Source organism: Odocoileus virginianus, chromosome 6 (genome assembly GCF_023699985.2).
Source record: "Odocoileus virginianus isolate 20LAN1187 ecotype Illinois chromosome 6, Ovbor_1.2, whole genome shotgun sequence".
Lineage (NCBI taxonomy): Eukaryota > Metazoa > Chordata > Mammalia > Artiodactyla > Cervidae > Odocoileus > Odocoileus virginianus.
Genome location: NC_069679.1, coordinates 17107988 through 17252166, shown reverse-complemented (window position 1 = coordinate 17252166; position 144179 = coordinate 17107988). Strand labels below are relative to the sequence as shown.

General features: G+C 38.0%; 10 protein-coding genes and 1 long non-coding RNA gene across 11 annotated transcripts in view; 7 read left to right on the top strand and 4 right to left on the bottom strand.

Moving 5' to 3' along the window:
• The window catches only part of LOC139035502 (olfactory receptor 11H6-like), a 12405-nt gene extending 3597 nt beyond the window's left edge, over nucleotides 1–8808 (top strand). Inside the window, exons 3-4 of the mRNA XM_070468533.1 lie at nucleotides 5529–6443; nucleotides 8715–8808. Of these exons, the coding sequence (XP_070324634.1) occupies nucleotides 5529–6443; nucleotides 8715–8808 (1009 nt within the window). The remainder of the gene's footprint in view (nucleotides 1–5528; nucleotides 6444–8714) is intronic.
• A 5789-nt stretch (nucleotides 8809–14597) lies between these two features.
• LOC110141709 (olfactory receptor 4K14-like) lies at nucleotides 14598–15545 on the bottom strand. The gene has a single exon (XM_020900671.2). It carries the CDS (start codon nucleotides 15540–15542, stop codon nucleotides 14598–14600), a length of 945 nt encoding a protein of 314 aa, XP_020756330.2. The 5' UTR covers nucleotides 15543–15545.
• An 11151-nt stretch (nucleotides 15546–26696) lies between these two features.
• On the top strand, nucleotides 26697–27668 carry LOC110141710 (olfactory receptor 11H12-like). The gene has a single exon (XM_020900672.2). The coding sequence runs from the start codon at nucleotides 26721–26723 to the stop codon at nucleotides 27666–27668; it is 948 nt and encodes a 315-aa protein (XP_020756331.2). The 5' UTR covers nucleotides 26697–26720.
• A 15400-nt stretch (nucleotides 27669–43068) lies between these two features.
• LOC139035500 (olfactory receptor 11H6-like) lies at nucleotides 43069–44079 on the top strand. Its single transcript, XM_070468531.1, has one exon. It carries the CDS (start codon nucleotides 43069–43071, stop codon nucleotides 44077–44079), a length of 1011 nt encoding a protein of 336 aa, XP_070324632.1.
• Nucleotides 44080–56067: 11988 nt separating this feature from the next.
• Nucleotides 56068–57024, top strand: LOC110141711 (olfactory receptor 11G2-like). Its single transcript, XM_020900673.2, has one exon. The coding sequence runs from the start codon at nucleotides 56068–56070 to the stop codon at nucleotides 57022–57024; it is 957 nt and encodes a 318-aa protein (XP_020756332.2).
• A 4866-nt stretch (nucleotides 57025–61890) lies between these two features.
• Nucleotides 61891–100756, bottom strand: LOC139035483 (uncharacterized). Its single transcript, XR_011488072.1, has 5 exons — nucleotides 100664–100756; nucleotides 80631–80743; nucleotides 80151–80528; nucleotides 62861–63023; nucleotides 61891–62029 (listed from the first exon to the last, which is right to left on the bottom strand). It is a non-coding gene; the product is annotated as an uncharacterized lncRNA (long non-coding RNA).
• On the top strand, nucleotides 75383–76999 carry LOC110133423 (olfactory receptor 11G2-like). Its single transcript, XM_020887315.2, has 2 exons — nucleotides 75383–76300; nucleotides 76940–76999. The coding sequence occupies exons 1-2, from the start codon at nucleotides 75383–75385 to the stop codon at nucleotides 76997–76999; spliced, it is 978 nt and encodes a 325-aa protein (XP_020742974.2).
• Nucleotides 86400–87365, top strand: LOC110133411 (olfactory receptor 11H6-like). The gene has a single exon (XM_020887303.2). The coding sequence runs from the start codon at nucleotides 86403–86405 to the stop codon at nucleotides 87363–87365; it is 963 nt and encodes a 320-aa protein (XP_020742962.1). The 5' UTR covers nucleotides 86400–86402.
• On the bottom strand, nucleotides 98344–99315 carry LOC110133413 (olfactory receptor 11G2-like). Its single transcript, XM_020887304.2, has one exon. The coding sequence runs from the start codon at nucleotides 99313–99315 to the stop codon at nucleotides 98344–98346; it is 972 nt and encodes a 323-aa protein (XP_020742963.2).
• A 16691-nt stretch (nucleotides 100757–117447) lies between the features above and the next one.
• LOC110133414 (olfactory receptor 11G2-like) lies at nucleotides 117448–118386 on the bottom strand. Its single transcript, XM_020887305.2, has one exon. The coding sequence runs from the start codon at nucleotides 118384–118386 to the stop codon at nucleotides 117448–117450; it is 939 nt and encodes a 312-aa protein (XP_020742964.2).
• Nucleotides 118387–131498: 13112 nt separating this feature from the next.
• Nucleotides 131499–132443, top strand: LOC110133390 (olfactory receptor 11H6-like). The gene has a single exon (XM_020887269.2). The coding sequence runs from the start codon at nucleotides 131499–131501 to the stop codon at nucleotides 132441–132443; it is 945 nt and encodes a 314-aa protein (XP_020742928.2).
• The last annotated feature ends 11736 nt before the right edge of the window (nucleotides 132444–144179 follow it).

The following is a 144179-nucleotide window of genomic DNA, read 5'->3' as shown; positions in this document are numbered from 1 at the left end:
TGTCAACAAAGGTCCATCTAATCAAGACTATGGTTTTTCCAGTGGTCATGTATGGATGTGAGAATTGGACTATAAAGAATTGATGCTTTTGAACTGTGGTGTTGGAAAAGACTCTTGAGAGTCCCTTGGACTGAAAGGAGATCCAACCAGTCTATCCTAAAGGAAACAAACCCTGAATATTCATTGGAAGGACTGATGCTGAAGCTGAAACTCCAATATTTTGGCCACCTGATGCGAAGAACTGACTCATCTGAAAAGACCCTGATGCTGGGAAAGACTGAGGGCAGGAGGTGAAAGGGACGACAGAGGATGAGATGGTTGGATGGCATCACTGACTCAATGCATGGGTTTGGGTGGACTCTGGGAGTTGGTGACGGACAGGGAGGCCTGGCATGCTGTAGTTCATGGGGTCACAAACAATCGGATACAGCTGAGAGACTGAACTGAACAAATGGGACACTTGTTGTGTGCATGCTAAGTCACTACAGTCCAACTCTTTGTGATCCTATGGACTATAGTCCACCAGGTTCCTCTGTCCATGTGATTCTCCAGGCAAGAATACTGGAGTGAGTTGCCAGGTCCTCCTCCAGGGGATCTTCCCCACCCAGGGGTCAAACCCACATCTCCTATGTCTTCTGCATTGGCAGGTGTGTTCTTTACCACTAATGCCCCCTGGGAAGCCTGGAACACTTGTTACTGATCCCAAAATCTAAACATTACCATAGAATACTTGGGGTTGGTTCAGGTGTAGAATTGTGTTAAGAAGGGAACAGATGGAGCAAGATATTGAAGTGTTTTGTAAATTTTTTGCAATAATTAACTTCTGTCTTTATATCCTTGACTTCGTAGAACTCTTGCCTTTACATTCTCATTCATAATGCCAATATCACCTCTATTGTGGAGAAAAATAGCTATACTACTATAAAAATATATACATTTAATGCTCTGATTCAAGGCTTAAAGCCAAGTTATTCTTCAACTTGAACCTCAGGCTTGCCTCATCATCTTTCCCTTTTCCCCTAAAGGCTGAACCAACATTTTCTGAGATCTGGCCAAAATATTCTCATTGTTATCCCTAGGTGAAGCCACTGGGAGAAGCTTGGTAATCTAGGAGAGTCAGACACAATCTTCATATATTTATTAAAAAGCATGCTATGAACAGGAGCTCAGTAGTAAGGTCTGACTGCACCCATGGAGTACATTGGACCATCTCCTCCCAGGGTAGAGTGTTGAGAACAAAATAGCCATGTCTCAGAATGTGCCTGCTACTAATGCATACCCTTCTTTAGAGACAGGGGTGTGATTGGTTCTTCTTAAATCAGGAAAGACCACATTGACATTTATAACCACATGGGATCACGTTTTCAAATTGTTTAAATAATATGGTCATTCTGTGGGTTTCAGATAATTACTATACTTCATAATATTACCTTCCAACACTCACCGCCCCCCCCCACCCCACTCCACTAAGAAGCCATCTAAGATACTCGGATGCCAGTTCGAATTCGTTGTGCATTTCCTTCTGCTGAAATGAAAGAACAAGGAGACTGAGGCTGACTGCATACTCCAGGAGAGAAAAATATAAATTTGGAGTCTGCCTCTACCAGATACTATAATTCTCACATGAAAACTTCAGGTAAGATACAACTCAAATTTTCCATAATGTCTTTTTCACTTTTCTCTAATTCCATATTGTAGTTTCTTCATATAAAAATGTAAACTAGAATAGTTTGCATATGATTGGTTAGATTCTCAACTGTATGAGAGAGCATCTAGTATCAAAACTGATTTAATTAAATGTTAGGTTATATGTGTGTTATTTATAAATATATAAGTAAGTATATTTAAGAAAAATAATATCTCACTTAAGTTGATATGTTAACTGAACCGCAAAACCACATAGGCCAGGAATTGATTGTAGAATGACCACTTTATTCTCTATCTTATTACTTATTCAAGTAACATATACCAGATTTCTTGACCCTGAATATGGGACAGAGGAAAATATCAGACAGTAAGAAAAGTACATTTTTCTATTAAAGTACTTTGGCTAACCACATGGGAAAAAAATCAGTTATAAACTATAAACACATTTTCTTTAAGAGGGAGAAATATAAAACAGTTCACTTACCCATTTAAAAAGCCACTCAATTAAAATGTTTATAATTAGATACAGAAAAATAGTGAAAGCATAGACAGCAAAACCAGAGTGTGTGTTCACACACACACACACACACACACACACACAAACATATACAAACAAACACCCTTAAAGCATGATTATAACTTAGCAACAATAAGAACGCACAGAGCATGAAGATGAGTGGATAGAGGGGACGTAAAGAAAGACACAGTGATTCAAAGAGAGATAGCTTGGAGGAGGTTGTCTTGAGTAGACTCCCTTCATACATCTGTTTTCATGGATTGAGACTTTCTCCCGTACAAGTGTGTTGCCTTGTTTTGTTGTAATTGTGTTCAAAGATTGAGAGGTGGCTTCCCTGATGACTCAGTGGTAAAGAATTTGCCTGCCAATGCAGGAAACACAGGTTCCATCCCTCATCCAGAAAGATCCCACCTGCCACAGAGCAACTGAGCCCTTGCTCCATGACTGCTGAGCCTGTGCTCTAGGACCCGGGTGCCACAACGACTGAAGCCCACACACCCTTGAGCCAGCAAGAAGAGAAGCCACGGCAATGAGAAGCCCATGCATTGCAACTTAGAGCATAGCCTCTGCTCAATGCAACTAGAGAAAAGCTTGCCCAGCAATGAAGACCTAGCACAGCTAAAACTAAATAAATACTTTTTAAAAAATAAAAAAAGATTGACAGCAAGTAGTTGAAATGATCAGATTTTTTTTACCTATGTTTTGAACAGCAGGCGTAGAGATTTTGTTGATGATTTGGATGTGGACTATTGAGAGGTGTGGTGAGGATGTGGCCAAAGTTTGTGGCCTGAGCAACTGATAAATGGAGGTGCCATAACTAATAAATGGAGGCGCCATTGGATGATATGGCAAAGAAGCAAGGACCCACCAGTTCAGGGTGAGAAGAACCAAGAGATTTGTCATGGGCTTCTTGCCTTTGGGGCTTCCTTTGTGGCTCAGCTGGTAAAGAATCCGCCTGCAATGTGGGAGACCTGGGTTTGATCCCTGGGTTGGAAAGATCCCCTGGAGAAGGGAAAGGCTACCCACTCCAGTAGTCTGGCCTGGAGAAATCCATGGACTGTATAGTCCATAGGGTCGCAAAGAGTCAGACACAACTGAATGACTTTCAATTTCTTGCATTTTTGTTACATTCAGTAGCAAATGGAGACATTGAATACAAAATTGGGTAGATAAATCTAGGTTGTATAAGAGACTCCACAGTTAGGGAGAGAAAATGTGACTTCATCTCACATGGGTGGTTTTTATATCATGTGGCTAGTTGACAGATCACTAACAGAGAGAGCATAATTGGAAAAGGAAAATATCAAGGACTAAGTCCTGAAAAAAAAATGTATAGGTCAAGGGAACCTGAAGGAACTCTAACATAGAAGTCTCGAATAAAGAAGACAGAGAGAGAAAAATGAGAATGAATAGTCCATGAACAGAACTTCAGTTAATGTAATTAAAAACTCAGAGTGCTTTAATGATATATATATCACAGTAGCTATTTCTGCTCTATGTGGCAAAATATATATAGAGAGAGAAAGTACCACCACGAAGTACTTTTCCATCATGTGATAAATTTCAACTGAGGACTGAGCCTGTGTCCTCAACTTGGGATAAATTTTCAATTAAATGTCACGTTATAGTCTGAACTTCATTCATGTGTACCAGTTTCATTTAAAATGTTATTCAAGGTGACTGTGCATGAAGCTTACTCCTCTTAAGCAAGAAATTCTTGCCTACAAAGAAGTGAAGTGACATGAAATTCTCTCAGTCATGTCCAACTCTTTGCGACCCCATAGACTAAAGCCCACCAGGTTCTTCTGTCCATGGGATTTTCCAGGCAAGAATACTGGAGGGGATTATCTACCCAATCCAGAGATCAAACCCAGGTCTCCTGCATTGCAGGCAGATTCTTCACCATTTGAGCCAGAGAACGTCTTTGCATGTCCTCTGCCTACAAAGAGGACCAAGTTAAAAATGAAGAGTACGTTGGAGAATTGTACAAACACTGAGAGAAATTAACAATGAAAATTGTGGAATCTTTTTATAGAGATCTTAAAAATAAGAGGGTACATGAACTTCATAATTGGCCTTGCTATAAGGAACCACTGGTAAATATTGTGTTCTTTATCTCTTTTCCAACACTTCCAATAGTACATAAAAAAAAACCCCATCTAAAACTATGTATGTGTTATTACTAAAGCTTACAGTAATAAACAAAGTCTTGCTTTATGGCTATATATTCTCACAACATTTTCTTCTATTTACACAGAGAATGAACTGTACAGTTGTTTAAACGTCTATGTGTCTTTATGTAAGTTTGGCTCAGGTGGACATTTCTGAACCACAAAACTAACAATATTGTAAAGCAACTATACTCATATTAAAATAATTCTAAAAATAATAGAAATTTTTAAGAGGAATGAATAAGGAAACTACTGATTGAAAGATGCATCAGACATAGGAACCAGTGACAAAATGTGAACTTTATTTGGCTCCTACTTCAAACAAGCTGAAGAATTCCTTTCCTTCCAGTGGTTAGGACTCGATGCTTTCACTGCCGAGGGCCTGGGTTCAATCCTTGGTTGGGGAACTAAGATCCCACAAGCTAAGTGGGCATGACCAAAAAACAAATAAACAAACAAGTAAATTGTAAGACAAAACAAAACAAGTCTGACATAAAGCAATTGGAAATTTTAACTGTTTATAAAATTAAGGAATTATTAATTTTTAGATTACATAGAGATATTTTGATTATTGCTTTTAAATTTTTCCAGGGTTGTATGCTGAAATATTTTGTAATGAAATCATACATTTGGTATCTGCTTTGAAATAATATGGGAGGTATGGAAGTAGGTGGAGTTACAGCAAGTTTGCCCGCCCATGAATAATTGTTAAAGCTACATGATAAATGTGTAAGGATTCATTATACTCTTCTGTTTGCTTTTGTATATCCTCCATAATTGAAAGTAAAAAAATATATATTCTTATTAAACTTTGCTTTCCATTCTCTGGAGGCGGTGGGGAGAAGCCTTAGAATGGCAAGGAGTATCTACCTTGGTTTGTGTATTGCTGAGGACACAGACAAAGGGAGACCTTACATGGACCATGACAGGCATGATGATCATGAAGATGAGGCCATAATAAGCCCCCACACTCCAAGTTCCTTGTTTCCTCCCAGTGTCACACGGGGTCAAAGAATGCTAAAAATCTTTAAGTAATCTAAAATCATGCTGCTCATTGAATTAATGTAAAGCAGTTCAGAAATACCTTAGTAAGAAAACTTCTGTAGAGTCAGCTGAAAGATAATAATGTCTTCCTATTACAGTTTTAGGAGGAAAAAAATGAAAAACCCAAGAGGAAATAATCGCTCTGACCCTGTGAGTGAATTCATTCTTCTTGGATTCCCTTGCACCTGGGAGGTTCAGATCTTGCTCTTCTCACTCTTCTCTGTGATCTATGTGTTAACACTAACTGGAAATTTGTGCATTATCTGTGCAGTGTGGTGGGACCACCATCTCCACACCCCCATGTACGTCCTGCTGGCCAATTTCTCCTTCCTGGAGATGTGGTATATCACTTCTACAGTCCCCAATATGCTAGCCAACTTTCTCTCTGAGACCAAGACCATCTCCTTCTCTGGCTGCTTCCTCCAGTTCTACCTCTTCTTCTCCACAGGTGGTACCGAGACCCTCTTCTTGTCTGCCATGGCCTTTGACAGGTACCTTGCCATCTGCAGGCCCCTTCACTACCCCACTGTCATGACGGTGCAACGCTGCATCAGAATGGGAGCCTGCTGCTGGCTGTGTGGCTTTTTGTACTTCCTCTTGCCTATTCACCTAATCTCTCAGCTCCCATTTCATTGTCTCAATAAGATTGATCATTTCCTATGTGACTCAGGACCCCTTATAAAGCTGTCCTGTGTGCCAGCCCCTGCCACTGAAATCATTTGTGCCACTTTTAACTCAGTCCTCATTTTCTCCACCTTACTCTTCATTATCAACTCCTACACCCTGGTTATCAGGGCTGTGCTTAGGGTCCCCTCAGCAGAAGGCCGACATAAGGCTTTCTCTACATGTGGATCCCATCTGGCTGTGGTGTCCCTGTTTTATGGCTCCATCATGATTGTATATGTGAGCCCAACAGCAGGCAATTCAGCAGAGATTCAAAAATACGTGACTTTGTCCTATATTGTGTTAACTCCGCTATTCAACCCTTTGATCTATAGTCTCCGAAATAAGGAGATGAAGGAGGCACTGAGAAAATTATTTAAGACAGTAAGATTTAGTCAAAAGCATGAAAGAAATCTCTGAAGAACTGTGTTCATAACTGAAATAATGTATGGGAAATAGATAATTAAAAGATTGATATTCAATTGTACTAATTAAATTAGGAAAATGTGTTTTGGAGGAGGAGGAACATACTCAAGTGTAATTAGATGTTCAATTAAATTAACTGTATCCATTTTTATTGTTAGAGAAAATTTTATATTAATAATAAAACTTTTCAAATTCAAATAAAAATAATCAAAAGCCAGATGATCAGTCATCTTTCTGGCATTCAGATTGAATACTAGTTAATATTTGCTGCCAGTATCACATACATACATATTGGTACATGTGATCTGTCCAATATTTTAAATTTATTACCAGTATTTAGCTGGTGAGTCAAAAGTTTTGTATGCTAAACTTATAAAACAACATTTAAATTTTACTATGTCATATTAAAAATATAGCAAAATGCATTCACATTCTTATGAAACATTGATTTATCATAATTTCATTTCTTTACATTTTCTCACCAAAATTTATTTAAAATAATTTTACTATTTGGATCCAGGTGGTATTAATACTTTTTCCATTGTATATTTACTTTTAAGAATTATTTTTGGAAGAGCTCTCTTTAAGAAAAAAAAGCCAAGCCTTTTCTTAATACATCATTTGTGTCTTCTGTAGCTTAAGGTTAGAAGATAATGACTAGTGACTCTTAGGTATATTTTAAATTACAAAATTGTTAGATTTGCCTCTGCCAACTATCTCAAGAACACTAGTACCTCATGCTCTCAACCAGAATTTTCCTCATACCATAAAGAGAACCTGGACCTATCACTCCCTAATTTCCCCTCTCTGCAGTCCCTGTAAACAATTAATCTACTTTCTGTTTCTATGGATTTTTGTATTCTGGAAATTTCACATAAATGGAATCATACAATATGTGACCTTTTGTGACTGGCTTCTTTCACTTAACATAATGTTTACAAGGTTCATTTATGTTGTAGCATGTGTTCAGTTTAGTTCAGTTCAATTGCTCAATCATGTCCGACTCTTTGAGACCCCACGGACTGCAGCACGCAAGGTCTCCTGTCCATCACCAACTCCTGGAGCTTGCTCAAACTCATATCCACTCTCAAGAATCTTCAACACCACAGTTCAAAAGCATCAATTCTTCAGCTCACAGCTTTCTTTATAGTCCAACTCTCACATCCAAACATGACTACTGGAAAATTAGTTTATTACTTTTTGTGGCTGAATAAAATTCCACAGTATGGATATACCATATTTTGTTTATCTAGTTAACCATTGATGGCATATGCTTGCATTATTGGTCTGTATGAGCTATACATAGACAAGTTTATTTTGTGAATACATATTTTCACTCTTTTAGGGTATATCCTTGGGAGAGGAATTGCTGGGTCACATGCTATTTCTATGGATTTCCCAGGTGGCATTAGTGGTAAAGAACCCACCTGATAATGCAGCAGACTCGAGAGACATGAGGTCCATCCCTGGGTCAGGAAAATCCCTGGAGGAGGGCATGGCAACCCACTCCAGTGTTCTTGCCTGGAGAAGTCCATGGACAGAAGAGCCTGGTGAACTATAGTCCATAGAGTTGCAAAGAGCTGGGCACGACTGAAGTGACTTAGCCCAGTACAGCACACAATCTTGATATTACTGAATAGACTGTCTCATATCACATATTTTCAAGAGGAATCCATTTGATTATGTCCTTGAATCTATCATTTCTTGATCTAACCTTTAAAAATAAATTGTTGACATAATTAATGATTAAATGGGACTTCACAAAGATATTTAAAACATTGATTTAGGATAGGTAAAAAACAAATGAGAAATAAATTGTGGTAAAAGGAAACAATAGAATAGGCAAATTGTGGAATATGGAGTAAGTGGAAAAATGTAATTAATGAAAATACTATAATGATTGTAGTAAATAATATATAATAATAAAGTTCTTTTCCTTAAATACATTATAAAGAAAGCAAGTGTATAGAAAAAGGCTTAGTATGTCTAAACTATTGGTATTGTCAAAACTTTTGTTCACAATCTTTTCTTTGTTTCTATAGGTTGAATAATTTCCATATTGTCAAATATCACTGTGTGAACATCATTTTATTTAATTGTCTTAATTGGCCATTTTTTCACATTACTGTACTTACAATTTTTTTTTACATGGAATATATTTGTTGGTCCAGTTAAAAAGTCATAATTGGGGCAATTTTGATGGTGGCCAAATTGTGGCAAATAATGTGCTTGTAAATGTATGAGAGGAAGGAATTAAAGCAGCTGGTGTGTTATCCATTCACTCCCTTCACCGTGAGGAAATTCCTGAGTAAAGGAAAGAAGACAGGGGAACCACACTAAATTTCTTATCAACTAGACTCCAAGTAAATCAACTAGACTCCAAGTAAATCAACTGGACTCCAAGTAAATCAACTAAAGGTATTTTCTAGGAAAAAACAAAAATGAACTTTAATTTCTTAAATTCCCTTATCAAAATGTTACTGATAAAGGATCACCTACTATAATAAGAATCCAATATCCATCTAGAGGCATGGATCTCTAGTAAATGTTATGTAAGTTATACAGCTCTTAGGGGTGTAAAAAGGAAAATTTCCAAGTGACCTGGACTCATCAGATTACATCTTACTAAATAAATAATGCCATCTTGCTTATTTAACTTATATGCAGAGTGTGAACTAAGTCATTCAGTCATGTCCAACTCTTTGTGACCCCATGGACTGTAGCTCACCAGTCTGTCCATGAGATTTCCCAGGCAGGAATACTGGAGTGGGTTGCCATTTCCTTCTCCAGGGGATCAGCAGAGTATATCACAGTAAGTGTCAGACTGGGTGAATCACAAGCTGGATTCAAGATTGCCAGGAAAAGTATCAACAACCTCAGACTTGCAGACAATAACAGTATAATGGCATGAAGTCTAGAGAAACTAAAAGGCTCTTCATGAGAGTGAAAGAGGAGAGTGAAAAAGCTGGCTTGAAACTCAACATTCAAAACCTAAGATCATGGCATCCAGTCCCATCACTTCATGGCAAATAGAAGGGGAAATGTGGAAGCAGTGATAGATTTTATTTTCTTGGGCTCCAAAATCACTGCAGACAGTGATTGCACCCATCAAATTAAAAGACACTTGCTCCTTGGAAGGAAAGCTATCACAAAACTAGACAGCGTATTAAAAAGCAGAGACATCATTTTGCCAACAAAGGTCGATATAGTCAAAGCTATAGTTTTTCCAGTAGTCATGTATGGATGTGAGAGTTGGACCATAAAGAAGGCTGAGCACCAAAGAATTGATGCTATTGAATTGTGGTGCTGAAGAAGACTCTTGAGAATCTCTTGGACAGCAAGGAGATCAAACTAGTCAATCCTAAAGGAAATCAACCCTGAATATACCTTGGAAGGACTGATGCTGAAGCTGAAGTTCCATACTTTGACCACTGATGCAAAGAGCCAACTCACTGGAAAAGACCCTGATGCAGGAGAAAGATTAGAGGCAAAAGGAAAAGGGGGCAGCAGAAGATGAGATGGTTGGATAGCATCACCAACTCAATGGACATGACTTTGAGCAAATTCTGGGAGATGGTGGAAGACAGGAGACTGGCATGCTACACTCCATGGGGTCACCAAGAGTCAGACAGGACTTAGCAACTGAACAAAGACAAATAAATATTACTGTGAAATGGACAGTCTTATCTGCTAGTGAAACTGTACCCAGTTCCATAGGAACACAAAAGACCAGATTTACTAGTCTATCTATATGTGGAGTCTTAACAAAACAAAAAGCACAGAATTCCTAGAAAAAGGGATCAGACTTGTGGTTACCATAAATAGAGTGTTAGCAGGAGGGGGATTTGGAGGCAGGTGGTCAAAGGGTACAAAGTTCCAGTTAAAGATAAATAAGTACTAGGGTGAGTCTTTTGATGAGGGTGAAAGAGGAGCATGAAAAAATTTGGCTTAAAACTCAGCATTCAAAAAATGAAGATCATGGCATCCAGTTCCATCACCTCATGGCAAATAGATGGGGAAACAAAGGAAACAGTGAGAGACTTTATTTTGGGGGGCTCGAAAATCACTGCAGATGGTGACTGAGCCATGAAATCAAAAGACGCTTGCTCCTTGGAAGAAAAGCTATGACAAACCTAGACAGCACATTAAAAAGCAGGGACATTACTTTGCCAACAAAATTCCATCTAGTCAAAGCTATGGTTTTTCCAGTAGTCACGTATGGATGTGAGAGTTGGACCATAAAGAAATCTGAGCACCAAAGAATGATGCTTTTGAACTGTGGTGCTGCAGAAGACTCTTGAGAGTCCCTTGGACGGCAAGGAGATCCAATCAGTCCATCCTAAAGGAAATCAGTCCTGAATATTCATTGGAAGGACTGATGCTGAAGCTGAAACTCCAATCTTTCGGCCACCTGATGCAAAGAATTAACTCATTGGAAAAGACCCTGATGCTGGGAAAGATTGGAAACAGTGACAAACTACTCTCTTGGACTTCAAAATCACTGCAGATAGTGACTGCAGCCATGAAATTAAAAGACGCTTGCTTCTTGGAAGAAAAGCTATGATAAATGTAGACAGAGTGTTAAAAAAAAAAACAGAGACATTGATTTGCCAGCAAAGGTCTGGATAGTCAAAGCTATGTTTTTTCCAGTAGTCTTGTATGTATGTAAGAGTTGGACCATAAAGAAGGTTGAGCACCAAAGAATCAATGCTTTTGAACTGTAGTGTTGGAGGAGACTCTTGAGAGTCCCTTGGACTGCAAGGAGATCAAACCAGTCAATCCTAAAGGAAATCAATCCTGAATATTCTTTGGAAGGACTGATATTGAAACTGAAGTTCCACTACTTTGGCCACTTGATGCAAAGAGCCAATTCATTGGAAAAGACTCTGATGCTAGGAAAGGCAGAAGGCAGGAGGAAAAGAGGACGACAGGATGAGATGGTTGGGTGGCATCACTGACTCGATGGACATGCGTTTTAGCAAGCACCAGAAGTGGGTGATGGACAGGGAAGCCTGGCATGCTGCAGTCCATGTGGTTGCAAAGAGTTGGACATGACTGAGCAACTGAACAACAACAAGTACTAGGGATGTAATGTAAAACATGATGACTATAGTAAACAATAGAAAGAAAAAGAAAGTGAAGTCGCTGAGCGTAGAAATGATGCTTTTGAACTGTGGTGTTGGATAAGACTCTTGAGAGTCCATCCTAAAGGAAATCAGCCCTGGGTGTTCACTGGAAGGACTGATGTTGAAGCTGAAACTCCAATATTTTGGCCACTTCAGGCAAAGAGTTGACTCGTTGGAAAAGACTCTAATGCTGGGAAGGATTGGGGGCAAGAGGAGGAGGGGATGACAGAGGATGAGATGGATGGATGGCATCACTGACTCAATGGACATGGGTTTGTGTAGACTCCGGGAGTTGGTAATGGTCAGAGAGGCCTAGCGTGCTGCAATTCACGGGGTCACAAAGAGTTGGACGTGACTGAGCGACTGAACTGAACTGAACTTCCCATTCAAAGTAATCCCAATCAAAATTCCAGCAATAATTTTTGTGCGAATTGAAAAGTGGATCATAAATTTATGTGGAAATGTATTAAGCTAAGACTGCCAAAAAAAGTTGAAAGAGAAATAAATTGAGAAGACTTACCCTACTAGATATCAAGACTAATTAAATAGTTATGATAATTAGAGAATGTGAAACTGGTCAACAGGTACAAAAAATAGATGGCATTAAATAGAGAATCCATAAAGCAATCCATGTATATACTAACACTTAAAATAAAAATATATATACACTATGAAAACAGTGTTTAAATATTTAGTAGTGCTATTGTAAATTCTGCGTTAATCCTAAAGGAGGGAAGGGTCACTTTCCTATGGAGAAGATGATAAAAAAAAGACTACATACAGGGATAAGACTACATACATAACAGGGATGGACTTAAAGATGTCTTTATTTGTTTGTTTTTCTACCAAAATGAAAAAATCTAGGTCAAATGGATTTTCTAGGTCAAATGTTGAAAATTAAATTTGACTTCTATTTCTTACAGAGAAGTTAAGCTCAAAATGATTGTAGATCTTAAATGTGAAAGTTAAGATAGTAAATCTTCTAAAAAACAAAGTAGAATGTTTTCATAACTTTGAAATAAGCAAAAAAATAATTAACTCTTAAAAAATTAGACACATTAAAATTTAAAATTCTGTTCAGTAAAAAAATGAGACTGGAAAAATAAGCCACACAATTAGGAGAAAATCCTAGGAATGCATGTAACTCATAAAATGTGTTTTTTAAATCTTTAAAGTGACAAATTCCAAGTAGAAAAATGGCCAGACTCTTAAAAAGTCATTTTGCTTTCTTTGCAGTGAGCAGTTTTCTATTGTACAGTGTAGTATCATTTAATAAGTGAACAATCTTGGAAATCAAATTAATCTTTGAATCCTTAACTGAAGAAAAATAAAGCTGTGTTATCTTGAGGAACTTTAACTCATGTTTCTGAATCTAATTTTCTCACTTGCAATTTGGGACTAATTAATGCTTTAAAATAATACATATAATGGCATAGAGTAGGCATTCAAGGATGATAAGTACATTATTTTTTTTTAATTTTTGAATCAGTGTTTCTTTTATTTTCTACAGATTAAATACCAGAAAGTGGAATTACTGAATCATATGGTAGTTCTAATTTTAATTTTTTTGAGGAAACATCATATTGCTTTCCATAGTGGCTATCTATTACTTTTTTTTTTTATTTATTTTTATTAGTTGGAGGCTAATTACTTTACATCATTGCAGTGGTTTTTGTCATACATTGACATGAATTAGCCATGGATTTACATGTATTCCCCATCCCGGTCCCCCCTCCCACCTCCCTCTCCACCCGATCCCTCTGGGTCTTCCCAGTGCACCAGGCCCGAGCACTTGTCTCATGCACCCAACCTGGGCTGGTGATCTGTTTCACCCTAGATAATATACATGTTTCAATGCTCTTCTCTTGAAACATCCCACCTCGCCTTCATTCTGCCTTATTTTTTTGTATTTTGGTCCCATATTAAGAAAAATGAAAACCGCATATGTGTCATATTTTTATTTTAGGGTTTATATTGTTGATTCTGACAACTGAATTTCAATTCACTTAATTTATAATTCTGTAAGAAAAAGGGTAAATTTTGTTTATAATTTGAAATTTTTAGGAATTTGTTTTTAAGGACTGAAGACTGTATTAAATACACCATGATCCATAAATGTTACGGGTATTTGAACGGAAAAATTGGCCTGTATATTTACATTAAAATAGATTTGTTAAGTGCTGATTTTATATTAACTAATGTACTAAATTTCAAGAATAACCAGGTAAGACATAGCCCCTGACCTTAGAGAGCTTGCAATTGAGGAGTTTTATGGAAATGTTTAATAATAATTTAAAACATAAATATTAGTCCCTGCAACTAAGATAACCAAAAAAATATCATTAGGCTTTACATTTTTTTGTCACTTTTATGGAGTTAATGGAAGCCAAATACAGAATAACCCCCATTATTATTCTAACCTCCACTGATATTCCTTATGTATTGTATTGCTGTTATTTCATTCTCTTTCTATTCTCTCCCATATAGCTTTTCTTTAGTATTTGGGTAAAAAGCTCTGTTAAATATTAATTCAGTTGCCTCTTGACAAGAGGTTAAGTGAAAGGCTTGAGGGAAAGAGTGAATATTACAGAAACATTTTCCAAATGGAGTTAGGAGAAAATTCAAGAGAAGTTTATTCAGATGCTATTTATCAGGATGAAGGTATGACTTGGCTGAATGAATTTAAGCTTCTCATTTAAAGAGTTAAACTTTAAATGAGAGTTTAAACTCTCACTTAAAAAATTAAAGCTCAGTTAAAGGCATAGGAAGACTGATTAGATAATCCCCTCACAAAGAGGGATTATTAGTGTTTGAATTTTAGATAAATATTTCACGGTGTTCTACTGGTTGACTAACAAGTTGTTGAAATTCCATGAATTATATTAACCCTATTTCTGGACTTGGAGACAGACATAACATGTAGATATAAATTGAATGCCTAGAATTTTCAACCTCTTTTATAAGGTCTATATGTTGTCAATTTGAAGTGCTTCCAGTGAGATTTTAGGCATTAATATGCCTCTTGGAATGTAGGTAGTAGCTACTGAATCTCTTCAGAGCAATTTTTATCTCTTTATTTCTCAGGGTATAAATGGCTGGATTTAGAAGAGGTGTAAAAACAGAGTAAAACACGGCAAGAAATTTGTCCACCCAGGTGATGCTGGGTGGCCACACATAGATGAAGATGCAGGGTCCAAAGAAGAGCAGCACCACTGTGATGTGGGCAGTGCAGGTAGAGAGTGCCCTCGAGGTGCCAGCTTTAGAGCTTCGGCGAACAGTAAGAAGAATATATGTGTAGGATATCAGCAGCAGTATAAAGCAGGTCATGGCCAGAACCCCACTGTCAGCATTCATTAATATTCCCAAGTTATAGGAATCCATGCAGGCAAGCTTGATTACCAGCGGTATGTCACAGAAGAAACTGTCGATTTCCCTGGGGCCACAGAAGGGCAATCGCACAATCACAACCATTTGACTCACGGCATGCACAAAGCCAATGGTCCAGGAAGTTGCCACAAGCCCAATGCACCTTTGCAGGTTCATTATGGTTGAATAGTGCAGTGGCTTGCAGATGGCCACATAGCGGTCAAAGGCCATTACCACCAATAGCACCATCTCACCCCCTCCAACAAAATGCACAAAGAGGACCTGGCACATGCAGCCTCCAAAGGAAATAGTCTTGTTCTCTCTGACAAAGTCTGTGATCATCTTAGGAGTGGTCACTGAGCAAAGCCACATATCAACAAAGGACAGGTTGGCCAATAGGAAGTACATGGGAGAATGCAGATGGGGGTCAGTGATGATTAAGATCATGATGACAATGTTTCCAGATACTATGATCAAATATAGCATAAAAAATATCAGTAAGAATAAGACTTGCTTATCCCATGACTGGCAAAGTCCCAGAAGCATGAATTCTGACACTACAGACAGATTTCTTTTATCCATTTTACTCAGCATGTCCTCTAAAATAACCTAGAGAGAAAGATAGATTGTCAGTTAGTAGGATGGGAAAGGGTACCTATTTTCTAGACTTTGGTTAAAATTTATCTCACTGAAATTTAAATTTCATTGAAATTTAGCATCTACATCTGAAGGTGAAAAGTATAATTGGCAAGATAAATATTGGTAAAATACTCAGGGTAGTGTGCCCACAGGAGAAGTAAAATGCCTAAAACTGTCTTTCCTAGATTGGATTCTTATGAGTGATTGAGAGGGTTCTTTCACAATGAGGAAGTGAGAAAGGTGGACAGCAAAATGAAAGGCTGAGAAAAGATTGTTGGGCCACCTAGAATCTAGCTTCAGTCTGCTTCTCCAGTGGAAAGAATCTGGATGGGTGACCAACAACAACTGTTATAAGTTAATAACTAAAATTTAAGTAGTCTACTTAGGAAGATGATGGTGAACAGTTACTGAAATCCAGAACAAATGACGTGGCACAAAATTACAGTTTCTCTGTGTTAAGCACAATGATTTCTTCAAGCCTCAGTAGAACTTAAAAATAGGGCTGGTGCACTGGGAAGACCCAGAGGCATGGGGAACACATGTAAATCCATGGCTAATTCATTTCAATGTATGACAAAAACCACTGCAATGTTGTAAAGTAATTAGCCTCCAACTAATAAAAATAAATGGAAAAAAAAAAAAGTAAATCCATGGCTGATTCATGTCAATGTATGGCAAAAACCATTACAATATTGTAAAGTAATTAGCCTCCAACTAATAAAAATAAATGAAAAATAAATAAATAAAGCTGCTAAGAGAGTAGATCTGAAAAATTCTCATCACAAGAAAAAAAGTAACTATGTGAGGTGATAGCTAATAACTAAACTTATTGTGGTAATTATTTCACTATATATGTGTGTGTGTGTGTGTGTATATATATATATATATATATATATATATATAATCTCAAACCATTATGTTATACACTTTAAACTTATATAATGTTATATGTCAATTATATGTTAATGAAGCTAGAGAAAAACAAACAAAAAAAAGTTTTTAGCTTATTACTCTAAAATATGGGCTTCCCAGGTGGCTCAGTAAAGAATCTGCCTGCAATGCAGGAGACTCAGTTTCCATCACTGAGTCGGGAAGATGCTGGGGAAGGGAGTGGAAACCCACTCCAGCATTCTTGCCTGGAGAATTCCATGGACAGAGGAGCCTAGCAGGCTATAGTCCATGGGGTCGCCCAGAGTGAGACGTGACAGAACAACTAACAATTCCACCTCACTTTTCAAGTGTATGTTGGGACAAGCTTTTTTAGGAGAGAAGCTATACAGAAGGCCATATAAAAAAATACCATGGCATGATAATTCAAATGCAAAATAAACACATAATTCACCATTAGTTAGGATCACAATTAAATGCAAGTCATTTAGTAAACTGAATCAATAAGGAAAAAAATGTCAGGGGAATGTTATGTGAGAAAGGGATTGACCAAAGTTTCCACTTTGGTGGAACCCAGACTCACGATCTGATTTAATGACCTCTGAACAGAGTGGGAGTCCCTTGGACTGCAAGGAGATCCAACGAGTCCATCCTAAAGGAGATCAGCTCTGGGTGTTGGAAGGACTGATGCTGAAGCTGAAACTCCAGTACTTTGGCCACCTCATGCGAAGAGTTGACTCATTGGAAAAGACCCTGATGCTGGGAAGGATTGGGGGCAGGAGGAGAAGGGGACGACAGAGGATGAGATGGATGGGTGGCATCACCGACTCGATGGACATGAGTTCGAGTAAACTCCAGGAGTTGGTGATGGACAGGGAGGCCTGGTGTCCTGCGATTCATGGGGTCGCAAAGAGTCAGACAAGACTGAGCGACTGAACTGAACTGAACTGAACTGAACAGAGGTTTTTTATAACTCAAGTTTATCAATAGAAAATATTTACCTTCAATGATGCCAATGGATTATTTGAAATATTGCCATAAAAATTTTAAATGTATATTTTCTAAAGTGAAAATAAGCTATAGACATGTGTAAGTAAAGTACGTCTTTGTTAGTACTGACTGATGTGAAGTTAAAACTTTAGAGATCACCTCTAAATGGAATAATGATATTGCTTATATTCATCCTGAAGTAAATTGAGAATTCCTCTCAAGCTGGCTGGTGGAAAGGTAGTTATATCTCTCTCTTTCCATTTTATTTATTTCCCTAGACCTCATTTTACTTTTAGGCTGTTGCATCTCCTTTTTTTAAATTTTATTTTTTATTGAAATATAACCAATAACTAATATAATAACTAACGTTGTGTTAGTTTTAGGGGTACAGGCAAGTGATTCAGTTATACACACACATGCACACACACACACACACATATTTTTCAGATTCTTTCCTTTATAGGTAATTTCAAATATTTAGTATAGGTCCCTGTGCTATACAGTAGGTCATTATTAGCTATCTATTTATATATAATAATGCATATATGTTAATCCCAAACTCCTAATTTATCCCATCCCACTCCTTTCCCCTTTTATAACCATAAATTTGTTTTCTATGTCTGTGGGTCTATTTCTCTTTTATATATAAGTTTATTTGTACATATGTTGCATCTTCTTTTATCCTTTGAAATCTCAAGGGTGGTACCAAGGACAGCAGGTGAGCAAAAATGAAAACCATTAGTTCATCATGAGCACAGGTTTTCCCTTCCCTTATACTGAGAACTAAGAAGCATAGATAAAGGATGGAAAGAAAGAATTTCTTAAAGGAATTAGGTAAGTCACATATTTGCTGTGAGAATGGGAACATGTGATAATAGTTTCACAACTAACAAATAAACATAACCTCCATAATATTTATTTAATTTCTAAAGAAAAATATTCTGATATTATATCCAAAAGGCCTATGTCTCCTTAGAAATTTGAATAATTTGAACTTTACCTTGAACTTAACTTTTGTCAAGGTAAGTCTTTCCAAAACTAATTTTCAATAATTAGTTTTGTACCAGCTGGAATAAGAGACATGGAAGATAGATAATAGCAAAAGTAGAATTTCAACTGCATGTGAGAGAGAAATTTGCTAAAACATGAACATGTACATTGCAAGGGAACAATTTATCAATAATAAATCATATTTTTTCATCAGTTTTAAAATTTTTTAATATTTCACAATGTTAGTAGAGATATTATTTGATCAATATCAGTGCAACATTTGGGATAATTCATAGAATAACCATGGACTTTTTAAAATAGTCAGATCTAGTCTGAACCCTGTTACTTATTGACCTTATGCCTTTGAGCTAAATTTATTTCTGTTTCCATTTCCTCATCTGTAAAAAAGAGAACACTCAATCTAATAGACTTGTAGTCAAGTCAGAAAATATACTGAAAGCAATTAAAATTTTGATAGTGCATGTTTAATAAATATTAGTTATTTCCCTTCTTAAATGCAACCTAAAGCTCTACAGTTTCCAAAACTTACTGGCAAAAATCTTAGTGAATGGCCAACCACCTTCTATAACCAAAATACATGGGATAACCTTTCTCTGTGGGCTCCCCTGGTAGCTCAGCTGGTAAAGAGTCTGCCTGCAATGCAGGAGACCCCAGTTTGATCCTAAAATACCTACTGCTTATATTTTCTCTAAAATAATAAGTTGATGCTTAGCAAACCCTATAGGATGTAGATGCAAGTGAATTATCAGACTTGCTTCTTGCTTTCCACAAGCTTAACAACATTTTTACCTTTCAATTCTGCTTTTATCCAGGAGGCATTTAATATTTTAAAAAGACTGACAAGAAGTAGTTACACATTCCTTTAAGGCACCCTTGGAATTCTGTAACTTAAGGTGTATTTTCACAAAAGGAGGTGGTGAAATTGAAAATTTTGAATTTTTCAGTTAGGATTAGTGAAATTGAAAAAAATAGGGAAAGGAAATAAACTGAGTCACTCTTTTTGAGTATTAAAATATAGCAACATGTTTTTCATCGTAGTCTGGATGCAATGTCCTTCCACTAATTTCTTTCATGATAGTAATCCTAAAGCTGTGAGATTCTCAACATTTATAATATTACAAAGAGAATCTTGGACTCAGAGAATTTAATAGATTGCCTGATATAAACACTGGAAGAGGTACACAGGGAGATACTCCAAGTTCCTTCTACCTAAAGTTGCCTTCCTTTTTTCTCAAGTTATTCATCTTAATCCTGTTAATCCCATAATAAATGATTTTTATATCACTTCTCACGGGATACATAACTTTTTTCACTTCTACCTCTATGCTAAAATTTGTCTTAGTATGCAATACTCTCTCTGATATAAAACACTTATTTTCTTAAATGGTAAAGGCCATTTAGCCAGGATAGCTGGAAGTTGTTCATAATCAAGTAGCTGTCAAAGCCCTGTGATCTCCCAGAGCAGACTTGAGAGCATCTCTGAGACACAGCATCATGATGGTACATATATTTGTTAAAGAAACCACAGAAATTCCAGTAGGAATAGAATACGAGGAGAAAACCCATGAATAATCTCTTTAAAGTTCAGAAGTTAAATGAGCCATACGCAGTTTCAAGCATAACAGGCATATATGAGACAGAAACAGATATATTTTTTAAAAAAATTTTAATAAGAGAGTCCCAGAGAATATGAGATAACTTACCATACACAATTTTCTGTAAGATCAGATTGCTTTTTACTCTTCTCTTCTAATATATGCTTGAGATAATCTCCATTATTGGGTAGAGTCAGTATCTCTGCAAGAACTTCCCCTCAGCCTGACACATATTTACCACTGGAAGGAATCCCTTGAGTGAAATTTTCCTATTCTCCATTTTGGACAGAACAAGAATCATGAAAATAATTTTCATTGGACACCTCTTGGGAACTTTCTTATTAAGAGCAATAAATTTTGCATATTCTGAGAATCAAAACAGGGAGACAAGAAAGCGAAGTTTTAGATTATTTTTCATTTAATGTATAAGTACTAGGCAGATGTCTTCTGCAATCTTAGTCTCTAACTAAATCTAAATCATCAGATACAATTAAGCTTTTATTAATAGTTCCAGTTCCAAGAGAAATCATATCTTGACCACTATGATATATGACCACCAACAGAAAACCTTGATATGGGTGGCATGCTCTAATGCATGCCTAATGTTTTCTAAATAGACAGGTAATGTTGGTCACCTGACTAATTTGTTTCAACATTATCTATGATTACTTCAGGTCCTGATAGTTATGCACTGGATGTCAAATTATTAAAATATCTTCAAAAAAACAGTGATATTAGCATAAAATATATTTAATTTGATCTTTTAGTTCTTTTAAATAATTTTATTGTGGTATAATTAATATATAACAAACAGCACATACTTTTTTTTTTCCATTTATTTTTATTAGTTGGAGGCTAATTACTTTACATCATTACAGTAGTTTTTGTCATACATTGAAATGAATTAGCCATGGATTTACATGTATTCCCCATCCCGGTCCCCCCTCCCACCTCCCTCTCCACCGCATCCCTCTGGGTCTTCACAGTGCACCAGGCCCGAGCACTTGTCTCATGCACCCAACCTGGGCTGGTGATCTGTTTCACCCTAGATAATATACATGTTTCAATGCTGTTCTCTTGAAACATCCCACCCTCGCCGTCTCCCAGAGTCCACAAGTCTGTTCTATACATCTGAGTCTCTTTTTCTGTTTTGCATATAAGGTTATCATTACCATCTTTCTAAAGTCCATATATATGTGTTAGTATACTGTAATGGTCTTTATCTTTCTGGCTTACTTCGCTCTGTATAATGGGCTCCAGTTTCATCCATCTCATTAGAACTGATTCAAATGAATTCTTTTTAATGGCTGAGTAATATTCCATGGTGTATATGTACCACAGCTTCTTCATCCATTCGTCTGCTGATGGGCATCTGGGTTGCTTCCATGTCCTGGCTATTATAAACAGTGCTGCGATAAACATTGGGGTGCACGTGTCTCTTTCAGATCTGGTTTCCTTGGTGTGTATGCCCAGAAGTGGGATTGCTGGGTCATATGGCAGTTCTATTTCCAGCTTTTTAAGAAATCTCCACACTGTTTTCCATAGTGGCTGTACTAATTTGCATTCCCACCAACAGTGTAAGAGGGTTCCCTTTTCTCCACACCCTCTCCAGCATTTATTGCTTGTAGACTTTTGGATAGCAGCCATCCTGACTGGCGTGTAATGGTACCTCATTGTGGTTTTGATTTGCATTTCTCTGATAATGAGAGATGTTGAGCATCTTTTCATGTGTTTGTTAGCCATCTGTATGTCTTCCTTGGAGAAATGTCTGTTTAGTTCTTTGGCCCATTTTTTGATTGGATCATTTATTTTTCTGGAGTTGAGCTGGAGGAATTGCTTGTATATTTTTGAGATTAATCCTTTGTCTGTTGCTTCATTTGCTATTATTTTCTCCCAATCTGAGGGCTGTCTTTTCACCTTGCTTATAGTTTCCTTTGTTGTGCAAAAGCTTTTAAGTTTCATTAGGTCCCATTTGTTTATTTTTGCTTTTATTTCTAAAATTCTGGGATGTGGGTCATAGAGGATCCTGCTGTGATTTATGTCAGAGAGTGTTTTGCCTATGTTCTCTTCCAGGAGTTTTATAGTTTCTGGTCTTACATTTAGATCTTCAATCCATTTTGAGTTTATTTTTGTGTATGGTGTTAGAAAGTGTTCTAGTTTCATTCTTTTACAGGTGGTTGACCAGTTTTCCCAGCACCACTTGTTAAAGAGGTTATCTTTTTTCCGTTGTATATCCTTGCCTCCTTTGTCGAAGATAAGGTGACCATAGGTTCGTGGATTCATCTCTGGGCTTTCTATTCTGTTCCATTGATCTATATTTCTGTCTTTGTGCCAGTACCATACTGTCTTGATGACTGTGGCTTTGTAGTAGAGTCTGAAGTCAGACAGATTGATTCCTCCAGTTCCATTCTTCTTTCTCAGGATTACTTTGGCTATTCGAGGTTTTTTGTATTTCCATACAAATTGTGAAATTATTTGTTCTAGTTCTGTGAAAAATACTGTTGGTAGTTTGATAGGGATTGCATTGAATCTATAGGTTGCTTTGGGTAGTATAGCCATTTTGACAATATTGATTCTTCCAATCCATGAACACGGTATATTTCTCCATCTGTTTGTGTCCTCTTTGATTTCTTTCATCAGTGTTTTATAGTTTTCTATGTATAGGTCTTTTGTTTCTTTAGGTAGATATACTCCTAAGTATTTTATTCTTTTTGTTGCAATGGTGAATGGTATTGTTTCCTTAATTTCTCTTTCTGTTTTCTCATTGTTAGTGTATAGGAATGCAAGAGATTTCTGTGTGTTAATTTTATATCCTGCAACTTTACTGTATTCATTGATAAGCTCTAGTAATTTTCTGGTAGAGTCTTTAGGGTTTTCTATTTAGAGGATCACGTCATCTGCAAACAGAGAGAGTTTCACTTCTTCTTTTCCTATCTGGATTCCTTTTACTTCTTTTTCTGCCCTGATTGCTGTGGCCAAAACTTCCAAAACTATGTTGAATAGTAGTGGTGAGAGTGGGCACCCTTGTCTTGTTCCTGATTTCAGGGAAAATGCTTTCAATTTTTCACCATTGAGGGTGATGCTTGAAACAGCACATACTTAAAGTGTTCAATTTGATAAAGTTTGACATATGTGTTCAGCAATGAACATCATCACAATCAAGATAGTGAACTTATCCATCAGCCTTTATGTTCCTTGATAGTCTCTCTTTAATAGAAAAGATACATGCACCCTGATGTTCATTGCACAATTATTTCAGTAGCCAAGATACAGAAACAATTTAAGTATGTGTCAGTATAAGAATTGATAAAGATGTGACCTAGATATATATAAATATAGATATATACACAATATTACTCAGTCAATGAAATAATTAAATTCTGCCATTTGTAACAACATGGATGAACTGAAATGTATCATTACATATAATAATATGTAATGAAATAAATCATACAGAGAAAGGCAAATACTGTGTGTTATCATGTATATGTGATCTCAAGCCATTTTTTCAATGAGCTTCCTAAGAAATCTGTCATAATGAGTTGTAACCTACATACATCTCTCTTTCCCTCTGAGTTTCTTTCCCATCTGTGAGTATAATATTGTCAGGCACCTTGAAGTTGTCTTCTTTTTTTACTTTGGTGCACCAGATGTTGATTTTACAAATAATTGTGCTTGTTGTTTAGTCGCTAAGTCATGTCCTACTGTAGCCTGCCAGGCTCCTCTGTCTGTGGGATTTCCCAGGTAACAATACTGGAGGGGGTTTCCTTCTCCAAAGGATCTTCCTGACCCAGGGATCAAATCTATGTTACCTGCATTGGCAGGCAGATTCTTTACTACTGAGCCACCAGGGAAGCCAATACAAATAATAAAACTCAGATGACAAAAAATAAGAATTCCATATATTCAGCAAATAATTAATGTGGATAAATAAACGCAATGTATTTTTATCATCTTGATTTAGTTCAAACTTGAATAATACCTCTTCTCTACGATCTTAAAATCTGGGAGGGGGGAAAAGATATGTACACAAACAAGTAAACATAAAGCAGCTTATAAAGCGTAAAAAGAAAGATATGCAAAAGGTGAAATAAAAACTCAGAGGTGGAAAGGGTGCTTCCATTAAGGGAATAAGGAGAATTATTATGGGGAAATGTCGTTTGTACTAGACCTTGAAGGATAGATGGGATTTTGCAGGTACTGCTGTTTAGTCGCTCAGTTATATCCAACTCTTTGCAATCCCATTCCAGGCTTCCTTGTCCTTCACCATCTCCTGGAGTTTGCTCAAACTCATGTCCATTGAATCAGTGATACCATCCAACCATCTTGTCCTCTGTTATCCACTTCTCCTGCCATCAATCTTTCCCAGCCAGCAGCAGGGTCTTTTCTAATGAGTCGGCTCTTTGCATCAGGTGGCCAAAGTATTGGAATTTCAGCTTCAACATCAATCCTTCTAATGAATATTCAGGATTGATTTCCTTTAGGATTGACTGGTTTGATCTCCTTGCAGTCCAAGGGACTCTCAAGAGTCTTCTCCAACACCACAGCTCAAAAGCATCAATTCGCAGGTATAGAGGGAGGTAATGAGAATTCCATATAGAGAAAGTGTCCACAAAGAATCAAATATGAAAAACTGAAAGCTACTCAGAGAATGAAATGCTGTCCAAAATTACTCTGAAAGAAAGATAGGAAAAGGTAAGAAAGAAAGTCATTTGAAGTCTATTTGTGGAGAACTGGGAAAATTTTGAATAAGGAAACCACTGGTGGATTTTAAGCAGGCAAAAGATAAAATCAAGACTGCTTGAGGGGTTTCTTAGTATCACCAAGAGGTAATAAAGTCTAAGTAATCTTTTTCCTCTTTAGTCTTTCAGTGCAAAGAGTTTGCTTTTATATGTTAATTGGGAAGTCACACATTCCTCTGAAGTATTTTAGTCAATAAGCTTAAATATTGATACTTCTGACTCTTTTCTCTCATATCTGAAGACTTCTATCATACTGCCCTTCTAAAAGATACTCCTAAATTCTCCAAATTTTTATCACCAGTGTCCTACAGTTATTATATCTCAACATTTGTCTCATTGGGATCTCTGCACATCCCCTCTCTATTCTCCAAAATATGCACATGATATTTGAAATATTCCTATCAGAACTTTGGCTGACATATTGTGTCTTTTTTTGCTTCACAAACAGTTTTCTGGAAACTTTTGGAATCTATATTTCAGGTGGGCAAGTTATTTGTAAACAATGGGGCCTCAGAGAAGTTGCTACTTCTCTTTACTAATCCCTCAGAGAATGTGGACTAATTTAGCTTTATAAAGAAACTTTGACTTGGAAGAGAACTTCCTTAAAGCTACAGAGGCCACGTCTCAGGAGAACCTATGATAAAGAAAGTGAAATTTTAATTTTGTGAAGCAATAAACTCTTTATCCAGCTAGAGACAGAAGGATATGACTTATTAAACAGGTCCTTAGAGATCTGGTCAACATCAAAACTACAGGTCTTTCTTTCGAGTGTAGCAGAGAGTCCTGACACCGTTACGCCAATCCCCTTTTATCCCCATCTCCTTATATTGATTTCTTAATGCTCTTGATTTGGAGCGATTTTAAAAGGATTTAGATTACTAAAAGATGCACAAACTTCTACCAAATCATTATGAAAGATTTCTCAGAACCCTGGTGTGGAAAATAAGTGGGAGAAAATTACTTTTGAAAATTTTGTGTTTGTGCTGAAAATATAAGCCTTCATAACTTTTAGGAGTCACAGACCCGCATATTGCCACAAAAAAAAAAAAATTTCCAAAAAACTCAGATACCTGGCATCCTTTCCATGAGAATATAGAGTAAAAAGAAATTTGCTTATGACAAAAGAAAGCATTTGCCTTCTCTTGAATCATGGAAATGTTTTACTTACACTAGCATATAAGTAAAATTAACCCCAAAAACTTGCGGAAAAAAAAATACTACAAAATATAGCCCCATACCTAGCTTTTTTTCCTACAAAAATTTAAGTAAAAGACTAAGTGCAAACTTAAAGCTACTGATTTCTAGAGAATCACTGTAACATTACAAAAGCCAGTGTCGGTAAGTAACATTATGCTCTTATATTTTTATGTTGCAGAAAAACAGAGGTATTGCATTTAAAATGGTTACTACCAACTTACTGTAAAATATGTCCATTTATTTTTCACATTTTAATGATATGATGAGAAATATATTCAACTGAGATGTAAATTGTAAAACCTTCTCTGCTGAGTATTTCACCATAAGATGGATTTAGCAAAATAAAAACAAAAAAACTAGTACATTTATGGTGTTTACTTTGTGTTACATGCTATATAGAAACTGTCATAGATCATCTCTGTCCCCAAAATAGCAAGCTTACAAAATGTGTTTACAGTTCTCTAGTTCTATCAAAGTAAGGGAGAGATTCAGAAGCAGGCAAAAGTTTGTTTCTGTGCCACCAGCTACCTACTATGCCCAGAACTCAGAGTATATAGCCAGGAACAGGCAGATATATTCTCTTCCTAACTGATGAATTTTTGGAAAAATATCTTCTCCTCATTCTCAAACAAGAACACATTTGAAACTAATTCTAAATGATAAATACATGTCTTTTGAACTTGCAGGTTACTGACCCAATGAACATCTCTGAGCCAGATTCCAGCTTTGCTTTTGTAAGAGAATTTATTCTCCTAGGTTTTTCTTGTGAGTGGAAGATTCAGAGCCTCCTCTTCTCACTCTTCCTTACAATATATGCTCTGACCTTAACAGGGAATGGGGCTATTATTTGTGCTTTATGGTGTGACCAGCGACTCCACATCCCCATGTACATATTTCTGGGGAGTTTCTCCTTCCTAGAGATCTGGTATGTCTCTTCTACAGTCCCCAAGATGTTGGTCAACTTCCTCTCACATAAAAAGACCATCTCCTTTGTTGGATGTTTCCTACAATTTTATTTCTTTTTTTCCTTGGGAACGACTGAATGCTTACTTTTGGCTGTCATGGCCTTTGATCGGTACCTTGCTATCTGCCATCCCTTGCACTACCCCAATATCATGACTGGGCATCTCTGTACCAAACTGGTCCTTATCTGCTGGGTCTGTGGATTTCTGTGGTTCCTGATCCCCATTGTTCTCATTTCTCAGATGCCCTTCTGTGGACCAAACATCATTGACCATGTTGTGTGTGACCCAGGGCCACTGTTTGCGTTGGCATGTGTCTCTGCCCCCAAAACCCAACTGCTTTGCTACAGTCTAAGCTCAATAGTTATCTTTGGGAACTTCCTCTTCATCCTTGGGTCCTATACTCTTGTGCTAACAGCTGTGTTGCGTATGCCTTCAGCTACTGGGAGACAGAAAGCCTTCTCCACCTGTGGGTCTCATTTGGCTGTGGTATCCCTGTTCTATGGCTCTCTCATGGTCATGTATGTGAGCCCAGGGCTCAGACATTCTGCTGGGATGCAGAAAGTTGCAACTTTATTCTATGCTATGGTGACCCCACTCTTCAATCCCTTTATCTATAGCTTCCGGAATAAGGAGATAAAAGCAGCCTTGAGGAAACTTCTTGGGAATTTCAACATAATGTAAGACATATTAGATGATCCATCCATTGTCAGGTCAGTATAGTCTAACATAAAACAACCAGAATTATATTGTTATCTAAGCTTCAAATATGGGTCTAGTGATGTTAACTTATATCAGCCTGTGAAATAAAACATTTATGAGGCCACTTATAATCATAAAATGCTGAGATTTTATAGATAAATGGTAGTGTTGGGTTCCTCCTTGGCATTTAGCCTGCATGTTAACTAAGAAATGTACCCCACATTTAGGTGTTTTTTGAATAGTTAATATGACTCACTTGTGATCAAAATTCCTATCTTCTATTGACAATTTAGGTTAATAATTCTGGGATCAATAAAATTATAATTATGTCATTTTGCTTTAGTTGGTTAGGTGTAGAGTGAAAAAGGAATCATTAATATATTATTTTCCACTTGTAGTTCTTATCATATTTGACTTTATTATTTTTATGACATGATCATTCTTAGTAAATAAACCCTTAAAAACAATTATCCAAAATTTCTGTAGAGAACTTATGGTCGCCTATATGTACTTCTTTGTTTAAAATGGATAATCAACAAGGACCCACTATATGGCACATGGAACTCTGCTCAATGTTATGTGGCAGCCTGAATGGGAGGGGAGTTTGGGGGAGAATGAATATATGTATATATATGGCTGTGTCCTTTCTCTGTCCACCTAAAACTATCACAACTTTGTTAATTAGCTATGTGTGCACGTGTGCTAAGTCACTTCAGTCATGTCAGATTCTGTGACCCTGTGGACTGTAGCCCACCAGGTTCCTCTCTCCTTGGGATTCTCCAGGCAAGAATACTGGAGTGGGTTGCCAATGCCCTCCTCCAGCAGTTCTTCCCAAGCCAGAGACTAAACCCACATCTCTTACATCTCCTGCATTGGCAGGCAGTTTCCTTACCACTAGCAATATACTCCAGTACAAATTTTTTAAAAAAATTGTTTTAATTCTGTCGAAGTAATGGTCAATGCTAGTCTAATGACAAGACATACATTGTTTCCTTTACCCATTACCCCTTTCTAAAGCCTTAGAGCTCAGGTTCTAATGCCTACATAGCAGCATCAATCAAAGTATTCAGAAATGCAGTATTCTGAATTTTCTAATATTTTCATCAAAGTATCACCAAAAATTTGATTGATCCTGTAATGGGGTTTTAGGTAACAGAACATCTCCACCTAGAAACTGGAGGGGGAAACGGTCTTGGGGATATACTACTTAAGATCAAAGAAATGAATGTCAGTTCAAGGTTATTTGTTGCTAAAACAGTGTTTAAATAACACTGAGGGACAATTTTAAAGAAAAGCATCCAGAATTCAATCCCTGCAATATAGCTATTTTCATTTGTATGTATGCTTCATTTAATATAATGTCAACTAATGGACATGAGTTTGAGCAAACTCCAGGAAATGAAGGACAGTGAAGCCTGGCATGCTGCAGTCCATGGGTTCACAAAGAGCCAGACACAACTGAGTGACTGAACAACAAAGTGACGTCAATTATATAATATCATGTATAATATGCTATTCTGACTAGCTTCATTTTATTCGTTAATATATGTAAAGAACTTAAAATGGCGCCTGACACAAAACAAGTGGCTCAAAATGTTAATTACTATTCTTTTCAAAGTAGTCAACAACAACAAGCCCTGTAGTGGTGAATTTGCACATCTAAAACCTGTTAAACTCATAAATTCACTTTCTTTCTTCTTGTAATATTATTTTCCCATGTCCTCGATGCCCTTATTTTTCCTGGAATCTTGAACATTAATAATGTATGATTTTATAAATAAATTTAACTTTGTAAACGAGTTATCAGCATTGAGGGAGACTCAGTATTTGGTCAGTTTATCAAGGGTTTAAAGGCAGCCAAAATCACTGCAAATGGCGATTGCAACCATGAAATTAAAAGACACTTAGTCCTTGGAAGGAAAGTTATGACCAACCTAGATAGCATATTAAAAAGCAGAGACATTTCTTTGCCAACAAAGGTCCATCTAGTCAAGGCTATGGTTTTTCCAGTAGTCATGTATGGATGTGATAGTTGGACTATAAAGAAAGCTGAGTGCTGAAGAATTGATGCTTTTGAACTGTGGTGTTGGAGAAGATTCTTGAGAGTCCCTTGGACTGCAAGGAGATCCAACCAGTCCATCCTAAAGATCAGTCCTGGGTGTTCATTGGAAGGACTGATGCTGAAGCTGAAACTCCAGTACTTTGGCCACCTCATGCGAAGAGTTGACTCATTGGAAAAGGCCCTGACGCTGGGAGGGATTGGGGGCAGGAGGAGAAGGGGACGACAGAGGATGAGATGGCTGGATGGATCACCGACACGATGGACATGAGTTTGGATGGACTCTGGGAGTTGATGATGGACAGGGAGGCCTGGCGTGCTGCAGTTCATGGAGCCACAAAGAGTCAGACATGACTGAGTGACTGAACTGAACTGAAGTGAAAGGCAGCTAATAAACATGATGAGTCGAATTAAAGGTAAAAAATAAAGTTTTTTTTTTCTTTTTATTTCCCCTGAGGAAACCACTAACCACCAAAATTATTTTTAAACATCACCTTTCTGTGTTCTTTCGAAAGCTTAAGTACTCAGAAACAGACAAACTATCTTCTGTTTGTTCTGTTCAAACAGAACACTATCATCTTACTCTTATTCCTAGTGCTCTTTCTCTCTCCATCTCTCTCTCTCTCTTTCTCTGTCTTTGGGATACAGTTTGGCCTTGAAAAAGTGTCATATACAAATTATAATGTTATACTGTGCGAGGGTTGTAAAGCAGTCAAAACTCATGTATGTATGTGGAAAAAATAAACTTTTATTTCCCTGACCCTCAGCAAACAAAATCACCTGATATAGTACTTGAAAAAAAAATGAATTATTGATACAAGTGGTAAAAGAAATATTTCAAGATATCCATATTCAAATTTATGAAATTATTACTCCAAAAACAAGCAAAAAAAAAAATCCAAAAAGAATTTCATTCAAGTCAAGCATGATATGAATAGAGGGAGCCTTCTCTCTGGTGCACTAAGTTATCAAAACTCAACCATGGCTCTGATTTCATGACTTCCTCACAGAAGTATCTCAATAGCCCATCTCCTCTGGATAAGGAGATAGTATCATTCAGGTAGAAATCTACCATTCTATTTCTTCTTTCTTCCTCCTCTACACTCCCAATCTACAGTTTGACAGTCAAGTTCTCTCCAGAAAAATCATGGGCCCATCTTTAATTTTCCTAATACAAAGAGACTTAATATTAAGACTAGTGGGAGGACTAAGTGGAAAGAGATACAAATGGTGAACATAGTGGATTATACTTAAAATAAGGAAGAACACAAACTCTCCTGGAAAACAGAGAAGCATCTTGTTGTTTTAGACATCAGGAGGTATGACACAAAAGTAATGAGGACTGAAACCCCCAAACCAGATTGGGAAAGAGAAATCATGAAATAGAAAAGCTATTAAGAGGGAAAAGAGAAAGAAAACCTTGTAAGTTGGAGACATTAAGAGGTTAACAAAGCACTCTACTCTTTGCCCTGACACTTCCCACCTTCAGTTGAAAAGGGTGTCATACTTATGGCTGAGAGGAAGGAAAGATCACAGAGGAAATGAAGATGAGAAAGAGGGACTTCTCTGGTGGTCCAGTGGTTAAGAATCCACTTTCCAAGGCAGGGGATGTAGGTTTGATCCCTGGTCAAGAAACTAAGATCCCATATGCCACGGGGCAACTAAGCTCATGCTCTGCAACTACTGAGTGGGCATGCTCTAGAGCCTGGGTGCCACAAGAAGAGAGAAGCCCACACACTACAACTAGCACATGCACCATAACAAAGATCCAATGGCAGAAAGTGAAGAACTAAAAAACCTCTTGATGAAAGTGGAAGAGGAGAGTGAAAAAGTTGGCTTAAAGCTCAACAGTCAGAAAACGAAGGTCATGGCATCTGGTCCCATCACTTCACGGCAAATAGATGGGGAAACAGTGGAAACAGTAGCTGACTTTATTTTGGGGGGCTCCAAAATCACTGCAGATGGTGATTGCAGCCATGAAGTTAAAGACACTTACTCCTTGGAAGGAAAGTTATGACCAACCTAGACAGCATATTAAAAAGCAGAGACATTACTTTGTCAACAAAGGTCCATCTAGTCAAGGCTATGGTTTTTCAAGTAGTCATGTATGGATGTGAGAGTTCAATTACAAAGAAAGCTGAGCACAGAAAATTGATGCTTTTGAACAGTGGTGTTGAAGAAGACTCTTGAGAGTCCCTTGGACTGCAAGGAGATCCAACCAGTCTGTCCTAAAGGAGATCAGTCCTGGGTGTTCACTGGAAGGACTGATGTTGAAGCTGAAACTCCAATACTTTGGCCACCTGATGCAAAGAGCTGACTCATTTGAAAAGACCCTGATGCTGGGAAGGATTGAAGGCAGAAGGAGAAGGGGACAATAGAGGATGAGATGGTTGGATGGCATCACCAACTCAATGGACATGAGATTGGGTAAACTCCGGGAGTTGGTGATGGACAGGGAGGCCTGACATGCTGTGGTTCATGGGGTTGCAAAGAGTTGGACACAACTGAGTGACTGAACTGAACTGAACTAAATGAGGCCCAAAAATATAGAGAAGAATATGAGAAAAAAATCATTCCTGAGAAATGTCAACTCTGTCTCCAATGATCTTCATTTCTTCTGTTTAAAGGTAAAAAATTGCTCCAGTGCCAGGTAAGCTTTGTGGACACTGTGGAAGAGCAAGTAGTGAAAACAAACGAGTATGAAAGCAAAAATGGAGAATCTCTCCTACATAAAAACCCTGACCTCTCCAGGGGAGTCCAGGAGCTTCAAGTTAGGCAGGGGCTGAGCAGAGCTTAAGGGGAACATTTGAGTTAAAACTTGCCACATTTAACTGACCAAATGAGGAACCATCATTTGTGGACAATATAAGTGATTCCAACAAAGCTAATTTCCCAAGGACAAAGGACATCCACATCCCAGAACTCCGCTGTATTCCTTGAATCTCTATTCCAAGTTCACTGTGTGTCCCTAGTCTGAGATCTCTCCCAGACTCTGAAATCTCCTAGGTACTAGAAAAGAGAGAGAAGTCCAAGAATAAAAGGGCATGCAACTGGGCATAGAAGCAATCTTTCTAAAATGCAAGGAGTAGCCATGGAGACAGAAGGATTCAGCATGAAGTATGTTGAGTGACACAATGAGGCTGGTGGTTTTGCAAGGTCAAGTTACGTGGACGAGTATCCCCAGGTCCTTCTCTTCATGCCTGCTCTGAACTTTCCATTGAAGTCTGAGACGCATACAACTGTGTCGCTTGAGGAAATGTAGTCTAATGCTTCCAGGGTCAGCCTTTTTGTGATGTTGTCTTTGGTGCATGTTGTGTTCATGGGGAACCGAAGGGAAGGTGGAAAAGTCTGTTTCTTTCAATACCAAATCCTCCTTTGCCCAAAGTCATGAGTTACTGAAAAAGCTAAATCCCTCTCAGGAGGGTGTCTTCACTGTGGTAACTGACATCGGGTCTCTCAGGGCACCAGTCTGGTCGCCTGCCTCTTTCCATCTTTCTTGGACTGGGATGAGCGACATGCGATTATGACTTATTTCTACTGCTTCCAGCTTTGCATACTTGACCTTGGAAGAACCAAATTCAAATTGTAGATGGTAGGGATTTCCTGAGCTATCACTCCCTGAAACACCTCAGCCTTCATGCCAATGGCCACTTCCTTCCAGGGTCCTGAGTGTCCTGCCCCAGCTTCAGAGGTTCACTCTGTCAAAGAATAAACTGGGCCCAGGGGGCCCCAGTGAGCCAGTTCAGCTCAGCCTGAGGGTGATAAATCTGTCCCACAACAAGCTCTGGGGTCCACTCCTTTCTCCTTCAACTCCAGGAGCTCTGGCTGAGTGATAACTATAATTCCAACTTACCCAACAAGAACCTGGAGGGACTGAGTGGCTGAAGAGACCCTAAACCTGAGGTGGAACTAAACTATAGGTACTGAAGCCAGGCTGACTCTCCTCCCTTCCTGCCCTCACCTCACTAAACCTCCTGAGTGGGTCTTAGGCAGCTCCAGGGTCCCCAGAAGCTGAGCCGTCTGCAGCTGTGTTCTCCTGAGATGTTAGAGACCTATCCTCCCTGGCATCCTAGCGCTGTTCAGCTTGGAGATCTGGACAGAAGGTTGCAGTGAGTTTACAGAGACCCCTTCTTATTCTTGGAGAATCTTACATGGCAACCTTCACATATATTGCTGCATCCAGCTGACACCGTCTACCCTCCATCACCTCACTTTGAGAGGCTGCACCCCCTCTATCTTCTCTAGCCATTAATCTAGAGATTCCTCCCATAGCTTCCACTCCTGGAGCACTTGAACTTCTGGTCTGATCATGAGGGTACAGAAGGTCTATATCTGTTTGTGATGCCCAGCCTGGAAGTGTTGGAGTTGGGGGACCAGGATGTGCTATGCACCAAGTTCAGTGAAGCTGGAGATGCTACAGGAGGAGCTGCCTCTAAAGTTACCAGTGCTGGCACTGAGAAAACTGAACCTCAGGAACACTCCATCTCCTGCTTCAGAGGCTTGGGCCTCTTTCAGAGGCTGCTGCTTAGCTCTACTCTACTGCCTTCCAGTGATCTCTAACCTACAACAACTTGGCCTCCTACAAAGTTAAAATAGGCAAACATGGATAATATCTTAAAAATATGCAAATATAGGATCAAGTCCCCAAAATTTTTTAAAGAAAGAAAAATTTAAAAGATTACCAGAAAATTGCATAATGTTATAAGTGTTCCCAAAGAGGAAGATAGTTAAGTACATTGATTAAAATGGAATATCATGCACGCATTAAAAATCACTCTTGAAGGATACGTACTTTTATGGGGAAAGACTTGTAACATAATATTAACACATATGCGCTACTCTATACAAAATAGATAACTAATAAAGATCTACTATATAGCACAGGGGGGCTTCTCCAATGGTTCAGCAGTAGAGTCTGCTTGAAATGCAGGAAACACAGGAGATGTGGGTTTGACCCCTGGGTCAGGAAGATCCCCTGGAGGAGGGCATGGCAACCCATTCCAGTATCCTTGCCTGGAAAATCCCATGGACAAAGGAGCCTAGTGGGCTACAGTCCATGGGGCCTCAGAATTGGACACGCCTGAAACAGCTGAGCACAGCATAGCATATAGCACAGGGAACTCTACTCAATATTCTGCATTAACCTATATGAGAAAAGAATCTAAAAAATAATGGATATACGTATATATATAACTGGCTCATGTTGCTGTACAGCTGAATCCAACATTCTACTCTAATTTTAAAATGTTTAAAAAATGTACCAACTGCATGTACTATAATCCAATTTTGAAATAGTTGCTTATGTACCTGACATAGGAAATATATAGAAGCGAGAAGATTGGACTTCCCAAGTGGCTCAGGTGGTAAAGAATCCCCCTGCAATACAGGAGACCCAGGTTCAATCCCTGAGTCAGAAAGATTCCCTGGAGAAGGAAATAGCAACTCACTCCGGTATTCTTGGCTGGAAAATCCCATGGCAGAGGAGCCTGCTGGGCTACAATCCATGGGGTCACAAGAGTCAGACATGAGCTAGTGACTAAACCACCACCAGAAGAGAGACGATTAGAAATGTAAATTAGAAATGGCCCCAGAAATGGAATTGTGGATAATTTAAACTTCTTATATATTTCTGTTTTATTCATTTTTTCTTAAAACAAGCAGGTATTACTTCCTAATAATAAAAATAAAATCTCTTTCAAAAGTGAAACCATTCAATACAGACTAAGTAATCTCTACTTTATGGTGGCACAATGGGAGCTTTAGAGAAAGCATGAATGCTGAAATCTAGGTAAATGGAAGGAACAGAATGAAAAGCCATTACAAACAACCTATTTCAAGGATCATTGTTATATAAAGGAGCCAAAGACGGCTTCTACATATTGACCTATAGGTTATTTACTTCTTCACAGCAAACTGTATTTTACCAGTTCAAAGACTCACATAGGCCAAAATTGTTACTCATCCAGCAGTTTCATTCGTGGTCCAGATATTCAGGTTTTTAGTCATTTAGAGCCTGCCTACTTTGCACATTCCAGAAAACTGTGCCCAACACCTGCTGGCCACAGGTAAATGTTCCAAATTACTGCCTTTCAGAAATCTTTGGCACAGAGTCCTCACCCTCACCAGGCTGACATCACCTAGACAAGTGAGCCTTCTCTCTGTTCTCCCTCTTTCTCCTGGGAGTTCCTTAGCTCTCCTTGCCTTCTCAGTCAGTGGCCCCCAAGTCTATAAGCCTCCAGAAGGTCTCCTGCTCTGAGGGATTTCCTGCAAGCTCATCTGTAAAAGCAGTGTCACCAGACAAAACTATTTGTACTACTGCCACCTTGAGCCCATATCTCTTTCCTTGTCCAGCCCTGAAGTCCCTTGCGCACCCTACACCCGCCTTGCAGAACTCTCTTTGGCCAAACCAAGGAGCCACTCAATTTTAGGCTCAAAGAGTGAAAGAGTTCCACACACATTTTTTCAGTGTGTATGAAAAATTGGCATTGTAAAAAAATTCCAGTTTCTTCAATTAATAGGATTAGACTATTTGTAGTCCCAGTATATAACTCCGGGACTTTGCTGACCAAGCTGCAGTTCAGAATTCCCTTTTTGCCCCCATTGTCTGCTGTCAACTAATGACCATTAGAATATGCCATTCATTTTTATCAATGTTAATGTGAAAAGCTCAAGTTCTCATTAATCTTAATATTTCACGTTATTTCTTTTTTCCTTTTTTGATACATCTTAAATGCATATAACCAAATTTCAGTAGTAAGAGAAATTTGCTTCTGGTGCTTAAACCTGCTCTACTACTTTCCCAGCCTGTATCTGGTGAAATCAATGATAGAAAATAGTCTTCTGAAACAGCTTATCATCACTAGCTAGGAATCCATTTCAAAGTTATTCTCCATATTTAATTACAATGTGTCTCCCTACATGCTGTGCTTAGTCGCTCAGGCATGTCCAACTCTTTCTGACCCCATGGACTGTAGCCCACCAGGCTCATTCTCCAGGAAAGAATACTGGAGTGGGTTGCCATGCCCTCCTCCAGGGGAGCTTCCCAACCCAGGGATCTAACCCAGGTCTTCTGCATTGCAGGCAGATTCTTTACCAGCTGAGACACCAGGGAAGCCTTAGAATACTGGAGTGGGTAGCCTGTCCTTTCTCCAGGGGATCTTCCCAGCCCAGGAATCAAACCAGGGTGTCCTGCATTGCAGATGGATTCTTTACTGGCTGAGCTACCAGGAAAGCCTGTATCTCCCTATAACTTCTATTAAAAACTATTATTTTAAATTCTGTATTGGGGGGATTAAATGAGACAAATGCAATTGCTCTGTTAAACAATCATCCTTCCTTTGTTCTGAGGTTTTTTTGTTCTTTTTACTCCAATTTAAAATTCTAATTCCTTCCACTGTTACTTCCTTTAAATACTTGTAAGGCCCTTTCCAAATTCACCGATCTTTGCCCATGTTCTTCTTAAACTGTGAGATCCAGGACTTATGAAGTGTTCTATCTCTGATATCTACAGATAGAATCAAACAGGATTCGATCTTTACCTTCATTTAAATATCTAGTCACATTAGTAATTATGGCAATCATAATGTTGATTGATTTTTTTAAGTTGTGTTTGTATTAGTTTTTAAAGACTGAGGGCTAGAAATAGCTATAACATGGACTGTAGCTTAAAAAGACCTGTGCTAATCATAGTTCTTTTGAAGTATTTTTGAAAATCATACATCCTTAATATTTATTTAATTGATCATATAGTAGTGAAAACTGGATGAAAATAAAGAGATTAACAAACTGAAACATCTTTCTTTACTTTTTTTTGCTCTCCTTATTTTCCATCAAAAGCTGTGGACTTTCTCTTATGCAAAATGATCCTGCAGTGGGACTTCCCTGGTGGTCCAGTGGTTGAGGCTTTGCCTTCCAGTGCAGGAGTTGTGAGTTCAATCCCTGATCTAGGAGCTAAGATCCCACATTCCTTGCAGACAAAAATATTAACAACAGCAACAACAACAGCAACAACAACAAAAAAAACAGAGGCAATATTGTAACAAATTCAATTAGGCTTTAAAAATGGTCCACACCAAAAAAAATCTTTCAAATCAGAATGATCCCACCCATCTGCCAACCTCTCTTTCTGTACCCTGATGCCAGGTGTTCTTTTGACCAAGCACTTCCTTTTGAAATTTCAATATTTTCTTTTTTATATGCTATTTAATCTCAGAGAGGAAAGTTGTTTAGATCACATCCAAACTTGAAGACAGTCCTTAACCCTAATAATCTTGCAAATTATTTGTCGCATTTTTATTTAAAAAAGAAATTGTGAAACACCAGCTGCCTCCCTCTGTCATCATGCACTTATTCATTTGGAAAGTTCACACACCGGTTTTCACTGGTGCTATTCTGACACTGAAGTCTCAAAGGTTAGTAATAATGTCTTACTTAATTAACACAGACATATTTTCCAGTTCTTCTCCAAGTTTATATTACTTGTATTTTGCATTTCATACCACTTTACATTATTAATTCTTTTTCCCTTCTTGAAAACCTCTTTTCTATCGACTTATTTGACTAGGAAAATATAATATTTAAGAAAATAAATTAATGACTTTGCACATTTGCAACACAATTGTCATGACACACTCCCAAGTTCCCTAGTTCATTTGAATTTCATCATTCAAAGAACAGTTGTAAAGTCAGTCTTTTTTGAGAAAGAAGAGATGTTTATAAATTATTTTGTCATAATTGCAGGCATTGGAGTTTTTACTTTGATTTAAATGTTTACCTTTCTCTGGCTGAAGTGAGATTGAAAGGACAAATTCACAAAACAAGTGGAGCTACAGATTATAGTCGAGAATGAATGGAGCAGTTGTTAACAGATGCAAAATCCCCCATAGTATATGTGGGACTGGTACATGTGTAGATTTGTGGAAAGAAAAAAACAAATAGATAAAGGCTCTGAAGGTTTTTTTTAATTCTTTGCAACAACTAACCTGTCTGCATATTTTTTGGCTTCATAGGAGTCTTTGCTCTTACATTTTCTCTCCTAAACCTGGTATCATCTCTAACATGGGAAAACAAAGTTGCGTTACTATAAAAATGCATACAGATGCTTCTGGTTATAGTTAATATTCTCATCCAAGGCTTAAGGACAAATTATTTTTCACCTTAGATCCAGGCTTCATCATCCTTTCCTTTTCCCCTAGAGGTTGGACCAATTTAGACCTCAGTTGAAATGCTTTCTGAGGTCTGGCCAAAACTTTCTCATTGTTATCCCCAGATGAGGCCACAGGGAGAAGTTCAGTAATCCAGGATGGTCAGAGACAATCTTGGCATATTATTAAAAACTATGTGGGGCACAGGAGCTCATTGTTAAGAGCTGACTACACACACAGAGTGCCCTGGATCACCTTCCCTCCAAGATGGGCTGCCTGAAACAGATCAGCCATAACTCAGAATGTTTGTTAGCATACTCTCCTTTAGAGGCAGGAATGGAATTGGCTCTTCCCAAACCAGAAAAGACCACAGTGTAGTTTACAACTGCATATAACCACCTTTTCAAGTTACTTAAGCAATATGGTCGTTGTATGGTCTTCAAGTAATTGCTGTGTTTGATAATATTACCTTTCAATACTTACCCCCTTTTAGAAGCCATCAGATACTCGGATGCCAGCCCCACTGTTTGGCTTTGCTGCACATTTTCTTCTGCTGAAATGAGAGAACAGGAGACTGAGGTTGACTGCATATTCCAGGAGAGAGAAACCTAAATTTGAACCCTGCTCTCTACCAGATTCTGAAATTCTCACACAAGATCTTCAGGTAATATACAGTTCAAATTTCTTTGTAATGCCTTTTTCACTTTCCTCTAACCCTATGTTGTAGTTTCTCCATATGAAAGTGTAAATTAGAATAGCTTCCTGATAATGGAAACTGGTTAGATTCTCAGTTATATAACATTGCCTCTGGTATTAGAACTGGTCTGATTAAACGCTAGATTTTGTGTGTTTCATTTATAAAATATAGGTAAACATATTTAAACAAAATTTTTTTCTTAAATGAATATGTTATCTATACCACAAAATCACAAGGGCCAAGAATAAACTGTGGATGACAACTTTATTTTGTATCTTATTACATCTTCAAGTCAGATATACCAGATTTCCTGACCCTGAATATGATACAGAAGAAAAATCAGGTAGTAGGAACATTTTTCTATTAAAGTAACTTGAACAGTCACTTTTTCTTTAGGCTGCTCTTTTGATTTTAGGCAGGAGAAGTCAAAAACAGTTCACTTACCTATTTAAAAATAAGAAAAAAGAATTTTAAAAAATCATTCATTAAAATATGGACAATTAGATACAGAAACAGATTGAGAGACTAGATAAAGAAAACTGTGCATGCATGCGCAGCCATGCACACACACACACACACACACACACACATACACACTTAGAGCATGATTTTCACTTAGCAACAAGAAGAAAGCACAGCGCACAAAGCAACGTGGATGAAAGGAACATAAAGACAGTGTGAGTCACAGAGAGAGGAGGAGTGGGCTCCTCTCATGGATCTCCTGCTTATGAAAACTGAGGTTGTTTCCCCATACAAAAGGTGTCGCCTTGCTTTTGTGTTTTTAACAAACTGGAGAAAGCAGTCTTTACATTTTCTTAAACTTTTTTCCCTGTCTAAAGGAATGGTTTTCCTGTTTAGTTACTATTAGGGCAAGGCATTGATTGAGATGACAAATATTTAATGAGCATCCCTAATATGCCTTGCCTGGTGGGCTATAGTCCATGGGGTTGCAAAGAGTCGGACACGACTGAGAGACTAAACAACAAAAAATATGTCTTGAACACCATCCTAGATTCTGGGAATACATCAGTGAGCAAAATGATGTCCTCTTATATTCAAGAGATTGAGATAGAAAATATATGCTAAGTATATAATACAGTGCCAGGTAGTAATATGTGCTTTGTAGAAAACCCAAGCAGAATTGGGAAGCAGAATAGTAAAGATAGGCTAAATCAAGAAAGGTTTTCCAGGTGGTAAAGAATCTGCCTGCCAAGGCAGGAGACGCAAGTGACACGGTTTGATCCCTGGGTCAGCAATAGCCCTTGCAGTGGGACATGGCAACCCACTCTAGTAATCTTGCCTGGAAAATTCCATGGACAGAGGAGCCTGGTGGGCTACAGTCCATGGGGGTCACAAAGAGTCAGATGTGATTGAGCCTTCACACGTGTACATTTTAGAAAGGCCTCTCTGAATCTCTAATTTTTCCAGATACCTGAGCAAAGGAACAAGTTAAAGCATATGAATATTGCAAAGAGGAATAAAGGACATTCCAGACCTTGAGAGTGGCCACCTTGGCATGGGCAAGTATCAGTATGTCTGGAGTGGGGTCAGCAGACAGAAAGGTGCCAGGAAATGAGGGCCTGGAGTTAGGGCTCATTGGCCTTTGTGGGAAGAGCTTTAGACTCTCTTGTAAGTATGTTTGAAAGATTGACAGCAAGTAGTTGACATAATCAGACTTTTTTAAAACTATATTTTGAACAGGAGGCCTAGAGGATTTGTTGATGGTTTGGATGTGGACTATTGAAAGGGGTGGTGAGGATGTGGCCAAAGTTTGTGACCTGAGCAACTGAGTAAATGAAGGTGCTATTGGGTGCTATGGCAAAGAAGCAAGGATCAGCCAGTTTGTGGTGAGAAAAATCGAGAATTTTGTCATGGGCTCCTTGTTTTAGTTACCTTCAATAGCAAATGGAGATGTTGAGTAAGAAATTGGGTAGATATATCCAGGTTGCAGAAGAGACTTCACAGTTAGGTAGAGAAAATGTGGCTTCATTTTACATAAGTAGTTTTTATGTCAAAGGGCTAGCTGTCATATCACTTACAGAGAGAGCATAATTAGAAAAGGAAAAATATCAAGGACTAGGTCCTAAAAAACATTTATAGGTCAAGGCAACCAGAAGGAACTCTAACATAGAATTCTTGAATAAAAGAGACAGAGATAATAATGACAGTAGTCCATGAACAGATCTCCAATTAATGTAATTCAAAACTCAAAAGTGTTTTAATGACATATACCACTATAGTTATTTCTGTTCTATGTGGCAAAATATATATTGAGAGTACCATCATAAGTTACTTTACCAGCATATGATAAATTTTGACTGGGCACTGAAGTTTGTGTCCTCTACTTTAGGTAAATTTCAGTTAAAAGAGAATTACATTAGTTTGCAGTGTGAACCTCCTTCATGCATACCAGTTTCATTTTTAAATGCTTATTGTAGGTGAAAATACATGAAGCTTACTCTTCTTCTGCGAATTTTTTTTATTACAAAGAGAACCAAGTTAAAAGTAAAGACTATTTGAGAATTGTACATATGTCACTAAACCCTGAGAGAAATTAACAATGCCAATTGTGGAATTTTTTTTCATGGAGATTTTTAGAAATAAGAGAGAATGCAAATACCACAATTGGGCTTGCTATAAGCAATCATTGATAAAAACATCATCTTCCTTACTTCTGTATACAAAATTTCCAATAGTACAGAAACCCCATCTAAAATGGTATACATACTATTAAATTTACAGTAATAAACTCTTAATTTACAACTATGAATTCTTGCAATGTTGTCTTCCATTTACACACATTATGAACTATTATTATTATTTAAAACTCCATGTTTGTGCATTCTAAGTCGCTTCAGTCATGTCGACTCTTTGTGACCCTGTGGACCATAACCCGCCAGGCTCCTATGTCCACGGGAATTCTCCAGGCAAGAATACTGAAGTGGGTTGCCATGCTCTCTTCCAGGGGATCTTCCTGACATCTTACATCTCCTGCATTGGAAACTGGGTTCTTTACCACTAGAACCACCTGACTCAATGGACATGAGTTTGAGCAAAACTCAGAGATAGTGAAGGACAGGGAAGCCTGGCGTGCTGCAGTTCATGAGTTCACAAAGAGTTGTACATGACTTAGCAACAGAACAACAATGAAAACTCCATGTGTCCTTACATAGGATTGGCCCAGAAGGTTGTTTCTGAACCAGGTTGAGAGCCTGTGAATGGCAAGGACTATCTATTTTGGTTTATTAGTGCTGAGGACATTACACCGAGGCAGGTGTTCAATGGACCATGATGGGCATGGTGACCATGAAGATAAAGCTATAATAAGCAAACAACCTCCAAATTCCCTGTTTCTTCCCAGTATCACACTGGGGCAGAGAATGCTGGAAATCTTTAAGCAATCTGAAATTAGGCTGCTTATTGAATTGTAAAGAAGTTCAGAGAACATCTTAATGAGAAAAATTCTGTAAAATCATTTGTAACATGGTAATGTCTTGCTGTTGCAGTTTTCTGGAGAAAAAGAAAATGAAAAACCCAGAAGGAAATAATCGCTCTGACCCTGTGAGTGAATTCATTCTTCTTGGATTCCCTTGCACCTGGGAGGTTCAGATCTTCCTCTTCTCACTCTTCTCTGTGATCTATGTGTTGACACTAACTGGAAATTTGTGCATTATCTGTGCAGTGTGGTGGGACCACCATCTCCACACCCCCATGTACATCCTGCTGGCCAATTTCTCCTTCCTGGAGATGTGGTATGTCACTTCTACAGTCCCCAATATGCTAGCCAACTTTCTCTCTGAGACCAAGACCATCTCCTTCTCTGGCTGCTTCCTCCAGTTCTACTTCTTCTTCTCCATGGGCACCACTGAGACCTTCATATTATCTGCCATGGCCTTTGACAGGTACGTTGCCATCTGCAGGCCCCTTCACTACCCCACTGTCATGACATTGCAACGATGCATCAGATTAGGAGCCTGCTGCTGGCTGTGTGGCTTTTCCTGCTTTCTCCTCCCAGTTTATCTCATCTCCCAGCTTCCGTTTTGTGGCCCCAATACTATTGATCACTTCCTATGTGACCCAGGACCCCTTATGAAGTTGTCTTGCATGCCAGCTCCTGCCACTGAGATTATCTGTGCCACCTTTAACTCAGTCCTAATTTTTTCCACTTTCCTGTTCATTACCAGCTCCTACACCCTGGTGATCAGAGCTGTGCTTAGGGTCCCCTCAGCAGAAGGCCGGCATAAGGCTTTCTCTACCTGTGGTTCCCATCTGGCTGTGGTGTCTCTGTTCTATGGCTCCATCATGGTGATGTATGTGAGCCCAACGGCAGGCAATCCAGCAGGGATTCAGAAAATCGTGACCTTATCTTATTCTGTGATGACTCCACTTTTCAATCCCTTGATCTACAGCCTCCGGAATAAGGAAATGAAGGAGGCCCTGAGAAAACTGTTTAGGAGTGTGATATTTGTTCAAAGAAAGCCTCTCAAGAACTAGAATCTATATATATGTAGGACATATAGGAATATAAAAGTATCAGAGGCTAATGGTTTTAATAAGTTTGAGAGAAAAGTGTTTCCTATATTCCCTGGAATATTTTAGGTTGCATTTCAATGAAGCAAATAACAAATAAGATAGCACCAGAATTTACATAAATCATTTGTACTAGACTTTATTGTATTAGTGTTCCTGTGCGTACTGTATGGAAACTGGAAAATGCCAGACATTCTCTTACATTTTTCAAGGAAAAAACCACGTATAACCCAGATGCCAACTGCTCAGTTTCTAAGTTTCTAAGTCAGCTTCTCAGTTTGCAAATTTAAGTTTAAGCAACAGTTGGAACCGGACATGGAACAACTAACTGGTTCCAAATTGTAAAAGGAGTACCTCAAAGCGTATATTGTCACCCTGTTTATTAAACTTATATGCAGAGTACATCATGCAAAATGCCAGGCTGGATGAATCACAAGCCAAAATCAAGATTGCCAGGAGTCAATAACCTCAGACATGCAGATGACACCACCCTTATGGCAGAAAGTGAAGAAAAACTAAAGAGCCTCTTGATGAAAGTGAAAGAGGAGAGTGAAAAAGCTGGCTTAAAACTCAACTTTCAAAAAACTAAGATCATGGCATCCAGTCCCATCACTTCACGGCAAATAGATGGGGAAACAATGGAAATGGTGACAGACTTTATTTTCTTGGGCTCCAAAATCACTGTAGATGGTTAACTGCAGCCACGAAACTAAAAGACGCTTGCTCCTTGGAAGAAAAACTATACCAACCTAGATAGCACGTTAAAAAGCAGAGACATTACTTCGCCAACAAAGTTCCACCTAGTCAAAGCTATGGTTTTTCCAGTAGTCATATATGGATGTGAGTGTTGGACCATAAAGAAAGCTGAGCACCAAAGAACAGATGGTTTTGAATTGTGGTGTTGGAGAAGATTCTTGAGAGTCCCTTGGACTGCAAGGAGATCAAACTGGTCAATCCTAAAGGAAATCAGTCCTGAATATTCATTGGAAGGATTGACACTGAAGCTGAAACTCCAATTCTTTGGCCACCTGATTCAGAGAGCTGACTCATCTGAAAAGACCCTGATGATGGGAAAGATTGAAGGCAGGAGGAGAAGGGGACAACAGAGGATGGGATGACTGGATGGCATTACCAATTCAGTGGACATGAGTTTAAGAAAGCTCTGGGAGTTGGTGATGGACAGGGAAGCCTGGCATGCTGCAGTCCATGGGGTTGGCAAGAGCTGTACATGACTGAGCGCCTGAACTGAACTGAACTGAACCCAGATGTCAACTGCTCAGTTTCTTTTTTTTTTTTTTTCCATTTATTTTTATTAGTTGGAGGCTAATTACTTTACAACATTGCAGTGGTTTTTGTCATACATTGAAATGAATTAGCCATGGATTTACATGTATTCCCCATCCCGGTCCCCCCTCCCACCTCCCTCTCCACCCAATCCCTCTGGGTCTTCCCAGTGCACCAGGCCTGAGCACTTGTCTCATGCATCCAACCTGGGCTGGTGATCTGTTTCACCCTAGATATACATGTTTCGATGCTGTTCTCTTGAAACATCCCACCCTCGCCTTCTCCCACAGAGTCCACAAGTCTGTTCTATACATCTGAGTCTCTTTTTCTTTTTTTGCATATAGGGTTATTGTTACCATCTTTCTAAAGTCCATATATATGTGTTAGTATACTGTAATGGTCTTTATCTTTCTGGCTTACTTCGCTCTGTATAATGGGCTCCAGTTTCACCCATCTCATTAGAACTGATTCAAATGAATTCTTTTTAATGGCTGAGTAATATTCCATGGTGTATATGTACCACAGCTTCCTCATCCATTTGTCTGCTGATGCGCATCTAGGTTGCTTCCATGTCCTGTCTATTATAAACAGTGCTGCGATGAACATTGGGGTGCACGTGTCTCTTTCAGATCTGGTTTCCTTGGTGTATATGCCTAGAAGTGGTATTGCTGGGTCATATGGCAGATCTATTTCCAGCTTTTTAAGGAATCTCCACACTGTTTTCCATAGTGGCTGTACTAATTTGCATTCCCACCAACAGTGTAAGAGGGTTCCCTTTTCTCCACACCCTCTCCAGCATTTATTGCTTGTAGACTTTTGGATAGCAGCCATCCTGACTGGCGTGTAATGGTACCTCATTGTGGTTTTGATTTGCATTTCTCTGATAATGAGTGATGTTGAGCATCTTTTCATGTGTTATTTTGCCATCCGTATGTCTTCCTTGGAGAAATGTCTGTTTAGTTCTTTGGCCCATTTTTTGATTGGATCATTTATTTTTCTGGAGTTGAGCTGGAGGAATTGCTTGTATATTTTTGAGATTAATCCTTTGTCTGTTGCTTCATTTGCTATTATTTTCTCCCAATCTGAGGGCTGTCTTTTCACCTTACTTATAGTTTCCTTTGTTGTGCAAAAGCTTTTAAGTTTCATTAGGTCCCATTTGTTTATTTTTGCTTTTGTTTCTAAAATTCTGGGATGTGAGTCGTAGAGGATCCTGCTGTGATTTATGTCAGAGAGTGTTTTGCCTATGTTCTCCTCTAGGAGTTTGATAGTTTCTGGTCTTACATTTAGATCTTTAATCCATTTTGAGCTTATTTTTGTGTATGGTATTAGAAAGTGTTCTAGTTTCATTCTTTTACAGGTGGTTGACCAGTTTTCCCAGCACCACTTGTTAAAGAGGTTGTCTTTTTTCCATTGTATATCCTTGCCTCCTTTGTCGAAGATAAGGTGACCATAGGTTCGTGGATTTATCTCTGGGCTTTCTATTCTGTTCCATTGATCTATATTTCTGTCTTTGTGCCAGTATCATACTGTCTTGATGACTGTGGCTTTGTAGTATAGTCTGAAGTCAGGCAGGTTGATTCCTCCAGTTCCATTCTTCTTTCTCAAGGTTACTTTGGCTATTCGAGGTTTTTTGTATTTCCATACAAATTGTGAAATTATTTGTTCTAGTTCTGTGAAAAATACCATTGGTAGCTTGATAGGGATTGCATTGAATCTATAGATTGCTTTGGGTAGTATAGCCATTTTGACAATATTGATTCTTCCAATCCATGAACACGGTATATTTCTCCATCTGTTTGTGTCCTCTTTGATTTCTTTCATCAGTGTTTTATAGTTTTCTATGTATAGGTCTTTTGTTTCTTTAGGTAGATATACTCCTAAGTATTTTATTCTTTTTGTTGCAATGGTGAATGGTATCGTTTCCTTAATTTCTCTTTCTGTTTTCTCATTGTTAGTGTATAGGAATGCAAGAGATTTCTGTGTGTTAATTTTATATCCTGCAACTTTGCTGTATTCATTGATTAGCTCTAGTAATTTTCTGGTAGAGTCTTTAGGGTTTTCTATGTAGAGGATCATGTCATCTGCAAACAGAGAGAGTTTCACTTCTTTTCCTATCTGGATTCCTTTTACTTCTTTTTCTGCCCTGATTGCTGTGGCCAACACTTCTATCTTTTGCAAATTTAAGTGGATTTGTCTCTGACCCCTAACTCCATAGTGATTAGATGTCTAGACTCCCCATCACTATTTCCCTACACACACACCATACAACCACTGTCTCCCTACACATGTGCCATACAACCACTGTCTCCCTACACATGCACCACACAACCACTGTCTCCCTACACACGCACCATACAACCACTGTCTCCCTACACACGCACCATACAACCACTGTCTCCCTACACACGCACCATACAACCACTGTCTCCCTACACACGCACCATACAATCACTGTCTCCCTACACACGCACCATACAACCACTGTCTCCCTACACACGCACCATACAACCACTGTCTCCCTACACATGTGCCATACAACCACTGTCTCCCTACACATGCACCACACAACCACTGTCTCCCAATACACGCACCATACAACCACTGTCTCCCTACACATGCACCACACAACCACTGTCTCCCAATACACGCACCATACAACAACTATCTCCCTACACATGTGTCACACAACCACTGTCTCCCTACACATGCACCATACAACCACTGTCTCCCTACACACACACCATACAACCACTGTTTTCCTAGATACACACTACCCAAGAGGTTCATGTGTGTTTCTCTCCTCTCACTCCTAGTCTGCCTGCTATCTTGTTTTGATCACATCAATCTGAGTGTGAGACTCATCCCCATCAACATTTTATCCAAAATCAAACTCATTCAAGCTTTTTTTGGGTTAATATACCTGACTACAGGATGGAGTTAGGAAGTAAGAGGAAGGATATTCATCCTGAATACACAGTCAAGTTCTCATATTATACCTGGTGCTATCTCTGTCTCTTCCTTTCTCATCCTCTCCCCATCACCCACAAGAGTGACCAGAACTTCTTTCCTTTTCATATTAAGAATAATTTTGTCTATACGTAGGCTCTTTGGAGTTTGAGCTTCTTCCCCAGATAAGCTTGTCAAAAAACTTCTTCTTAGCAAAGCCAATTTTTGAACACCATTTGGGGAAAATAGTTTTCTCCAACTCCTTAGTTTAGGGATTGTTTTAAAATCATATAACTTGAATATTACATCTTTATTTTAGTGCTACCTGGGAGCACTCAATATAAAAGAATAAATGTACTTAAACAGAATACAAGTGAGACCTGGAAACAAGATTGCCAGGTAAAAATTAATAAGGACACAATAATTCATATTTTAAGTACTTTAAGATATTTTAAAGTGCTTTTCCCCCTGTATATATGAGAGTGAAGATTAATCATGCAGCAAGGACAGTGTATGAAAGTCTGAGGACAGAAATAAGATAGTTTAGCCAATGTCTGAAATGAGGTACATTACTCTGCAGTTAATTTTCAAAGTGACCTGGAATCATCATATTGCATCTTAGTAAATAAATTTCATTCTGAGTAACACAATCCTATCTACTAGTGAAACTGTAGCCAGTTCCATAGAAGCACAAAAAGACCAGACTCACTAATATATCTTCATTTTAGCTATGCAAGGGAGGTAAAATCAGGATCTAAGTGAGGTGATAGTATGACTTAATTTAAAAGTTTGGGTGCAGGTCCTCAGGTTAGTCTCTGAAGCTCTTTGTATAAATTATAAAATCACAAAGCAACAGCCCCTGAGCTACAAGTCTTGACCAGAGGTGTTTTTATGCACCCCTTCCTCAGGGCGGACTCCCACGCACAGCAGGGTGCTCACTTCGGCTCCCTGGGCACAGGCTGAGTGACAGCCTCCACTCCCTCTCTCGGACAGGCTCCTTTATGCCAGAACAACCTGCAGAGCCTTACAATACCCCTTGATAGTGGAGGGAAGAAGTAAGCTACATGGAGCCTTCCCCACTGTCTCTCACTAAAAGTACTGGAAAAGTGGAAGGCAAGTGTTTAACCCTCCAATTCTCCTAAAAGAAAAAGGGAGCAGATAGGGATTAAAACATAGCACATCATACTCATCTATTAGCTCTTGAATTAAAATTCAGAAATTTACTCTCACCCAAAACCTTATTTTTCTGCCTATTTTTCTTTTTCGAACACTAGCAGATATTTGATGTGAATTTTCATAAAAATAATTTCAAAAATGATTAAAATCAAGAAAAAAAACTTTAAAATAGCTTCTTCGTGCAAAGTAAATATGCAAAGATAATAATCAGGAGGAAAATTCAATAAAAGAAAATGTCATTCATAATAACAACAAAAATGCAGTACACCTCTAAATAAATACATCAAAAATCAGTGAAGTGTATAAAAAGAAAACTGCAAATACTTAGTTCTAAACAGGGGGAAAAAAATGAATAGGTAGCGATATCTACCATTTTTTTGGATGTAACAAGTAAATGTTGTAAATCTGTTGTTTCATTACAAATAATTTTATTAGTTTAATGAAAATAAAATGATGATAATAACATCAAAATCATACATATCCAATTGTTTAGTAATTGGAGATTAAGTGAATTATAACACAGTTAAATTATAGGATATCATATAGATATGTTAACAATGTAACACAAAATTTAAACTTTTATTCCAAAATAAATGGACTTACATAATTATTTCCCATCACATTTTGTAATTAAGAAATTAAAAGAAGGAATTTTATAGAAAAATTTATAGCTGCTGTCTTTTAACAAAATTATAGGATATTTTGTTCTGCTTCCTGAAGTGTTTTACAAATTTATTATGATAAGCTTACTCTTATTTTTTCTTCCCAAAGTCTTTTTAAAGTCAATTCAAAAATCTCAACTTGACAATGTTAAAGAAGGCTTATTCTTTATGTCTAAATTGACAACATCCATTGGATCATAGAAAAAGCAAGAGAATTCCAGAACAATGTCTACTTCTGCTTCATTGACTACTCTAAAGCCTTTGACTGTGTGGATCACAGCAAACTATGGAAAATTCTTCAAGAGATAGGAATACCAGACCACCTTACCTGCCTCCTGAGAAACCTGTATGCAAGTCAGGAAGCAACAGTTAGAACCAAACATGGAACAAAGGACTGGTTCAGAATTGGAAAAGGAGTACGTCAAGGCTGTATATTGTCATTCTACTTATTTTATTTATATTCAGAGTACATCATATGAAACATTGGCCTGAATGAAGCATAAGTTGAAATCAGGATTGCCAGGAGAAATATCAATAACCTCAGAGATGCAGATGACAGCACTCTTCTGGCAGAAAGCGAAGAAGAACTAAAGAGCCTCTTGGTGAAAGTGAAAGAGGAGAGTGAAAAGGCTGACTTGAAACTCTGCATTCAAAAAACTAAGAACATGGCATCCAATCCCATCACTTCATGGCAAATAGATGGGGAAACAATGGAAACAGTGGCAGACTTTATTTTTGGGGGCTCCAAAATCACTGCAGATGGTAACTGCAGCCATGAAATCAAAAGACGCTTGCTCCTTGGAAGAAAAGCTATGACAAACCTAGACAATATATTAAAAAGCAGAGACATTACTTTGCCGACAAAGGCCTGTCTAGTCAAAGCTACGGTTTTTCCAGCAGTCATGTATGGATGTGAGAGTTGGACTATAAAGAAAGCTGAGCACAGAAAAATTGATGTTTTTGAACTGTGCTACTGGAGAAGACTCTTCAGAGTCCCTCAGACTGCAAGGAGATCAAACCAGTCAATCCTAAAGGAAATCGGTCCTGAATATTCATTGGAAGGACTGATGTTGAAGCTGAAACTCCAGTAATTTGGCCACCTGATGTGAAGAGTCGACTCATCAGAAAAGACCCTGATGCTGGGAAAGATTGAAGGCAGGAGGAGAAGGAGACAACAGAGGATGAGATGGTTGGATGGCACCACTGACTCAGTGGATATGAGTTTAAGCAAGCTCCTGGAGTTTGTGATGAACAGGAAAGCCTGGCGTGCTGCAGTCCAAGAGGTCACAAAGAGTCAGGCACGACTGAGCAAGTGAACTGAACCGAATTCTTCCCTCAAAATGAAATGGGGAAAATCTTGCTTCTGGAACTGAAGCTGAGGCAACAAACTAGGACTTTGATCCAGAATTTATACATTGCTGGCTGAAGCAGCCACTGATAAATGTTTAACAGCAAAATCTGGAAAGAATTTTGATGATAGACTCTATCCCCAAAACTAAAACTGGTTCAAAACCAGTATACTAAATGCATACCTGATACTTCAAGAAAAAATAAAACATACATAAAACACACAAATACACAACTTGTTATGTCTTGTATTTCCTATAAATGTTCTTAGAAATTTTACTTGCTGCCTAGAGCTCACTTAAGACACAATTGCTGCATGTGTAGTCTTGGGGACATCATCAGTGTCCCCTTAATAGCATCAGTGGTATAGCCTAATCACATAAGTACCCCAACTATGACCAAAATTTCCTCTTCTTGGTTTTGTGCTCTTTCCTCAAACCATTTCTCTTTTCTGTCATCTACATTTTCTCTTATGTATCTCAGTTTCTCAAACTTTCTCATACAAAGTCAGCCCTGGAGAATATCTGAAACTGTCAATAAATTACATATGCACCAATAAATAAATTGTTAAGACCATTATAGTATGTACATATGCATGCTAAGTTGCTTCAGTCATGTCTGACTCTGTGACTCTATGGACTGTAGCCTGCCAAGTTCCTCTGTCCATGGGAATTCTCCAGGCAAGAATACTGTAGTGAGTTGCCATGTCCTCCTCCAGGGGACCTTCCCCATCAAGGGATCAAATACAAATCTCTTGTGTCTTCTGCATTGGCAGGCAGGTTCTTTACCACTAGCATCACTTGGGAAGTTCCTAGTATGTACACGTAATAGAATATTTTGCCAGTATTCAGTTCAGTTCAGTCACTCTGCTTTATATTTTCATATTTGACTATTTTTCTTAGTTTTATTTTCTAAATTAGTCACATAATTTTCTGACATAGTGTAAATGTCTAGGAACAAGTCAAAGAGCAAATACCTACAGTGGTATGAAACTTAAAATAATTAAAAATTTTATGTGCGAAAGGTGTCAGCGATATTATTTCTGGGATGAAAGTGCACAAGAAGATGTATTTTCAGAGAGATTTAGTCCCGTGAGTCTCAGGCTTTTGAAACTGTCTTCTTAAGACAATATTCTCAGAGTCGTATCAGCCCTATGTATGGGGAAGTGGCACAATTTGTGTATTTCAACAAGCTTAGCTTCCTTAATAGTTGTGTCTAGCTTTTCCCATATTCTTCCAGGCCTCTTTATCTATATCCAGGAATTTTTCCTAATTTTCCTCTTGAATTTCAAGTCATACCATAATGTACCTGAGATTGATTGTCTTTAACAGATTCAGCACAAATAAATATTATTGATTCTGAAACTATTAATAGTTTATAGGATTAATGTGAGTTAATAATTATAAATTGTTTAGAACAACATTTCATTTCACTTTAAAGAAAAAGGAGAAAAAAGTGTTAAGAATCATAAGTAATTTATAAAGAAAAAATATAGAAAATATCAACAAAATTGACAAACTTTATGCTGACATTGGAATAAACATTTCCTAATTCATTCAAAAGGCTAGTCATAGCCAAATACCAAAGCCAGAAAAAGGTATGACAAGATAAGAAAACTACAGACCAATATCCCTCTTGAATATAGACACAAAATTCTCAACATATACTAGAAAACTGAATTCAGTCACATATTAAAAGGCTTATACACATGACTAAGCAGAATTTATCCCATGAATGCAAGGAAAGTTCAACATATGAAAATTGATTAATATACTACATTAGTAGATGTACGATCTACTTCCTTAGCAACTTTCAAGTATGTAATATAGTTTAACTATAGCCACCATGCTGTACACTTGAATTTATTCATGTTATAGCTGGAAGTTTGCACCCTTTGACCAACCTCCCCCCATTTCCTTCATCCCCCAGTTCCCAGCATTCACCATTCTCTCGCTTTGGCCAAAAAGTTCATCGAATTTTTCCATAACACCTTACGGAAAAACCTGAAAAAATTTTTTGGCCAATCCAATACTTCTATAAGTTTGAGTTGTCAACTCTTTTTACTCTAAAAAAAATGCAGCTTAAATATCTCTAACAAGCTATGCAAGAACAGATATTTGATGGACAAGAAGAATAGTTTCTTCTTCAAAGCTGGTATCAGGAACCTAGTAGTAAAGCTTCCTATTGTAACTATTATGACAATTCCAATTATTACTTAATTATTCCCCAGGAACCTTCAACTATACATGGATACTAGAGAATAAAAATAAATAAATGAAATCGATTTCCACATCTTCACTATTCTTTGGAGACCACTAGGACTTGGCATTTGATTTTTTTTGGGGGGGAGGGGTTGATTATATATAAGTGAAAATTCAAAATTATCCCTCTTTTAGACAAATCTAATAGATTATTAAGAGAGAAAACCCCAAATCCCCGAAGGTTATAATGCAAGGAATATGCATATATATTTCTTTCATCTATGCTTTTGTCTTAACCACAAACATGTGCCTTGAAACTCAACAAAAAATATCTTATAGGGTTCACCCTTTGCAACCCTTCAAAGATTACAAACTGGATCATCCAGTTTCTTGGAAGTCCCTCACATGCCTTTTGCTCCATGGAGTAATATTTAATCTTCCATCCCTGAATCTCTTCTCAGCATTCAGCCAAGAAGTGAGTGGAAACCATATCATGTGAGCCACATGTGCTCCATAGTTTGCAAAAATAATTTAATAGGAAGCATTTTCTTCTTTGAGAAAACTAAATATTTCATTAGGACAAAATGCTAACCTCCCCCAAAAAAGACTAAATAATATATATTCCTTCTTGTTTCCTTAAATCCTAGAAGCTTAAGTTCTAAGTTTCACTTCTTTCTCTCTCTAAAGGATGAATAAGATATAAGCAAACAGGCTTAAGATTTCAAATGAAGATGCAGTTGTTGTTGTTCATATTAACTCATAAATTGCTGGAGAAGAATTTATTTGGATGATTTCTGTTGCTTGGTAGTAGAGGAAATACGGCAAATATTTCATCTCAGAGATATATGCTTTTCCAAGCTCATATATTGTTTCTCACTTCCATCAGATTAATGAGCCCCAGTTTAACATGTATTAATTCTTTTTGAAGTAACAATTTTCTCATGTATGAGCTTCTGCTGTACATACAAGATTTATTCTAAATCTGTCACTGGACAATTACTATCCCCAGGAAATATTCCAAAACAAAAGGGTAAGTATCAGTAATGATTTAAAATGAATCCTTTGTCAATGACTTTTATGTATGTAAAATAAATTAACAGAGGTGGCTGATACTAGGATCCTGAGTAAAAAGGATGCAGAAATTCCTAAAAGATAGAGAGATAATCCATTTGAATACATAAATGTCTTTCAAGCAAGTTATTAGAAGATGTGTTTCCTAAAAAGTCTTGTGTAAATAAGTGAGTTCTTTCTTTAAAAGTATTAACAGACTATTTTCAATAGCACCATCACATATTTAGCTGGCTTAATTTACTATGTCCATATTTATACAATCTAAAAGGCAATGAGGATCTATAAATAGTCCTTCCAATTTAGGTGCCATCCCAATCACCAAATAAGAGTCAGTCATCTATGTGGTCTGACTTAGGAATCCAGATATAACCTTCCTACACAGAAATATATCAAGGACCTCCCTGACTCAAAGTCTTGGATTTCCACCTTGAAAAAGATTCCTTTTATTTATTAAATATTCTTTGTTAAATGCAAAAATATTTCCAATAGTGGAAAACAAATCAAAATTTTGCCAAAAAATGTATTAAAAGTTTATGATAATCTCTTGATTATAAGCTCCATGAGCTCAAGATCTGTCATGGCCACAGCTGTTTCTCCAGCACTTAAAAGCCTACCTGACACAGTGAACATGTAAATAGATACTTTTGTGGCTGAGTAATATTCTATTACAATGGAATATTACTGATACAATAATATATGTGGTGTGTATATATATACATATGTGTGTATACTACATCTTCCTTATCCATTCATCTGTTGATGAACATTTGACTTGCTTCCATATCTGCCATTTGCAATAATGTAAATGGACCTAGAGAACATTCTGCTTAGTGAAATCTGTCAGAAAAATACAAACACTGTGTGATATCACTTATATATAGAATCTAAGTTGACCATGGATACCAAACACAGGCACATTAGAAAAACTTCATATGCACAGAAATGTAATATCATTAGTATAGGTAAACAGATGAATGAACACACTAACACAGGTAATTTATCAGAATTACATATGTTCCTAGTATCTAGTTAAGCTTTCTTAGAAAAGTAAAAATTTTTCTCCATTTCGTGTTTTCGCTCTTCTCTTACTGTGAATTTCTAAAGTAATATACGTTCAGTGCTGAGCCATGAAAGCCGCAGTTTTGTTGCTAAAAATTTGTTTACAATTTCATGAAATGAAAGGTAAAGAAATTGGGTTTTTTCAGGAAGAATCAGTGCACTCCATTAAAGCACAAACTACTGTCATCCCCATGTCTTCCAGAGTAATGAATGTGTCCAGCAGAGAAACCACCCACTCTGTTACCCACTTTATCCTCCTGGGCTTTCCCTCAAGCCCAGAAATGCAGCTCCTCTACTTCGGGCTCTTCTCAGCAGCCTATATCCTGACCCTGACGGGGAACACGGCCATTGTCTGTGCTGTGCGGCGGGATCAGCGCCTTCACACCCCCATGTACATCTTCTTGGGGAATTTCTCTTTCCTGGAAATATGTTATGTCACCACAACCGTCCCTAATATGTTAGCCAACTTCCTGTCCTCAAGCAAGTGCATCTCCTTTGTGAGTTGTTTTGCACAGTTCTACTTCTTCTTCTCTTTCGGGTGTGACGAGGGCTTCTACCTTTGCGTCACGGCCTTTGACAGGTACCTTGCCATCTGCCGTCCTCTGCGTTACTCACGCATCATGACTGAAGAGCTCTACACCGGCCTCGTCATCTTTGGGTGGTCCGGTGGGTTCATTCTCTTCCTAACCCCAGTTGTTCTCATTTCACGGTTGCCCTTTTGCAACTCAAATATCATCGACCATTTTATATGTGATCCTGTCCCTTTGATGATGCTGTCCTGTTCTGAAGACACCACCACACAACTCATTTACTCTACTTTTAATGTTATTTTCATGATCGGCACCTTCCTCTTCATCCTCTGCACCTATGCACTGGTGATTCTGGCAGTGGTAAGGATGCCCTCAGCAGCCAGCAAACGCAAGGCTTTCTCTACTTGTGCTTCTCATCTGGCTGTGGTAATTCTGTTTTTTGGCTCTGTTATGGTGATGTATGTTAGTCCTGGATCAGGACACCCAGTGAAAAGGCAAAAATTCATTACCTTGTTTTATTCTGTGATAACACCTTTATGCAATCCTCTAATATATAGCCTCAGGAACAAGAAGATGAAGGCTGCCCTAATGAAAGTCTTGAGATTGGACAACATGGTAATAAAATACAAATGAGAGCTAAATTTTCTCTCTTAAATGCAACTCACCTTAATAAGACATGTGTAAAATAGATGGCTAGTGAGAACCCACTGTATAGTGTAGGAAGCTCAGCTCAGTGTTCTGTGTTGATCTAGATGGGAAGGATGGGGGGTGAGGTGGGAGAGAGGCCCAAGAGAGAGAGAATATATGTATACATGTGGCTGATTCACTTCATTATACAGCAGAAACTAACACAACATTGTAAGCAACTGTACTCCAATTAAAAATCAAAAACAAATAAACAATAAGCCTAAAAAAATGACAAGTGATGTATTTGTCTCCAAATTCATTGTTTTATTAAGAAGCTGCTGTAATGAGGGCCAATTATCACCTTATTACCACTCACCACAAAATGCAGTAGTCTATTTAAGAAAAAATATGTTTTAACAAGTGAATTCAACTTTGAAGTTGTGTGCTCACTCAGTTGTGTCCGACTCTGTGACTTCATGAACTGTAGCCCACCAGCCTCCTCTGTTCATGGAATTTTTCAGGCAAGAATATTGAAGTGGGTTGTTATTTCCTCCTTACCCAGGGATCGAACCCACGTCTCTGGTGTCTGCATTTGGCAAGCGGATTCTTTACTACTGTACCACCTGGGAAGCCCCCCAAATTACTATCAAGTAAGAGCAATTTGTTATATCTAAACCTATCAGTCCCTCTATACATAATTTGGTTTCTAAAAAGAAGACAGAAGTCTACTTTGCATTACTATGTTGAAGCAACTAATAATATACATGTAATAGAGATCATACATTGACTAGGGGATTAATACTATAAGCCAGTGATTTTCCACTGAGATATATTGACTGATAGAAAAGATCTGAGTTCGAAGGAGTTCACCTTGCCAGAGTGTAGTGTTTGTTTTCACTTCAAGGAAACAGAAAAATAATTTTAGTTAGACATTAGCGATTTTTGATGCAGTGGTAAATCAGATTATTTTCTTAATTTCTCTTTCAGATACTTCACCATTAGTATATAGAAATGCCACAGATTTCTGTATATTGATCTTTTATCCTATGACTTTATTGAATTCCTTTGTTAGTTCTAACAGTTTTATGGTGAAGTCTTTAGGCTTGTTTTCTTATAGCATCATGTCATCTGCAAAAAGTTACAGTTTCCTTCTTTATTTCTGATTTAGATGACTATGACTATTTTCTTCCTTGCTCAGTCACTCTGGCTAGGATTTCCTGTGCTATATTGAATTAGTGGTGAGAGTATGTATCCTTGTTTTATTTCTCATCAGAGAGGAAAATCTTTCAGCTTTTCACTGTTGAGTATGATGTTAGCTGTGGGTTTGGCATATATGGGTTATTATGCTGATGTATGCTTCCTCTATACCACTTGGTTGAGAATTTTACCATAAGTGGATATTGAATTCTGTCAAATGTTTTTAATGTGTCTGTTGAGACTGTCAACAGATGAATGGAAAAAGAAGATATGTTATATATACACAATGGAATTTACTCATTGATAAAAAAAGAATGAAATTATGTCATTTATAGCAAATTGGATGGACCAAAAGAATATCATACTTAATGAAATGGTAGAGAAAAAAAATATACATGACATAAATTATAGGTGAAATTGAAAAATAATACAAATATATATAGCAAAACAGAAACAGATTCACAGATCCAGTGGTTAACAGTGAGGAAAGGGGAGGGGGAAGTCAAGTTTGGGATATGGGATTAAGAGATACAAACTAGTATGTATAAAATAGATAAGAACAAGGATATATACTGTATACATAGCACAGGGAATATAGCCATTAGCTGATAATAACTTTAATAAAGTACAATCTGTAAAAATTGTATCACTATGTTAACACATGAAACTAATATAACATTATAAATACATTTGACTTATAAATCAATTTCATTTATAATATTAAATATTTTTGAATCATAGTGATTCAAAAAACTGAATCACCAGGCTAACACGTGAAACTAATATTAAAAATCAATTATACTTTAATATTAAAGAGTAAGAATTGTATAAAAAGAAATGTTCCACATATGTCATCATGGAACTGCAAATTAAAAGAACTATGAGATACCACTACACACCTATTAGAATGTCCAAAGTTTGGAACAGTGACAACACCAAATGCTGACAAGAATGTGGAACAACAAGAACTCTAATTCATTGCGAGTATGAATGAAACATGGTCCAGCCACTTTGGAAAGAATTGGCAGCTTGTTACAAAACTAAACACGCTCTTGCCATATGACCCACCAAGTGTGCTCCTCAGTATTTACACAAAAGAGTTGAAACTTATGTCCACAAAAACCTGCACACAGATGTTAGCATTTTTATTCAAAATTGACAAAATCTGAAAGCAACCAAAATGTCCTTGAAATCACAAAATAAACCATGATACATCCAGACAATGGTATATTATATGGCATTAAAAAGAAATGAGCCATAAAGCCCTGAAAAGATAGGAAGGAAAGCTAAATGTGTATTACTAAATGAAATAAACCAAACTGAAAAGTCTACATTCTAGAATATGTACAACGATGTATACAGTGAAACATCAGCGGTTGCCAGGAGTTTGAGGGTAGGGGATAGGGATGGTAGCTGAAGGGATGAGTAGGTGGAACACAGAGGGCATTTTTGCCAGTGAAAATAGTACAATACCATAATGATGGATACATGTCATTGTGTGTGCATGCTAAGCTGCTTCAGTCATGTCCGACTCTGTGTAACCCTATGGACTATAGCACTCCAGGCTCCTCTGGCCACCAGAATTCTCCAGGCAAGAATACTGGAGTGGGTTTCCATGCCCTCCTCCAAAGGATCTTCCCAACTCAGAGATCGAACCCACATCAAGTTTCCTGCATTGGCAGGTGGGTTATTTACCTCTAGCACCACCTAGAAAGCCCATATATGGCATTGTACATATCTAAACACATAGACGTACACCAAGAATGAACCCTCAATAACTATGAACTTTGGCTAGTTATGTGTTAATATGGGTTCATCAATTGTAACAAATGTACCACTCTAGTGGGAAAGCTGATGATAGAGAAATCTGTACACATGTGGAAGCAGGGGATATATGGGAAATCTCTGTATATCATCTTAATTTTAATCTAAAACTGCTCTTAAAAAAATGTCTTAAAAAAAATGTGTCTGCCTTCATTCACTATGCCTGAGCAATTACCTTAATCAAAATTTTGTGTGTCCAACATATTCTGACTTAGGGATTCATCACTCCAACTTAAGAAAACCTAAAATAGGAAGAGTTACCTCAAAGGTGGGTGCAATTGATACTCTCAAAAGGAAGGTACACACACACAGTTTGTTACAATGTATTTGGAGGGATCAGGGAAGGATAATAGCAGAGAGGTAAAAACCAAATCTAATTTCAAAAGATGATAAATTATTGCTGTAAGACCAGTTATTAAAGGACACAGGATATGCAGTGAGCGTCTTCTCTCCCTCCTTCTAGATTACAGAGGGAACATAAAAGATTTCAGAGCCACATACATTACCCCAGGAAAGACAGGGTGAAAGAGGGGGCACTCCAAGTGTCTTGACCAGTACCGCTTAGAGAGACCTGACCCGTCAAGCCTGTGATGATGCTTCCAAACCTGCTGCTGCTGCTGATGCTGAGTCGCTTCAGTCGTGTCCGACTCTGTGCGACCCCATAGATGGCAGCCCACCAGGCTCCCCTGTCCCTGGGATTCTCCAGGCAAGAACATTGGAATGGGTTGCCATTTCCTTCTCCAATGCATGAAAGTGAAAAGTGAAAGTGAAGTTGCTCAGTCATGTCCGACTCTTCGCGACCCCATGGACTGCAGCCCACCAGGCTCCTCTGGCCATGGGATTTTCCAGGCAAGAGTACTGGAGTCGGTTGCCATTGCCTTCTCTGGCTTCCAAACCTATTCTTACCTAAATGAGTATCTGGGAAAGTTGGCTTCACTTCAGGTGTGCCATTTCATTCTAATTTCTTTTAGGTCCTAGTTTCTACCCAGTAGCCAAATGCAGAAACCCAGTCAGGATCTAGTCTTCTTCTGGAGTTCTTAGTTATTCTAATTAATGGCTCCTGAGTCCTGAAAGAATGTTCAGGGAGGTTTTTTTGCTTGTTTATTTTTGTTTTGTTTTGTTTTGCCATTGTACTAAAATAATTTGTCTTACTTGGCAATGGATGAGCTCAGAATTATTCTGGTACACTAAGGTTACTTGGTTACAGTAATCTTGGAGTTTTACTGTCTGGGGCCAGATACCTACTAAAATCAAGCATAATAGAAGACATGAGCTCCCCAGAGATGTCACAGAGCCTCTTTCCATGCCTGCAGCTTTTAGAAGATAACACAGAGAAGGGTAGAAGTGAAAGGAAAGGGGAAAATGCAAGAACACTTGAAGAATAATAGAAAAACAGTTTCTAACCTTAAGAGTTGAGAAATGTGTTGAAACTTCTGAGGAAAACAAAAACTTTCTCAGCAAGGCTGACTTTCCCACAACTTGGAGAGATATTTACGTGTGTGTGTGTTAGTCGCTCAGTCATGTCCAGCTGTTTGCAACCCCATGGACAGTAGTTCACCAAGCTTCTTGAGTGTCTGTGGGATTCTCCAAGCAGGAATACTGGAACAAATTGCCATTCCCTTCTCCAGAGCATCTTCCCAGTCTAGGTACTGAACACTGGTCTCCTGCATTGCAGACAGATTCTTTACTGTTTGAGCTACAGGGAAGTCCTGGAGAGATATGGCTTCATGGAAGAACAGAGTCTGAGCTACAGCTCATTTTAGACTAAAAGAAAAAGAATCTCGGGCTGATTTGGAAATATACAAGCTATTGTAATACCAAGACATTCATATTAAAGAAGCTAGATAGTCATTAAAATGGCAAAATTAATATATGTTTTATGTAATCAGATCATTGAGTAGGACACGAAAAGGTTTTGAAATGCAGGATGAAATCCCAGATGTTCCAGAGGTTCTCCAAAATGTAACCTTGGAATGTCCTTGAGTTAGCACTGAAAGAGAGAAGAACTGATGGTGGGTGGTAGAAGGAAACAAGTTACTCGAGGTAAAACTAATCTGGATAATATTTGCTCTAAATTTCTCCCAGCATGATTTTGAGAGGTATGGGCAGAGCAAGCATGCACTTAAAAGCCTATGGCTTCAGTTGGTTTGGATAAGAAATGTTGAGGCTTATCCTGCCACCTTGTGGCTCTGGGCCAATGTGCAGACAGCTTGGAGAAGAGAGGCCAGTGCTGAAGGATCAGAGTGCCTAATGGAGGAAGTAAATTCAGAACACATCCTCCTCTCTCATCCCTATAGAATCACTTTGGCCAAGACTGTACATCAATATCAATGTCAGATGACAACATAATTACTGCATTAGCTAAAAATAAATCAATCTGAAGTTCTGCCCTTGAGTGGATTTTTGCCCCTACAGACCCCCTAGGACTATGGTCTGATCAGGGTGGCTGGCTAGACTGTGAGATCCTTGAGGGCAAAGATTAATTAATCTTGTCTCTCCGGAGCTAACACTAAGTGCTTCTTTATTAAATCGAGCTGTTGATCAAGTATAGTGCTTTAGGTGACATTATTTAAGAAATCAGCTAAAAAAAAAAAAACAAAAAAAAACAAAAAACAATGTTATAATGTTGACCAGAGCAAAGAGGGAAAACATTACAGTTAAACGTTAGCTAGAAGCCATACTCAGATTAGGTATAATTTTCACTAGGGCTATACTAATCTCTTGAAAGATAAAAGACCTAGCTGAATTATGGCAAAAATCCATTCTCTTAACGTCTGTAAGTTTCTGTTTTATCATTTGAAAAGAATAATGTCTCCCTCACATTTTGCATGTAAAATCTGCTGGCACAGTGCCCAGCCTGGGATAGACTTGTGAGGAGGGCCTGGGAACTTGAAGGTTATGTTAAACTCCAGGTGATTCTTATATACGTTGAAGTGTGAAGGCTATGGACCATTCCAGTAGCATCAATTTCTCTGCTGAATGACCTGTGGATGAAAGAGGAGACAAAATTTTAATACCTCAGTACTGGGAGAGAAAATGGACCAGCAGGTTACTCTAGTGGGTGATTAGGAAGGTATTTGGGATTTATTAAAGTGAATTTTAGCTGTCACTTGAAGAAGCACATATGAGGCAAGGGGCACTTCATGAGCCTTGAAACAACTGGTGACATCCAATATGGAGCTGGTTTTTAAATCCAGAACCTTCAGAATGGGAGAAAATAATAGCAAACAAAGAAACAGACAAAGGGTTAATCTCAAAAAATATACAAGCAGCTCAATTCCAGAAAAATAAATGACCCAATCAAAAAATGGGCCAAAGAGCTAAACAGACATTTCTCCAAAGAAGACATACAGATGGCTAACAAACACATGAAAAGATGCTCAACATCACTCATTATCAGAGAAATGCACATCAAAACCACAATGACGTACCACTACACGCCAGTCAGAATGGCTGCTATCCAAAAGTCTACAAGCAATAAATGCTGGAGAGGGTGTGGAGAAAAGGGAACCCTCTTACACTCTTGGTGGGAATGCAAACTAGTACAGTCACTATGGAGAACAGTGTGGAGATTCCTTAAAAAACTGGAAATAGAACTGCCATATGACCCAGCAATCCCACTCCTGGGCATACACACCAAGGAAACCAGATCTGAAAGAGACACGTGCACCCCAATGTTCATCACAGCACTGTTTATAATAGCCAGGACATGGAAGCAACTTAGATGCCCATCAGCAGACGAATGGATAAGAAAGCTGTGGTACATATACACAATGGAATATTACTCAGCCATTAAAAAGAATTCATTTGAATCAGTTCTAATGAGATGGATGACACTGGAACCCATTATACAGACTGAAGTAAGCCAGAAAGAAAAACCAGTACAGTATACTAACGCATATATATGGAATTTTAAAATATGGTAATGATAACCCTATATGCAGGACAGAAAAAGAGACACAGGTGTATAGAACAGACTTTTGGACTCTATGGGAAAAGGCGAAGGTGGGATGATCTGAGAGAATATCATTGAAACATGTGTATTATCAAGTGTGAAACAGATCACCAGCCCAGGTTGGATGCATGAGACAAGTGCTCAGGGCTGGTGCACTGGGACGACCCAGAGGGATGTGGTGGGGAGGGAGGTGGGAGGGGGGTCAGGATGGGGAACACATGTAAATCCATGGCTGACTCATGTCAATGTATGACAAAACCCACTACAATATTGTAATGTAATTAGCCTCCAACTAATAAAAATAAATGAGAGAAAAAAAAATCCAGAACCTGTCTGGAGATGTCAGTTCAGTACACTACAATCTCTCAGTTGTGTCCAACTCTTTTCAACCCCATGGACTGCAGCATGCCAGGCCTCCCTGTCCATCACCAACTCCCGGAGTTTACTCAAACTCATGCCTATTGAGTCTGTGATGTCATCCAACCATCTCATCCTCTGTCATCCCCTTCTCCTGCCTTCAATCTTTCCCAGCATCAGGGTCTTTTCAAATGAGTCAGCTCTTCACATCAGGTGGCCAAAGGATTGGAGTTTCAGCTTCAATATCAGTCCTAACAATGAGTATTTAGGACTGATTTCCTTTAGGATGGACTGGTTGGATCTCCTTGCAGTCCAAGAGACTCTCAAGAGTCTTCTCCAACACCACAGTTCAAAAGCATCAATTTTTTGGCGCTCAGCTTTCTTCACAGTCCAACTCTCACATCCATACATGACCACTGGAAAAACCATAGCCTTGACTAGATGGACCTTTGTTGGCAAAGTAATGTCTCTGCTTTTTAATATGCTCTCTAGGTTGGTCAAAACTTTCCTTCCAAGGAGTAAGCGTCTTTTAATTTCATGGCTGCAATCACCATCTGCAGTGATTTTGGAGCCCCCAAAAATAAAGTCTGACACTGTTTCCACTGCCTCCCCATCTATTTCCCATGAAGTGATGGGACCAGATGCCATAATCTTAGTTTTCTGAATGTTAAGCTTTAAGCCAACTTTTTCACTCTCCTCTTTCACTTACATCAAGAGAGTCTTAGGCTCTTCTTCACCTTCTGCCATAAGGGTGGTGTCATCTGCATATCTTAGGTTATTGATATTTCTCCTGGCAATCTTGATACCAGCTGTGCTTCATCCAGCCCAGAGTTTCTCATGATGTACTCTGCATATAAGTTAAATAAGCAGGGGGACAATATACAGCTTTGACATACTCCTTTCCCTATTTGGAACCAGTCTGTTGTTCCATGTCCAGTTCTAACTGTTCCTTCCTGACCTACATATAGATTTCTCAAGAGGCAGGTCAGGTGGCCTGGTATTCCCATCTCTTTAAGGATTTTCCACAGTTTATGCTGATCCACACAGTCAAAGGCTTTGGCATAGTCAATGTTTTTCTGGAACTCTCGGTTTATCGATGATCCAACGGATGTTGGCAATTTGATCTCTGGTTCCTCTGCCTTTTCTAAAACCAGCTTGAACATCTGAAAGTTCATGGTTCATGTACTGTTGAAGCCTGGCTTGGAAAATTTTGAGCATTACTCTGCTAGCATGTGAGATGAGTACAATTGTTTGGTAGTTTGAGCATTCTTTGGCATTGCCTTTCTTTGAGGTTGGAATGAAAAACTGACCTTTTCCAGTCCTGTGGCCACTGCTGAGTTTTCCAAATTTGCTGGCATATTGAGTGCAGCACTTTCACAGCTCATCTTTTAGGAATTGAAATAGCTCAACTGGAATTCTATCACCTCCACTAGCTTTGTTTGTAGTGATGCTTTCTAAGGCCCTCTTGACTTCACATTCCAGGATGTCTGGCTCTAGGTGAGTGATCACACCATCATGATTATCTGGGTCATGAAGATCTTTTTTGTACAGTTCTTCTGTGTATTCTTACCACCTCTTCTTAATATCTTCTGCTTCTGTTAGGTCCATACCGTTTCTGTCCTTTATTGTGCCCATCTTTGCATGAAAATTTCCTTTGGTATCTCTAATTTTCTTGAAAAGATCTCTAGTCTTTCCCATTCTGCTTATTTCCTCTATTTCTTTGCATTGATCACTGAGGAAGGCTTTCTTATCTCTCCTTGCTATTCTTTGGAACTTTGCATTCAAATGGGTATCTGTTTCCTTTTCTCCTTTGCCTTTCACTTCTCTTCCATTCACAGCTACTTGTAAGGCCTCCTCAGACAACCATTTTACCTTTTTGCATTTCTTTTCCTTGGGGATGGTCTTGACCCCTGCCTCTTGAACAATGTCACATACCTCCGTTCATAGTTCTTTAGGCACTCTGTCTATCAGATCTAATCCCTTGAATCTGTTTGTCACTTCCACTGTATAATCATAAGGGATATGATTTAGGTCATACCTGAATGATCTAGTGATTTTCCCTACTTTCTTCAATTTAAGTCTGAATGTGGCAATAAGGCGTTCACAGTCTGAGTGACAGTCAGCTCCCAGTCTTGTTTTTGCTGACTGTATAGAATTTCTCCATCTTTGACTGCAAAGAATATAATCAAGCTGATTTTAGTATTGACCATTTGGTGATGTCCATGTGTTGAGTCAGGAGATGTCAGGTGAGCAGCAAGCTAGAAGGGCCATTACTAGGTGACAGTCTCACCAATGGATTCAGGAAGGCCTTTTCAGCTTTAAGCTCAACACAGAAAGTAAAACACATTTGGGGATTGAATGATGTACTGTGATTGTCCCTGATGCTCCTGAGAGGCAACCTCCAGGGACAATATTGGGCCAGAAAGCAATGCAAAATAAAAGGAAAGAGAGTTTCTGGACTCTACTCCATTTTTTTAACATTATATTTATTTATTTAGCTTTGGCTGTGCTGGGACTTCATTGCTGCATAGGCTTTTGTCTAGTTGCCACCAGCAGGGGCTACTCTCTGGTGTGGGCTTCTCATTGTAGTGGCTTCTCTTGTTGTGGCTCCCAGCTTTGAGAGCACAGGCTGAACAGTTGTGGCACATAAGCTGAGTTGCTCCAAAGCATGTGAGATCTTCCTGAATCAGGGATCAAACCCGTGTCACTGGCAGGTGGATTCCTTACCACTGGGTCACTAGGGAAACCCTCTACTCCATTTTTGTATAACAGCTAAAGAGGACCTTCTGTAAAGACCAACCTATATCAAAGCTGCACTAGGAATCCAAAATCTCGGATACCTAAGACTATTTAGAAAGTTTAAGTATATGTGAGAGCCCTTTGACTCTCCTAATTCAATGTTCACTTTGTTGTAAATATTGCTAACAAGAGACCATGAATGTTATTATTTTATCTATAAACACTTTTAATTAAAAATAATTTTTGTTGTTTATTCACTTTTAGTCCCATTATAAATATGAGTTTCTTTTTTAATTCATTTTTATTGGAGTATAGTTGATATACAATATTGTGTTAGTTTTGTTGCACAGTGAAGTGGATATGTGATACATATGCATATATCCACTTGTAGAAAAAGAAGTATAAACAATAACATGACATTCTTTTACAAAACCCACATACAGTTTGCTTGGCCCTCCAAGAGAATATCGGAAATATTTGCTTGAAAGTCATGCCAGAGTCATTTGAACTCCTGTTAATTTCCTATTATTTTTCAGATAACATGACAAAATTTAGTGAGTTTGGATTGAATCAGAGAATAAATTATCAACTGAATAACAAATACAACAAATTAGGATTTTAAATTCCCTATGCCTAGAAAGGAAGTCTGAAATTATATTACCAGGTGAAACACACAGCAAGGGAGAAACAGAATGACTTCAGTATTGAGGGCATAAGGAGAAGGGGGCAACAGAGGATGAGATAGTTGGAGGGCATCATCAACTCAATGAATATGAGTTTGAGCAAATTTCAGGAGATAGTGGAGGACAGGAAATCCTGGCATGATACAGTCCATGGTCGCAAACAGTTAAACACAACTGAGTGACTGAACAACAAAAACCTCAGTATGATAAACTTAAAACAAGAAGTGAGCAAACTGGTTTTCAATCTTTCCTAGCATCAGGGTCTTTTCCAAATGAGTTGGCTGTTTGTATCAGGTGGTCAAATCATCAGAGCTTCAGCTTCAGTATCAGTCCTTGCAATGGATATTCAGGGTTGATTTCCTTTAGGATTGACTGGTTTGATCTCCCTGCAGTCCAAGGGACTCTCAAGTCTTCTCCAGTACCACAATTCAAAAGCTTCAGTTATTTATCACTCAGCCTTCTTTATGATCCATCTCTCACATCTGTACATAACTACATGATACACTACTGATACTATGTATATAATAGATAACCTAGGCTTCACAGGTGGCTCGGTGGTAAAGAATCTACCTGCCAACACAGGAGTTGCAGGAGACGTGGGTTCAATCCCTAGGTCAGGAAGATCCTTTGAAATGGATCTTAATCAATGTATTAAGATCTTACTGGATCTTAATGGATGGTAGGAGATGGCAACCTGCTCCAGTATTCTTGCCTGGAAAACTCCATAGACAGAGGAGCCTGGTGGGCTACAGTCCCTGGGGTCACAGAGAATTGGACATGACTAAGTAACTGAGCATGCACACACAAACGAGAACTACTATACAGCTCAAGGAACTCTGCTCAATGCTCTCTGGTGACCTAAACAGGAAGGAAATCCAAAAAAGAGGGGATATTTGTATATGTTTAGTTGATTCACTTTGCTTACGGTAGAAACTAACACAACATTGCAAAGCAACTATACTCCAATAAAAAATTTTTAAAGAAAAACAAAATTAAAAAAAAAAAAAAGACAAAAATACAACATCTGGCCCAGAAGATGAATTCAACCAATGTCCTGGATATGATCATAAAGCAACCTTTCATTTGGCTCCTCCTCTGCCCTGGCACAGTGTGGGAGCAGTTCTGCCTACCCAGAAACCTGATGGGATGTATGCATATAATGTCATCTAATCCAGAACAAGGGCACCAAGAATATATAATGGGAAAAAGATAGTCTCTTCAGTGAGTGGGTTTGAAAAACTGAATACCCACATGCAAAAGACTGAATTGGATTCTTTTGTTATACCATGTATAAAAATCAACTGGAAATGGATTAATATATATCAGTTCAGCTCAGTTCAGTCACACAGTTGTGTCTGACTCTTTGAGACCCTATGAACTGCATCATGCCAGGCATCCCTGTCCATCACCAACTCCTGGTGATGCCATCCAACCATCTCATCCTCTGTCATCCCCTTCTCCTCCTGCCTTCAATCTTTCCCAGCATCAGGGTCTTTTCAAATGAGTCAGCTCTTCACATCAGGTGGCCAAAGGATTGGAGTTTCAGCTTCAACATCAGTCCTTCCAATGAATATTCAGGACTGATTTCCTTTAGGATGGACTGGTTGGATCTCCTTGCAGTCCAAGGGACTCTCAAGAATCTTCTCCAACACCACAGTTCAAAAGCATCGATTCTTCAGTGCTCAGCTTTCTTTATAGTCCAACTCTCACATTCATACATGACTTCTTTTTCCCATTGTATATTTACTTTTAAGAATTATTTTTTGAAAGAACTCTCTTTTAAAAAAAAAGCCAAACCTTTTCTTAACACATCATTTGTGACTCTTTGACTCTTAGGCATATTTCAAATTACAAAATTGTTAGATTTGCCTCTTCCAACTATCTCAAGAACACTAGTACCTCATGCTCTCAAGCAGAATTTTCCTCATACCATAAAGAGAACCTGGACCCATTAGCTATCACTCCCTAATTTCCCCTCTCTCCAGTTCCTGGAAACAATTTCTGTTTCTATTTCTTTCTGTTTCTATGGATTTTCCTATTCTGGAAATTTCACATAAATGGAATCATACAATATGCAACCTTTTATGACTGGCATCTGTCACAACATAATGTTTACAAGTTTCATTTATGTTGTAGCATGTGTTCAGTTTAGTTCAGTTCAATTACTCAATGATGTCCGACTCTTTGCAACCCCATAGAGTGCAGCACGCAAGGCCTCCTGTCCATCACCAACTCCTGGAGCTTGCTCAAACTCATGTCCATTGAGTCAGTAATGCCATCCAACCATCTCATCCTCTGTCGTCCCCTCCTCCTCTTGCCTTCAAACTTACCTAGCATCACGATCTTTTCAAATGAGTCACTTCTTCGAATTAGACGGCCAAAGGATTGGAGTTTCAGCTTCAACATCAGTCCTTCCAATGAATATTCAGGGCTGATTTCCTTTAGGATGGATTGGTTGGATCTCCTTGCAGTCCAAGGGACTCTCAAGAGTCTTCTCCAACACCACAGTTCAAAAACATCAATCCTTCGGTGCTCAGCTTTCTTTATAGTCCAACTCACATCCATACATGACTACTGGAAAAACCATAGCCTTGCCTAGATGAACCTTTGTTGACAAAGTAATGTCTCTGCTTTCTAATATGCTGTCTAGGTTTGTCATATATATGTGTATATATATATATGCACATATATGACATACATATGTATATATACGTGTACATACATATATCAGGTGTATATATATATATATATATATATATATCCTGAAACTGTAAAGCATAGAAGACAACATGGGGAATAAGTTCCTTGGCATTGGTCTGCCAATGCTGTACAAAGCAGCAAAAGCAAAAATAAACAAGTGGGACTATATCTAAAATAAAAGCTTCTATACTGTGATGAAAAATTAACAAACTGTAAAGGCAGCCTATGTGATAGAAGAAAATATTTGCCAACCATATACCTGATAATATCCAAAATATATAAGGAACTCATATAACTCAAGAAAAAAATAACAATTTTTAAATAGATATTTATAGATGTATTTCCAAGAAAGGCATAAAAATGCTCAACTGATACATAAAATGGTGCTCGACATCACTACTAGTCGGGGAAACACAAATCAAAACCAAGAGATATCATCTCACACCTTTAGAACAGCTATCATCAAAAAGACAAAAGATAACAAGTGTTTGAAAGGATGTAGAGAAAAAAGAATGCTTGCACACTATTAGTGGAATGCAAACTGGTACAGCCACTATGGAAAACAGTGTGGAGGTTCCTCAAAAACTTAAAACTACAGCTGTCATATGATCCAGCAGCCCCACTTCCGGGTATATATTCAAAGAAAATGGAATCATTATCTTTATTTGAACCTCCATGTTCATTGCAGCAATTTTGCCAAAAGCCAAGAATGGAAACCATCTAATTGTCCATCTATAGATGAATGGATAAAGAAGATATTATATATATATGTATATATATATATATATATGGTAGAATATCATTCAGCCATGAGAAGGAAAGATGTCTAGCCATTTGTAACAACACAGATGGACCTTGAGGGTATTGTGCTTGGTGAAATAAGTCAGAGAAAGACAAATACTACATTATATCACTTCTATGTAAAATCTTAAAAAGTTGAACTCAGGAATCTAGTGTACATCATAGTGATTATTGTCAACAATTCTGCATTATATACCTAAATTTGCTAACAGAGAAGATCGTCAATATTCTGGCCACCAAAGAGAAACAGTAATTATGTGAGTGGATGGAGGTGTTAGCTAATGTTATGGAGGTAATCATTTTGCAATATATGTGTATCAAATTAATACATTGTACACCTTAAACTTATACATTGTTATATGTCAATTATATCTCAATAAAGCTGAAAAAAAATTTAAAGAGTACGTGCATGCTAAATTGCCTTGGTAGTGTCCCACTCTTTGCAACCCTATGGACTGTAGCCTGCCAGGCTCCTCTATCAGTGGGATTCTCTAGACAAGAATACAGGAATAGGTTGCCATGCCCTCCTCCAGGGGGGTCTTCCCTAGAAGGTACACATGTTCGTGGGATCGAACCCACGTCTCTTATGTCTCCTTCATTGGCAGGCGGGTTGTTTACCACTACCACCTCCTAGGAAGCCCTTAAAGAGTACAGTGAAGTACAGAAGCTACATAAAGATGAAATAGAGACGATAGAACGGGTGCTGGAAAGTGGTCATCTCTCCAGTTTATGCTACTCCAACACACTGCCCTCCTCTGACACGCTAAATGTACTCCTACTCTTCCTGGCATTAGCTGTTTCTCCTGTCTGAAAACTCTCTCAATCTCCTCTTGGTTTTTTCCCACATTTCTGAAGCTTCTGCTCAAATGTTAAATTCTCTGATAGGCTTTCCTTTAAACCCTATTTAAAATTACAAGTCCTACCCCGCAGGGGTTAATAGTCAGCCGCCTGTTGCTTTGGCTAAGCCATGAGAAAGTCACCATGGGAAAAGAATAAAAGCAGAATATAGCAATACAGCATAACCCAAATAAAAGTACATTGGGCTGATTAGTTGGGGTTGTCATACCCCGATAAGCTAAGGAAAAACATAGTGTGGAACTTGGAACGCTGGGTCAGCGCAAGTTAAAACACTGCTTGTGTACACACTAAGATGTTTTCCTAAGGCATATGCGGGTCTATGACCGCCAGCTAGGTGATAGCCCTTGTACAAGAAAATAATAAAGATAATTTAAAGTAATCAATAAAATGGGAGACATGACTGGGGACATAGGAGGCTGACTTTATCATAAAACAACAATTCTGCTTGCCAAGATACTAAATAAAAGTGAGGTGGCTCCAAGGAACAGGGCTCTTGACCCAAGAGACCTTGAGTCCCCCAGTCCCATCTTTAAAACTTTAATTCTGTCTCTAGTTTCTTTTTCCCAAACTGTGCATCTACCACTTTCAATCCCTACCTTCTGTGCTGGCCACAGCACTTCTCCATTTACAGTCCATCCTCCTTCCATATTTCATTTTTCTCAAATGAAAAGAAAAATTATTTCAGTTATTCACTTACTGGTTTTTTTTTTTATTTTCTGTTGCTCCCAACCTCAATTAAATTGTTCTAGGTAGGCAGGAATTTTTTTTTCTGTTTTTAAAAACAATCAGTATGCACTTAATAAACAATTACTTATTTGAATAACCCTATACCAGTCTTCGATGGACATGTGTTTGGGTAGATTGGGAGTTTGTGATGGACAGGGAGGCCTGGCGTGCTGCGATTCGTGGGGTCGCAAAGAGTCGGACATGACTGAGCGACTGAACTGAACTGAACTGACTGATACCAGTCTTCGGAGAAGGCAATGGCAACCCACCCCAGTACTCTTGCCTGGAAAATCCTATGGATGCAGGAGGCTGGTAGGCTGCAGTCCATGGGGTCGCTAGGAGTCAGACACAACTGAGCGACTTCACTTTCACTTTTCTCTTTCATGCATTGGAGAAGGAAATGGCAACCCACTCCGGTGTTCTTGTGTGCAGAATCCCAGGGATGGTGGAGCCTGGTGGGCTGCTTTCTATGGGGTTGCACAGAGTTGGACACGACTGAAGTGATTTAGCATAGCGTTTAGCATACCAGTCTTAGCACTGAAAACACACAACTTTCCAATGACTATCATAAAATAACAGCTGAGCTGTCTCTAAACAAAAAATTTGAGAATATTAGTGGGGAAAATTTGTTTTTCTCTTTCTTCAAGATAGAAAGAGTCAAATGGTACATCTTTGTATTCTAACTATTACAACAAACGCTGCTGCTGCTGCTAAGTCATTTCAGTCGTGTCCGACTCTGTGCGACCCCATAGGCAGCACGCTACTATTATTTAATTATTCCCAAGGAAACTTTTGCAACATCTGGTTAGGGGGAGCTCAAGAGAAAATAATAACTTACTCTGCAAGTGCACTATTCCTCAAGGAATAGCAGGGCTTGGGATTTCTTTGTAAACAAAGACAATTCAAAACCCATCTCATCTGTTGAACAAATACTTTCAAAATATCAGGGCAAGGCTCCTAAATCTCAAAAGGCCATCATTCAAGGAAATGAATATAGACAGCACCTTCATCTGGGCTTTCATCTTGACCGTAAATATGGCCCTTGAAGTTAGGGAGAAAAAACTCTTTTAAAATTCACTCTTTGCAACTCATGGCCCATTACAAACTGGAGCAGCCATCTCTTCAAAAGTCCCTCATATGCTATGGGAATATTTTATTTCCCCTCTCTGACTTTTCTTCTTGGCACACATCCAAGGAGTGAGTTAAATTTTTGCATGCCCTATTTCAAATGCTGAGATTTTTGCATACACGGATTTGCTGACAAGTGTTTTCTTCTTGTTCTAATATTGTAAATATCTGATTACAATAAATTTCAGACAGAACATTTAAAAATACTAATTTTCTCTTATTTTCCTGAACTTTGAGAAAAACACCTAATTTTCTGACTTTTTTAAAATATAATGGGTATTATTTACAATGAGACCTGGGGATTTTATTTTAAAAATGTATAATAGCAAATTACTGGAAGTGGATTTATTTTCAATATTATAATGAATTTTGTTATTTGTTCAGTAGAAATAATATGACAAATCTCTGATTCCACTCTGATATCACAGCTCTCCATCCCACATATTGCTCTCAGGCTCACTAATTTCGTGTGTCTTCCATAAGTGATAAAACACCATTCAGCATCTGTATGTTTCCTGTTTCTTGCATTTGTAGGATATTCTTTGGATTGTGACTTTATACAGTTAGTATTCTCAAGAAGATCTGTAATAGGAGACCCAAACAGGGTGAGTATTGACATTGATTTGACTTGCCACTGTTAGGGTGCCATTGTCAATTGCATTGCCTGCTCAGTCACTCCGTCATCTCTGAGTCTTTGCAATACGATAGACTGTAGCCCGCCAGGCTCCTCTGTCCATGGGATTTTCCAAGCAAGAATACTGGAGAGGGTTGCCATTTCTTCCTGCTAGAGATCTTCTCAACCCAGAGATTGAACACACATCTCCTGTGTCTCCTGCATTGCAGGCAGATTCCTTACTGCTGAGCCATCGGGGAAGTCCTTGTCAGTAAAAATGAGCAATTTCAATATCATCGAACAGGATATCAGTGTATCAGGACACATACTGCAATATGAAAGACAAAAATTAAATGAGTTTTAAAAATTCAGTCAAATGAGTTATGAAGCTACCACTAAGATATGTGTGTTAGCTGAGCTTTTTCTTCAATAAAAGCAGCAGAATAATTTGTGGATATCTAGGGGTAATTTTTCAGAGAAGGCAGTGGCACCCTACTCCAGTACTCTTGCCTGGAAAATCCCATGGACAGAGGAGCCTGGTAGGCTGCAGTCCATGGGGTCGCAAAAGAGTCAGACAGAACTACGTCACTAAACAACATCATCAAATGAAATCATACTCTTGGGCAATAGGTTATGATGATCACAGTTTGGGTACATTAAAACAAAACTCATTGTTTATTACTTAATCTCCCCAAAATGATAATGAAATTAGGGTTTTTCAGGAAGAATCTGTATACTCTGTTAAAGATCAGTAACTTCTCTCATCCCATGTCTTCCAGACTAATGAATGTGTCCAGCAGAGAAACCACCCACTCTGTTACCCACTTTATCCTCCTGGGCTTTCCCTCAAGCCCAGAAATACAGCTCCTCTACTTCAGGCTCTTCTCAGCAGCTTATATCCTCACCCTGACGGGGAACACGGCCATTGTCTGTGCTGTGCGGTGGGATCAACGCCTTCACACCCCCATGTACATCTTCTTGGGGAATTTCTCTTTCCTGGAAATATGTTATGTCACCACAACCGTCCCTAATATGTTAGCCAACTTCCTGTCCTCAAGCAAGTCCATCTCCTTTGTGAGTTGTTTTGCACAGTTCTACTTCTTCTTCTCTCTCGGGTGTGACGAGGGCTTCTACCTTTGCGTCATGGCCTTTGACAGGTATCTTGCCATCTGCCGTCCTCTGCGTTACTCACGCATCATGACTGAAGAGCTCTACACTGGCCTCGTCATCTTTGGGTGGTCCGGTGGGTTCATTCTCTTCCTAACCCCAGTTGTTCTCATTTCACGGTTGCCCTTTTGCAACCCAAATATCATCGACCATTTTATATGTGATCCTGTCCCTTTGATGATGCTGTCCTGTTCTGAAGACACCACCACGCAACTCATTTACTCTACTTTCAATGCTGTTTTCATGACTGGCAGCTTTCTCTTCATCCTTTGCTCCTATGCACTGGTGATTCTGGCTGTGGTAAGGATGCCCTCAGCAGCCAGCAAACGCAAGGCTTTCTCTACTTGTGCTTCTCATCTGGCTGTGGTAATTCTGTTTTTTGGCTCTGTTATGGTGATGTATGTTAGTCCTGGATCAGGACACCCAGTGAAAGAGCAAAAAATTGTGACCTTATTTTATGCTGTAATAACACCCCTTTGCAATCCTATAATTTACAGCCTCAGGAACAATGAGATGAAGGCTGCTCTAAGGAAAGTCTTTTGGGCTGAAATATCTGTTCTTAAAGCATAAATCAGAAGTCATAGTGAACTAAGTTGCAACACAAGCTGTCTGAATAAGACACGAACAGGATGGTTTTCTAAAAAATTTAAAAATAATTTTGGTTAAGGAACTATTACAATAAAGCCTCCTATTATAAAAGTCGCCCACTACATGATGGATTAGTCTTTTTTAAGAAACAAAATTGTCTTAAGAAAATTGAACTTTTCATTATAACCAAGCTTCTAAAAGGAAGTATAAATCTGCTATGTAGTTCAGAATTGAAACAACATATAAGGATTCAACAGGATTCATAAACTTGTTTTGGTATTTACACTGCAAAATATTCTCCACTGGTAGTGACTGATTATAAGGAAGGATTGCCATATGGAATAAGTATAGCCTTACAGGTGTGATCTTTTTACTCTCTCCCAAAAATAATTCATGTTTTTACTCTAAGGATCATAAAGAAACAAATAGCCTTAGATGGATATTAAGTAGTAAGTCAGAAAGTACTCAAAATAAGAATTAGGAATTTAGTGGCTAATGTTTATTCAAATAGTGTTAAGATATATGCTAAATGTAAAGGGCATTAGTCAGGACTTCTCTCTTTGCAAATCCAGTGTCAATTGACAGGTTGTAGGAGCATATTTTATTTCAGTTTTTTTGCCATTTGACATATTAAGTATTATCTAAAATGTGTCTAAAGATCTTCTCTTTAAAATATATAATTATAAATGTTGGTTTGATTATGCATTTTATTTTCACTACTAGTACATATTTTTTAAAGATGATTCTAAGAATAACAGAGAAATAAAGTGTAATTTAAGGGAGCCACATTTATAGCCTTCAGAAAATCATCTATTTCACAAAGTGAAGTACAACTGTAATTGGACTTCCTTTAAGAAAGAACCAAGAATTTGAGGTTGTCTGACAAGGAGGGACAGAACTTCTGGGGGTTCAGTAACAAGTTTTCTCTGTCCTATTTCACAAAGTGGACTGAATGGGTGAACAATTGCCTGGACAAATTATCTACCTAAGTAAAAATGCTTAATTAAGACCATCATCCAAAATATCTTTAACATAAGATGCTGTTTCCCTGATTATTTTAACTATTATTTAGTTCTGGGTGCTTATGTTTTGCTCATTCTACAGTCATCCAGCTTTCTTAGAGCAGATAGGGAAAAGAGATGAAAATTTGTAGTGAATAAAATGTATTGTTGTTTCTAAAGGTGTGTGGTTTCTGCATTTGTAACCGATTTTGAGATAATTAACTAGGCTTTTTGCATCTCACACTTTACATATCAGAAACACCTCGTAATTCAGGCTGCTGACACTTAAAATGGAATGAAATTAATTAATTAATTAAAATGAAATGAAATTCAAGTTTTTTTAGTAACTTCTGCTTAATTCAGAGCTTTATAAATTAAGGATATAGTGAAATATAAACTTCAAATTTGTCTAACTTATTTTAGGAGATTATTTACAAGGATATAAGCAAAGTCTAACTACTCAATAAATAATTTCTTGTTTTGCCACTTCCCTCAGATACTTCCCTCAATCTCACCATTTGCACATTCTTTCCAAACCATAAAATAAATTCTTATCTCCTCTCATACAGAGGTCAGCCTTGCAGCCTGCTTCCTTTATTTCAATTGCATGTACTACAATTTCTAAGAATTTATCAGTTGCTAATCTGGAGCTAAATCACTTATATAAACTATCTCCATCCAAATTTCCAAACATGCTTTTCTAGGAATAATCTATGTGAAGTTAATAGGAAAGTAAGAAAGTTCTTTTAAGTGCCATATTTAAATAAAGCAAGTAAAGAGTTACACCAAATTAAGCAAATTCATGAAGTCTTCAAAACAGTATAAGTATTATAAATCTCCAAGAAACATGTACTGAATGGGATTTTATCCAATTTTGACAGGAAAACTTTACTTTCTCCCAAATCACCTGATGGAACTGTCATCACACTGAATATTTTGAGAACAGTCACCTCTTTTATTATATACATATAATTTACATTTATTTTATACATATAACAACCTTCTGGAGCAAGTTATTATCAACACTGTGTTAAAAAATTAGAAAAGCAACACTTTTAGTGAGATTCAGAAATTTCCCCAATATCCCACTAGTAAACAGTAGTGGAGGAGCCAGATGTTTATTGTAGCAGATGCTTTTGGTGAGCTGCTTTTTCAGCTGCAGTTGTACTGAATAGTTCTACGTGAATTTTAACTCATAGTAACAGTGTCCCATTTGAAAACCACCACATATCTTTCAAATTTCTGCCTCGGAGTTTCTCAAAAGTCACTAGAGTCAGCCATTTGGTGACAAGTTGATTACACTAACCCCTTCCTTTATAAAGAAGGGGTTTATCCTTCTGAAATTTATCCTTTCTGAAATTGCCACAAGTTCTGGAGACTGGTTGTGTTTCCCTTTTGATAATTGCACACATTTTCTGTTCACAAAAACAGACATCTTTCAATTCTACATCATATATGTTATCAATATGTAACCTCAAGGTGTGAATATATTCCTAAGCATAAAACCAAAGTATAAACCATTAAGAGGAAGAGTGTATATGTGACTACATAAAAAATAGCTTTGGTTCAAAAAATTACTATGAACATGTATTGAATATGCAAATGTCAAAAATGGCAAAGATAAATATTTATGTTATAAGAAATTATTTTAATCAAGAAAAACGGACACATGATTAGAAAAATGTTATATATATAAATGAAAAGAAAAGGAAAAAAAGGCAAAGTGACCAAAAAATACTTTTTAGACTCAACGTAATTACTAATTAAACAAATACATATTAAAATAATGACACATTACTTTAAAATACTCATAATGGTAATTTTTAGACAGAATTGTAATAAGCTGTATGTGTGTGTGTGTTTCAAATGTGAGGAAAATGAGCATTCTCACTGTCTGCTGGTTAGACTGAAAGTTAGGACAACACTTTTAGAAAACAATCTAGCACTTTTAGAAAAATCTAGCAATATGGCAAATAAAAGCCTTAAAATTATACATACATTTTGATCAGCTAATCCACTTATACCAATTCACTGTAAGAGAACATCATCACAGAACAGTTTGTAACAGAAAAAAATTGCACAGCAATCTACATGTCCAACAGGAGAGAACTGCTTATATTACGCTGTAACCATAAAATGATTATGCTCCTAGTAGTGATTAAATCAATCAGCATTTGTGGAGAAACCAAGAGGAGAAAAAAAAAACCCACAAAACAGTACTCTACAGACAATGTGAATGTGGGTGGAACAGTGGAGGGAGTGAGGAAAGTTGTGGGTGTAACAGGCATTTTTTACGTAGTCGGGGTCTCTCTGAGCCAGTGCCAGGTTCCTGCTTCCAAGCCTATTAAAATTCTATTTCTGCCCAACTTCTTCTGAGTCATGGATTCCACCTCTTGCCTGAGGTTAACAGTCATATCAAAGTTGCATGTGAGATTCTCAAAAAACCAGAACATTCTCAGAATTAAATTAGTTAAATTCGCTTTCATTTGAAAATTCATTATTTCATGTACAGGACATGTTTGGTGAGAACAAAAGAAGCAGAATGGTGAAATTAAGCACTACCTATATCATCTCCAACAGTTTGGATATTATCAATCTAAAGTCAAGTATTAAGTGACAAGTATATGTATGTGGCCACTTCTCCTCTCTGCCCAAATTCACAAGGAACACAGCAACACTGAGTCTTTATGCATGGCCTGGGGGAGGCTGTGCAAAGAGAGGCATCTGGTATCCTGGGCCATATGGCCCAAAGCTGAACCTGGTTCAACACAGCCCTTGGGGCTTAGCTGCCATACCTTCTACAGTATCCTGCCTGGAACAAAAAGAGTGCCTGGGAAGGTCCAATTTGCCCACTTCCTGCCAATGACTTTCAAGTCCAGTGCTGATTTCTTCCCAGAGTTTGAATCCAGAAACTTAATCAGCACCTCATTTTCCTTGGGTATTCCTATCTTGATCAATGATTTTCAGGCTCAAAGGACAATTTATCTTCAGCAGTAAAATGTCCTGTTTGGCTAAAGTTTAGAATGTACTGGATTATCCAAAGTGGACATGGTTCGCATACCCCTAGAGCTTTACCGTATAAGCTCCATTACCTATGGACAGATCAAGAGGAACAAGGGCGACAGTGAACTCACTGTCAACATCACAGAGCCTCAGTTGCCATGGCACCAATTCTAGGAAGAAAACAGAGAAAGCAAATCATAGAATGAACAAAAAAACAGAGAAAATGTAATAATCATGAAGAATGACAGAAAAATATATGAGGTCAAACTTACATTTGAGAGATCTATCTGAAACTGAAACATTTAGAAAAATTCAGTTGTTTTCAGGATGGCTTTCTTTCTTGGGGCAATTGACATATCCAAGAGGACTGGTTTCTGAGGTATTTCTGAAGTTAAAAGGGAAAAGAACTGATTTGGAAGGTTACATGCTAATGAAATACTAACAATAAACATTATCAATAACAAAATGTTTTAAAAGGTTAGACAGTCATCATCAAAGCAACAAAGAATGAAAAGAAGTTTTTATAAGCAAGTCATTGAGGGAGGAGATTAAAGATGAGTTTCCAAACACAATATTAAAATATCAGTGGGTCTATGACTTGCAGATACATCACTGGTGCTTCCAAAATGAAAACTTAGAGTAAGTTTAAGTTATTACTAGAAGAAGCAACAGGAAGCAAGGCTACAGTAAAAGGACCTGATTACTATTAACTCAGAATTTTTTTTCCCCCAGGTTGCTTTCTGCTGGAACTAGTGAACGTCGAACAGAGTGAGTGGGCTACTTCCAATATGGCTGCCTTTGTCAGCTTGGATTAGAGACTTTCTGGCTAGTTTTGGACACCTTGTATCTCTGTGCTAAAAGAACTAAAGCTTGGAGAAGAAAGACGGAGTCTAGCACAAGGAATAGAGAGTCTAACAGAAGTAACATCTGAATCTGGTCTGACTCCTACCTTGCTATGCAGCATTGCAAGGTCATACTGAGTTGTGTTCAACTCTTTGCAACCCTTTGGATTATAGCCTGCTAGGCTCCTCTGTCCATGGGAGTTTTCAGGCAGGAATAGTATTATCAAGAGTTCAAATGCACTTCATTGTCAAGACTACTGTGTGTCTACTTACACAGCAAATAATGAAAAAGAATTAAAGTTCTGCCCTTGAATGGGATTTTTGCTGGAATTTTTGCCAAAGTAGCTCATTACCTTGAAAGCTATTTATGGGCAATAACTGTTTTAAACAAATCTTTGTTCACAATAGCAATCATTTTTCAGAGAAATTTGTTGTATCAAGATAAAATAAGATGTGAAGCCATAAACCAAATTATGAACAACCTTCTCAAATACAGTGTTTGAAGTAAAACTATTTAAAGAAGACAAGAAGCCAAAATAACAAAATTAATAGAATTTTCCCAGAAGGATAGAAAGGCATAACAATGACCAGGAAAGAATAACAGGTAGAAGCCATGAGCAGATTAGATATAATTTTTCACTCCAGGCACCCTATTTGTAGAAAAAGATAAACCAAGTTGAGTTAGAGCCAAATATAAACTCTTACCCTCTGTGGGCTTCTGTTCAATCATTTTAAAAGGATGAGACAATATTCAAGAGTTTAATGAGCATTGCAAGTATTAGATAGGTCTTCCCAGGTGGCTCAGTGGTAAAGAATCCGCCTGCAATGCAGGAGACCCAGGTTCAATTCCTCCATTGGGAAGATACCCCAGAGGAGGAAATGACAATCCACTCCAGTATCTTGCCTGGGAAATTCCAGGGATAGAGGAACCCTACCAGGTACAGTCCATGGGGTCACAAAGAGTCGGGCATGACTTATTGACTGAGCATGCATGCATATATATTAGATAACACATATGAAATCTTCTGGCATAGTAATCAGCAGGTACTAAATACTATCACCTAAACATAATAAAAAACCGGGTAGAGAGTTTATATCCATTGAGACAGGAGAAGATAATTTGAAAACCTCAGAAGACATAAAATCCTCTTGGTTGAGGGTATGATAGGAGGCTCTGAATGTTAAGTGAGACCCTAGGTTTTCTTATACTCATGAGGATTGAAAGCCACTGGACAGTTCCAGTGGGAATCAGTCCCTGCCACCAAGAGTCTACTCAGGGAATGCAGACCAATTTTTAACACTGCTGTACAGACTGATAAAGATATGCAGGGAGGTTACTTTTAGTGGGCCATAGGGAAGATACTTGGGCTTCCTCAGTGGCTCAGTGGTAAAGAACCTGCCTGCCAATGCAGGAGATGCAAGACACAGGTTCGATCCCTGGGTAAGAAAGATCCCCTGGAGGAGGACATAGCAACCCACTCCAGTATTCTTGCCAGGAAAATCCCATGGACTGGCGGGCTATAGTGCACAAGGTCACAAAGAGTCAGACACAACTGAGCGACTGAGCATGCTCCCACAGGAAGATACTCAGGATTTGGCAATTTGTTAAAGTGAACTTTCAATGTCATTTGAAGAAAGACACATGCTAACAGGAGAGCTCTAGGAGCCTTAAAGCAAATGGTGATATCCAGTATAGAGATGGTTTTAAATCCAGAGCCTGCCTGTGGATGTCAGGTGAGCAGCCAACTAGAGGGGCCATTACTTGGTGGCAGTCTCACCGATGGATTCAGGAAGGTCTTTTCAGCTTTGAGATCAACACTGAAAGTAAAACACACTTGGGGGTTGAATGATGCACTCTGTCCCTGCTGCTCATGAGGGATGGCCTCTAGGGACAGTATGTGGCCAGAAAGATATGCATATTAAAACGGAGAGTTTCTTGGCATTTTATTCTTTTTGTGCAGCTAAAGAGAATCCTTTGTGAGGCTCAAAGTGTGGCAGAGTGTCACCAGGAACCCCAAATTCTTCATCTAAGATCTTTAAGAGGACACAAGCGGTAGCCCCTCAACTGCCTACTGCAATGTCCACTGTGTGTATTATTGCTACAGAAGGAGGTCTGTGAACATTCCTTTGGATTTTTATTTATAAATATATTTCATATTATAAACAAGGTAATAGATCAAATAATATATAATTTTTTTATAAAATATTCATTCTTCCTGGTAGAATCACATCTATCCAGCATACAATTGTTCAAAAATCCCATCAGGAAATTTTGAGCTGATACTTCTCTATTTTGCATTATTTTTCAGATTAAGAAATGATAGAAGCTAATGAGCTTCATATCACTTCAAAGGAGATAAAACTTTTGTAAGTTATCAATATTTATTTTCATTAAGTGTAATTAAGATCGAAGAATTCCTGTATTTGCAGTGAAAGGAAAAATCAACATGTAGTCTCAGGGAGAATCCACAGTGACCCAAGGTAGGGAGAGAAGAGCCCTGGGTGAATTGAACTTAGAACAATGAGGCAGGAACAGAGGAGTTTTTAATTAGGAAAGGAAGACATTCATGAGAGTACCAAGTTGTACTACAGATAAAAATTTGAAAGAAAATCTGTTGTTTCTTTCTCTTTCTCTTTGATGACATTTTCCTTTTTCTTACTTCGAATTCTGATTAATGTCTGCTCAATCAAGAGCCACTGTTAAAACATCAAAGACTCCTCCTCAAATACTCTTATTCTTACGTTAATTTTGAGGTGGGTTTACACTGATTCTGACCTCGAGTGAAGGGGGAATTCCCATTCAAATATAACACCCCTGCAATGCACCTTTCTTCCACTATTTTTCCTTCTTTATCAAGTTTCTTTGCCCTGTTTACACACAATCTTACCCACCACAGTCAGTTCAACTGTATTTACCCACCATAGCCAGTTCAACTGTATAAGTAAAATTATGGTCACGGTAAAAAGTGTGACAGCTCTTACTACACATATTTTAGCTAAATATAAAATATTGAAAATTTAGGTTGTCTAGTTCTGATTTAAAGCATCATATCACCCCTTCCAATCACTGAATTTCCAGTCAAAGTCTTCTCCAATGAGCCCATCACCTGGGATGGATAGCTTATAGTTCATTTCAACTCACCCATCTGTTTGTCTTTCTGAATGAACACAAAACTTTTTATGCTTGATCTCCCTTTGGCATTTGATGGAAGCTGCTAATTTGGAAGATACCTGCCTCACCATCTTAGTGATGTACCTGATGTATACTATAGAGAGACACTGTGAGAAATATGTAAATAATCTTTTCCTATAGCATATAGCCTCAGTCACTAACACAGCTTTCCTGAAGCTAGTCCTCCACATGCACAAGTGGAAATCTGATATAGGCAAGTGGCAGATGAACAAATTGAATAAAATACAATAAGGAAACACAGCTAATATATACAGAGCTGACATTTGTGTAGGGAAAAAAGTTGGATTTTAAAATCAACATTCTCAGAGTGACAATAAAATTCAATGTTACATTTAAAAATGTGAAGGTGTTTTTTCTTAAGGCTCTAGAACGGGAAAGAAGAAGGAGTAGAATTTATTGAGATAATGAATGTTAAGTGATGGTCACAATAAATGTTTCATACATAACAGTGGTTGCTGTTATGCTCACTACCTTAGAAGTCAAATTTTTAAAAAATATTCAGAAATTGGTTCAAGTCAGAGAGCTTCCCTGATAGCACAGTTGGTAAAGAATCCGCCTGCAATGCAGGAGACCCCAGTTCAATTCCTGGGTCAGGAAGATCCGCTGGGGAAGGGATAGGCTACCCACTCCAGTATCCTTGGGCTTTCCTTGTGGCTCAGCTGGTAAAGAATCCGTCTGCAATGCCAGAAACGTGGGTTCAATCACTGGGTTGGGAAGATCCCCTGGAGAAGGGAAAGGCTACCTGTTCCAGTATTCTGGCCTGGAGAATTCCATGGATGTATAGTCCATGGGGTCACAAAGAGTTGGACAGGACTGAGTGACTTTCACGTTCATAAAAAGTGTCAAAAATTAGGACACAGGGTAGGTCAAAGATGGTGATTTCCAGCTTTAGTTAGTAGGCTTGTTAAAACTCTTCTTTATCATAAATAGGAATTTGGGTCAAGGAGGAAAAGCTGTAGTACATGCACAATATACTTTTGCAGCCATCTGAGCTAAGAGACAAGTTTTCTCCATCTGCCTCTTGCTATTTTTCTATTTGAGAGCCAGGATTTCCTAATAAAGGAGAGAAGCCAATGAGGGTCCTTTTTTTCTCGGTATCATTTTAGCCGTTGGCTCAGCAAGTAGAAGTTAAATACCAGCTCTAAAGAAACTAATAGGTACTGTCTAAAATGGAATTTGTAGCAATGTCTTCAGCACCCTGCTTCAGTTAACAGGACGGATATCCTGAAAAAATGTTAACTGATAACATAGTAAGGTACTCTTTTTGTACTGACCTAATTCAACTTCATGGTAATTTATTATTTTTTTACAACATGACAAGCTTTAATATTTCTTCATTCATCTTTTACCTCTTCTTCATATCAAATGATTCTCTCTGTCTTGTTAAAGACAAGCCTTGAATTCCACTTTTCTGCTGTGAATATTGCCAGGCCATTTTTTTTAATTGAAGTAAAATTGACTTGCAATGTTATATAAGTTTTAGGTGTACAGGATCATGATTCAGTATTTTTATACACTACAAAATGATCACCACAATAAGTCTAGTTACCATCTGTCACCCTATTAATTTGAACTTTGATTTTTCTTAGAATTTTCCAAAATTCTAAATAAAATTTTCTTTGTAACAAGGAGAAAAGAAATTAGATGTGTGTATGAGGGTGTATCTTATGAAACTTTACATCAAGGAAGAATTAAGGTAAATGCAAACATAGAAAACAATCTAGACTTCTATGTCACATGAAGTCGGTGAAATTTATACTCTGAAAAAAATGGAGACTGTTACAGTGGGGGCTGTGAGAGCATATAGTAACCTATTGACTCTGGTTGTCAGAACTCTGCTCTAATTGGGCTAAGCTAGATCATTGGGAAATGAGTTAAATTCAGAACCATATGGAGCCCTTTCACAAAAGTGCATTAAAGGAGTAAACAGAAGTCAGAAGATATAAAAATTACTTTTCAAGAGAAAGAAATGGCTAATATAATGATCATTCCCTTCATAGATCAGAAGAATGCATATCTCAGAAGCCAGTAATATCTCTGGGTCTGTGAGTGAGTTCATTCTCCTGGGCTTCCCCTGCCGCAGGGAGATCCAGATCCTCCTCTCCATCATGTTCTCCCTCATCTACCTGCTGACCCTCCTTGGGAACACAGCCATCATCTGTGCTGTGTGGTCAAGCCGGAAGCTCCATACACCCATGTACATCCTCCTGGCCAACTTCTCCTTCCTAGAGATCTGCTATGTCAGTTCTGATGTGCCCAAAATGTTGGCTAACATCATCTCCCAGACCAAGAGCATCTCCTATGCTGGCTGCCTGCTCCAGTTCTACTTCTTCTTCTCCATGTGTGCAGCTGAAGGCTACTTTCTATCTGCGATGTCCTTTGATCGGTTCCTTGCCATCTGTCGACCTCTGCATTACCCCACCATTATGACTTATCAACTCTGCGCCCGATTAGTGGTTTTCTGCTGGGCAGGTGGCTTTCTATCAATACTGATGCCTGCAGTTCTTATGTCCCGGGTGCCTTTCTGTGGCCCTAATGTCATTGACCATTTTTTCTGTGACCTGGGACCATTGCTGGCGCTATCCTGTGCCCCCGTTCCCAAAACTACTCTAACTTGCGCCACAGTAAGCTCTCTTATCATTTTCATCACCTTCCTCTACATTCTTGGGTCCTATACCTTCGTTTTGCGAGCTGTACTTCGGGTCCCAGCTGGCTCAGGCAGAAACAAGGCTTTTTCTACATGTGCCTCCCATTTCTTGGTGGTTTCCTTGTTCTATGGCTCAGTCATGGTGATGTATGTGAGTCCAGGCTCCAGGAGCCATCCTGGGACCCAGAAATTTGTGACCCTGTTTTACTGCATGGCAACCCCATTCTTTAATCCTCTGATCTACAGCCTCCGGAACAAAGATATGAAAGATGCATTGAAGAAAGTCCTCTGTGCACCAGAAATTTCTAAAAATACAGAGAAATGATATACATTTTTACATCGTTATTCCCCCAAGAATTCAGAATTTCTCTTATTTAAAAAAAACTGTTTTCTGGACATGTCTGAGCATTTGACTTCTTGATCTCATAAAAGTATGATTCATTACACACACCAAAAAACTCTCATCCTATCTCAAAAGAAAATACCACAGTTCCAAAGGTCTATTGCAGCAAAGTTTCAGCAAAGGGTTTTTATTCACCAATGTATTAATATAATTCATATGTTTTAAAGTTTTTTTTGTAGTCCTAACACTAATGTAATCAAGTTGGTATGTACAAAACTAAGGCTCATGTTTCCAACTTGTATCTTGGCTTTTATCTTAATACTGTTTTATGCACTTTATCAGCTATTTTTCTTTTCCAATTATAAGGTTGTCTATAATGAGAAATAGCACCAACTTACTATGCTCACGAAAAAAGTCAATCACTTTAATTTATAAGATCAAGGACTCAATATCTGCGACTGAAACAGTAGCGTTTTTCACTTGTGTTTTCCTTACTACCGAACACTGATGAGCTATACACAGTATGTTGTGAATGAAAATAGGAATTTATATGGTTTCTTCTTAAGGAAAATTCTTGGTCCAACTTTGAAGAGAGTACAAAGACAAGCACACATTCACATGTGCCAAATCATTAAGTATTCCTTACTCCAAACTGCGTTTCTGCACCTTCCAAGCTTTAAGTAGAGGAACTTTTACTGTTAACAGAAAACAGGCATGATAAACCAGAAAACAGACTCTGCCAACTAAATAGAAGCTACTTCAAGGCAGTCAGCACTTAATATAAATGTTTTGGCTTGACCTGATCATCTGCGTGTACTCTGAAATGTTCATATTTTATTTTTTTTGATTAAAAAATTTGTTGAGGCAACATTGGTTTATAACATTATGGAAGTTTCATGTGTTCAACAGTATGTATCATATTTTAAACTGTAACACAAAATTTCTTTTTCTGGGAGAGAGGTTGGTTTGTAAAGTTTTCTACTATATAGTGAAGAAAAAGCTTATGATCTGACTGACAATGTGCGATTCAAACCAGACCTCAATTCATGTTTTCTGTTTTTAATGTAGAAAACAGGGTTCTTACTTGCACACAACAAGTAAAGAGGGCTTTAAAGCCCTCTTCCAAGTTATCCTGTCTTTGGGGAATATTTTCTGTAATAGAATAGGCTAAGTAGTGAGGCTGCTGGATCACCGTAAAATCAGAGGAGAATTCCAGGCAACCAACCAATCCAGAAAGGTTAGTTTCTTCTTGCTCTCTGCAGATTACTGAGACTGCATCTTCCTACAGCAAATCTGCTATGATGTAATTATAACAGGTTTCTTACTTGCATACAACAGAAGCTGACTTTGGCTGATTAAGCATGACAATGGGGAAGATTTATTGATGGGATATCAGAAATGTTACAGAATCAGTGAAAGAATCAGAGTTGAAGCTCAGAATCAAAGATGAATGTGCAAACCATCCTGTGGAACTGGTCTGAGGAAAAATCACTATCTACAGCCATGCCTACTGCCATGAGCCACAAGATGTCACAGTGTTGCCTATACTGAGTATGCCTCAGATGGTAAAGAATCCTCCTGCAATGCTCTAAGATCCTGCCAGTTCTGCACTAGGAATTTGTCTTTCCTGCAATAAGTGTGCTAACCGCTTCAGTGCTATTTTTTTTTTTCCCCAGTATTTCAACATTGCTATCCCCCGCCATCCCATTTCTCCTTCCTGCATCACTATCCTGGCTCAAAATCTGGAGTAGTTGTACCTGCTTGGTGGAACCAAGAGTACATCTCTCTACTATAGCTGCAACAGAGGCTGGGAGAGCTAATACCTATCAATGAAAACTGCAGTTATACAAAGATACAAAGAGCTCCTAGCCTCTACTGAGATACTAGGCAACAGAAACAAAAGAAAAATGCCAACTATAGCAACACATTCATTTTGACTCCCCTCTGATATGCCTGGGTTATGTTCCCTTTATAACTTCCATAGGGTAGGACTTAGCTAAATAATCCACCTATGTAACAGCAGGGAAGTCACAGGAGGATGAGTAAGAGGAAATAAACTTCACTGTGGGTAGTTGAGGGCTTGTCTATCTCACAATGAGTGCTGTTAGAACTTAATCGGAAGTTTATAAGTTATTACTACACTCTGGAGTTCTGAGAGACAGAAGTTCAACTAAAGGGGAGGAAATTTTCCATCATGTGAGAAAGTCTCTATTAACTGCAGTGAGATTTAAGGCTGCCCACAGCCTTTCTTACGACTGGTGAGGAATGGATAAGGAAGATTCTTCATTTACTCTTTCACCTTGAGTCAAAAATTTTAGCCTGAAGGTTAATGAGCCATAATTAACTAAATAGTTAAGATCTCCCCTTACATCTAGGTTTTCGTGGTGTCTGAAAAAGATATTCATATATGAAATTAAATATCTTTGGTTTTGCCCTAAATGTTAGATACATAGAACTTTCAATAACCAGCTACATTGGAATGAATTATATTCCATTTTCTCTATATTTTAAAAAATTATAAAAATGATATATTTTATAGTCAACAATTTTCATCATAAAAAAAACAAAACAAAATAATGAAAATCCTCATAGTTCCACACCTCTACACACCTATTTCTCTCCACAGGAATGTGTTCAGTTTGGTGGGTATACATCCAGATTTTTTCTGTGCACTTACATATAAAACATGGGTTTTGAATGAGTATATAAATTGGAATATTCATTGGAAGACTGATGCTGAAGCTGAAACTCCAATAATTTGGCCACGTGATGCAAAGAGCCAACTCATCGGGAAAGTCCCTGATTCTGGGAAAGATTGAAGGCAGGAAAAGGGTGTGACAGAGGATGAGATGGTTGGATGGCATCACTGACTCAATGGACATGACTCTGAGCAAGCTGTGGGAGTTGGTGATGGACAGGGAAGCCTGGTGTGCTGCAGTCTATGGGGTCGCGAAGAGTCGGACACGACTGATAGCCTGAAGAGCAAGAACAATAAATTGGATTATACCTAAGTATTGCTCTACAAATGACTGCCTCTCCAACCACTTCCAATTTTCACCTAAAAAGCAATGTCTAAGAGAGAACTCTCATCCAGCTCTTGCAGAGTCTTCTGTCAGTTTGGAACAAATTAGGGCAATGAAGCTGAAGATACAGTTCTTCAGGAAAGACTTTCTCCAAGGAGGTGGTACATGGATGTGTGAGAGAACTACTTCCAAAATACAGTGTATTCAGTGGGGTTTTTTCCACCAAAATCGGGATTTAAAATAGGAAAACCAGTGAAATAAGAGGATAATTATTCCTTCTAAGCACAGAAACTGTATTCTGAAAAATGACAATTCACTTACTTGTTTAACCTCAACAACTTTTTTTTTCAGCACTTTATTTTTTTTTCCCCATTTATTTTTATTAGTTGGAGGCTAATTACTTTACAATATTGTAGTGGTTTTTGTCATACATTGACATGAATCAGCCATGGATTTACATGTATTCCCCATCCCGATCCCCCCTCCCACCTCCCTCCCCACCCGATTCCTCTGGGTCTTCCCAGTGCACCAGCCCTGAGCACTTCTCTCATGCATCCAGCCTGGGCTGGTGATCTGTTTCACCCTAGGTAATATACATGTTTCAATGCTGTTCTCTCGAAACATCCCACCCTCGCCTTCTCCCACAGAGTCCAAAAGTCTGTTTTGTACATCTGTGTCTCTTTTTCTGTTTTGCATATAAGGTTATCGTTACCATCTTTCTAAATTCCATATATATGCATTAGTATACTGTATTGGTCTTTATCTTTCTGGCTTACTTCACTCTGTATAATGGGCTCCAGTTTCATCCATCTCATTAGAACTGATTCAAATGAATTCTTTTTAATGGCTGAGTAATATTCCATGGTGGATATGTACCACAGCTTCCTCATCCATTCATCTGCTGATGGGCATCTAGGTTGCTTCCATGTCCTGGCTATTATAAACAGTGCTGCGATGAACATTGGGATGCACGTGTCTCTTTCAGATCTGGTTTCCTCGGTGTGTATGCCCAGGAGTGGGATTGCTGGGTCATATGGCAGTTCTGTTTCCAGGTTTTTAGGAAATCTCCACACTGTTCTCCATAGCGGCTGTACTAGTTTGCATTCCCACCAACAGTGTAAGAGGGTTCCCTTTTCTCCACACCCTCTCCAGCATTATTGCTTGTAGACTTTTGGATAGCAGCCATCCTGACTGGTGTGTAATGGTACCTCATTGTGGTTTTGATTTGCATTTCTTTGATAATGAGTGATATTGAGTATCTTTTCATGTGTTTGTTAGCCATCTGTATGTCTTCTTTGGAGAAGTGTCTGTTTAGTTGTTTGGCCCATTTTTTGATTGGGTCATTTATTTTTCTGAAATTGAGCTGCAGGAATTGCTTGTATATTTTTGAGATTAATCCTTTGTCTGTTGCTTCGTTTGCTATCATTTTCTCCCAGTCTGAGGGCTGTCTTTTCACCTTGCTTACAGTTTACTTTGTTGTGCAAAAGCTTTTAAGTTTAATTTGGTCCCATTTGTTTATTTTTGCTTTTATTTCCAATATTCTGGGAGGTGGGTCATAGAGGATCCTGCTGTGATTTATGTCGGAGAGTGTTTTGCCTATGTTCTCCTCTAGGAGTTTTATAGTTTCTGGTCTTACACTTGGATCTTTAATCCATTTTGAGCTTATTTTTGTGTATGGTGTTAGAAAGTGTTCTAGTTTCATTCTTTAACAAGTGGTTGACCAGTTTTCCCAGCACCACTTGTTAAAGAGGTTGTCTTTTTTCCATTGTATATTCTTGCCTCCTTTGTCAAAGATAAGGTATCCATAGGTTCGTGGATTTATCTCTGGGCTTTCTATTCTGTTCCATTGATCTATATTTCTGCCTTGTGCCAGTACCATACCGTCTTGATGACTGTGGCTTTGTAGTATAGTCTGAAGTCAGGCAGGTTGATTCCTCCAGTTCCATTCTTCTTTCTCAAGATTACTTTGTCTATTCTAGGTTTTTTGTATTTCCATACAAATTGTGAAATTATTTGTTCTAGTTCTGTGAAAAATACCATTGGTAGCTTGATAGGGATTGCATTGAATCTATAGATTGCTTTGGGTAGTATAGCCATTTTGACAATATTGATTCTTCCAATCCATGAACACAGTATATTTCTCCATCTGTTTATGTCCTCTTTGATTTCTTTCATCAGTGTTTTATAGTTTTCTATGTATAGGTCTTTTGTTTCTTTAGGTAGATATACTCCTAAGTATTTTATTCTTTTTGTTGCAATGGTGAATGGTATTGTTTCCTTAATTTCTTTTTCTGTTTTCTCATTGTTAGTGTATAGGAATGCAAGGGACTTCTGTGTGTTAATTTTATATACTGCAACTTTACTATATTCATTGATAAGCTCTAGTAATTTTCTGGTAGAGTCTTTAGGGTTTTCTATGTAGAGAATCATGTCATCTGCAAACAGAGAGAGTTTCACTTCTTCTTTTCCTATCTGGATTCCTTTTACTTCTTTTTCTGCTCTGATTGCTGTGGCCAAAACTTCCAAAACTATGTTGAATAGTAGTGGTGAGAGTCGGCACCCTTGTCTTGTTCCTGATTTCGGGGAAATGCTTTCAATTTTTCACCATTGAGGGTAATGCTTGCTGTGGGTTTGTCATATATAGTTTTTATTATGTTGAGGTGTGTTCCTTCTATTCCTGCTTTCTGGAGAGTTTTAATCATAAATGGATGTTGAATTTTGTCAAAGGCTTTTTCTGCATCTATTGAGATAATCATATGGTTTTTATCTTTCAATTTGTTAATGTGGTGTATTACATTGATTGATTTGCAGATATTAAAGAATCCTTGCATTCCTGGGATAAAGCCCACTTGGTCATGATGTATGATATTTTTAATATGTTGTTGGATTCTGTTTGCTAGAATTTTGTTAAGGATTTTTGCATCTATGTTCATCAGTGATATTGGCCTGTAGTTTTCTTTTTTAGTGGCATCTTTATCTGGATTTGGAATTAGGGTGATGGTTAACCTCAATAACTTTTTGAGCTTCTTAATTAGACCTCAGATTTCTTTATGTATACCTACACTGTCCAGTACAACAGCCATGACCCACATGTGGTATTGACCACTTGAACTGTGACTAATCCTAATGAAGAATGTAATAATTGTAAAATCACACACTAATTTTGAAGACTTAGTATAATAAAAGAATGTTAGTATTTCATTAATAATGTTTAAGTTGATTATAAATTTAAATGATACTCTTCAGGATAAATTGAGTTAAAATATATTATCAAAATTAATTTCACTTATTTCTTTCAATCTTTGTTTATGTGGCTATTATACTATTAAAAACTACATATGTGTTGTTTGTGGTTCACATTGTATCTCAGCACTGGTTTAGACAGATCTCAAAGAATCTGAGCTTAAAATGTCATTCGTATGTTGATACGTCTTAGGTTTTTACCTCTACTTGCAACCTCAACTCATACTTATAGACTTGCATGTAAAATTGTCTACTTATAAATCTCCACTTGGATATTTATTCATCCATTTTTAAGTGTATATTTCTATATTTTATGTCAGTGAAACTACTTTAGTTATTGTCTTGACATAGTGTGAGAAATTTTGGCTACTGTACATAATTCTTATATAGGTTAGTCTTATTCTGTCATGACACAATAAAGCAGATTCCTCTGGTGTATATAAATACATACATAAATCTTTACATTTTAATTCTAGGTTTTCCCATGGAAGCAATCACCTTCACTGAAAATTTGGATACTGCTAATTAAATCTAACTTTTGTGTATGTGCTGTGCTGATTCACTTCAGTCGTGTCTGAGTCTTTATGCCCCCATGGACTGTAACCTGCCAGGCTTCTCTGTACATGGGCTTTTCTCAGCATGAATACTGAAGTTGGTTGTCATGTCCTACTTCAGGGAAACTTCCCAACTCAGGGATTGAACCCGCATTTTTTTGTGTCTTCTGCATTGCAGGCAGATTCTTTACAGCTAAGCCAGCAGGAAAGCCCAACTGTTGTGTGCAAGAGCAATTTAAATATGAGATATATAATGTAAAAATCATGAGCAAGAGTTCTACTTATTAAATAGTGCAGTGGACAGAAATTGTTAGCTCTTTTTTTGAGATAAGTTGTCAAGCTTGTCAATTCTACCTTCTTCTTAATACCAGCAAAGATTATTTATGTTCCACGGATATATTTTCCTGCATTCTCAAAGTACTCCACTCACTCATCCTCTCCCAAGGTGATGTCTTTACTCTTATTTGTATTTGCGAGAAAATCAGGAAAGAGGAAGAATATCAAGAACCCCAGCAGATACTAAAACCTGAGAATGCTCAATTTCCTTATATAAAATGGCATAGTATTTGCATGTAACCTAAGCACATCCTGTATACTTTAACCCATCTCTAGGTTACATATAATACCTAGTACAATGTAAATGTTATGTAAGTAGTTATAAACACAATGTATATGTTATGAAAATAGTTGCTTGTGCACAACAAATTCAAGTTTTTCTTCTTGGAAATTTCTGGCTTTTTTTTTTTTTTTTTTTTTTTTTAGTATTTTTGATCCTTAGTTCCTTGAATACACAGATTCAGAAACTACAAATACAGAGGGCTGACTGTATTTATATATTCCTAGGGTTAAGATCAGAGAAGGCAATGGCAATCCACTCCAGTATTCTTGCCTGGAAAATCCCATGGAGAGAGGAGCCTGGTAGGCTGCAGTCCATGGGATTGCTAGGAGTCAGACACGACTGAGCAACTTCACTTTCACTTTTCACTTTCATGCACTGGAGAAGGAAATGGCAACCCACTCCAGTGTTCTTGCCTGGAGAATCCCAGGGGCGGTGGAGCCTGGTGGGCTGCCGTCTATGGGGTCGCACAGAGTTGGACATGACTGAAGTGACTTAGCAGCAGCAGCAGCAGCAGCAGGGTTAAGATGGTTAAATTAGAGATGCCTTTTGTTTTTTTGTTTTTCAGTTTTATTTTTTATTTTTTTCATTTATCTTTATTAGTTGGAGACTAATTACTTTACAGTATTGTAGTGTGTTTTGTCATACATTGACATGAATCAGCCATGGATTTACTAGAGATGCCTTTTGAAAAACAACACCCACAGAAAACTAGAACTAGATTCCTTGTTGATTGTTAAGATTTTTTTCAGAACTTTCTCACCAAAACGAAAAACATTTATATTTTATATTAAAATCTCTTTGACAATCAGACATGTTTAAGTCTTTTATATTCTACTGGTCTATACTTATTCTTGGTAAATACCATACTATTTCATTTTGTGAGATCCAAGAGGAAGGGGATATACGTATACATACAGCTGATGCACTTTCCTACACAGCAGAAATGAGCACAACATTGTAACAAAATTATACTTCAATTTCAAAAAAGTAAATGTCAAGACTTTTAAGTTCAAGCTATAGCTCAGTGGAGCCATTGACAAATAAGTATGACTAGAGCTAATTTAAAAGATTAAAATTTTAGGATTCGACATCTAAATTTGAAATGCATCTTCATGCAAAAATATCCAGCAGGAGTTTTCTGATGTTTGACTAAATTTGAAATCAAAGTTAGTGCTGAAGCTATTCCATAACAAAATTTTAGCCTAAGGTTTTCTCATGAAGTGCAATATTGTAAATTAAGTTCCTATTTTACAAAACAAGAAATTAGAAGAGTAGAAATTACCTCTGAGGGACTCAGAGAATTTTATAGAGAACTACATGAAAATAAGTGCACCACAAAGACAGAAATATAGATCAATGGAACAAAATAGAAAGCCCAGAGATAAATCCACACAGCTATGGACACCTTATCTTTGACAAAGGAGGCAAGAATATACAATGGAGAAAAAGACAACCTCTTTAACAAGTGGTGCTGGGAAAACTGGTCAACCACTTGTTAAAGAATGAAACTAGAACACTTTCTAACACCATACACAAAAATAAGCTCAAAATGGATTAAAGATCCAAATGTAAGACCAGAAACTATAAAACTCCTAGAGGAAAATATAGGCAAAACACTCTCTGACATAAATCACAGCAGGATCCTCTATGACCCACCTCCCAGAGTAATGGAAATAGAAGCAAAAATAAACAAATGGGACCTAATGAAACTTAAAAGCTTTTGCACAACAAAGGAAGCTATAAACAAGGTGAAAAAACAGCCTTCAGAGTGGGAGAAAATAATAGCAAATGAAGCAACTGACAAAGAATTAATCTCAAAAATATACCAGTAACTCCCACAGCTCAATTTCAGAAAAATAAGAGACCCAATCAAAAAATGGGCCAAAGAACTAAACAGACATTTTTCCAGAGAAGACATATAGATGGCTAACAAACACATGAAAAGATGCTCAACATCGCTCATTATCAGAGAAATGCAAATCAAAACCACAATGAGGTACCATCTCACACAGGTCAGAATGGCTGCTATCAAAAAGTCTACAAACAATAAATGCTGGAGAGGGTGCAGAGAAAAAGGAACCCTCTTACACTGTTGGTGGGAATGCAAACAAGTACAGCCACTATGGAGAACAGTATGGAGATTCCTTCAAAACCTGGAAACAGAACTGCCATATGACCCAGCAATCCCACTACTGGGCGTACACACTGAGGAAACCAGAATTGAAAGAGACTCATGTGCCCCAATGTTCATTGCAGCACTGTTTATAATAGCCAGGACATGAAAACAACCTAGATGTCCATCAGACAAATGGATAAGAAAGTTGTGGTACATATACACAATGGAATATTACTCAGCTATTAAAAAGAATGCATTTGAATCAGTTCTAATGAGGTGGGTGAAACTGGAGCCTATTATACAGAGTGAAGTAAGTCAGAAAGAAAAACACCAATACAGTATATTAATATATATATATATATATATATTCTAATATATATATATATATATATAGAATTTAGAAAGATGGTAATGATAACCCTATATGCAAGACAGCAAAAGAGACACAGATGTAAAGAACAGACTTTTAGACCCTGTAGGAGAAGGCGAGGGTGGGATGATTTGAGAGAATAGCCTTGAAACATGCATATTATCATATGTGAAATAGATCACCAGCCCAGGTTCGATGCATGGGACAGGGTGCTCAGGGCTGGTGCACTGGTATGACCCTGAGGGATGGGATGGGAAGGGAGGTGGGAGGGGGGCTCAGGATGGGGAACACATGTACACCCATGGCTGATTCTTGTGAATGTATGGCAAAAACCACCACAATATTGTAAAGTAATTAACCTCCAAATAAAATAAAATTAAAAAAAAAAGAAAATAAATGCACCTTTGGGCTGGATTATAGTGATCCCACAAAGTCTACAACTCTTTGGCTTACACTGAATATGATCTAATCTTCATTTATCTGCATGTAGAAGACGAGGACCTGCCTCCTAAAGTGATAGTATTGGCAAAATGTGGAGAGTCAATCAAGACAACATAATCTTACTGCGGACCTTTGTTGGTGCCCAAAAGAATTCTTAGAATAATGGGATGCACAAAAGAAATTCTGCTAAATTTTCTCTGATATTGAGGATTTTGTTTAAAAATCTGGTAATCTGATTATCTGAAGGATTACTGGCTAAATATTCATATGATTGCAATACATTAGCATTTGCTATGCTCTAAAAAGAGCACTGGCTTTGATGAAGGCAGAATTTGAGGATGTTGAGATAAGTCAGCAAAATGTAATGTATACCAAAGAGAAATATGTGAAAATCTTATTAAATTATTCAAAACAACTATACCTAAGGTACAAACATGTCTGGACCATGAATAATAACTTCCTAAGACTTAAACCATGGGTCTAATGGACTTTTCAAAGTCATCTTCCCAATATATGAAAATAAAATGAAAGGAAAAAAATAATCTCATTCAGCTCATGATCTTGCATCCTCCTAAACATGCATTATGCATTATGTTAAATGTGACTTTTGGAGCCTTTAAAGATTTCCTTCAGTAAAACACTCAAAATTTTTTTTAGTGCTTCTTCCATGTCTTTGTTCCGGAAGTTGTAGATCAGGGGATTAAAGAAAGGGGTTGCCAAAGCATAGAACAAGGTCACAAATTTCTGTATCCCTGGATATTCGCCAGAACCTGGGCTAACATACATCACCATGACTGAGCCATAGAAGAGGGATACCACGGCAAGGTGGGAGGCACAAGTGGAGAAAGCCTTCTGCCTTCCTGAGCCTGAGGACATCTGTAGCACCACAGTAAGGACACAAAAGTAAGTGCCAAGAATGTACAGTAAGGTGAGGAAGATGATTAGAGAGCTCACGATACCACAAACCAGCCTAATTCCAGATACTGGAGCACAGGACAGTGCCAGCAAAGGTGCCAGATCACAGAGAAAATGGTCAACAGTGTTTGGACCACAGAAGGGCACTTGAGATATTAGAATAAAAGGGGTCAATAACCAGAGAAAGCCACCTGCCCAGCAGAAGACCACTAACAACACACACAGGCGACGGGTCATAATGATAGGATAATGCAAAGGTCTGCAAACGGCAAGAAATCGATCAAAAGACATCACTGACAGAAATAAACCCTCAGCCGCACACATGGAGAAGAAAAAGTAGAACTGGAGCAGGCAGCCAGCATAGGAGATGCTCTTGGTCTGGGAGATGATGTTAGCCAACATTTTGGGCACATCAGAACTGACATAGCAGATCTCCAGGAAGGAAAAGTTGGCCAGGAGGATGTACATGGGTGTATGGAGCTTCCGGCTTGACCACACAGCACAGATGATGGATGCGTTCCCCATGAGGATCAGGAAATAGATGATGGAGAAGAGCACAAAGAGGAAGATCTGGATGTCTCTGCGGCAGGGGAAGCCCAGGAGAATGAACTCACTCACAGACCCAGAGGTATTAGACTCCAAGGTCCTCATTCGTCTGAACTGTGGAAGTGACAGAGACAATGAGAAACACAGAAATATCTATATTTTTTCCAATTCCTGATGAAGAGATATGTTTCTTTTCCATAATTTGGGTTTTTTGTATTTCTATCTTCCCTCTGGAAAAGTGAGTTTTTCTTGCCTCTTTTTCTCCTTTCCCTCCTTGTTTATTCAATAAAGTTTTATTTTGCACATACTATTGCCAGGCACTCTTCTAGGAGGTAGCGAAAGACAATGAACAAAAAAGCAGAGTCCCTGCTCTTCGGGTTATGTCAAACATCTTTTGCTCAAAACAACTTCAATGAATACATTAGGGGCTCTAGAATTTCTATATAGAGGGAGTTTGAACCTGATTAGAAGAGATCTAAGGGAATTTCCAGGTGGCTCAGTGGGTAAAGAATCCTCCTACCAATGCAGAAGATGCAGGAGATGCACGTCCAATCCCTGGGTCAGGAAGATCCCCTGCAGGAGGAAATGGCAACCTATTCCAGTATTCTTGCCTGAAAAATCCTGTGGTCAGAGAAGTCTGGCAAGCTACAGTCCATAAGGTCACAGAGTTGCACACGACTCGGCATGCATGCACTACAATGGCAAGGGAATTTACATTGGAACCTCATTTGCACAGCAAGGAAACCATTTTTGCTTAGATTGTGTGTTTATTTGAGGCAACTTCATGGGGAGCTAATATGGGATGTGGATGGATGTTAGCAGCCCTCCACCTATGTTGTAATGCTGCCACAGACAGTTAACAGTGTGATGTGGCATAAGAAAATTTTTGTTGTCATGTTGAAGAGGAAAAGTTAAAATTTTACATAACCTCCTGCTCCTTCTTCCTCTGTACCTCAGCTTGCTCCTTGAAAAGTCTGGATCACATAGGTCTCAGAAAGTGGAGACTCACACTACTAGGAACTGGAGCTTATCTCACTCACCTTGTCCTGCTATTTGCAATCATCCAGCCTCCACAAACCCACAAACCCGCTTAATCATGTCTGTCCATGTATAAAAGCTCTGTAACCCCCTTGTTGGGGCTCAGAACTTGGAGTGTTAACTCCTCTGGGCCCACCAGCATAATAAACCTGAGTTCTCCAACTCTCCAAGTGTGGTGCTTGGTTTCCTGAGTACTGATTTCTGCATCATTGCTGGAGGCCTCGGCAATATTCCAACCACAATGGCCACTTGAGCCATAGGACTGGTGGTTTGGCCAGGCTGGAGCAAAGGAACCCCGAGAGGAACAAGGAGACGCGCCACCTGACGGTATTCCAGATTCTCTTTCAGACCAGTGTTCTGACTCTCCGGACGGCCAAGCCCTGATTGGACTCTTTGGAGTGGCTGACCAACTCACCAGGAATGGCCACAGGATCAGGTAAGGCCCCGGGGCCAGTCCCAGTCAGGTCCGACCCCCAACCAGTAAGAGAGGAGACTGATCACCTCCTTGGAGCTCCCAGGAAGGGAGTATCAGATAGGGAGAACTGGGAACTCTGGAGAAGAGAGGCATTGTGACACAACCTCCTTGGAGCTCCCAGGAAGGGAGCAACAGTTAAGGAAACCTGGGGACTCAGGAGAGGAAGGCATTGTGATAACCTCTGAATGATTGTGAGTGCATGATTGCTGATTGAACAGAGTGAGAGAAATTTTTCTTTTTGGAAACTGCAAAACCAATTCTTTTTGCATATGCAATTAAAAACAACTAGCTTGTTAAAAGGTCTGCCTAGGAAAAAGCTTGAAGTTAATACTTTCCATGTCTTTGAAATACACAGCGAACTGTGCCTGAGACCTCAGTCTTGAGCAAATTAGAACTTCAAGCAAAGAAAAAAAAAAGGGTCAAAGAGATATTTTAATCTCAAACAGAAAACTATAAGATCTCTGTCTGTCTGTCTGTCTGTCTGTCTGTCTGAATTTATGTATATTTCAGTGTATTTTTTTCTGATAATATTGTTGAAGTTGCAAATGAGTTCTAATTTAATTGGCCTAAAGAAAAGTAAGTGCTTACAAATCAAGCAATTCTATATATAAGAAAAATTAATCTAAGTAAATTTCAAATTCATGTGAACTGGGAAATATTCAATATTAAATATCTAGTATTAATGTTTGCTAATATAATAAGGAAAGTAGGGTATATGTTTTTAATAAAGAGGGTATAAAAAATAAAATTAAATTTTGTAAAGGGAAGAGAAAGTATGTCTGACTTAACAGGTGGCTGTTACAGAAAGTGATTAAAAAGTTTGTGGAAAGTGGGCCCTGAAAAAAAGTTTTGTGCATGGTTAGGACTAAGTTTAAAATAAATTTAATCAAGTTTACCTAAATGAGTTTAAAGATGGTGCAAAACTTGAATTCAGCCTTTCTCTCTGTTAAGAGGACATACTTTCTTCAGATGTTGAACTGCTTTTAATAATAGATTTAAGTTTCTTTACCTCTTAATTGATCTGTTCTATATTTACCTTTGAAATCTTTTGTTACCTTTGGCCAAGTAAATAACTATTATTTCACAGTGACTTAAAGGATCCTACCTGACTGTGATAAGTCCTTTTGATATTAACAAAACTTCCTAAATAACTTGACTTCTAGCTAACTTTGGGATACTTCAGAGGGCCCCTGAGACATCCCGAAGAACTATTAAGCTACCTGGGTTCCCTGAACATGTTAAATTACATGAGTACTGTTGAAGGGGTGATAAATCTTTTCAGGTTATACTGTATGGTTGATATTACTAATATAGATACCCTAAAATTATGTGAAATTCATATAGATCTGATATGCCCTGATAAAATGTAGTCAATTATAATTCTAGTTATCATCTTAAAGTGTTATGACCAGGTTTCTTTGTCAATTGCAACAGAATTAGATTTTAACATGTCTTCTATGGTTTTACTCTCATGCTTTTAGAACAATACTGCTAGTTCTTCAAAATTTATGGAAAAGATTAATTTCTAAGATTAAGCAGATAAACAAATTTTGTTATTAACAGTAAGCTGGTACCAGACTGGAATTTGGTCTTCTCTCTGTTTAGAGAACAAAGTTTTCTTAGAATGCAGCTTTCAATAACAGATTATTAATTTCTTTGCCTTTAAGTGATTTATATTTGTTTTCAAAATCTTTTTGTTACTTTGGTAAAGTAAATAAACATATTTGAGATTATGGTACATGTAGACAAGGCTCATTCTGCTTCTACAAAAAAAACAAACCCTCACGGTTAGATTTTGCTATCTTGATGTCCTTAAAACATGGCAACAGTCTGCTCTTAAATCAGGAAACTAAAAATAGATAAACAACAGATAAAAATCAAAGAGCCAGGGCTATGGGAAATCCAAGATGGCCACTTGGCTTTTCCCGGTTCCCTGACAGACCTCATTTTTATTTGATGGGTTAAAGCTTTCCCTGGCTACAGTGTTAATGCCCTCACAATGAGTTCTCAAAAAAAACAAGAAAAATTATGTTTCACTGAATATTAAGTTCCAGTTTTGTTCATTAAGGTCTGTGCTTACTAAGACTCAACTTCTGAGATAGCTCCTTGTTATGTTATATTGCTAAAAGGTTTAATTAAGGACACTCTAAGATTGTTTTTAAAGCTTATATCAGTAACCAATCCTTAAATAAAGGTCAGATGCTCCATGATGTACAACCAGGAGATTAACATTTGGCTATAATCATTTAACTGAGTCAGATGACCTGGGGTATATCATGCTATACCCACTGAAAGTTCTTGACTTAAATTCTTGCTTGTGACCTTACTAATAACTGCTAGCTATATTACTTTCTGTGTAACTTGCTTCAGAAGATTATTTCTTACGTTACCAAATGTGTGACTGAGCCTGTGATAAAATGCTGATATGCAGTTCCATATGATATCAATAATTGTAACAGTGTAACTCTAGATATGAGAAGAAACAACAAGAGGAAATATTTTCCTGGACCAAGAGGCTAGTAAGAAAGGTATGGTCCAGAAACTTTTGCTACTTACAAGGCCTGGTCTAGTGACAACACATTGAGTGGCCTGTCAATAGAATCTTTGTTCAACCTGGAAATGAGCCTTCCCAGCACTGCAGGACACAACGACCATGAAATGCCCCCAAACCATGGTCAAATATGTGACCTTCAGATTGTCAGATGTTTTCAGGTGAAGATTTTTATGAGTACAAATTCTTGCATCTTCTCATACCTAGAGAAACACTAATTTCATGAATCAGTGTCTGGACCTGGTTCTCCAGGCTAGCCTCTCAGCAGCTTTCCTACATATATTAATCTTTGGGCAATATATCTTTAACTTTCTTGTTAAGTTTGTTTCTCCAAGTAGTAGTACAATAAGAATATCCCCCGGCCAACACCCAGACAGTGCTTGAACAAGCTGCCTTATCATTCTGTGGGCTCTCATCTCCCTTTGTAAGTGCACCCCAAGGTCCTCAGGCTATTCTCCTCTTGAGGTCTTATATGGGAGACCACCCCAGTGGTAAAAAGCTCAAGGGAGACCCCCCGCAACTAGCTGAACTGAGATGTCCTGACACCTCCTGGCCCTGTAAAAGTCTTCTGCCATATTGCCCGAGAAACCTTAGAAAGGACACCCATTCCTTTGGGTAATTGGGTTTATCCTATCATCCAGGAGATGAGGTATGGGTTAAAGATTGGGGTGGGGGGGGAAACACTTCAGCCAGTTTGGACAGGTCCTCACACGGTCATCCTGGCAGCCCCTACTGCTGTTAAAGTCATAGGTGTCATCCTGTGGATCCACCACACCAGAGTCAAGAAGGCAGCTACTTCCTGTGATGAGGACACCTGGAAAGCAGTTCAGGACCCCCAAAACCTCCTCAAGGTCCGGTTCCAAAGACAACAGCCCTCACCCACAAGGGACGCTGAGCCCCGCTCTGGTGACTCCAGAATCTGACGATTCTGATCAGAAGCTGATCCTCGGCAGAAGCTTGAGGATTCTTCAGCCTTGCTCCAGCCACACTCTGGCAGCTGGCCGGTCAATGCATGGAAGAAGCTTGAGGATCCAGCTAACAAAATACCAATGGATTTTCACTGTCAACCCTAGCCTCTATCCCTAGTTGGTATTATTGCTGTGCTCTTCATTACAGGACCAACTAGACTCCCTGGCTGAGGTGGTTTTATAGAATAGGAGAGGGCTAGACCTAATGACCAGAGAAGGCAATGGCACCCCACTCCAGTATTCTTGCCTGGAGAATCCCATGGATGGAGGAGCCTGGTGGGCTGCAGTCCATGGGGTCGCTAGGAGTCAGACAGGACTGACAGACTTCACTTTCACTTTTCACTTTCATGCATTGGAGAAGGAAATGGCAACCCACTGCAGTGTTCTTGCCTGGAGAATCCCAGGGACGGGGGAGCCTGGTGGGCTGCTGTCTACGGGGTCTCAGAGAGTCAGACACGACTGAAGCAACTTAGCAACAGCATCAGCAGCAGACCTACTAACAGTTGAAAAGGGAGGACTCTTCCTCTTTTTGAATGAAGAATGATGCTTTTATGTAAACCAATCAGAAATAGTCTGGGACATGGCCCAACAGCTAAGAGAACAAATCATAAAGAGGAGACAGAAGCTAGCTGATTCCTGGGGTAATTGGAACAATGTCTGGAGCGGGGCATCATGTCTTCTCGCTTTAACAGGTCCTCTCTTCATACTGTCTGTGGTGCTCTTGTTTGGCCCTTGTATTCTCAATGCTATTACCCAGTTCATAACCTCTCGAATTGAATCCATAAAGTTACAAATGGTAATAGCTCAATATAGCCCCCTAAGCGACGGGAGCTCTGAATGTCCTACCAAAACATGAGATGATGCTTTGTGCAGTGAGTGATAGAAGCATCAAGTCAGGGGAAGAAGAGGAAAAGTTAAAATTTTATATGACTTCCTGCTCCTTCTGCCTCTGTAACTCAGCTTGCTCCTTTCAAAGTCTGGATCACCTCCATCTCAGAAAGTGGGGACTCACAATACTAGGAACTGAAGCTTATCTCACTCACCCTTGTCCTGTTCTTTGCAATTGCCCAGCCCCCGCAAGCCTGCAAATCAACTTAATTAGGCCTGTCCATGTATAAAAATTCTGTAACCCCTTTGTTGGGGCTCAGAGCCTGGAGCGTTAACTCCTCTGGGCCACTGGCATAATAAACATGAGTTCTCCAACTCTCCGAGTATGGCACTTGGTTTCTCGAGTATTGGTTTCTGCATCATGTGAGACATGATGATTATATTCAGTTGAATCAGTTCTAATGAGATGGATGAAACTGCAGCCCATTATACAGAATGAAGTAAGCCAGAAAGATAAAGACCATTACAGTATACTAACACATATATATGGAATTTATAAAGATGGTAATGATAACCTTATATGCAAAACAGAAAAAGAGACACAGATGTACAGAACAGACTTTTGGACTCTATGGGAGAAGGCGAGGGTGGGATGTTTCGAGAGAACAGCATCGAAACGTATATTATCTATGGTGAAACAGATCACCAGCCCAGGTTGGATGCATGAGATAGGTGCTTGGGCCTGGTGCACTGGGAAGACCCAGAGGGATCGGGTGGAGAGGGAGGTGGGAAGGGGGATCGGGATGGGGAATACATGTAAATCCATGGCTGATTCATGTCAATGTATGACAAAACCCACTACAATATTGTAAAGTAATTAGCCTCCAACTAATAAAAATAAATGAAAAAAAAAGAGAAAAAAAATAATAATAATGAAAGGCTTTTGAGAGGGTGATGGACCTTGGCAAAACACACATTTCCAAGAGCAATGATGGAGGCAGAATATCAATAGCATATAATATGAAAAGATTTGAATACAAGAAATTATATTTACAAAACAATCCAAAACAGTGGAAGTTAGAATATCTGTAAAGTATGGTCAGATATTAGGTACAAAGATAGGGCCTCATAGCAGAGGACTCACTGCCAGTCTGACTCGTTCAGGCCTAATTTGCTAGTCAGTGGAAATCTGGAGCTGGTCTAGTAGAATGATCAAGAGTTTATGGAAGCTGCATTTGCAAGACAATTCACCAGACAATTATAGGCTGATGAAATTAACAAGAAATTATTAGAAAGCTGTTTTGATAACCCAAGGAGAAAGCATGAAGGACCTGACCTTGGGTAATGAATGTGCAAAAAGATACCAGGGTTGGTTTCAAGAGATGAGCAGTGGTAGAAACCTAATCTCCTGGTCTTTAAAATAAGCAGAGGTAATTAAATATTGCTCAAGGAGCACAGGAGGAAGACAGAAAAGAGAGATCCTACTTTTCATTTTCCACAGTAATATTCTTTAGCTGTCTTCCAATTGTCTTTCATCTGGGATGCCTCAGAGCACACAGTCACCCTCAGCACAGTGGACACATTCTAAGGGCCCTTCAGTTCCCATAGATCAACACACTGAACAGTCACTCCCGTTTTTGCCTTTGGGTATGTCTCAGAGGGCTTCCCTGGTGGCTCAGATTGTAAAGAATCCTACTTGATTCCCCAGTCCTATTTTCTTTTGACTCTTTTGAATCTGCATATTTCATTAAATAAATTAGCTTCTACTTACAAAGTTTTCTTCTCTCACAAGCCACACAAAATGGTTGATTTGCTATGTTGTCATCTGTGTGAAAGAAAACAGAAAAAGATGAGTCTCTACTCATCTAAATTATTGCCCAAGTCCTCAAGAAAAAAGTTTCCATTTTCTTGTCTGCTAAAAATAGTTACTTTGAAGACAACTTATAAAAAACAAAATGACAATTTGACAAAAAAAAAATTTTGTTGATTCCATGTCTATTAAGATTTTTGTAATAGGAACAGCATTTGTAAGTGAAAGCAATCATGAAATTTTATGCTCCTTTTTCATATTAATATATAAAATGAAATGGGCATTAAGACATAGGAAATAAGTGACTGTTCCATATCCCCATATACATTTATCCTAATGCTTCCCAGGAGTCTAAGTTGTAAAACACCTTTGTAAAACACCTTTAGGTGCCTTTCTTCACAAAGATTCCTTTCAGGTTTTACTCAGAGAATAGAATATACCACAACTCTCCATTTCTCATTATTTATTCCTTCCAGACTCTGAAGCCTGTCTCTGGAGATCTCAACCCTGAGAGCAATGGAAGCAATTAATATGCATCATACAGACTCAAGGATGTTTCATCTTCAGTGATGATCAGATTGGAGATAAAAACTACACGTGTGTGCACACACTTGTATATAGACTCACATGAAAACACACATACATGCAAACACATACACCCAAATATTCTAGGCTTGCACATTATTGCTCCCTCAAGAGTTGTGTCTCCTAACTTTATAAATTACTTCTTAGCTAACAGTTTTTTTGACATGATATGTACTATTACCTTCAAGCTTTGTTAGACCTAGAGTTTCCTATTCCTGTGGTCCAAATGCAGTTTAAAGATCTCATCCACTAAATCCAAAATGAGCCTGTTAGGTAGTTAAAATAGGAAAACGGAGTCCAGAAAGGCAGTGGCTAAAAGACAAAGAAGGGAAAACTCCCAAACAAAGGGAGGTCCAAGGACCAGAGTGAGGACCTCAGGAAAAACAAACAGCACTTCTGGCTAGTTCAATTTACATAGGGCAGGCCCAGGAGGAGAAGAAAAACATATAAAAAGAGCAGCCAAAGGACTGGGGGTCTCTCTCTCTTCTCTTCACATCTTTTGGGTCGGCATACCCTCATGCCTCAAGAATGTATTTTCCTTTATTTTCTAAATAAAACTGAGCTGTAACACTGATCTGTCTAAGAGCCATGACATGGTCTGTCCAAGGGCTGTAATGCAGGTCCATCGCTTCAAATTTTTGTTGTGATGAGACAGAACTGAGGAAATTACACACGCTCGCGCGCGCACACACACACACACACACAAGCCTATTCCACAGAGCTGTCTCTATTCCTTACAAAACTCCTTATTTCCACATATAGATCAAATAAGATAGGTATTGGTCAACGAAGAAGTTGAGACATTAATTGTATGACTGCAAAAAATCCATTTCCTCTTCTTCAACTCAGCAGTTTTTTTCTGTCTTCCTTCAGCATAGCTGTGCACATATGACTGAGTTCTACTTGTTATGATGTATTTAAAGCTGATGTGCAATACTTCAGGCCTTACCCATGCACAGTCCTTGATGATCTCTGATGTGATTGAGCATGTTGACCCAAGAAGCTGAGTTTTGAAGATGACAAAGCCCAAATGGAAAAACCTTTGAATCATCACATGAAGAACAATCTCCTGTGGAGCAGGAATACCCGTTTGGGATTTAAATGAGTAGTAATTAAACATCTTTCAAGCGACCCACTACAAAAGAACTTTGTTTGGAGAACAAAAATGTGACTGACTAAATCAAATATTTATATTTTGATAAATATATAAAGAAAACAATCCATGGTTGACTCTGTGAAATGAAAATATCTCCTGCCATGTTAATAAACAGGAAATATCACAACCATCAGCACTTTCTGGCCTCAAAATGTGAATCAGTTCAGTTCAGCCGCTCAGTCGTGTCTGACTCTTTGTGCCTCCATGGACTGCAGCACGCCAGGCCTCCCCGTGGATAAGGGCTCCCAAAACTGTAATCCAGCAAATGCTGCCACCCTTACAATGATTAATGATTGCTAAGGTGGCGGTAGAGGGATCGGGGCGGGGGTGGGGGGGAGGCAGGGGAAATGCAAGAATCAAGGTGAACAAGGAAGCAGGATCAGCCCAGGATAGCCGAGGTGCATATGAAATGAATGAATTCAGTGAGCCCAGAGGCTTGCATCTTCCCATACATAGAATACTTTCAAACTGCCTGGTCCCTTTGTTCCCCTCCTGCCTGTCCCCTGAGCTCTGAGTCCTAAACATTCCCACCAAATAAAATAACTCTCTACTTTCAGGTTGTGGCTGTATTTTTTAAGTCAAAAACTGTAACATAGTGTATATATGTACAGAATAATTCCATTCAACCTTCTAATTTAAAATAACAGAGAGAAATTAAGGAAACTGTGTATGAAAGACAAATCCTGAAAAACAAAAATTTTGAGTCATAGAGTGAATAAATTTTAAATTTTGGTCACATTTCCCTCCAAAAAGTTCCAAAACTTTCTTCATTTACGTTACCTTTCCCTCTGTTCTTAGCACTCTGGTATATATACCATCATCAGCAAGGCTAAACAAGGGGCTGAAAACTCTGCCATCTCCTAATAAGTTACCCTCTTCTCCTTCCCTACCAACCCCTTTCTACAACCATCACTGTAGGAAACATCAATACAATTCCACTGTGCTATTTTTCTCAAAGTGGCCCTGACCTGACTTCACAGGTAGCCCTCCTTGTCTCTTTTGCCCATTCAAGGTTTTTATCCCTCTCTCTTCTCTAAAAGTTATGTTTTGAATTTCACTCTCCCTTCAGAGGAAGAGGACAAAGAGGAAGGGAGAGTAAAGAAAACACAGTAAGTCATTTATCTAAAGTTAATTATGAAAGCTCCTGATCTCCTAATCTTAATTTACCACACTTCCACCCACTCTCATTACAAAAGAGGATGCAGGAAGCCAAGAGCTACACTGTCTATAATATGGTAACCACTAGCTACATGTGGATACTGAGCACCTGAAATGTGAACCCAAGCTATTAGTGAATATAAAATCCACCCCAGTTTGCAGGATGAAAAAAATGAATGCAAGATATCTGGTTAATAATTTTATATTGACTACATGTTGAAATGATGTTTTTGTATATTGGGCTAATAGATTATTAAAATTAAATTTACTATTTCTTTTTAATGTGGTAACTAGAAAATGTACCTTATACATGTCACTTGCATGTGTGGCCCACCTATTTCTATTGGACAGCTCTGCTTTAGCCTTACATGTCCTGAGAATACAGGCAGAGGAAGCGCTCTCTTCCCCCCTTGAACTCGTGCACTTGGAAACTGTGGCTAACAGTGGGGGGGGCTGCAGCCAGTTGGCTCAGGTAGGAAGTATTTCTTAGATTCAGCACAGGCTTGGCCTGTTATACCTGAAGAGTAGGTAACACTGGGCAGCCTCAGAGAAAATTCCTTCAGGTGTCAAGAGTTTGCACATCTCAGGTGGACTTGACCTTACATACCTATCTCAGATCCAAAATTTTTCCTTTGCTCTTCGATGACAAAAGGGCACCTTGGAGTGAATGAGGAAACAGACAGAACAGGTTCCATCTTGAAAGCAGGACTCCATCTTGGGCCAGACTGTGGACTTTGAGCTATATGCCCAGTATCTATGGAAATGACATGCCAACTGGAAAACCAGACCACCCCCCGCTCCCCAGATAGAAGAGCCCCAGGGCTCATACCTAGACTCTCTGTCACCTAAAAAAATACCCTATTATCTGTATAACTGAATAGAATCATAGATTCTATTATGCTTATTGGGGTATGACCACAGGCCTATTGATAATTATACACTGTTAATTCCCTAGGCTTAAGGCATATGAATCATGGGTTAACTTTGATTGCATCTTTCTTTTCCTTTGTTCAGACTAGTTTCAGAGAATTTGGGGAGGTGGGTTTGAGCATGTACACTTAGGGTATATAAGGTTTTCACAAAAACTGGTCAGGGTTCTTGGCTAAGAAGAGATTCTGTCCTGGGCCCGCCAGTATAATAAACTGCACTCTACTATCTGCATTGTCCTGAGTGAGTTTGTTTCCCAGAACGTGTGGCTACAACAGGAGGACAAAGCACAGTTGGAGTTGGAGAGTGGAGAAGCAGTCATGATTTCAAGGGAAATATCCTACCCTTTGGGCTTCCCAGGTGGCACTAATGATAAAGAACCCTCCTGCCAATGCAGGAAACATAAAAGAAATGGGTTCAATCCCTGGATCAGGAAGATCCCATGGAGGAGGGCATGGTAACCCACTCCAGTAGTTTTGCCTGGAGAATCCCACGGACAAAGGAGCCTGATGGGCTACAGTTCACAGGGTTGCAAACAGCCAGACACGACTGTAGCAACTTAGCATGCACACATGCATCCTACCCTTCATAGCTTTTAGCACTGAGAAAAAGGTATAACAGCAACATCATGGAGGAAAATAAAATGCACACATAGATAAGGTTACAGCTACAGAGACTGCCAGAAGAAGAGTACAGTGGAAATGTAAATCAATAATAAAATACAGAAAAATTAACACTGGTAGTATGCCTTGCATTTTTAGTTATTTTTTACTATGGTAAAATACACATAATGTGACATTACAATTAATTTTTTAAGAGTACAGTTCTGTGGCATTAAATACATTCACATTGTTGAGCAACAATGACCACCATTCAATCTATAACATTTTTTCTTCCAAAACTGAAACTCTATATTCATTCAACAATAATTCCCCATTTCCCTACCCCAAGCTGGAGGTGACTACTGTTTTACTCTCTGTCTCTATTAATTTGACTAGTCCAGGAAACTTATACAAATGGAATCATATAGTATTTGTCATTTTGTGACTGGTCCATCCATGTTTCAGCATGTTTCAGAATTTCCTCACTTTATTAGGTTGAATAAATATCACACTGTATGTATATCACATTTTTTTCATTAATTCATCCATTGATGAACATTTGAGTTGCTTTCATCTTTTAATCATACATTGGTATGATCAAACACTTTACAAATATTTTTAAATGATCTCTCATTTGATCCATATGGGCACTTAGTTGCTTTGGTCGTGTCCAATTCTGTACAACTCTATGCACTGTAGCCTGCTAGGCTCCTCTCTCCATGGGATTCTCCAGGCAAGTATACTGGAGTGAGTTGCCATTTCCTTCTCGAGGGGATCTTCCCAACCCAGGGATTGAACCTTTGTCTCTTACATATCATGCATTGGCAGGCAGGTTCTTTACCACTAGTGCTACCTGGGAAGCCATTGATCCACATAAAACCCAAAAAAAATATTCTTTTAAAAAGTTGGAGTGAAAGTTTCTTGCTGAGGCAGAACCAGAAGACAGTCCTCATCAATTTTGTCCAAAAGATATTATGACTTTCATAAGACAAGGAAATGTAGGGGAGTATAGCCAAAAAATTATCCTCTTGATTTGCACTTATGCAGACCTCTTCTGAATTCAAAGCTTGTTTTAAATAGGCAATTTTTCTTTATATAAAATTATGATTTAAAAGATAAGAACCATAAAATTCATAGAGGAAAACACAGACAGAACACTTATCACAAATCATAGAAGCATCTTTTTGGGATCTGTGTTTTACAGCAAAGGAAACAAAAGCAAAAATAAATAAATAGGAGCTAATTAAACATAAAACTTTTGTATAGCAAAGGAAACCATCGACAAAAGATAAACACAACCTACTGAATGGGAGAAAATATTTGCAAATGATATGACCACCAAAGCAATTAAAATCGAAAATATATAAACAGCTCATACAACTCAATCTCAAAAAATTTCAACCTGATTAAAAATGGACGGAAGACCTGAATAGATGTTTTTCCAAGATGATATATAGGTGGCCAACAGGCAGATGAAAAGATACTCAACACCACTAATCATCAGATAGAGGCAAATCAAAAACAAAATGAGACATCTCTTCACACCTGACAAAATGGCCATCATCAAAAAGTCTACAAACAACAAATGTTGGTGAACATACAGACAAAAGAACCTTTGTGTGCTGTTGGTGGGAGTGTAAATTGGCGCAACCACTTTGGAAAACACTATGAACTACCATATCATCCAGCAATTCCATTCCTTGGTATATATTTGATGAAAAAGAAATGCTAATTAGAAAAGATACATGCAACACAATGTTCATAACAGCATTTTTTCAATAGCCAAGATGTGGAAGCAAATTTACTGTCTATTAATAGATGAATGGATAAAGAAGAAAATGAGTATTCTGTTATATGTATACATATACATAAAATGTGTGCATGCTGCATGTTCAGTCAATCATGTCTTACTCTTTGCAACCCTATGGACTGTAGCCCACCAAACTCCTCTGTCCGTGGGATTCTCCAGGCAAGAATATTGGAGTCGGTTGTCATTTCCTCCTACAGGGGATTATCCCAACCCAGGTACTCAGCCGGCATCTACCACATCTCCTGCATTGCCAGGAAGATCCTTTAGCACTGAGCCACCTGGGATTCCCTAATGAAATATTCAGTTCAGTTCACTTCAGTTGCTCAGTCGTGTCCCACTCTTTGGGACCCCGTGAATCGCAGCATGCCAGGCCTCCCTGTCCATCACAAACTCCCAGAGTTTGCTCAAAGTCACGTCCATCGAGTCAGTGATGCCATCCAGCCATCTCATCCTCTGTCGTCCCCTTCTCCTCCTGCCCGCAATACCTCCCAGCATCAGGGTCTTTTCCAATGAGTCAACTCTTCACATCACGTGGCCAAAGTATTGGAGTTTCAGCTTCAGCATCAGTCCTTCCATTGAACACCCAGGACTGAGCTCCTTTAGGATGGACTGGTTGGATCTCTTTGCAGTCCAAGGGACTCTCAAGAGTCTTCTCCAACACCACAGTACAAAGACATCAATTTTTCGGTGCTCAGCTTTCTTCGCAGTCCAGCTCCCACATCCATACATGACCACTGGAAAAACCATAGCCTTGACTAGATGGACCTTTGTTGGCAAAGTAATGTCCCTACTTTTTAATATGCTATCTAGCTTGGTCAAAACTTTCCTTCCAAGGAGTAAGCGTCTTTTGATTTCATGGCTGCAGTCACCATCTGCAGTGATTGTGGAGTCCAGAAAAATAAAGCTTGACACTGTTTCCACTGTTTCCCCATCTATTTGCTGTGAAGTGATGGGACCGGATGCCGTGATCTTCGTTTTCTGAATGTTGAGCTTTAAGCCAACTTTTTCACTCTCCTCTTTCACTTTCATCCAGAGGCTTTTTAGTTCCTCTCCACTTTCTGCCATAAGGGTGGTGTTATCTGCATATCTGAGGTTATTGATATTTCTCCCAGAAATCTTGATTCCAGCTTGTGCTTCTTCCAGCCCAGCGTCCCTCATGATATACTCTGCATATAAGTTAAATAAGCAGGGTGACAATATACAGCCTTGATGTACTCCTTTTCCTATTTGGATCCAGTCTGTTGTTCCATGTCCATTTCTAACTGTTGCTTCCTGACCTGCATATAGGTTTCTCAAGAGGTGGGTCAGGTGGTCTGGTATTCCCATCTCTTTGAAATATTACTCAACCACAAAAGTAATGAAATCCTGCCATTCACTACAACATGGATGGACTGGAGGGTATTATGCTCAGTATAATAAGTCAGACAGAGAGAGACAAATGTTATCTCTATAGGTGTATGTTATCACCTATATGTGGAATCTAAAAAATAAAACAACCAAATGAATACAACAAAACAGAAACAGACTCACAGATATAGAGAACAAACTAGAGGTTACCAGTAGAGAGAGAAGGAAGGGGAGACAGGCACAACAGGAGTAGGAGATTAAGAGATATCAACTATTATGTATTAAATAAATAAACTACAAGAATATATTGTACAACATAAGGAACTATAGCCATTATTTTATAATAATTTTAAATTGAGTAGTATCTATAAAAATATTGAATTACTATTTTGTATAACTAAAACTAATATAAAACTGTATATCAACTGTACTTTAATAATAAAAATAATAATTTTTTAAGTTTCAGAAAAAAGAAACTGCTGAAATTCATACTTGGCAACAATAAGTAATGATGATAAATTTTGGTACAATTTTTATTGATAATAATATATTACACAATATTATAATAAAGTATTTATTTAGCACCAGGCACTGTTACAAATGTTTACATATATTAACTCACTCATTCACAAACACTCTATGATGGGGATGTGATTTAACTTGGTTATCTCCAGTTAAAATTAAGAAAACAGGTAAATACCAATTTGAATAACTAGTCACTCAATCAGTAAATAATAGGGAAGACTTTGAATTTTAAGAAATTCTCCTCTGGAAATATTTATTTTAGATCTAATAAACTACTAGACCATTCAGGTATGACCTAAATCAAATCCCTTATGATTATACAGTGGAAGTGAGAAATAGATTTAAGGGACTAGATCTGATAGACAGAGAGCCTGATGAATTATGGACAGAGGTTCGTGATGTTGTATAGGAGACAAGGATCAAGACCATCCCCATGGAAAAGAAATGCAAAAAAGGCAAAATGGCTGTCTGAGGAGGCCTTACAAATAGTTGTGAAAAGAGGAGAAGTGGAAAGCAAAGGAGAAAAGGAAAGATATTCCCATTTGAATGCAGAGTTCCAAAGAATAGCAAGGAGAGATAAGAAAGCCTTCCTCAATGATCAATGCAAAGAAATAGATGAAAACAACAGAATGGAAAAGACTAGAGATCTCTTCAAGAAAATTAGAGATACCAATGGAACATTTCATGCAAAGAGGGGCTCAATAAAGGACAGAAATGGTATGGACCTAACAGAAACAGAAGATATCAAGAAGAGGTGGCAAGAATACACAGAAGAACTGTACAAAAAAGATCTTCATGACCCAGATAATCACGATGGTGTGATCACTCACCTAGAGCCAGACATCCTGGAATGTGAAGTCAAGTGGGCCTTAGAAAGCATCATTATGAGCAAAGCTAGTGGAGGTGATGGAATTCCAGTTGAGCTATATCAAATCCTGAAAGATAATGCTGTGAAGGTGCACTCAATATGCAAGCAAATTTGGAAAACTCAGTAGAGGCCACAGGACTAGAAAAGGTAAGTTTTCATTCCAATCCCTAAGAAAGGCAATGCCAAAGAATGCTCAGACTACCACACAATTGCACTCATCTCACACACTAGTAAAGCACTGCTCAAAACTCTCCAAGCCAGGCTTTAGCAATACGTGAATCGTGAACTTCCAGATGTTCAAGGTGGATTTAGAGAGGCAGAGGAACCAGAGATCAAATTGTCAACAACTGCTGGATCATCAAAAAAGCAAGAGAATTTTAGGAAAACATCTACTTCTGCTTTATTGACTATGCCAAAGCCTTTGACTCTGTGGATCACTATAAACTGTGGAAACTACTGAAAGAGATGGCAATACCAGACCACCTGACCCACCTCTTGAGAAACCTATATGCAGGTCAGGAAGCAACAGTTAGAAATGGACATGGAACAACAGACTGGATCCAAATAGGAAAAGGAGTACATCAAGGCTGTATATTGTCACCCTGCTTATTTAACTTATATGCAAAGTATATCATGAGGGATGCTGGGCTGGAAGAAGCACAAGCTGGAATCAAGATTTCTGGGAGAAATATCAATAACCTCAGATATGCAGATAACACCACCCTTATGGCAGAAAGTGGAGAGGAACTAAAAAGCCTCTGGATGAAAGTGAAAGAGGAGAGTGAAAAAGTTGGCTTAAAGCTCAACATTCAGAAAACGAAGATCACGGCATCCGGTCCCATCACTTCACAGCAAATAGATGGGGAAACAGTGGAAACAGTGTCAAGCTTTATTTTTCTGGACTCCACAATCACTGCAGATGGTGACTGCAGCCATGAAATCAAAAGACGCTTACTCCTTGGAAGGAAAGTTTTGACCAAGCTAGATAGCATATTAAAAAGTAGGGACATTACTTTGCCAACAAAGGTCCATCTAGTCAAGGCTATGGTTTTTCCAGTGGTCATGTATGGATGTGGGAGCTGGACTGCGAAGAAAGCTGAGCACTGAAGAATTGATGCCTTTGTACTGTGGTGTTGGAGAAGACTCTTGAGAGTCCCTTGGACTGCAAGGAGATCCAACCAGTCCATCCTAAAGGAGCTCAGTCCTGGGTGTTCAATGGAAGGACTGATGCTGAAGCTGAAACTCCAATACTTTGGCCACGTGATGTGAAGAGTTGACTCATTGGAAAAGACCCTGATGCTGGGAGGTATTGCGGGCAGGAGGAGAAGGGGACGACAGAGGATGAGATGGCTGGATGGCATCACCGACTCGATGGACGTGAGTTTGAGCAAACTCTGGGAGTTTGTGATGGACAGGGAGGCCTGGTGTGCTGTGATTCATTGGGTCTCAAAGAGTGGGACACGACTGAGCAACTGAACTGAACTGAACTGAACATTTATTACTTTTAAGTATAATTTTCCTTGATTCTTTGCAACAGTCCTCAAAAGGAAATTTAGCTCACCAAAGTGTCTCCCATTCAGGAGTTATTTCTAAAGTTTACACATAATTTTCTTCAGAGCAACCTTCATCTCCTTATTCCTGAGGCTGTAGATCAGAGGATTTAAAAGTGGAGTTGCAATTGAGTACAACATGGTCAGGAACTTTTGCCGCCCTGGCTGACTGGCTACCCCTGGGCTTACATACATCACTGTCACTGAGCCATAAAATAAAAACACAACTATCAGGTGGGAGGAACAGGTGGAAAAGGCTTTTCTCCTACTTGAACCTTTGGGAACCTGAACCACAGCTCGAAGTACCAGAGTGTAGGACACAAGAATGTAGAACAAAGTGATGAATGTTATCACAGCACTGAAAGTGCTACAAGTCAGAGCTGTCTTGGGGACAGGGACACATGATATGGCCAGCATTGCCCCAAGATCACAGAGGTAGTGATCAATGACATTTGAACTACAAAATGGAACTTGGGAGATAAGAGCAGCAGGTGTAACTAACCATAAGAATCCACCCACCCAGGAAGCAGACACAAGGGTTCCACAGACTTTCCTGGTCATTATGGTTGGGTAGTGCAATGGACGGCAGATGGCAACATATCTGTCAAATGCCATGAGGGCCAGGAAGAAGAGTTCTGTGGCACAAAGAGAGAGGAAGATGTAGAACTGTAGGATACAGCCATGATAGGAGATGGTCTTGGTCTTGGATAGGAAGTTGAACAACATGCTGGGCACATTGGAATTGATGTAGCAGATCTCCAGGAATGAGAAGTTGGCCAATAAAATATACATGGGAGTGTGGAGTTGCTGGTCCCACCACACAGCACAGATAATAGCACTGTTGCCCAACAAGGTCAAGATGTAGATGATGGAGAATAAAACAAAAAGGAGAATCTCTATTTCTTGGCTACACAGGAAACCCAGCAGGATGAATTCATGAAAGGAAGCAGTGACACTCTTGTTATGCAAAACATGCATTTTCTTCTAAACTATAATGTGCACAGACATAATCAGAAGTGCATATTAAGCGTTTATTTTATTCAGTTTTTCTTGCCTCAATTTCTCATTGGAAGTAAGTGGCACTATAAGTAAAGGATAAACTGGAATATCAGTATTTATTCAATATGAAGAATTTTTTTCAAAATAGCATTGACATAAGAATAACATCATTGATGATATTACTTTAAATATTATTTCACTTTAAATAGTTCTTCTAGAACATTTTCTTCCAATTTTAGCCTGTAAGAAAAGTAGAGATAGAAATGAATCATTAAACACCTTAACTAGCCACCTTTGTTTAACTCAAGTAGCACTAATAAACTTCAGAAATGTAGTCACACCATTAAACTGGACTTGAATTATCTCATTGACTACTCTATCATTTTGATCATCATCACAAGGTCCATGAGCTCTCCTCCCTATTTAACTACATAACTATAGACTCTTGGTAGATCACGATAATAATGCATACCTCTAAATAAATACACTAATTTATTTATGCCTCCATTTTTTAAAAATTTATATTCCCAGTTGATTCTGATGTGAAAAATACACCTTTCTTTAAGAATTACTGCTATATTATATGGATATGGACTTCCACAATAGCTCAGTTGGTAAAGAATCTGCCTGTAATGCAGGAGACCCCGGTTCAATTCCTGGGTCAGGAAAATACTCTGGAGAAGGTTTAGGCTATCCACTAAAGCTAGTGTTCTCCAGTACTCTGCCCTGGAAAATTCCATGGACTACAGTCCATGGGGTCACAAAGAGTTGTACACGACTGAGCAACTTTCACTTTCACTTATATGGGTATAATAGCCAGAGAAGTTTGAACCTAGAGGTTTTCCAGAAGCTATGAATTGACAACAAAGAAAGCAAAGTATGGAGGTTACACTACTGAGTCAGAGGCTCTGCTGTGCTTAATCACTCAGTTATGTCCAACTCTTTACAACCCCATGGACTGCAGCCTGACAGGCTCCTCTGCCCTTAGGGATTCTCCAGGCAAGAACACTGGAGTGGTTTGCCACGCCCTCCTTCATTGGATCTTCCCAACCCAGGGATTGAACCCAGGTCTCCTGCACTGCAGACAGTTTACCGACTGAGCCACCAGGGAAGCACAAGGATATAAAATGAAAGCGAGCTCGTAAACAGCTGGAGGCTAATTCAGCAATTCTCAGTCTAAATTAAGGAATATAGCATGTGCTTTCAAATATTTAAATTGTTTTGATTTAATTCCAATTATCCTCTTCGTTCACATTTGCTATACCCTTTCAGTCCCATTTGCAAAATTTGCTAGTTTGCTATTTTTAAAAATTGTATCATATACTTTAGATTTTAGTTAGAATAGATTTTCAATCCATTTATTTTTCAAACCTTATTAATTTATATTGAAGTGAAGTGAACTGAAGTCGCTCAGTCATGTCTGACTCTTTGCGACCCCATGGACAGTAGCCTACCAGGATCCTCATCAATTTTCATTTTAAATATGTAGGGTTTAGTTTGAAAAATAAATAAATAAAGGAAGGTCTCGACATTTTAATGCTTCCAAAATGCAAAGTCAAAGTGACTGTTTAAGAATGAATGTAAGTTTTATCACAATTTAATTTTTAAAAAAAGAATAAAGAGTCAGGCTGATTCATGTCAATGTATGACAAAAACCACTACAATATTGTAGAGTAATTAGCCTCCAACTAATAAAAAATTAAAACAAATAAAATATAAAAAAATAAATAAACTGACAGATAACTCAACAAGCACATTTTTATACATTTTTGAGTACAGTTGTCAAAATATATATACACACATTGGGGAAACACTGTGTATATCAATATTTTGAGTTTTAATATGACAAATGGACTTGTTTAATGTTTGCACATAGGTAGTTAAGATGAGGAATCACTGTTTTCTTCATTTAATACTGCAGGAGGCAAACAATCAATTGTAAAAGCAATTATCCAAATTAATCCCCTTGCATAGTTTCTATAACAATGTATAAAATGCTTGTACTTTGTTCCTATCATATTTATCTTGAATATATTTACTGTAATGTGATTTTCTTTCTTGTTTCTAATAAAAATAGATTTTGCATTAAAAAAAAAAAAGAATAAAGAGTCAGAATTCAAGAGGGCTATAATGAAGCCCTGGATCTTTTAAAAACAGTACTTATAACCTGGGACAAGTGACTCTCTCTTTCTGTCTCTCTGCTTCAATTTCTGCATCTGCAAAATCAGAGTAACATCTAGGTTGCTTCCATGTCCTATTGTTAATAGTGCTGCAATGAACACTGGGGTACATGTGTCTTTTTCAATTGTGGTTTCCTCAGAGTATATGCTCAGTTGTGGGATTGTTGGGTCTTATGGTGGTTTTATTCCTTGTTGTTTAAAGAATCTCCATACTGTTCTACATGTATCAATTTACATTCCCATTAACAATGCAAAAGAGTTCCCTTTTCTCCACACTCTCCAGGATTTATTGTTTGTAGATTTTTTGATGATGGCCAATCTGACTGCTGTGAGGTGATACCTCATTGTAGTTTTCATGTGCATTTCTCTAATAATAAGTGATGTTGAACATCTTTTCACATGTTTATTATCATCTGTATATCTTCTTTGGAGAAATGTCTGCTTAGGTCTTCTGCTCACTTTTTGATTGGGTTGTTTTTCTGGTATTGAACTGCATGAGCTGCTTTGTATTTTAGAGATTAATCCTATATACACAATGGACTATTACTCAGCCATAAACTGCATTTGAGTCAATTCTAATGAAGTGGATGAACCTAGACCCTATTATACAGAGTGAAGTAAATCATAAAGCAAATATTGTATATTAATGGATGTATATGGGATTAGAAAGACGGTACTGATGAACCTATTTTCAGGGCAGCAATGGAGACACAGATATAGAGATCAGACTTGTGAACATGATGGGTGAAGGAGATAGTAGGACAAATTGAGAGAGTAGCACTGAAACATGTATATTACCATATGTAAAATAGATAGCCAGTGGGAATTTGTATGACACACGGAGCTCAAACCTGGTGCTCTGTGACAACCTAGAGGGGGTGGGATGGTATGGGAGGTGGGAGGAAAATTCAGGAGGCAGGGGACATATGTCCCCTATGGCTGATTCATGTTGATATATGGCAGAAATTAGCACAATATTGAAAAGCAATTATCCTCCAATTAAAAATAAATAAATTTTTAAAAATCAGAGTAACAATATCTACCATGGAAATTAATGAAACATTAAATGTAGCACATTCTTAAAGCACATAGCCTAGAATAAAGTAAATGTTTAGTGTGAGTTCCACTTATTGCCCTAGTTACCATAAGCAAAACACGAGCCAATTGATCTGATTCTTCCTTTAAAAGTATCTGTTTGTGGGGAATACATGTAAATCCATGGCTAATTCATGTCAATGTATGACAAAAACCACTACAATTTTGTAAGGTAATTAGCCTCCAACTAATAAAAATAAATGAAAAAAAAAGTATCTGTTTGAACCTAAAATATAGCTTTCATACACATTCTTATCTATTGAATATTGAGTATTTTATCTTGATCTTATCATATCTTATCTCATCTCTTGAGATTGAGTATTCAATCTCATGAATGATATGAGTTCAATGCACTTCTGTGGTGTTAACTTATAATGGAAAAAATGTCTTAAAATCGCATCATGCATAACTCAAAATGAATCTCTCAATAAAAATATACTCAAATTCCCAAATAGCCCATGAAACTTGATCACTGAAATAATCACTTTAATAATTCCTTACCTTTTGAATTAAACCCCTTTTGATAATTATCTATACAATCCTCCTATTTCTCTGATCCACAACATATTGGTCATTATTTTTTTAGTACCTTTCACATAGCAGTTCAGCTACAGATTTCTTAAATAGACATTTATGGGTTTCTTGAAAAAAAAAAAAAAACACTATGAGGAAAATTTTCATTTTAGTAAAAGTTTACAAGTCCAGGCACAGCTTTATCCTCTACTGCCTTGCATATGTTAAAGCTAGGAGAGTAGAACTGGAGTTGTATCCTTTTAGTCTGGATTGATAAAGCCTTTTTTCACCCAGAGAGTAGCTTTAAGTAATTCAGGTTTTAAAAATATTTGATAGTTTCCCATGTCATAGAGAAGTAAATGGGAGAGACAAGACTTGAACCCTGGTTTGCATAATTCCAAAGTCCATAATCAATCTAACCAAAATTGACTGCTAGCTAAAGAAGTAGAGTATTCAGGAGGTCTCTTCCCTCCTCTGCCTGCTATAGGATACTTCCTTCATTCCCTCTTGTCTTCCCTCCCTTTCCCAATCTAGAATGAATAAGATCTAGTAACATGGACCACCCTCCTCTCCTCCAACCCCAACCTTTTCATCTTTTTCAGCATTCACTTGAATAAGCACTTTTAATAAGGGTGACAATAGACAGGACATGGCAGTACAATAATACAATACTGATCACTGAGGTGATTGTGGCCCGGATATGATTACAAGTAAAAACAGCAAGGTGATTTGGAAAGGGTGGGAAGCACTTGGAATGATGGAATAAATTTGGAGGGGATCTATGATATAGAAAGTACTCATGTGGAAACTCAACTACCAGGAGAAGAATTGTACAATCAGGGGAGATATTAAATTATGAGACCTTTCAAGGATGGCTGAGTTATTCATAATGCAAATGACTAAAACTGGTTTAGGAATTTTTAAGACAATAAAACCTGAAGTCTGAGACATTTGAAAATTTTTTCCATAATGGATTTCCCTGTATGTTAGGATTATTTCAGAGTAATGCTCATTTTCATGGTAATTTTATCAAAGAAAAAACCCTAGGGCCTTGCCCCATCTGGCCACCTTGCACAGATAAAATACCATGCACTGAAATTCTCAATTAACTCACCCCCTCAAGACATCTATTCATTCATTTAATACATAAATAATATTGGTCTATTGTGTAGAAGACAGAATAAAAGGAGGGAATCATTCACACTCACTCTGATGAGGTATATCCAACCCCCACTAGAATTCAAGGGTCCTGTCTGCAGAAGAAAGCATACATTTCTAGCATTCAATCACTTCTGGCTCTGACAGGATTATTATTTAAGGAAAATACATCTCATTTGTCTCCCCTCCCCTTAATGTGTTTGCTTTCTCCTGAGGACCTACACAAAAGAAACACTGGGAGATGTCCTGATTGCCCTCTAGGGTACACAATTTTTTTTTTTAATGAGTCTTGAAAAGGAAGCAATTTGGATGCACAATCTCTGACTTCCTGAAAGTATATTCTTGTGACATCTCAGACTTGTTGAGGAATATCCTGATCCTAAAAATCTTTACTTTATCCATAGTAAAGTTTTTCTGAGAACAACTGCTCTAGATGAGAATGGATACGTTTGGTCAGACCAATTTCCCTGTGAGCATCACAAACTTAAAAGTAATTTGCTTTTTAACTGTTATCACAACAGATGAAAGATTGTTGCTGGATCACACAAAGACACCAGGGTTCTTGGCCTCCGGAGGAGAAGAATTCAGTCCAGGGCCAGAGACGAGGCTTGATCGCTCAGAGCTTTTGTGTAATAAAGTTTTATTAAAGTATAAAGGAACTAGAGAAAGCTTCTGACATAGGCATCAGAAGGGGGTAGAAAGAGTACCCGCTTGCTAGTGTTAGCAATGGAGTTATATACTCTCCAATGAATCCAAAGAATGTCTGGAGGTTGTAAAGACCTCACCAGACCTACTCCCATAATTTACATTTTAAGATAACAGGATTAGCCAGAAGGTTTAATCCAGAGACTGTCCTCGGGTAGGATACATTATTGTTATATAATCCTAAGGAATGTAGAGGGAGAAAAAAAATTGTCCTTAATTCCTCCTTGAGAATTCCAGACCCCTGTCTCCCTGGGGACCCCTAGACTTCTTATCAACCTGCCTAGGAACTGACTCTCTCACAGATAAATTATAAATACATGAACAATGGAAAGGGGTCACATATTCCATAACCAGCACCTCTTCTTCTTTCTTCTTTTTTCTGATCTTTTGGTGACTGGCATCTGGTTGTTGATTTTTAGGGTAAAAAAAATCATGGTACCACAGCTGTTCAATTATATTTGGCTTCATAATAAAGACTGATGTGTCAATACAAGATAATGATGAAAGAATTTGAAGAAGGCACAAGTAAATGGAAAAATACTCCATGGGTCCATGTTCATGGATCAGAAGAAGTAATATTGTTAAAATGTTCATACTCACCAAAGCAATCTATTCAACCAAGACATGTGTGCTCAGTCATGTCTGACTCTTTGCAATCCCACGGACCATAGGTTCCTCTGTCCATGGGATCATCCAGACAAGAATGCTGGAATGGGTTGCCATTTCCTTCTCCAGGGGATCTTCCTGACACAGAGATCAAACCTGCACCTTCTCCTTCCTCTGCTTTGGCAGGTAGATTCTTTATCACTGAGCCACTTGGGAGACCAGTTTGCAGACGCAATGAAATCTCTCAAAATTCCAATGGTACTTTTCACAGAAATAGAAAAATCAATCCTAAAACTTGTATGGAACTACAGAAGACACCAAAGCAATCTTAAGAAGGAAGAACACATCTACGGTGAAACAGATCACCAGCCCAGGTTGGATGCATGAGACAAGTGCTCAGGCCTGGTGCACTGGGAAGACCCAGAGGGATGGGGTGGAAAGGGAGGTGGGAGGGGGGACCGGGATGGGGAATACATGTAAATCCATGGCTAATTCATTTCAATGTATGACAAAAACCACTGCAATGTTGTAAAGTAATTAGCCTCCAACAAATAAAAATAAATGGAAGAAAAGAAAAAAAAAAAAAAAAGGAAGAACACAGCTAGAGGCATCAAACTTCCTGATTTGAAACTATATTGCAAAGCTATAGTAATCAAAAGAGTATAATATTGGCATTAAAAACAAACACATAGACCAATGGAAGAGCATGGGGAGTCCAGAAATAAATCCATACATATACAATTAACTAATATTTGACAAGGGAGTCAAGAATACTCTGTGGAAAAAAGGCAATCTCTTCAATAAAAATCTTGAGAAAATTGGATAGTCACATATAAAAGAATGTAACTACACCCCTATCCAACACTACTCACAAAGATTAACTAAAAATGGATTGATGATCTAAACAAAAGTCCTGAAACCATAAAACCCCTGCTGCTGCTAAGTCACTTCAGTCATGTCTGACTCTGTGCGACCCCATCCCGGTATTCTCCAGGCAAGAACACTGGAGTGGGTTGCCATTTCCTTCTCCAATGTATAAAAGTGAAAAGTGAAAGTGAAGTCGCTCACCCCTAGAAGAAAACAAAAGCTTCTTGACATGGATCTTGGCAATGACTTTTCAGCTATGACACCTAAAGTATAAGCAACAAAATCAAGGATAAACATGAGGCATGGTATTAAACTTAAAAGTTTCTGCACAACAAAAGAAGCAATCAATAAAATGAAAAGACAACCTATGGAGAAAAAAATATTTTTTTCCCATATATCTGATAGTGAGTGAAGAGAGTGAAAATCACTCAGTCGTGTCCAACTCCGTGCGACCCCATGGACTATACAGCATGGAATTCTCCAGGCCAGAATACTGAAGTGGGGAGCCTTTCCCTTCTCCAGTGGATCTTGCTGACCCAGGAATTGAACTGGGGTCTCCATAAGGGGTTAATATCCAAAATGTATGAAGAACTCATGAACTCAAGAGTAAAAAACAAATAATCCAATTAAAAACTGGACAAAGAACCTGAATAGGCATTTTCCCAAAGATTTATGAATGGCCAACAGGTACATGAAAAGATACTCAAAATCACTAATCATGGAGAAATATAAATCAAAACTACAATGAGATATCACCTCACACCTGTTAGAACGGCTAGCATCAAAAAATACAAGAGATAACAATTTTTTATCAAGGATATAGAAAAAGGGACCTTTGTCCACTCTTGGTAAGATTGTAAATTGGTATAGCCATTATTGAAAACAGTATGGAGGTTACTCAAAAAGTTAAAAATAGAACCACCATTTAATCTAGCAAGTCTACTTCTCAGAATATATCAGAATATATCTCAGAATATATCTACTTCTCAGAATATATATTTTTGATGTTGTAATTTTCTTTCAAGTAGTCTACTCTAGGGAAATGTTCTAAAATTAAACAAAAATTTAAGCCCAGTGATTTTTATTGCATTATTTAAGATCAGAAAATTTTAAATAGCCTAAAAACCCAAGGGAAATGATGTCAAAACAACACTCACTATTATGCAGCTTTAATAGTATTTAAGAGAGTTTTAGTTACATGGAAAAATGCAGACTATAAATGTAAGCAGAATACTAAGTGGTATATGCTATATGACTTCATATGTATAAATTTTTACAACAAAAAAGACCAGAGGGAATATGCCAAGTTTTTACTTGAATAATGTGTGCTTGAAAAAATTGTGAGTAATTTTTTAGCTCACTTAATTTTTCTGACACTTCCAAATTTTTGTTTAAACACAAGTTACCTTGATAATCAGCATTTTTAAAAATTGCAACAGTGATACCCAGCACACAGGGTGTTGTAAGGATTAAATAAAATGAGTTAAATATAAGAATTTGTCACAGTATCTAACATAAGATATCAATAGCAATTGTTTTCTATCTTTGAAGGGTAAAGATGGAAAGTAAATAGTTTACTATTTAAGAACTCAGGCTTCACTCTCAAAGAGAACTGAATTCAGATATTGTTATTCCCAGTTATTAAATGTTACAAATTATTTAATTAATGTAAGCTTCAATAGCTTCCCCATAAGTAAAAATAATAGTATATCTAACATATCAGATTGGTAGGGGATTAAATGAAATTGCTCATAAATTTACTCATTTTACTGCCTGATATGTAACAAGTTTTCAATAAATACTAACTGCTATATTTGTATGCCAAAGTACAAGGGTAGCTACAGGCATGGATAGGCTTTTGAACCCATGTAATGAATTAAAAAATAAGTTTAAAAAAATAATTGTCCCTTTAATCAGAGAAAGAAGCTCAAAATTATATGGCAAATGCATAGCATCAACTGATAGAGTGGAATCATTGGTCCATTATGAGAAAAGGAGTATCAGATGTTTGAAATAACCTTAACAAAAGATGAGTCCCTGGGGTAATGACCACCCTGCTGAGGGAATCTCAGCAAAGAGTCCCTTTAGGGAAACTGGCTTTGGCCCAGCAACAGTTTCACTGGGGACAAGTGGAGAATTCAAGCTTTCATGCTTATTACTACTGGATGGGGAGCAGGGGAATCACATCTTTTCAACTTCCAAATAACAGAAAAATATTACCCCAAATGCTCTGGAAATGAAAGCCCAAGGGAGAGAACTCTGAGATCCAAGGGACATGAAGAGCAGAGGAAAGGCTTATCTGCAGACACTGTTTCCTATTCGAGTAAGTGCCTGAATCAACTCCTTCAACAAAGGGCATATGCCCTTATTTCATGAACACAGGACAGAGAAAAATATGTGTTATATTTTGACGGTGGAAATGTGAGTTCGAGAAAGTATCTTTCTACCTGTCTAGTTGAAAGAAAAACCATTACATGCAAATTTTATCAACTGTAAAGGTGAAAGAAAAGAAAAATAAGTATATTGCCTTTATTTAATCCTGTCTAATGCAATTCATGGGGTCGCAAAGAGTCGGACACAACTGAGTGACTGAACTGAACTGAACTGAATATCATCATGATTTTTTTGAATTTTATTCTAAACTACAATACTATCCTTAAAATTTACTGAAGAAAATTAAAACCCAAAATGGAAAATGGTATCATTTTCCTGTTTTTTTTCTTTCTCAAGGAAGAAAAGTATTAATTGATTGAGAATAAGGTATGCTTCCTTCCAATGGGAAAGGACTAATAACACGAATTCTCTCCAGAAGCTAATGGCTATCATTTCTCATGATGTTGCATTTTATTTTTTTAAACTTAACTTCTAATCCATGTCCTAGGTTTATGAAATGGCATTGGCCACTTACAAGTAAAATATAGCCTTTAGGATGCCCCGCTGGGAATCTTCCCTTTCTCCTCAACCCTGGCACAGAGACTTACTTCATTGACTTTAAACCCAAGTAGCAAGTGAATGAGAAATTATATCCTGCATGGTAAGTCACATATGACATAAATAATGGGCTTCCTAGCAACTTTAAATATTCCAGAAATAGAAAAGGTCACAAAAATTGGTTAGGGAAAGTGGAAGATCCAGAAAAGTGCCTTCAAGAATAATATTTTTTAATGTTTATCTTTTCAGCTTATAAAAGTAATATATGTCATTTATAGAAATTTTAAGAAACATAGACATGTATAAAGAAGAAAAGTATGCAACCTATCATCTGATCTTGAAAAACTTAACACTGTTAATTTTTTTTTCCAGGAATTTTTATATTTCTCAGTATTATTTACTTTTAAGAACTACATAAACTCTTGTTACACAAAGAACTCTATAAAGTATGGAGGACTTTATAAACTTTTACTACTCAAAGAATTAACATTACCTTATTACTTATTAGAAATTTAGAATCCCAAACCCCATCCACTCTTTCTGAGTCAGAATCTGTATTTTTACATGATTCCTAAAAATTCTTATGCACTGTATGAATTTTTTCTACACCTCTAATTCTTACTTAATGGGCATAAGTGCTTTAAAAGCTCTGACTATTTCTAAATTGCCAGCCAGAAAAAAAAATGTACAAGTTAATATACCCTCCAACAGTTTTTCCAAGTGTCATTTCATTGCACCTTTATCAATTCTGGTATCATGATTTTTCATTTTTGTAATTTGAAAAATCAAAATTATGTATTTCATATTTAAGTTAGTGACCTTTATCTGGAAATGTGGAGTTATAGATTTAAATACCACAATTTACACTGAAACTTATATTGACTTAAAATGCATCTTACTTTTACTGAAAACAGTATTTCACCATGAAGGAATATAAATGTATGTTCCAAAACACCCCTTGCTTAGTATACAAGAATGCAGTAGACACTCAGCAAACTTTTATTGAATGTTTTAAATTCTTTAGTTTAGTGATTAGCTTATAAAGCTAAAATTTAGGAGATAAGCCTGAGAAGATTGTAACTAGCATATAAATATTCAGTTTATGGTAACAAAGTGGCAGTTGATAGAAAATGAACTAAGGTTCATAATGGATAGCAGTCAAAACATTAATGCTATTATTTTAAAATGTTTTAATAAAAATGTTAAGAAATATTTTCCTTTATTATCCACATACTGAAACTATATAAGACAGTATTGTAGACAGTTCTTAAATTTTCCAGCAACAAAAATCTCAAGTCATCTTGTCATCTTAGAAGTAATCTAAGAAAAAAAGAAATGAAGAGAGAGAAAGAAACAGACAGAGAGACAGAGAAACAAGTGAAATAAAGTGATTAAAAACAAGGAATGTTTGTCTCTGAGAAATTTAGTGAACTTTTCACTGGGCTAAAACCTAAACAAGAAGTCTTTCCATACCAGCTGATAGCATTGTGGTCTCCTTGCTTGCAAGTTTATGGAAGAAAAAACTAGGCTATCTTCTGCCCTCTGGAGAGAAAACAGCAAGGACAATCAATCTAAATTAGAATACGGACACTCTATGGATTGATCTCTTTTCAAAAAAAAAGAAGAAGAATGTATAAAAGAGAATTGACAAGAAAATAAAGTAAAATAGCACTTAATAATTTTAAATAAACATATTTTTAGACCTAAGCAAATTATATCCCTGGGTACAGAAAGAATTTACAGATGTGATTTCAAAATCACTATTGGTATCTCTGAAGAATCCTAAAGAAAGGAAGAAAATGTTTTAAAAATGAAATTGAACAAGGGCATCAGTTTTAAAAGGTACTTTTAAAATTTTCAATAAGCCGTTTGTTCATTAATGTATGCCAGAAAGTTTTTCAGATACAAAGTCATTTTCACCATTTTTGTGCTGTCTATCTATTTTTAGCTTATCCATCTATCACCAATTGTTGAGAATAATGTGTTAACCTAGAAAAAGTTTTAAGTTCTCTAAAAAAGCCATTTTTAATGTTCTACATATTCTAACCAAACACATAGGTGAAAATCATGAGAAATTTTATCAAATTCACAGGGAATAAAAAGACAAATAGAAGTTAATATTTGAAAGTCTTAAGATCTCATTCAATGAGGTGAAATTCAGTAATTAACCTCCCTCACTTCAAAAACTCAATGACACAACCACTAAATGGGGCCACTCTTGTTTTAAGTTCTGTGAATAAAACTCTAAGGACTTTAGTATAATGAAAATTCAATAAAAGTCAAAAGTATAAAGTTACTGCCCAAAAAAGGCAAAGAATTTAAGCCTGCATGAGTTCCTAGAGCAAGAGATTATACCACTGTGCTCTGTGCCAGCCACACAATATAGGCGTAAAGCCTCATGTTCTCTGCTTTAAGGCACTTAGTTGATATTACTCTTTTGTTCAGTAAATCTGTCATTTTTAGTTTTTTACAATTAAATTGCCCATGTCAAAGTTTATATATTAATTTAGCATTAGCCAGACACCCATCTGGAGAAGAAAATGGCGACCCACTCCAGTGTTCTTGCCTGGAGAATCCCATGAACAGGGGAGCCAGGTGGGCTGCAGTCCATGGAGTCGCAAGGAGTCAGACACGACTGAAGCAACTTAGCATGCATGCAGACACCGTTCTGTACTGTCTGGACCAATGTTCTCCAAAGTTCAGTGCACCAGGCAACCCAATGAAAGATGCAGAAAGTAAATATCTGAAATTCTATTTTTATTTTAATTCTAATAAAACTTTTTTTAAAAAAATCTTTACTGATATTTACTATATTTATTGACAGTGGTTTGTTGATAGTTTGAAAGCGAATAGTCATATATAGAAGAGTATACTCAACAACTGTATTGTTGGACTGCCCAATCAAAAATAGAGACTATTGGTCTAGTCCCCTCCTTTATGCTCAGGAAAATTTTCTCATCTCTTGGGGAGGAACCAGGAGACATAATTCTCTTTGTAAATGTAATTTCTGCTCCAATCCTCACAGAATGGACAGAAATGATGATGTCAAAGGCCAGAAATATTTCCCACGTTGTGAGTGAGTTTATCCTCCTGGGCTTCCCTTGCCGCTGGGAAATAGAGATCTTCCTCTTTTCCATATTCTTTATAACTTACATCCTGACCCTCCTTGGAAATATGGCCATCGTGTGTGCAGTGCGCTGGGACCGCCGGCTCCACACCCCAATGTACATTCTGCTGGCCAACTTCTCCTTCCTGGAGATCTGCTATGTCAACTCTGATGTGCCCAATATGCTGGCCAACTTCTTCTCCCAAACCAAAACCATCTCCTTTGCTCGGTGTCTCCTCCAGTTGTACTTCTTTTTCTCACTGGGCACAACAGAATGCTTATTTCTCTCCATCATGGCCTATGACCGTTTCCTGGCAATTTGCCGCCCTCTGCACTACCCCACCATCATGACAACTAAGTTCTGTAGCAGCTTGGTCATCTTTTGCTGGATGTATGGTTTCCTCTGGTTTCTGATCCCAGTGATACTCGTTACTCGGCTACCATTTTGTGGCCCAAATGTGATTGATGACTTTCTGTGTGACCTGGGCCCTCTGTTGGCCCTGGCTTCAGCATGTGTCCCAGCCCCAGGGACTGTTCTCATATGTGGTACCATGAGCTCCCTCCTTATCTTTGCCACCTTTTTCTACATTTCTGGATCCTACACCCTGGTGCTGAGGGTTGTAATGCAGGTGCCCTCAGTGGCTGGCCGGAAGAAGGCCTTCTCCACCTGCTCCTCACATCTGGCTGTTGTGTTCCTATTCTATAGTTCTGTCATGATGACATATGTGAGTCCAGGGTCAGGACAAGCAGAGGGCATGCAGAAGTTCACAACTTTGTTCTACTCAGTTTTGACCCCCTTTTTCAACCCCATGATCTACAGCCTCCGGAATAAAGAAATGAAAGATGCTTTGAAGAAAGTTGTAGGAGGTTCCTAAAACTGAGACTATGCAAATTAAAGTTGGAAAATCATTGATCTCTGAAAAGGCTCACAACAAACAACCACACGTAACACTTTCTATTGACATCTACCTCCAACCGAGCAGTGGTTCTCAACTAACTGACTCTGAAATGGGGATGTTAGGACCAAGGCACAGGTATTTTGAAAAGTGCCCCCAGGATACTGTAATATACAGAGAGGGTTAAGAACCCTCAAATTTAGGAATTTCTAAACTCTTTAATGGGCTTCCCAGGTGGCTCAGGGGTAAAGAATTCACCTGCCAATGCAGGAGACATAGGTTCAGCCTTTGGGTTCAGAAGATCCCCTAGAGAAGGAAATGGCAACCCACTCCATTTTTGCCCAGAAAACCCCATGGACAGAGGAGCATGGCTACAGTCCGTGGAGTCACAAGAGTTGGGCATGACTTAGTGTCTTAATAACAACAATAGCGAAATTCTGTGATAACAGAGAGTGAGACCACACACATACACACCCCTTTTCTTTTCAAAAGCCACTTTAGTGCAAATCAATCAAACTGAATCACTCTCTTATAGGTGGCTGTCCAGTTTTACCAGCACCATTTGTTGAACAGCCAGTTTTTTTATCCACTGTATATTCTTGCCTCCTTTATCATAGGTTAATTGACCAAGGTGTGTGGATTTATTTCTGGGCCTTTATTCTGTTTCATTAATCTATGTATCCATTCTTGTGCCAATAATATACTGTTTTGGTTACTGTAGCTTTGTGGTATATACTGAAGCCTGGGAGGGCTATACTTTTAATAAGACATGCTATAACCCAAATATAATAATCATCACTTTGCAAAAAAAAGTTTACATCCAAGATAGGTCAATCTCTTTTGAATGATTTGTACATGCTTTTTTGAAGAGATTATGCATAGAAAAGGGGCTTCCCTCATAGCTTAGTCAGTAAAGAATCTGCCTGCAATGCAGGAGACCCAGCTTGATTCCTGGGCCAGGAAGATCCCCTGGAGAAGGAAACAGGAACCCACTCCAGTATTCTTGCCTAGAGAATTCCATGGACAGAGGAGTCTGGAAGACTACAGTCCATGGTGTCACAAGAGTCAGACATGACTTAATGACTAAACCAACAACAAAATAAATGCATAAAAAAAATATGAAAAACTATTCTGCCATTGTACTGGCATCTGGAGTGACCCAAGTTAGCAATATTTCTTTCCTGTCCTCAGAGTACCATTTTTTCCCCCCATTTGTTTATTTTTGCTTTTATTTCTTCTGCCTTAAGAAATTGATCCAGGAAAATACTGCTATAACTTACATCAGCATTCTGCCTATGTTCTCTTCCTTGAATTTTATGGTTTCCATTCTAACTTTTAGATTTTAAACCATTTTTAGTGTATTTTTGCATATTGTATGAGAGAATGTTCTAATCTCCCTCTTTTATAGGTGGCTGTCCAGTTTTCCCAGCACCACTTGTTAAACAGCCAATCCATTGCATATTCTTGCTTCCTTTGTCATAAGCTAATTGACAGTTGGTGTGCAGGTTTATTTTTGGGCTTTCTAGTCTGTTCTGTTAATCTATGTGTCTAATTTTATGCTGCCAATAATATGCCATTTTGATTACTGTAGCTTTGTAGTATAGACTGAAGGCTGGGAGGGTTATACCTCCAGATTTGTTCTTTTCTCTCAAGATTGCTTCAGCAATTCAGGGTCTTTTGAGGCACCATATGAATTTTATAACTATTTGTTTTACTTCTGTGAAAAATGTCATGGGTATTTTGATAGGAACTGCATTAAATCTGTAGATTGCTTTGGGTAGTATGGCCATTTTAACAGTATCAATTCTTCCAATCCAAGAGCATGGGATATCTTTCCATTTATTTGTAGTATCTTTAGTTTCCTTCACTAATGTTTTATAGTTTTCAGAGTATAGGCCTTTTATCTCCTTGAATAAATATATTCCTAGTGTTTCGGGGGAGTGTTGATGCAATTTTAAATGGGATTGTTTTGTACTTTCTATTCCTGATAGTTCATTTTTAGTGTATAGAAATTCAATAGATTTCTGTGTATTATATCCTGCAATCTTACTGAAATCATTTATCAGCTGTAAGTTTTTGGGTAGAGTCTCTAGGGTTCTATATGGAGTATCATGTCATCTGCAAATAGTTATATTTTTATATCTTCCTTTCCAATTTGGATGTTTTATTTCTTTTCTTTTTTTAATTAATTATTTATTTTTAACTAGAGGCTAATTACTTTACAACATTGTTTTATTTCTTTTCCTTATCTTTTTACTGTAGCCAGGACTTCCAATATTATTAAACAGAAGTGATGAAAGTGGGCATTCTTATCTTTTCCTGAATTTAGCAGGAAGGCTCAGCTTTTCACCACCAGCTATTATGTTAGCTGTGGGTTTTTCATAAATGGCCTTTACTATGTTGAGATATATAGCCACTTTGATGAGAGTTTTTATCATGAATGGAGGCTGAAATTTGTGAAATGTTTTTATGCATCTTTTGAGAGGATCATGTGATTTTTATCCTTCCTTTTGTTAATGTGTTTTATCACATTGATTGATTTGCATATGTTGAACCATCTCTGTAACCCTTTGTAAATAAACCCAAACTGACCATGGTGCATGATCCCTTTTACGCATTGTTGCATTTGGTTTAATACTCTGATTAACGACATTGAGTGGCTGATTGGAACAAAGCAAGACTGCTCAATATGCTGCTTATAAGAGACTCAGTTCAGGGCCAAGATACACACAGAGTGAAAGGGAAGGAATAAGAAAAAACATTTCATGAAAATAGAAAAGAAGAGAAGGCAAGAGTAACACTACTTTTATCAGACAAAACAAACTTTAAAAGGAAGTCTATAACAAAAGACAAAGAAAGGCATTATACACCACTTGCAGCAACACAGATAGAGCTAGAAATTATCATATTAAGTGAAGAATCAGAAAGAGAAAGACAAATACTATATGATACCACTTATATGTGGAATCTAATAGGCATAAATGAACTCATAGGCAAAAATGAACTTAACAAAACAGAAACAGACTCACAGACATAGAGAATAGACTTGTATTTGTCAAGGAGGAAAGAAGTGAGGGAAGGAAGAACTTGGAATTAACAAATATAAACTATTATATATAGAATGGGTAAAAAATAAGGTCTTACTGTATGGCACAGAGAACTATCTTCAATATAAACCAAAATGGATAAACCATAATGGAAAAGAACATTTAAAATTCCTGTTTGTGTATAACTGAGTCACTTTGCTGTACAGCAGAGATCAGCACAACATAAGTCACCTACACTTCAATCTTTAAAAGTCAAATTTTAAAAAAAATGTTAAAAACAAAAGTATAATGATAAAAGGATCAATACAAGAAGATATTACACTTGCTAACATATACATACCCAGTACAATAGCACCTACATATATAAAGCAAATACTAACAGACATAAAAAAAACAATAGAAAATAATGCAATAACAGTAATAGGGGACTTTAACACCCCACTGACATCAATAGACAGATATTCCAGATAGAAAATCAGTAAGGGGTCTTAAATGATACAGTAGGCCAGTTGGACTTGATTAATGTCTGTAGGACAATATATCCCCAAACAGCAAAATGCACATTCTTTTCAAAAGCACATGGAATATTCTCTAGAATAGATCACATACTAGGTTACAAAATCAGTTCAGTTCAGTTCAGTCGCTCAGTCATGTCTGACTCTTTGTGATCCCATGAACTGCAGCACACCAGGCTTCCTGTCCATCACCAACTCCCAGAGTTCACCCAAACCCATGCCCCTTGAGTAGATGATGCCATCCAACCATATCATCCTCTGTCGTCCCCTTCTCCTCCTGCCCTCAATCTTTCCCAGCATCAGGGTCTTTTCAAATGAGTCAGCTCTTTGCATCAGGTGGCCAAAGTATTGGAGTTTCAGCTTCAGCATCAGTCCTTCCAATGAATATTGAGGACTGATTTCCTTTAGGATGGACTTGCAGTTCAAGGGACTCTCAAGAGTCTTCAACACCACAGTTCAAAAGAATCAGTTCTTCAGTGCTCAGCTTTCTTTAAAGTCCAAATCTCACATCCATACATGACTACTGTAAAAATCATAACCTTAACTAGACGGACCTTTGTTGACAAAGTAATGTCTCTGCTTTTCAGTATGCTGTCTAGGTTGGTCATAACTTTCCTTCCAAAGAGCAAGCGTCTTTTAATTTCATGGCTGTGATCACCATCTGCAGTGATTTTGGAGCCCATAAAAATAAAGTCAGCCACTGCTTCCACTGTTTCCCCATCTATTTGCTATGAAGTGATAGGACCGTATGCCACGCTCTTAGTTTTCTGAATGTTGAGCTTTAAGCCCACTTTTTCACTCTCCTCTTTCACCTTCATCAAGAAGCTCTTTAGTTCTTCCTCACTTTCTGCCATAAGGGTGGTGTCATCTGCATATCTGAGGTTATTGATATTTCTCCTGGCAATCTTGATTCCAGCCCGTGCTTCCTCCAGCCCAGCGTTTCTCATGATGTACTCTGCATATAAGTTAAATAAGCAGGGTGACAATATACAGCCTTGACATACTCCTTTTCCTATTTGGAACCAGTCTGTTGTTCCATGTCCAATTCTAAGTGTTGCTCCCTGACTTGCATACAGGTTTCTCAAGAGGCAGGTCAGGAGGTCTGGTATTCCCATCTCTTTCAGAATTTTCCACAGATTATGATGATCCACACAGTTAAAGGCTTTGGCATAGTCAATAAAGCAGAAATAGATGTTTTTCTGGAACTCTCTTGCTTTTTTGACGATCCAACAGATGTTGGCAATCTGATCCCTGATTCCTCTGCCTTTTCTAAAACCAGCTTAAACATCTGGAAGTTCACAGTTCATATATTGCTGAAGTCTGGCTTGGAGAATTTTGAGCATTACTCTACTAGCATGTGAGATGAGTGTAATTGTGTAGTAGTTTGAGCATTCTTTGGCACTGCCTTTCTTTGGGATTGGAATGGAAACTGACCTTTTCCAGTCCTGTGGCCACTACTGAGTTTTCCAAATTTGCTGGCATATTGAGTGCAGCACTTTCACAGCATCATCTTTTAGGATTGAAATAGCTCAACTAGAATTCCACCACCTCCAGTAGCTTTGTTCATAGTGATGCTTCCTAAGGCCCATATGACTTCACATTCCAGGATATCTGGCTCTAGGTAAGTGATCACACCATCATGATTATCTGGTTCATGAAGATCTTTCTTGTACAGTTCTTAATAATCTTCAACAAATATAAGGATATAGGAATTTTATCAAGCTTTTTCTTCTGACCACAGCAGTATGAAACTAGAAATTAACTACAAGGAGAAAAATGGGAAAAGAACAAACACATGTAGCCTAAGCAAAATGCTACTTAAAAAATGAATGGGATAATGATGAAATCAAAGAGGAAATCAGAAACTACCTCGAGACAGGTGAAAATGGAAACGGAACTTTCCAAAATTAATGGGCTATATTTTTTGGGCTCCAAAATCACTGCAATGGTGACTGCAGCCATGAAATTAAAAGACGCTTGCTCCTTGGAAGGAAAGTTATGACCAACCTAGACAGCATATTAAAAAGCAGAGACATTACTTTGCCAACAAAGGTCTGTCTGGTCAAGGCTATGATTTTTCCAGTGGTCATGTATGGATGTGAGAGTTGGACTGTGAAGAAAGCTGAGCACCGAAAAATTGATGCTTTTGAACTGTGGTGTTGGAGAAGACTCTTGAGAGTCCCTTGGACTGCAAGGAGATCCAACCAGTCCATCCTGAAGGAGATAAGTCCTGGGTTTTCATTGGAAGGACTGATGCTGAAGCTGAAACTCCAGTACTTTGGCCACCTGATTAGAAGAATTGACTCATTGGAAAGACCCTGATGCCTGGAGGGACTGGGGGCAGGAGGAGAAGGGAACGACAGAGGATGAGATGGCTGGATGGCATCACCGACTCGATGGACATGAGTTTGAGTAAACTCTGGGAGTTTGTGATGGACAGGGAGGCCTGGCATGCTGCGATTCATTAGGTCGCAGAGTCGGACACGACTGAGCAACTGAACTGAACTGAACTGATCAAAAGCAGTTCTAAGAGGGAAGTTTATACCAATATAGGCCTTTCTCAAGAAACAAGAAAAATATCAAGTAAATAATCTAAGCTACCACCTAAAAGAATTAGAAAAAGAAGAACATAAAGCCCAAAGTCACCAGAATGAAGGGAAAATAAAGATCAGAGAGGAAATAAATAAAATAGATAGTAAAATAGAAAATATCAATGAAACTAAGAATTGGGTTTTAAAAAAAAATAATAAGCAAAATTTATAAACCTTTTTATCCAGGCTCACCAAGAAGAAAAAAGAGAGACCCTAAATAAAATAAGAATGAAAGAAGAGATATGACACAAATGCCACACACACAAAAAATCATAAGATAATGCAATGAACAATTATATGCTAACAATTATATACAACCTAGGAGAAATGGACAAACTTCTAGGAACATAGAGCCTGACAAAACTGAGTGAAGAAGCAACAATTTGAACAGATTGATCACAAGTTAAATTGAATTTGTTAAAAAAAATAAAATAAAAAACTCCCAGCAAGCAACAATCCAAGACCAGAGGGATTCACTGGTGAATTCTACAAAACATATAAAGAAGAACTAATATCTATCCTTTCAAACTATTCCAAAAAAAATTGAAGAGGAGCTAACATTCCCAAATTCATTCTATGAGGTCACCATTAACCTGACACCAAAATCATATAAAAACACTACCAAAAAAAAAAAGGAAATTACAGGCCAATATTTTTTATTAATATAGTTGAAGTTTGACTTTTAAAAGTACTTGAGCAGGCACACATAGAAGTTAAATATAAAAATTAAATGCTAACAGATATGAAAGGAGAAATTGTTATTTATTAAGCTTCTTGGATGTGTTGATTAATGTCATTAAATTGGTGTGTATGATAGATTACAGTAGACAGATTCATATCTCTGAAGAAGAAAATTTAGCTTCAGGATCAGGGACCAGGCTTGATTACTCAAAGCTTTTCTGTGGCTGAAGTTTTATTACAGTAATAAAGGACACAGAATAAATCCATGGCTGATTCATGTCAATGTATGACAAAAACCACTACAATATTGTAAAGTAACTAGCCTCCAACTAATAAAAATAAATGGGAAAAAAATGAAATAAAAACCAAACAAAATAAATAAATAAATAAAGGACACAGAAAACTTCTGACAGACATCAGTAGGGGGATGGAGAGTGCCCCAACTAGCTAGTCTTATCAAGGCCTTATATACCTTTACCTGACCCACTTCTACAACAAACATCTTAATTAACAAGATTAAAACAGTAGAAAAAAGCAAAAAAAAAAAAAAAACTAAAAGTAGAAAGGTCTTACCAGACCCACTCCAACATAAGATAACAGGATTAGTTAGAAGGTGCCTGTTAAGAAGAGAAACACGTCCTCAAACAAGATACATTGTTGTTATATAATCATTAGTACAGAACTTAGAGAAAAGCATACCCTTGAGCCATTAACTCAGGACTTAAAGAAAAAACATTTCTCAGAGAAGGCAATGGCACCCCCACTCCAGTACTGTTGCCTGGAAAATCCCATGGATGGAGGAGCCTGGTAGGCTGCAGTCCATGGGGTCGCTAAGAGTTGGACATAACTGAGTGACTTCACTTTCACTTATCACTTTCATGGATTGGAAAAGGAAATGGCAACCCACTCCAATGTTCTTGCCTGGAGAATCCCAGGGACGGGGGAGCCTGGTGGGCTGCCATCTATGGGATCACACCGAGTCGGACACGACTGAAGGTGACTTAGCAGCAGTAGCAGCAGCATGCTCAGGGTGGATTTTCTAGCTTCAAGTCATTCTTTGCAGAACTGCCTCATTTTGCACTACTTTGTGTAAAAACAAAGACTATTGTTTAACAAAAAAAAGAAAAGAAAAAAAAACGTTTTATGTGACTAAAAGAAAGAATGTAGAAAAATAAGTTTCCTCTTTCCTCCTCCTCGAGAGCCCCAGACCCCTTTCTCCTCCTCCAGGACCCTAGACCCCTTTCTCCTTGAAGGCCCTGGACTCTTTATCAACCTACCTAAGAATTAAATCTCTCATGTATTCACTCATTACTCCTTCAAAGAGTCTTTCACCATCTTTTTATCTCTTTTCTACTTCTTGGATTCCCATTATATGTTGGTATGCTTCATGGTGTCCTACAGCTTTCTTAAACTGATCATTTTTCTTCATTTCTTTGACTTCCATTCTTCAGACTGGATAATCTCAATTAACCTATTTTCAAGTTTACTGAATCTCACTTCTACCAATTAAAATACAGGGTTGAACCCCAGTATTGAGTTTTTATTTCAGTTACTGTGCTTTTCAACAGAGTTTCCATCTGATATTTTTTATGATTCACATATCTTTCTTGATATTTTCTATTTGGTGAGACATAATTCTCATAATTTTTTTTAATTCTTTAGACGAGTTTCTTTAATTCTTTGAGATTGATTATAAAAGCTCATTTAAATTATTAACCTAGTAAGTCCCACATTTGGGCTGCTGTTTTTTCCTGTATATGGGCCATATCATTTCTTTGTATGTCTTGTCTGTGTCTCTTTTTTATTTAAAATGGGATGTTTTAAATAATATAAAGTGAAAACTCTGAACATCAAATTCCCCCCACTTCTCCAAGTTTTGTTGTGGTTATGGTTTTTGTAGTTCATGTTTCTGCTATTTATTTGACTTTTTTTTTTTTTTACTAATTCTGTGAAATCTCTATCACCTGTTATGTATAGTTACTAAAGTCTGCTTGGTTTGCTTAGTGGTCATATCACGATTGTACAGGAAGGAGAACTTTATTATATATTTAGAGATATAGATATATTAAAGCTCAAAAGTGTTCCTCAACTCCTATTAAATTCTGTAATTTAATTTCAGTTCAAATATCAGAAACATCACATTTTATCTTATGATAGTTAAATAAATTCTTTGTTCCTAATCATAATTTTGCCAGAAATTAGTGTCAAAAATTCTTTGTGCGCTCAAACACCAAACAGTTTTTAAAGTAATTTATTTATTTTAATTGGAGGCTAATTACTTTACAATATTATGGTGGTTTTTGCCATACATTCACATGAACCAGCCATGGGTGTACATGTGTTCACCATCCTGAACCCCCTCCCTCCTCCCTCCCCATCTCATCCCTCAGGGTCATCCCAGTGCACCAGCCCTGAGCACCCTGTCTCACGCATCAAACCTGGACTGGTGATCTATTTCACATATGATAATATACATGTTTCAATGCTATTCTCTCAAATCATCCAATGCTCACCTATTCCCACAGAGTCCAACAGTCTGTTCTTTATATTTGTGTCTCTTTTGCTCTCTCACATATAGGGTCATCGTTACCTTCTTTCTAAATTCTATATATATGCATTAATATACTGTATTGGTGTTTTTCTTTCTGACTTACTTCACTCTGTATAATAGGTTCCAGTTTCATCCACCTCATTAGAACTGATTCAAATGCATTCTTTTTAATAGCTGAGTAATATTCCATAGTGTATATGTATCACAACTTTCTTATCCATTTGTCTGCTGATGGACATCTAGGTTGCTTCCATGTCCTAGCTATTGTAAACAGTGCTGCGATGAACATTGGGTACACATGTCTTTTTCAATTCTGGTTTCCTCAGTGTGTACACCCAGCAGTGGGATTGCTGGGTCATATTGCAGTTCTATTTCCAGTTTTTTAAGGAATCTCCACACTGTTCTCCATAGTGGCTGTACTTGTTTGCATTCCCACCAACAGTGTAAGAGGGTTCCTTTTTCTCTGCACCCTCTCCAGCATTTATTGTTTGTAGACTTTTTGATAGTAGCCATTCTGACCTGTGTGAGATGGTACCTCATTGTGGTTTTGATTTGCATTTCTCTGATAATGAGCGATGTTGAGCATCTTTTCATGTGTTTGTTAGCCATCTGTATGTCTTCTTTAGAGAAATATCTGTTTAGTTCTTTGGCCCACTTTTTGATTGGGTCGTTTATTTTTCTGGAATTGAGCTGCAGGAGCTGCTTGTATATTTTGAGATTCTTTGTCAGTTGCTTCATTTGTTATTATTTTCTCCCATTCTGAAGGCTGTATTTTCATTTTGCTTATAGTTTCCTTCATTGTGCAAAAGCTTTTAAGTTTCATTAGGTCCCATTTGTTTATTTTTGCTTTTATTTCCAATATTCTGGGAGGTGGGTCATAGAGGATCCTGCTATGATTTATGTCAGAGAGTGTTTTGCCTATGTTTTCCTCTAGGAGTTTTATAGTTTCTGGTCTTACATTTAGATCTTTAATCCATTTTGAGTTTATTTTTGTGTACGGCGTTAGAAAGCGTTCTAGTTTCATTCTTTTACAGGTGGTTGACCAGTTTTCCCAGCACCACTTGTTAAAGAGATTGTCTTTTCTCCATTGCATATTTTTGCCTCCTTTGTCAAAGATAAGGTGTCCATAGGTGCATGGATTTATCTCTGGGCTTTCTATTTTGTTCCATTGATCTATATTTCTGTCTTTGTGCCAGTACCATACTGTCTTGATGACTGTAGATAGGTTGATTCCTCCAGTTCCATTCTTCTTTCTCAAGATTGCTTTGGCTATTCAAGGTTTTTTGTATTTCCATACAAACTGTGAAATTATTTGTTCTAGTTCTCTGAAAAATACCATTGGTAGCTTGATAGGGATTGCATTGAATCTATAGATTGTTTTGGATAGTATGCTAATTTTCACTATATTGATTCTTCCAATCAATGAACATGATGTATTTCTCCATCTATTTGTGTCATCTTTGATTTCTTTCATCAGTGTTTTATAGTTTTCTATACATGGGTCTTTTGGCCCCACCTGGTGGCTCAGAGGGTAAAGCGTCTGCCTACAATGCAGGAGACCCAGGTTCAATCCCTGGGTCAGGAAGATCCTCTGGAGAAGGAAACGGCAATCCACTCCAGTACTCTTGCCTGGAAAATCCCATGGATGCATGGAGTAGCCTGGTAGGCTACAGTCCACGGGGTCGCAAAGAGTCGAACATGACTGAGCGACTTCACTTTCACTTTCACATATAGGTCTTTTGTTTCTTTAGGTAGATTTATTCCTAAGTATTTTATTCTTTTCATTGCAGTGGTGAATGGAATTGTTTCCTTAATTTCTCTTACTGTTTTCTCATTGTTAGTGTATAGGAATGCAAGGGGTTCCTGTGTGTTAATTTTATATCCTGCAACTTTACTATATTCATCGATTATCTCTAGTAATTTTCTGGTGGAGTCTAGGATTTTCTATGTAGAGGATAATGTCATCTGCAAACAGTGAGAGCTTTACTTCTTCCTTTCCAATCTAGATTCTTTTTATTTATTTTTCTTCCCTGATTACAAACATTTTAGTAAATAAATCATGTTGAAAAACTTGATGACCATGCATCCTCAAATATCAATTTTCATGATGGAAGAAGTGATGTTACCATTTAAAAGACAAAAACACTTCCACCTTACAGAAATGATGCTGAGAAAATGAGCAAGGTAGATTAATAACCCCCTTAGAAAAACCTCTCTTTGTTAGTAAACGATATGTAGTCATTAGTAAATTGTTAGTGAGAGTCCATCTCATTGGAGATTGTTTCAAACCAATATTAGAAAAAAAAAAAAAAAGGCAAATACCTGATCTA

What these genes read in the sequence shown, in the direction of transcription:
- LOC110141709 (XM_020900671.2), bottom strand. Translation starts at nt 15,542, where the DNA reads ATGGATAAAAGAAATCTGTCTGTAGTGTCAGAATTCATGCTTCTGGGA.
- LOC110141710 (XM_020900672.2), top strand. Translation starts at nt 26,721, where the DNA reads ATGAACATCTCTGAGCCAGATTCCAGCTTTGCTTTTGTAAGAGAATTT.
- LOC139035500 (XM_070468531.1), top strand. Translation starts at nt 43,069, where the DNA reads ATGGTAATGTCTTGCTGTTGCAGTTTTCTGGAGAAAAAGAAAATGAAA.
- LOC110141711 (XM_020900673.2), top strand. Translation starts at nt 56,068, where the DNA reads ATGAATGTGTCCAGCAGAGAAACCACCCACTCTGTTACCCACTTTATC.
- LOC110133423 (XM_020887315.2), top strand. Translation starts at nt 75,383, where the DNA reads ATGAATGTGTCCAGCAGAGAAACCACCCACTCTGTTACCCACTTTATC. An exon ending in TGAAGGCTGCTCTAAGGAAA is followed by an intron (nt 76,301 to 76,939) that starts GTCTTTTGGGCT and finishes GTCAATTGACAG; the next exon opens with GTTGTAGGAGCATATTTTAT.
- LOC110133411 (XM_020887303.2), top strand. Translation starts at nt 86,403, where the DNA reads ATGCATATCTCAGAAGCCAGTAATATCTCTGGGTCTGTGAGTGAGTTC.
- LOC110133413 (XM_020887304.2), bottom strand. Translation starts at nt 99,315, where the DNA reads ATGAGGACCTTGGAGTCTAATACCTCTGGGTCTGTGAGTGAGTTCATT.
- LOC110133414 (XM_020887305.2), bottom strand. Translation starts at nt 118,386, where the DNA reads ATGCATGTTTTGCATAACAAGAGTGTCACTGCTTCCTTTCATGAATTC.
- LOC110133390 (XM_020887269.2), top strand. Translation starts at nt 131,499, where the DNA reads ATGATGATGTCAAAGGCCAGAAATATTTCCCACGTTGTGAGTGAGTTT.